Here is a 129969-nt window from a genome sequence, read left to right as displayed (position 1 = left end):
ATTTTGTTATGCTTTGCACAGTGATTTAATGAAAGGACATTTTGTTATGTGTCTAGCACATGTGATTGGATGAAATTGTATTGAACCTCTATCAATAATATAGTGAATGTAAAGTCGTGCAGTTAAAACTTTCACTGAACATAACACAAAGTTAGACTTGCGGAATATAAATCATCTCAAAGAATAGTGCAACCTTTATGGAACATAGTGCAGATGTGGCACACATGCCTAAAGTGCTAAGTGCACACATTTGTGCTGTCCTAGTCACAAATGCGTGTAGGTGCAAGGCTTCTGATTGCTGCTCTAGGCTTGGGATGTAGGAGGGTGTCAGAACTTCAGTCAGTGGTCGGTGTGCCTCCTCATGGCTGGACATAGTGTAGACCTCCTCTATCTCAATTATGTTCTCCCAACAGCACCTTGGACCAAAGAGTGGTCTGTCCCTTCTTGTGACTCAGCCATCCGGCCAGGTCACTTAGGGTATGTCTACAGTGCAATTAAAAATCCATGATTAGCCCATGCCAGCTGGCTCAGGCTCTCAGGGATCAGGCTAAGGGGCTGTTTAATTGTAGTGTGGACATTTTGGCTCAGGCTGCCGCCTGAACTCTAGGACCCTGCGAGGTTGTGACCATCCTTCTGCCAGACCTGCAGCCTTTTATGCCAACTGTTGCTAATTGGTCACTTGGTCGCAGCTGGAGAAGTAATAGATCCAGCTATTAAATCTTTCCTGGCAGCTGAAGTGTGGGGGTCTATGCACCCCATTACAAATGGTGAGGGAAGAAACAAGCACTCATAGTTATAGGAGTGAAGGTGGCTCCAGTTTTTTAGGAGGTGATGGCAGGGTTGGGCTTGGAGTGAGGGTGTGATGGTAACATTGTACCAAAATGTTCTCCAGCAGGACTGTCTGCTTCTGTATCAACTTCAGCAGCTGTTACTGCATGTTGCTATCTTTCTCCATACTCTCCCTTGTCAATTTTCTGTGGTCTCTCTCTGCAAAAAGAGCTTCCCCTTCACTCTTCTGTCTTCTTCTGGAATACAGACAGGAAAACAGTTCCTCCCTTGTCCTCTTTTTCTTCACCCAGAGGTTTGTCAAACTTCCAGAGGATGATCATGCACCAATCTTTGATGATCATGCACCAATGCTTCAGGTGCAGGAACTGGGGAAGGTGAGAAACAGAAGTAATTATACCAATCATTGTTGTCATAGAGACAAGGACAAAATGTTGCTTGTTCCTCAACTTCAGAAAGAAAGAAATGAGAAGCTTCTTGCAATTCTTGGGTGAACTTGGAGGTACTTTACTGCTTACCTCCCTTTTGTATAGGACCCGTGTGCCAAGCCTGAGTTTGTGGTGGGCTGGAAGGGTTTGGGAAAGCAGGGACAAGTTAGTAATTGCAAGTGCACCTCTTCAGGCTGCCCTTACTTTGGAGGATGTTACGCTGAGGGGGTCACCAAGAGGCAGAGAAGGCGGCTCTTCTTTGAAATGGCAGTGGGCAAACCAGCAAGAGGTTCAGTGATGTTACTCACCAGAAGGAGATCCAGGACTGGAAAGGCAGTGCTGCTTGTACAGGCAGCCCCGAGAAAGCTGCACCACCTTGCAATGTTTGTGCCAAAATAGAGCACTATCTCTGACTTAAATTACCTTTTATAACACCCACAGATCAGCACAAAGCACCCTTCAAAATAGACACATACAGTAGTTCTGAACCCAAGGGATTAACAATTATGAGAGGCTTATTAATAATAGCCATGAGTGCCTTATAATCTCTATGCATTGTTAAATGTCTCATGTTGGAAATATACCTTGTTAAATGCTAAGAAAGCTAAAATCCCAGGGCATTGCTCATACTGGGAAGCAAAGTATTTTTCTATATTGTTTTTTCTCTTTCTGTACATGCTGTTTCCATAAACATGCCTGCATTACAATTTTTTCAACCCCCGTAGCGCTGCTGGTCTGACAGACAGGTTGAACCAGGTGGGACGCAATGCACTGTGGGATAGCAGTGGGAGGACTGCCAGGGGCAGAAAAGTTAATCCAAAGTATAGATGTGCCCAAATGAACCTTTTTCTGAAATAACTCATCCTGAAATGAATTCACTTTAGAAATGGATTCTCCAATTCACATTGTCACCAGATAATTTGAAAAAAGAATTTCTGCATGTGAATGCAAGGCAGTTTAATTAAAAAAAACTTCCCAGTGTAGACAAGCCCAAAGAAGAAGTTGGTCTTAAGATACAGAGCCTTTCACCTTCAGTTCACTGGTTAGAATCTGTCCCAGTCTGGTAGTGACTGAAAGCCATTGCTAACTGATTGCTCTTTGGCTGTCTTTATGAAGTTGGTGACTGGGCTCCATCCAATGTCTACGAGATGAAGACTAGCACTATGATTGCCTGGCTTCCTTTGTTGGCAATAAGAAAAGGAGTACTTGTGCATCACGAAAAGCTTATGCTCAAATAAATTGGTTAGTCTCTAAGGTGCCACAAGTACTCCTTTTCTTTTTGCGAATACAGACTAACACGGCTGTTACTCTGAAACCTGTCATTATTTGTTGGCAATGTTTGAAAGATCAAGGACTGAATGAGCATAGTGACTGCACTACCCTGTAATTCAGTGAGATACAACTCACAGCTATAAAGCCACACGTGTTTCTTTGAGGCCCTGCATGCGGCTCTCAAGGATTCCCTGGGTAGGATCAGAACCCCTCTACTATACATTTTCTTGTGAGGTTGTAGGGGAAGTGCCAATCACCAGAGTAACCAGGACCCCTCCTATCCCCTCTGAGTAGCAGGAAAAGCAAGAGAGAGAGATAAATGAGAGAGAGAGAGAGAGAGAGAGAGATGGTCCCCCGGTAGCTGAAAGAGGAGGAATGGGAAGATAGCATCAAATAGATTAAAGATAAATGCAAAATAATTATAGCCTGGCGTGGCATCCTAGCATTACTTCGAATTGTTTTCACCTTGATGTTTTCTCAGTATGTGATGATGCTGAGTCATGCTGACACAAGGACATGAAACAAACATCACAATGCAAAGTAAAAAGGTCGTGTTATGATTACTTTGTGGCACTCTGTAACTCCATTCAATGCTGAAGGGACTCATTTTAGATTTGTGTTACTGCTCTAATTCTAAGTGTCCCCTTGACAGCAAATTTGAGGAACATTGCTGGGGCCAGTGTATAGAAGCTTGCATTGATGCTGCCTCTGCTGACCTGTTTTTATACAAAAGGACTTTTGTTTACAGAGCTGGTTATTTGTTAAATATGCTGATAAACACATTCATTTCAAACAGTAAATTTCAGGAAAATGTTTTTAAAAGGTATTTTTTCTGGCTATAATCAGACTTTAAGCAACCTCAAAACTTGAAGGCTTGCTTGAACCAGAGGGTAAAAAATATGTATGACTGTTAGAGAGGGAGTTCTTTTTCTAGAAAAAGCAATGGTTAGTGACCCTCCCTCTAGAGCAGTGGTTCTCAACTCGCAGGCCACAGGCTGCTTGCAGTCAAATCAGCACAGCTGCAGCCCATGTGTGTATATATATATTGTGTGGATGTGGCCCACATAACACAGAGAGCTGCATATGTGGCCCTCTATGGTAAACAGGTTGAGAACCACTTCTCTAGAGAATCTGCCCAAGCAGCGTGGAACATACTTTTGACTTTTCACAGTACAAAGTTTAAAATGAAGATAAAAAACAGAATGAGATGGTCTTGAACTTCTTGTAAAATTTGGTTACATTTTCATAGACTGACAGCTATGGATCACTGTCAGCAGTATCCCCAGATTCAGAAACATGTTGTTCTGAAACATACAATCTATTCTTCCGTATCAAAATCTAAACATACTGAGTGAACAATTTCTTACAGTGGCTATAAATGCATTTTAATAAAGCTCCATATAAATCAACCCCTCCCCTAGACCAGGACACTATATTTTCAGTACAAGATCAACTTGTATTCTGGGAAGGGCAACGCATTAAAGTTCACAGAGGGTGGGGCAATTTTAATTGAAGAGCCTGAAGGAATCCTGCAATATTTAAGGCAAGGCTAGATGAGTTTATAGAGAGAATATTGTAGAACCATTCTCACTTGTCAGAAGGGTTGGACTAAATGAGTGAGATTATGACAGTTTTTCCTTTAAAATTCATAGTTGGTCAATTTTATGAAATTCAGTGATTAGCAGCCAAATTCTTCTGTTACATGGGTGTAAATCTGAAGAAACTGAATTGACTTTAGACTAGTGTAAACTCAGAATACGCACGTGTTAGAACTGGGTCATGGGCAGTCAGACCTAGTGGTCTGAGCCAGAGTCAACACTCATGACACAGGAGTCAAGAATCAGCTGGGTCAGGATACTGGGAGATCAGAGGCAGGAGACAAACTAAAGAATAGAACCATGAATCAGACGCCAGGAATCACACCTGATCAGGATGCCAGGAAATCGAGCCGGAGCCGGAGCCGGAAGACACTCACTCCAGAACAGGAAGGAGCCCTGTTGTTCAGACAGCTTCCTGTTCCTGCTGCTGGCTTAAGTATGGCCAGTGGGCCAATCAGCTGTTCTGGGTCACCACCAATAGGACCTCAGGGTGCAGAGCCTCAAACTGGGGCTCAGCTTCATGGGTCCTAGATAAGCAGTTGTCAGCAGGCTGCCATATGGAGGATTGGAGTGTGGCTGTTCCTATGGACCCAATTTTGATACTCATGGGTCATGACAGCACCCTTACTCCCCTACTAGTGCCTTTTGGGTCATGTAGATCCAGGTTTCTCATAGTGGTGAGAGTGTGAATGTTTTCAGCTGGCTCCCAAGTGTGTTCGTCTGGGACGTTCCCAGTCAATTAGGTACTGTAATTTCCCCTGCTTGATCTTAGAATTGAGGACTTTTTGGATAATATATTCATCCTGACCTTGTACTTGCACTGGTAGTGGTGGTGATTGGACTTTATGGGGAAATGTGTTCTCAGCATAGGGTTTTAGAAGTGAGACATGGAGTATGGGGTGGACTCTAAGGGATCAAGGGACCTGGAGCTCAAAGGTGACCAGGTTGATTTGTCGCTGAATCTGGTACAAGCCAAGGAAATGGTGGTCTAGTTTCCAAGAAGGTCTGTCCATGTGGAGGTGTTCTGTAGAAAGCTATATCTTTTGTCCTGCGGTGTAGGTGGGGCCTTATTGTCTATGTTTATCTGCATGCTTTTTGTAGTCCTCTTTTGCCTTCTCAGGGTGTCCCTTCACCTCCTCTTGGATGTGATGGATGTATTGTACTAGATCTGAGGCCAATGGGTTGGGGGGAAGGAGGTTGGATAGTTGTGAGTGAAATCGGGGGGATAGTACCCATAGTTGACAAAGAACGGACTGTGGCCTGTGGATGCATGGTCTGCATTAGTATATGAGAACTCAGTGAAGTGAAGACCAGCCATCCTGGTGATGGTTAGTGTATCACCATAAAATTTTTTCTAGGATCTGGTTGATTCTTTCCATTTGGCCATTTGACTGAGGATGGTAGGCAGAAGACAGGTGTGCATGGAACCCTAATAGATGTAGGGTGTCATGCCTGAAGTGGGCAGTAAACTGGGGCCCCTAGTCAGAGGTTGCATGATCTAGAAAGCCATGAAGATGGATCACATTATTTATCCAGACCTGGGCAGTTTTCCCTGTGGGGATTCTGGTAGGTCCACCATAAAGACTAGGGAAATGGCCTCCTAGGACTGAGATGGGGTTTCTAGAGGTTGGCATAATTCTGATGGGCAAGTGGCCTTCTGTTCTTCTCAATAAATGAGGGGATCATGAAGGGCTAGCCAGGAGATGCCAAGGATCCAGAGAAAATGCAGGGAATGGATCACACCAAATTGTATTATTCCTGTGTCCCTGAATAATGACCACCAGGGAGACAGTCTCCTCCATAACCAGACCCAGAGACAATGAGGAGCCATCAATAGTTTCAACCATGTCAATCTTGGCCTTGTGTTGCAGGGGAATCTGTAGGGCCTGAGCTGTAGCTGCATCCATAAAATTGTCCACTGTTCCCGAACTGATGTGGGTTTGTTGGTGGGGAATCTGTCAGGGCCCCCCCCGAGATGCACTGCTGGATAGACACCTGCAAATGTCACCAGGACACCAGCTCTTAGGTGGGGCTCAGGGTATGTCTCAATGAGGACTACAGTACGGGGAAATTCTATTTTCTCAAGCACCAAGTTGGTTCCCCCCCACCATACCTGGACCAGATTGTTTCTCCAAGGTCTTTGGTGTTCATATTAGGTAGGCCAAAACAGCCTGGCCAGGTTCGCTGCAGTAGAAGCACAAGGGTGCTGATGGCACTGTTCTTTTTCTTCAGGAGTGAGCCACTGATAAACCAGATTGGCTTGTATAGGAGCAGGTGATACAGAAGGTGAGCTCATGGTAGAAGGACTGCATGGAACCTATTTTCTCCTCTCTTTGTTCTCGCAGTCTATCAGAGCAGCAAGATCCACAAGTGTGTCTAGGACCGTAGGCATCTCTACATGGGCCAGCAGCAGAAGTGTGCCTATAGGAGGCCACTGTGCCTGTCTCCTCAGGGTGGCATTGGCCATTCAGGCTCAGTGCGGGTCATCAAAGATGGTTAATATTGACTGGAGAAAGGCATCTCAGTTCTACAGTACTGGGCTATGGCCTTCCAGCTGGGGTGAGACATAGTCTAATGTATTGACCATCAGCAGGCTAACTACCAAGGCCACCTTGAACTGATCAGAGGCACAGATTTTGAGACACATCAGAAACTGAAGGCGGTATTGGTTCATGAAGCCCCAGAACTGCCTGTACTTCCTGTCAAACTCTTCAGGCAAGGATATTGCAGACCCCTGTTTGGGGCAAGGCACTGTAGTCTGTGTTCACAGGATTGTATTCTCAGCACTGAGCTGCCTCACTTGTTCCTGCAGCTGCTGGTTTTCCCAATCAGCTGCGCAACTTGGGCCTACAGCACTTGATTATCTGCCTGGAGGAAGAGGGCCCATTTGAGTGAATCCAATGGTTATGGTGGCTGTAGTGATGCTGCTGGGTCCATCCTTCTTACACTGGGCTCTGTCCTGCAGGGTTATTGTAGTCCAAACGAGCAGTCATGGCCAGGTCATGGGCAGCCAGACTTAGTAGTGAGAGCCAGAATCCACACTCATAAGACAGGAGTCAAGAGTCAGCTGGGTCAGCACAGCCCACACCACCAAGTGAAACCCCTGTCACCCTCCCCATCCACTGGGATCTGCCATCCAAACCCCTTACTTAGCGAGTGCAGTTCAGTTGAGAGTGACCAGTACTTAATTTGTAATGAAAGAGGTGTCGGGGCTCAAGAAAGTTTTTTACTTTCATAAGTGATGTGGCAAGCCCATAGGTCCCAGGGCTATGAACTGCCAAGTCTAGAGGTGCCGGGGCTCAGCCCTGGCAAAAATTAAGCACTGAGGGTGACCCCCTCAATCAGGTAGGCTAAGTTTAGTTCTGCTGCCCTTTACTCATACAATAAGGATAACATTTCATGACCGCCACATTCAATACTAAAGTGATTTATAACCCAACACCAGCCAAAATTGATCACTTGGGCAGCACAGCTCTGTCTGCTGGATACCTAGGCACAGTAGGTAAGTTGATTTAAATACAGCCTGGTCCTGAAGCCTTCCTCCAACCCCTGGCTCATCACTAGCTGGCAGCAGAGAGCTCATTCAGACCTTGCTTAAAAATCATTATTTGAAATTATAAGGTTGGCCAACATTGCCGAAACGAATGCGTCAACATTGTCAGAAAAAACAATACCTGTGTGAAGAAGCTAGTCTTTGTTCATACTTTTCAAACCTATTATACTTTTTCAGGTACAAGTATTTTATCATACACTGTATCTGCTTCTAAGGTGTGTATTAATGTTTCAATTTCAATTCAAATTTCCAACCAATGACTAAATTGGCAACACTGCATGTAACTAGTTAACCACTTGGGGGGTGTTGGGGAAATTCAGGGGGGGTATACACCCCCACTAGGCGATGGGGGGTGTAGGGAAATCCCTGGTCAGGTACCAGGAGATCAGAAGCAGGAGATACACTTGAGATGAGAACCATGAGTCAGGAACCGGAGTCAAGCCGGGTCAGGATACCAGGGGGTCAGAGGCAGGAGACAAGCTGGAGATCAGAACCATAAATCAGATACCAAAAGTCACACTGGGTCAAAATACCAGGAAATCAAGCCATGGGAGTGGGATGCACAAGGCACACAGTCCAGAACAGGGAGAGGCCCAGTGATTCGGACAGCTTCCTGTTCCTGCTACTGGCTTAAGTAGAGCTAATGGGACTCTCCCAATAGGACTGGGACAGAGCCTCAAACTGGAGCTGGGCATCATGGGTCCTAGGTAAACCCATGTTAGCAGACTGCTGCATGGGGGGTTGGAGTGTAGGTGCACCCATGAATCTTATAGAACCAAGTTCAAAACCTATGTATCATGCCCTCAAGGGCAGAATTTGGCCCAAGGCATTTTGAATTCTTAACTAGATTTTGTGTCTGATTCTCCATTATCTTGAATCTTGTGTAGTAATTTACACCTGTAAAAAGTGGTTATGAAATGCTATCATTCTGATTTGGTACCATTTTGCACACTCCTTGCACACATAAGGTGCAAGACAGTGGAGAAGCAGACCCTCTGTATTTTTGAGAACTATGAACCTGATCCTGAAAGTTGCTGAGCTCCATGAATTCCTATTCACCTCAAAGGGAATTGAAGCATCTCAGAAACTCACTGAATAAGATTCTCTATGATTTTCTGTACAAAGTAAGAAGACATAAGAGCATTATGATTATTAAGCTGACTTTTCTTAATTTTAAAAAAGCAACCCAAAGTGTTGTTGATAAACTCCTGTGTAAGAACATTTTCTAGCTTTGCAGAAAGGAAGGAGTAGGTATTACTGAATGAACAAACTGCACTAAACCCTTTGAATACCTGAGGACAACAACATGCAGTCATCAAAAGAGCACTTGCATAGACTTGTGGTTGTACTTTGTACATTATGTCCTGATTAGAAAGGATGTAAGCTTAACAGAGAATGAAACTCAGACAAACAATCCTTTAGTTTTACCTGGAAGAGCTGCAAACTCACTGCAGTTCACTCATTAGGATAAAAAGCAAGCTTGAAAATTGCCACTGTTTATGTCAGTGATTTAACTCTTTTAGCAGAATGAAACCAGTCTAACTGAGAGATAGAAGTCAGTGCAGTCTGGAGGAATGAGAACAAGTCTTGAAATCAGAGAATCCTGAATTCTAATCTTGGTTTGTCAATGACCTGTGTCCTTTATCTATCTAATTTATGTTAGGATTTTATATTGCCTCCCCTCCCCATAGTATCTGAGCATCTTCTGTGTAAAACCAATAGCAAAACTCCTACTGGACTTCATGGCGTCTTTGACACTTCTGCCTTTTCTGGGGCCTGGTCTATACTGGGAACTTACTTACATCACCATAGCTATGCCTCTCTGGAGCATGAAAAATCAGCACCCTGAAAGACATAGCTGTGCTGACCTAACCCTGCATGTATACAGTGCTAGGACAATAGGAAAAGTTTTTCCATCAACCTAGCTACCGCTTCTAGGGGAGGTGGATTACTTATGCTGATGGTAGAACCACTCCTGTCGGAGTACGTAGCGTCCACACGGAAGCGCTACAGCAGCAGCTTTGCTACTGTAGCATTTTCAGTGTAGACATACTCTGGGTAAAAATTATGCTTGGAGTAGGGTTTTGGGATCTTTTATTAATTTTTTAAAAGGTTGATTTGTTCCATGTTTTTTCTTGAACAGTGACGTAACCTTTTGTCTCCACTTCCCCATCTATAAAATAGGGATAATACTTATTGATCTACCTCCCAGAGGCTTTGAACTTTCTTTCTGGATACCTATGTAGCCTTTACATCCAGTAGCATTTTATAGTGTCTTCACAGTGTTAAATGTATACAGCACTATATAAATGCTAACTTATTATTACTAGATCCTGAACCTGCCCTGGACCCCGATGGCCCAACCATCTACCCATTTTAGGTATTTCTAATGATCCCATCACATTAGAGTATTACAAAAATTATTAACTTCCATTAAATTTATGCTAAAAGACCCTTCCCATGACAAGTTGTTTACTTGTTTTTTATCTTTTGTTTGTATTTCCCCCAAGATGATACATCTGACTACTATCCTATCATCTTTCAAATCTCTTTTCAAGACTGACTTCTGTTGTGATAGCTACAAGAAATTAGCCACCTAATAGTTGTTAGGTAACAGAGTAGTGGGGGAATAATTTATGAAAAACAAAAACTAAACTAAACCCTCCACAAAAATGCTGAATTTTTAATTTGTGCCAACCATCACCTTGGACACTATGCTTGTATATTGTATCCCTTTCCCCCATCGTTTCCATCCATTGTTTCAGACAACACGCTCGTTGGCGCAAAAACAGGGTCTTTATAAGTTGGGAAGTTTCAGAGTAGCAGCTGTGTTAGTCTGTATTCGCAAAAAGAAAAGGAAATAAATTGGTTAGTCTCTAAGGTGCCACAAGTACTCCTTTTCTTTTTATAAGTTGGGAAAGCGCTTAGCACATTGGGGGCATTATAGCAATATAAATAATACATTTATTTTCATTCAGTTCTCTCACATTCTTTCTTCAGCTTTTGTAATTGCAGGAAGATTTTTATTAAGCAGTTTTGTTTTGTGTTCTAAACACATTAGGGCTTGTGCTCAAGTAATTTCCCCTTGTAATGAGTTGCATAGTCGTGAAAAATACCTGAGCCTTTACAAGTATGAAGCTTGACTCTGTCAGCTTTAGTGTTTCTTTGTAGTACTGTCGTTTTGGGGGGAGTTGTAGAAAATTAAGAACCTTAAAAATTAGGACCAGGACCTTGAACTGTATCCCTTAACAAATGTGGTGGAGCCAGCGGATTGTGTGAGGCACTGGTGGCCTCTTAGAGCCAAATTAGTCCCTGGCTTAATGAGTATTACTAGTTACCCCAGAGATAAATGTGGTGCTTTTTCTTGCTTAAGAGATGAGCTGTTGCGCATTGCAAGAATTGTAGTTTCTGTGGCCTTCAGCTTCATTCCTAGATAAAGTGAGTTATATTTGTTGAAGCAGAAGGCAACAACTGCATTCGCCTTTAGCGCTAGAGTTTTTCTCTGGCAGAATATAGCATCATTACAATCATTTCTTAAAGTTCAGAAACTAATGGGCCTGATTCTCCTGTCACTTGTGCCAGTTTTACAACATTGTAAAGCCACTGAATTCAACTGAGTCATTCTTGACTTAAATCCAATGAGGGGAGAATCAGGTCCAACGTTTCAGAAATTCAGTTTTCTCTGCTTGTAGTTAAAGAACATCTCTCAGTGGCGGGTGAAGTATGAAAACCCAGGTTATAACATCTTCCCACTTTATATGATGGTCTTAAAAAACCCACTTTGACCCACCTCCCTTCCCAACTACCTCCTCATCTCCCTTCATCTTTAAACCCATGAAAAGTCCTATACCCAAGCATTGCCTCAAGTTCTTCTCCTACGACTGTGTTCTTGATTTCCTCCAATCTGGTTCCCACCCCTCTCAAACACCAAGATCTTCAATAACCTCGTGGCCAAATCTCAGGGCCTTTACTCTATTTGCTGTCTTAGACACCACTGGTCATACTCCCCTTGAAATCTTGTCCTTTGTGCTTTCATGATCCTGTCCTCTTTTAATTCTCCTTCTGATCTTCTACTAATTTATTCAAAGCTCCCTCCTCCCACTTTCTGGGAGTATCCCACACTTGGCACACTTCTCTCCTCTCTTTACATCCTTTATTTAGGTGACTCCATCTGCTAATATTCCTCTAACCACCATTTCTAAGCCAATAACTCTCAGAGCTACCTTTCCTATCTGTATTAGTTACCTATATGGCCTGAATTACCATAGTATCTGACTGCCTCATAATCTTAATCCTCATAGCGCCCCTTTGAAGTAGGGAAGTACTATTATCTCCATTTTACAGATAGGGAATGGAGGCACAGAGAGGATAAAGGTGGGATTCACAAAAGTATTCAGGCACCTAACTACCGTTGAAATCAGTGGGAGTTAGGTGCCTAAATATCTTTGTGAATCCCACCCTAAATGACTTGCTTAAGGTTAATGGCACAGCAGCAGGGCCATCCCTAGTGGGGTGCAGGGCCCAGGACAACTCCCGTTCCGCCACAGGCCCTGCCCCCACTCCATCCCTTCTTCCAAGCCTCCGCCCCGCCTCTTCCCACCTTGCTCTGACCCTGCCCCCACTCCAACCCCTCACCCAACCCCCCGCCCCTGCTCTGCCCCCTCCCTGCCCCCATTCTACCCCTTTCCCCAAACCCCAGCCCCGCCTCTTTCTGGATTCTGTCCCCTCCCCTGAGTGATGCCGGGAGCCAGCAGGGCAGGGTGGGGCCAGGTTGCTTACTGCTGCCGGTGCCAGACCCCCTGCTAACTCTCCAGGCAGCCCTGGACCCAGTGTCCCGAAGCGCAGGGCCCCCCAAAGCGCAGGGCGGTTGCCCCAGTCTGTCCTATGGATGGGACAGCTCTGCACAGCAGAGACTCAAACCCAGGTCTCTCAAGTCCTAGGCTACTTACTAGATCAGCCGCCCTGGCTGGCCTATCTCCAACCATACCTACATCTTGATCCATTTAGCTGACATCTTTTGACTTTTACAACATCAGCTTGAAATGGCAAAAATTGACCTCCTGTCTGCCCTCTCCACTTCCTCCTTTCTCCATCAGTGTCAATAACACCACTAGGAATCATCCCTGTCACTAAAGCCCAGAATGCAGATGTCATCTTTGATTTGCTCTCCCTATCTCAAAACATCTATGCTGTTGATCTAAATCTTGCCTTTTGTTGGTGGTGTCATTTTATAATATTTTGTACTTATGTGTAGGCTCCTACCAAATTCATGGCCATGAAAAACACATCATGGATTGTGAAGTCTGGTCTCCCCCCATGAAATCTGGTCTTCTGTGTGCTTTTACCCAGTGCTATACAGATTTCACGGGGGAGACCAGCATTTCTTAAATTGGGGATCCTGACCCAAAAGGGAGTTGCAGAGGGGTCACAAGGTTATTTTAGTGGGGGTATTGCCATCCTTACTTCTGCGCTGCCTTCAGAGCTGGGCGGCCAGAGAGTGATGACTGCTGATTGAGGGCCCAGCTCTCCAGGCAGCATCGTACAAGTAAGGGTGGCAATATCTTGCCATACCATCCTTACGTCTGCACTGCTGCTGGTGGTGGCTCTGCCTTCAGAACTGGGCTCCTGGCCAGCAGCCGCCACCCTCCAGCTGCCCAGCTCTGAAGGCAGCACCGCCACCAGCAGCGGCACAGAAATAAGGGTACCAGTATCGCAACCCCCCCTACAGTAACCTTGCGACCCTCACACAACTCCTTTTGGGGTCAGGACCCCTACAGTTACACCATGACATTTCAGATTTAAATAGCTGAAATAATGAAATTTACAATCTTTAAAATCCTATGTCCATGAAATTGACCAAAATGGACAGTGAATTTGGTAGGACCCTATTTATGTTTATTGCTTTTCAATGCAGGAGTCTGGTGCACTTTATTAATGTGGATATGTATTATTAGCTCTCTCTTACGGATGAGGCTACTGAGACACCAAGAAATTAAAGAGATGCCATTAATCTGTAATCTAATTTTTTAAAAAGTAGTTTCTATCCCCGGTAGCTGTTGTCATTTAACAACCAAATTGTCTTTCTTTTGAGAAAAAAAAAAGGGAGGGGGTTCTCTCCACTGTTGCTCTGCAAAACACCCCCCTCCACCCAAAATAAATGAATAACTAGACAAACAAACAAGAGGGGGAACTATGTACATGAGAAACCATAGTGTAATTGACTATTCAGAAAGTGTTGTCAAATGCACAAACAGTTTTGCTAACCTTTCCATTATAGTAATGTTAGGTCTTATAACTATAGTAAAGAAATAATTTTCAGACAAAAGTGTGAACTAAAGCTCAGTTTCCCTTTAAGTGACTTGTCCAAGGCCACTCAGTAGATCAGTGGCAGAATTTGGGACTACAAGTCGTGTCCTACTATGTACCAGACATACCACTTCTTATGTTTGTACAGCACTGAGCACATGGCTGCTATTAGATAAATAACTGCAGTTCATTTAGCAGACAGCAGCGCAAAGCACAGAGGAGTGGGGAGGGGGAACTGAGATCAGAAAATAATTTTGTAAAATGTGGGTGCTTGGTTCCAAGGTTCTGGTTTGGCCTCAGCTCCAGCTGGGCTTGGGAGAGAGAGCAAAGGGGTGTCTACTCATGTCCTGGCAGGGCTGCTTAAAGTGACTGAGGGCAAAATCCACCCCATCTGCCCTAGTACAAACAAATCACGGCCTTTAGGTGGCTGACGAACTAAAACCACCCCTCAGGAGGGGTGTCACAGCCCCACCCCCAACGCTGCAGCAGTGCTGAGCTGGCCCGCACTCCCCCCTCCTCTGCGGCCCCGCCCCGGCCGCGCTAGCTGGCTGGAAGTGGCGTACGTGCAAAGCGGGCAGAGATAGTGGCGCCTCCTCCTTGTCCCTGCAACCCCCCCCCCTCCGACTCAGGCAGCGGCGAGGCGAAGGGAGGAGACGCCGACCCGCACCGGGAAGAGGAGGAGACCCTAGTTCCCGGCGCAGAGGGGAGAGGCCGCGGCCCCGGCACTCCCAGCTGTTTCCCTCGCCGGGGCAGCGATGAGGCGGTGGCGAGCCTGAGCCCCCCGGGGAGATCAGAGCGGCCTCGGCTCCCGCGGGTGCCCGCTCCCCACCCAGGAGGAGGCCCGGGCTTCGTCGCGGGAGGGGAGGCAGGCAGGCGAGCGGAGGCCGCCGCGGAGCAGGGACGGCCATGATGCAGTAAGACCTACCCGCCCTCCCAGGCTCCCTCCCAGCGCGGTCCGCCTGAGCGCTGCTGCCCGCCACGAGCCCCCGGAGCACCAGGGGCGGGCGGCGCCATGGCCAATGACAGCGGCGTGGGCAGCGGGGCCGGCCAGGGTGGCGGCGGCGGCGGCGGCAGCGAGCGGGACCGGCAGTACTGCGAGCTGTGCGGGAAGATGGAGAACCTGCTGCGGTGCGGCCGCTGCCGCAGCTCCTTCTACTGCAGCAAGGAGCACCAGCGCCAGGACTGGAAGAAGCACAAGCTCATCTGCCGCAGCGGTGGCGGCGCGGCGGCGGCAGGGGGCGCTGCCGAGCACCACGCTGGGGCTGCCGCGGGAGCAGGCGGCGGCGGCGGCGGCGGCTGCAGGGAGGAGGGAGCCGGGGCTAAGAAGGTGCCGCTGGGCGCGGGCCCCGGCGCTGAGGAGGAAGCTGCGGCGCCTCTGACCAACAACCATGTTCCCGCTGCCGCTGCTGCGCTGTCTGAGGCGGCGGCCCCCGCCGAGGAGGAGGCGGCGGCTCCGGCCGGGGAGGCGGGGCTCGTCTACCGGGACAAATCCAACCTGTACCCGGGCGGGGGCCAGGCCGGGGCCGGCGGGGGCGCGCTGCGGCCGAACGGGCAGACCAAGTCGCTGGTGCCGCAGCGGCTGGCCCTGGAGTACATCGTGCCCTGCATGAACAAGCACGGCATCTGCGTGGTGGACGAGTTCCTGGGCAAGGAGGTGGGTGGGCGCATCGCCCGGGAGGTGCGGGCCCTGCACCACACCGGCCGCTTCACCGACGGGCAGCTGGTCAGCCAGAAGAGCGACTCCTCCAAGGACATCCGCGGGGACAAGATCACCTGGGTGGAGGGCAAGGAGCCCGGCTGCCAGACCATCGGGCGCCTCATGAACAGCATGGACGATCTCATCCGCCACTGCAATGGCAAGCTGGGCAACTACAAAATCAACGGCAGGACGAAAGTGAGTGATCCTCCTTCCCCCCACCCCCTCTCGCGCGCACACACTTGCGGCTCGGCCTCGACCCCCAGCTCCCCAGTACCTGGGGCTTCTCTCCTCTCCCATTTCCTCCTCTTGCGCGCATCCCCCTTTCTAGCAGCTCCTCTGAGGCCAAGCAGCGCCCTGGTTAATGCGTTAGATCATCGCCTCTCGCGGCCCTTCTGTCACACGCTGAAGGGGCAATTCAAGTGAGAGCTGAAAAATAGAATAGTGTAGTTTGTTTCCTCTTGTCAAAAACGCCACTGACAGGCGAGCTCCGCTGATACCATATTATATTGAGCATCTTAGTCAATATTGAGCATCTTAGTCAATTTTGTCCCTGTGCAGCACCAAAGAAACTGTGCTGGAAGTAGCAACAGTAGGATTGCATGGACAGCGTTTTAACTGCTGTGTTGTCTAACCCTGTTTAAAACTCTCTCAAATTCTCATTTTAAGTGTAAGCATAGGCTTGGCAGGGGCCAAGGATTGGATAGTCCTGGAAACCAAATAGCTTCTCATTCCTAGAGGGTTGTCCCTAAAGTCAGGGTGGAGTAATGTGTATTGCTGGTGAGTGAGGTAATATTTTTTATTGGACCAACTTGTGTTGGTTAGAGAGAGAAGCTTTTGAGCCACACAGAGCTCTGGGAAAAATCAGACCTGAAGAAGAGCTTTGTGTGGCTTGAAATTTAAAAAAAGAAAAAAAAGATACCTCACTCAACTTGTGAGTCTAATATCCTGGGACCCACATGGCTAAAACTATGCTGCATACAACAGTGATTGCTGCTGTCAGTGCTGTGCCTGTTCTGTGGCTGACTTCCATTTCTAGGACAGTCAGTGGGCATGCTTTCATGAATGCTACCTCCCTTTGCAAAACTAATACGGTATTAAATGTCTAAACTCATGCAGCACAATCCTTGTTTGTGAAACACTGCTTCAGAAACACAGCTTCAAATAGAGCTGTCTCTTCACATGAGAGAGATGAGGCAGGTCTGTAATTATACATGAATGTCAAGGTTGCTACAGGACTTGTTAGTTCTAATTTTCCTCTTCGCTATCCTCTTATATGCAGGGCAGTTTTTTGTTCTGAATGTGGTAGAAAACTCATATAGTACAGGTGGGAAAATAGTTTTGAAAATGATGCAGTTTTAATTTGACTGACTTGAGTTTTTTCCTTTTCTTCATGAGTAAAAGACAAGTTTGAAGTTATACTGTATGTGCTGCACACGCTACACAAGGGTGAAAATGATCCTCCTTTAAATTCTCTTTGAACTGGTGGCCCCTGAAAATTTGGAATGTGATGGTCACTGTTTGTAGTGCTCCCTTTAGATATTAAGTAATTTGATCACTTTGGAGATCTCATGCTACAGCAGTGTTTGATCAGTTTCTCATAAACTGAAGCAATTATAAATTCTGAAATAGTAATTCTTGTTATGAATACTTCTAGCATTACTTACTGGATGTTTGCTTATGAATATGCTCTTGGCAGTGGAGGTTTTAGCATGTATGTAAATTAGTTATTAAATTACCATGAGTTGGATTGGTGTAGTAATACAAAAAGTGCTGTAGATAAGTGTTTGCATAAAACTGCCAGATATGAGACTGTAGTTTAGAGTGACTATAATATGTCAGGTTACAATATTTGGCACACTTACGAATACAACGAAATAGAAATTATTGGGTAAGTATCCAGGTTTTTTTTAAAAAGTTTGTAACTTGTTCACCTGTAGTGGAGTCATCAGGAAGTGCTGTTTTTATAATCTATTGTAAAATGTAAGTGGTAAGGAGAGGAAAGGTGTGATTGTTTGTGAGACATTTTCCTTGCCAGTTTTGCCAAAAATGAGTACATTCATATTTTCCTTAGTGTTTTTTTTTTTGTTTGTTTTGGTTGAGACACTAGCCCTCTTAACGTGGAATTCAAAGTTTCTTGTCATAGTCATCCTGACTTGCAACTGTTTTCTTTGGGTTCTTAAAGGAAAAAAAATCGCAGCCTTTACAGGATACTGTATAAGACATCTCTAAGTTAAATAAAGGACTAGTAATAAGAAAAAATATCAAACATTTTAAACATTTGCAAAAAAGTTGAAACATCATTTTCACCTAAATCTCTGACAACTTGCTACTTCTGTTGCAACATAAGAATGTTAGTGTGAACTGCTAAAAAGCAATGTGTGTCTTGTTGCACTGTGACAGACTCTTGTTGCTGCAGAGCATCAGCTAGTAGGAAGCTGTGGGGGAGAGGGAGAAACTGGAAGTGGGGTAGCCCCAGACTTCTTTTGGATTTAGTAAATTAAATAATTTCCCTGCTGATGGAGAGTATGTGTGGAATTTTGTTTGTGTACCTTGGTGTCCTCACACTTAATTTGAAAGGCTATTACGTTGGAAACTGCTGGCTGACATACTGTGATTATGTGGGTTTCTTGTGTAACTCCATAGCGTGGGATTTGTTAGCCAATTCATCCTTCAAGTAAGTATTCCCCTCAAACAATCCTCAAAGTTAAGATATTACAAAACAGCCTCCTAAAATCTATTGCAGTTAGATTTGAAATTGGAGTAATAATATTTGAATGGTAATCCTGCATTATCCATAGCCTCTGCCTTTTTGTAATTCAGACCCCAATCCTGCAATTTACGGTAGATGGGTAGTGTGTTGTAAATAGCAAGACTGGGGCTTAGAGGAAGGACTATTGGAGTTGCCATGCAGCATCAAACTATCGGTTCATTTAGCCTGGTATCCTACCAGCTTCTGGCAGTGGCCAATACCTGTTGCTTCAGAGGTGGTTACACCTCCACGGCAGAAACCACCTGGCTCATTGTGAAATGATGTACATGGGCAGGAGAGAATTCCTTCCTGCAGTTAGTTCTAAATGGAGTAAGAATAAGACTGATGGAATGTGGTTAGTCCTACTTGGATGCAATCTATACCTTCTGAAATCTCTGGGGATGTATTATGGACAAGATCCCTCCAAGAGATATAGGGGTTAGAGAGAGGTTGCTTTTCTCTCCCCTCTTTTTCCCTTACTCTCCTTATAGTAGAGGCTAATGCTTGTGCTGCTGGGGGTAAACTTACTTCCTCAGCAACTTCAGCAGGGACAAAGTGGAAGTCAGTGAATTGACAAGAATCGTTCTCTTGAGTGGGTTAGGGGATAGACAAAAGGAGAGAAGAGGAAAAAGTCTCAAAAGGAAGGTTAAAATTGCCAAGGTATTTGGTCTAGTGTATATTTCTGAACCAAGTTTATTCACTTACTCCCACAGCTAACAGGGACTAGGAGTGCTATGAAAACTAATATTTATTTCTTCGTAACTCAGCCTCCATCAACTGTACAGAATTGCACTTGTGCCACTCCTTCAGAGTGCTTTCTCTGCCTGGCAAGAGTAGTTTCACTGTGCTAATCTGGATCACCTGATTGAGTAGTACAGTTCTGGGGAGGAAAATAGTAGAGATGGAACACACACAAGGTGATAGGACAGAGACAAAGAGGAGAAGGTGTGAGGATGATTGAGACCCATGAACAGCAGGGGGACTGGCTGTGCGCCAGCAGCAGTGTAATAAATACAGAGCCAGCAGCAGTGTAATAAATGCAGAGGAGAACCCAAAAAGTAGAGCGTGGGGGAGGGGTAGAGTAGTGGAGACTTCTTACACAATTCCAACCACTGGCTGCTTGATAGGAGGAGGGAAAGAAAGCTCCACATTTATTATACAACTGTTACATAAAACTGTTATGAAAAATGAGTCTCTTCCTTCCTCCCCCCTTCTTTTTGTCCCAGGGTTGAGGGAATTGCAATATGTTAAGAATCTGAGCATCCACATTCCTGGCAGATCAGAGAGCTAAGGGGTGGGGAACTGCCATTTGGCCTTGTTGGTGGGGCACCTTTCATTTTGACCTCTGGTTTCCAGGCTTAGTTCTGGGTACTCTGTAGTCTAGTAAATTTTCAAGCCCTGTTCTGAACAGCCCTTACACCAAAAGTGCTTTTTTGGGTAGCAAAAACTGCTTTTCTTTTTTTAAACAAACAATGGCACACTAGAAGTGTGATTATGCTTGATTCCCAGCTATACCTACTGATCCAGCTTTGTGTAAGCCCCAACATACATGGGTATCTGGTATAATGCACTTTGCCACGCTATAGCTTGCATATTTTTTTACTGTATTAAGTACACTTCGCTTGTTATAGGGACAGTTGCAGTCTTGCCTTCCAAACATTCTGTTTTTTATATTTATGTCTGTAATATTTTGGATTGCTTAGTATGGGTGTATGGAGAACATAAAAGAAGCCTTATAATGTTCATCATAACGAAGTACTTTAGTAGGTAAATCAGCATAAAATACCCTGGGCTACAGGGATCATTTTAGAGTTGGGCTTTGCTCTGGCAGGACAAGAATGCTCTGCTTTACCAGCAAGGTCTGGTGCAGTATACTCCCATAGCACAAGTACTCTGAGTAGTTCTATTAAGTGATGTCCCTAAATAGGATTTTTGTAAAAAATTTTGAAATACAAAACTAAAAGTTGGCCTTCAGAATTGTCTCTTCAATAGTGAAGGTATTTTTTATGTTGGTAAAAAAAAAAAGCATGCATGTACTTGTCTTTCAGCAGTTTTCTTTACATTTTTCTGACTCTAACCTTGATGTTTAGACACCTAGTCAAAACAGTCCTTATAACCTGATTCAGTAAAATCTCATCTGGCCTTTTGTACTTGCGTCTAGAAAACTGATGATTTTTGTTGTTGTTGAGGGTGTGGAGAAGGTGAATATTGGCACAGAAGTCACCACAGCATTTTTATTGAATCTTTGACCAGCACTGGTCCAAGCCCTGTAAACAAACTTGTTCTGTTAGGAGAAGGAATGAATCATAAATGACTCCAGTCCATAGCCTGCTGTAATAAAAGGGTAGGAATTATGTTGAGTTTCATAAATGTTTCATTGGTTGAAAACAGCTGTAATATTTTACACCTTTCTCAGTCTTCTACCTTCTTTTTTCTAGAGATGCAAAAGCAAAAACTTTCTGCTTTAGCTAATAGCTGGGTACCTTTATAGAAGTGAGTGGATTGCTGATGAAAGGACAAAATGCCATTTTAATGGCTAATACTATTGAAAAACATCCAAATATTTAAGTAATTGATTTCCGTACTGAAAGTTTTTCCTGACTAAGCAGTTGAGACATGACCATTCACAAGATCATCAGTTCAGATTCAATCAAGGCTTATATAGTGGTTGGGGGCGGAGGGGCATTACCACTAGGAGGCTATTTAGTAAGGGCTAGTCTACACTGGCAATGCTAAAGCGCTGCTGTGGCAGCGCTTTAACGTGGCTTGTGTGGTCATGGTACAGCGCTGGGAGAGAGCTCTCGCAGTGCTCTTAAAAAATCCATCTCCATGAGAGGCGTAGCTACCAGCAGTGGGAGCATGGCTTCTAGCACTGGTGCACTGTCTACACTGGTGCTTTACAGCACTGAAACTTGCGCTCAAGGGGGTGTTTTTTCACATCCCTGAGCGAGAAAGTTGCAGCGCTGTAAATTGTCAGTGTAGACAAGCCTTAAGTGTAAGAAAAGGAGTAGTAGCTGGGCCTTGAAATGTTTACCCAACATCTACTAGCCTGAGGAATGAGAGGTCGGGTCTGTTAGGGAGGGTAGACTGATATTTTGGGAGAGAGAGGAGAAGAAAGGAAATATAGAGGTGGTAGAGAACATAAGCAAGTGGAGGGACAGAGAAAAAGAGACGGACATTGATGACGCAGGAAGAGAGAGATTTATGATCTATTACAGGGAAAATAAAAAAAAGGGAGGTGCAGCCCAGGAAGGGAAAAGACTGTAGAACAAAATCAAGAGGTGTAGTAAGTTAAGTTTTTAAAGTTTTATTTAATATAAGTGATAATGTGTTACAATTAAATGCAATATTCATCTGTTGTACTTTTTTTACATTGCAGGGAGTGTGGCTTTGTGGACATCACCTCAAAAATATTTCTTACACTAGTTAGTAGGCTTAGTTTAATTAAGTCAGTTTAAATTTATTTTAAAATCTACTTTAAACCAGTGCAGATGCCTAACAGATGCACTTGTTTGCCTTAATTTGATAGTTAGCTGTGCAAACTAAAATGACTTAAACTTAAACAAGAGTTTATTTACATTAGGGGCTTGGTTGGTTTAAGTAGATCAGTTTAAAATCAACTTCCTCAAACCACAGTGACTTTAAAATCTGCTGTATTTGCATTCCTGATCACATTTAACATCACAGTGTGAAAGTTTCAGGTTTCTCAGATGACCTTCAGGTAGTCAGAACTTCACAGTATACTCTTTTGCAAAGATAAGGTACAAATGTGACCATTCTTTTCAAAAAGAAAAGGAGTACTTGTGGCACCTTAGAGACTAACCAATTTATTTGAGCATAAGCTTTTGTGAGCTACAGCATATGCATCCAATGAAGTGAGCTCTAGCTCACGAAAGCTTATGCTCAAATAAATTGGTTAGTCTCTAAGGTGCCACAAGTACTCCTTTTCTTTTTGCAAATACAGACTAACACAGCTATTACTCTGAAACCATTCTTTTCAAAGCATGCCCTTTTTAAAATCAGAAAGGATGTATTCCTAGAGCAGTGACTAAAAAGTGGGTAGCACATTTAAAACAAATTGTGCTTGATTCTCCACTGCACTTGAGTTCTGCTTAGAAGCAATGGGGAGGGGAGGCAGGGAGGGAGTCATCTGTAGCTTCCTGGTTGCCTATTATTACTTAATATTTGTATTTCTGCTGCACTTAGGGCCCTACTCAGAGAGCAGGACCACATTATGCTAGGCCCTATACAAACACAGAACGAAAAGGTGGGGTTTCAGCTATTTTGTCCTCGTTTACGTTAAAGCTGCAAGGTGAGCAAGTTTAGTTTACACCGTTGATGTAAGGTCTCTCAGGGTCCTTAGTCCAGTGGAGAATTGGGTGTGTTAGAGCCCCACTCTGACATGCCCCTTACCTGCCCAAGTGCCTCCTCCTTCTCTTTACACTAGGGTAAAACTCCAACACATGGTGCAGTAGTATTGGCAGAGAAGGCTTCTAAGCTGGTGGTGGAGATTCCCCTTACACAGGGGGCATTCTCTAGAGACAATCTCCTGGGTGCTTCTCACTATATAAATTCACTTTTCACCACAAAAATAGTGGAAAGTGAACTTTGTGGACTGGAGATTCTGGACTATTGGTTATGAACCCTTAAGTGTAACAATGTACTGATTTCTAAAATTACCATTATCTTGCTAAATTGTTAAGTATTATGGGGAATTAAATCCAGTGATACAGCACGTACCACTGGATTTAATTCTGAGTCTGTAGCCAAGTTGCATTCTGGACAAAATGCTGTTTTGGACTCCTCCTCATATTTTTTCTCTCTAAATTACACCATATGAGAATCTAATTATGTGTCAGAGTACTATCCTCACTGTTTTTCCTGGTATTGGTATTCCTGGCAAGTTGGGGATTTTCTTTTTTTGGCAGTATAATTTCGGCTGTGATTCTGATCTTTTCCAACCATTACACAGAGCAGGCTTTGCATAAAAGGTCTTTTCTGTTCCCAGTCTGTAGAACTTGCTTACATTAGTAGGATTACATCATATTACTACTTTTGCAAAGTTAGTTTCTACGAAGTCAAAATTATTTCTAGAAAGTTAGTAAATCCAATCTAATCTTACGAAAGCTCCAGCATCTATATCCTAACTTTTACAGTACATATGCCCCCAAAATCTATCCCTACTATACTCCTCTTTTATATTGTCTACTCAGTCATAATTTAATCTCCTGCTGTCAGTCTGCTAGTAGTCCTTTCTGGTAAAATTTTACTTATCCAAAGCTATGGAGAAATCTTTTTCCTTGTGTGGTAGTTCATTGAAAGCACATTTCATATTCCAGAATGTGATGTGGCTGGACTAGCTGGATCTTTTGCCTCTCTTCTGCCTTTTGGTAGGGCAAGGGGTTGGACACAACCGCCACAGTTATTTCATCCTATCACAGATGGCTAAATCTTGGTTTACACATAAAATTTAGGTTGACATAGTTCTGATGCTCAAGGGTAAGAAAAATCCACATCCCTGAGTGATGTAGCTATGCCAATCTAAACTCCTGCTATAGGTGTAGCTAGGTTGATGGGAGACTGCTTCTGTCAACCTAGCTACCATTGCTTGGGAAGGTGGTGTTCTTACAGAGAATGAAAAACCCCTTTCATTACTATAGGCTGTGTATGCACAGGGTTATGCTAGCATAGCTACAGCACCGTAGCTGTGCTAGTGTAGTCCCCAAGGCATAGATGTGACCTAAACTTATAGGTTCTCATAGTGTCTACTTCCACCATAGTGTCTACTTCCACCTTCAATGGTTGAATTACAGTGGGTGAGGAGGCTGGTTTATATGTTAAGCACAAAAACCGTGCTAATTCAGCATTAAAGTGAATGTTTTAGTCCATCTTTCGCTCACTTTTTATTCACCCTGATCCTCGCTTTTACGAAAGGTGATTATATAGGTAAAGAGCCTTTTTATTTTTAAAAATAGGGTCCTCAAATGATCCTCTTTCCATTGCATGTGTGCTTGCTGCCCAGTTCTTTAGAAAAAGAATGTTTGGCCATTTGCTTGTCCTCATTTTTGTGAACAATGGTTTAGCAATTAAAAACTGCATTTTACTGTGTAAACTGAGTACTGACGTAACCACATTGTATATCTGTGTAATATTTTTGTAAGTAGTTAAATTGATAATGTGTACTTTAACATACAATAGAGGCAATGTGGGTTAGTTATAAGAACATATACTTTTGCATAGCCTTACTTCATTGTTTTTAACTTTTGTAACCTTAATGTAGAATGAACCGAAACACTACGTCTCAGTCCCATTGTATCCTTTCTCAGCCTCTCCTTGCCCTCTTCTTTTTCTTGGCATCTTGTTCCCTCTTCTCAGTCCATGCTTTGTTTAACGTTCGAAGTACGACCTACTTTCTGCTGTTCTTTGCCTGCTCCTTCAGAAAGAACCCTGCTCCTTCCCACAAAGGTTGTGATGTGCAGCCCCCTTCCGGCGTCTAGTTCATGTTTGAATTATTGGTGGAGAAAAATGTCTAAACTTCTTTTAGATGAAAACTTATTTTTCCTCTCTTAAAGATGGCATATTGACTAGGTCTTTGCTCGTGGCTTGAGTCAGGCCAGAATTCCTTTAGGTCTGAAAAGATTCTTGGTCCTTTCACTTTGAGACACAAATGGGCCCGCCAGTGTCTGAGCTTGTCTTTAAAATAAGCTGTTTTACATTGGTACTGATGCTGAGGGGGACCAATGAGGTTCATGGTTCTGAAGGACTGCGAGGGTTATGACCAACCACTGCTTCCTCTGCAGCTTCTCCTTTGGTGATGGGAATATCTTTCTTACTTCAGACTCCCAACAGTGAAGGTGAGTCGCCCACCTATTTTCCTAGAGGCCCCTTCCAGATTTTGACTCAGAGAGTGATTCCAGAGTGTCGTCCTATTCTACACATCGTAAGTCTACTTCCTCCATGTGCCTTGGTATCCATCCCACTGAGGTCCTGTCTCATTCCTTTATAATGCCCTTTCATAGCCATACTGGAGCCCTGGGGTTCCTTATTGGAAACACACTTCACATACACCATCCCAGAGAGAGAGTGTTTATTTGGAGGCAGAAAACTGCTCATCCTTAAGAAACCCCTCTTGAGATTCAGCATCCTGAAGAACCCTCTGAGGAGGAACAACGTCAAGAGGAGGAGGACATCAGTCTGTGCCAGGATCGGTTACTGTACCAATAAATGAGGTCCCTTTAGAACCTGAAAAAACTGGCAGATGCCAGCTACTATAGCCCCAACAGCCAAGAAAGCTGACAAAAGGTATTTTGTGTCTTCTGGGGGAGCTGTATATCTGTATTCTGATCTTGTAGTAAGGCTTTCGTGTAGTAGCAGCTGCAAACAAAAAGAGCAGACAGCATCACTCTAAAATAGCCCTAACTGAAAGAGGTCCAAACATTTTGGATCCATTTGCTCATAAAAATTATTTATCTCCAAGTTTGCAGTTGAGAATCTGTAATTATTGAGCACTCGTAGAATGGTATGTTTTTTTTTCTCAACTACATTGGATTTGCAGACTTTATTGAGAAATTGCCACAAGATCATAGAGAACGGTTTCTGTAATTACTGAAGGTCAGTTAATAGCGAGTGTCTTTATGCGCATCTGTGGCTGCTGCAGATGCTACTTCATTCTCTGTGGCAGTACCAGTGGTGATGCAGCGCTCATCCTGGCTCCAGACATGAGTAATCCCAAGAGAGGTCCAGTCCATGGTAGAGGATCTTCTGCTTGAGGGCCCCAGTTTATTCAGTAGGAAGACAGATGATGCCCTCCATGCTCTTTAAGAATTTCTGCACTACCTTTGGGTGCATACACAGCATGCTTCCTTTTCACTGCAGATATGTCCCAGACTTACTCAAGGCAGAGAACAACGCCCCAAGCTCCTTCTGTTACCAGAAACTCTCAGAGCTTCTTAGGAAGTGGCACAGATCTAGAGAGGTAGGGGGAAAAGATCAACAGCAACTACTATCACTTCACAGTCAAAATTTTCCAGTAAACAGTCCTTCTGATTTGTTGGGTGAGAGCTACAAACTGACCATGACTCTGACTCCTCTTCCTCCTTCTCTAAAATTCTTGGAAACCTCCTCTTCCTATTTTGGGGGTTATGGAACATTATACCTAAGGCTACGTTTTAATCATGGCAGTCACGGATTCAGTGACTTTACCAGACCTCTGTGACTTCTTCAGCTATCAGCAACTGAAACCAGGGCAGAAGCTGGGGCTGGGGCTGGGGCTGGAGCCGAGGCTATGCTCCCCACATAGCCACGTGGCAGGGGCCGCTGCCAGGGCCATGTGCTCCTGCCCTGCAGCTTGTATGGTTATTTTTAGTAAAAGTCACAGTCTCCGTGAATTTTTGTTTGTTGCCCATAACCTGTCAGTGACTTTTACTAAAAATAATCGTGACAAAATCTTAGCCTTACTTATAACAGACCAGGGTCTGAGAGATCATTACTTCTGATTATACAGTTCAGTTCTGTACTACATCTACGCACAACCCACCTTCCCAGTCCTTATTCAGGCACCCCCTCACATGAGACTAGTCATCTCTTGGCTGAGCTCTCTCTCCTCTCTGAGCTGAAGAGGTTCCTCCACAACTCAGAAGAAAATATTTCTGTTTCAAATACTACTTCATATCTAAGAAGAATGGCAGTTGGGGAACTATTCTGGACCTCAGAATGCTCAGCATGAATGTTCAGTGGGAGGGTCCAAGATTGAAAGTCTGCACCCCAGTTAAACAGGTCGTTAGCCTGAGTCAGCTGGCATGGGTCAGCCACAGCTGTTTAATTGCAGTGTAGTCGGAGGTTGCCTGCCTCAGGGGAAATTGGAGACCATGTCCATGCTCATCACTCGACTTCAGACGGTTCCTCAAACAACGGGAAGGACTTGTCACAGTGTATTGGACCACATGGTTTATTGCATTTCTGTTATGTTGCATGCCAGACTACGCCTATGTTGCATGCAGGGTTGGATGAAGTCCATATTCACCTTGTTAGATTGGGTCGTGGCTTCCAAATCACTAAGAGTAGACTATATATAGCACCTGAAGAAAAAGCAATTGCTTACCTGTATAGGAACGCAGGACTGGAAGCAAGGGTAGTCAATAGGTGGACCGTGGGCCAAATCTGGACTGCCAGAAGCTTTTGAACGGACCATGAAATCTTTTTATTTACTTATTATTATTATCATCATTATTATTGTTCTTTGTATTATTTTTCTCTGGAGTCTGGACCTTGACTATACTTGAACAAGAAATTTGGACCTTGACAAAAAAGAATTGATAACTCCTGATCTGGAAGGGACCTCCTGGATCAGAAAGTCCAGCCTCCTGCTATTGCAGGCAACCTAGTCATGTAATCCTGTCTTTAAATTTATTAAGCTCCATCTTAAAACTAGTTAGGTTGGTTGCCCCCACTACTCATAATGGAAGGCTGTTCTAGAACATCACTCCTCTTTTTGATAATTAGAAACCTTCTAATTTCCAGCCTAAACTTTTGTAAACGTTTGTAACTGGAGTTTTTAGCTATTTGTTCTCCATATAAATATATATTCCAGGACCCACCCTCAATCCCTTCAGTTATGGAGTTCTATAGCATCTGGATTTTGCGGTGGAGAAGGAACTGAAGGGTGGTTGGGCCAGACCTACCTTTATGCCTTCAGTACAAAGCACAAAGACACTCAGTGCATGCTTGGCCCTACTGGACACTGCTGGCCAAAAGATTCCAATCTATCCAAGCATGGTGTGTGTGTGTACAACACATCTCAAACTTGAGTTACTGTGCAGATAAGTAATTTCTCTTTGGCTGTGCCTCAAAGGGCCAGAAATTTTGAGCGCTAAGGTTGTTCCTATTGTTATGAAGGCCAGGAGTCCATATCCAAGAGTAGGAATCTAAGCAAACATACCTTTAGAGAAACAACATTTCAGGTGAATAGTTATTTCTTCTCTCACTAATAATTCAAAAACCAGCTAAATAAGCTTTCCTAAAACTATTCGGAAAATAAACTATTTGGAAAATCTCTCCTTAGGGTGAAGGCCAAACATATTTTATCCACAAAGAATAACACTTCAGAAAACTCTGACTGAAAAGAAGGCTTTAAGTAGGTTTTGTAACCTAACCCCGTGGCTCTCCACCTCTCCAGACTACTGTACCCCTTTCAGGAGTCTGATTTGTCTTGTGTACCCCTAAGTTTCACCTCACATAAAAACTACTTGCTTAAAATATCAGACATACAAATACCAAAGTGTCACAACACGCTACTACTGAAAAATTGCTGACTTTCTCATTTTTACCATATAATTATAAAATAAATGAACTGGAATATAAATATTGTACTTACATTTCAGTGTATAGTAGATAAAGCAGTCTAAACAAGTCATTGTTTGTATGGAATTTTAGTTTGTACTAACTTCGCTAGTGCTTTTTATGTAGCCTGTTGTAAAACTAGGCAAATATCTAGATGAGCTGATGTATCCTCTGCAAAATCTGTGTGTACCACCAGGGGTACATGTACCCCTGGTTGAGAACCACTGATCTAACCCATGTCCCTCAATACTCTAATCAAGGCTCCTCTACCTCTTGTGCTGTTTGGGAAATAACTAATATGTAAGCAGATGAACGGTTCTTGGAGTTTCTGAAACCATGATTGGAAGCGCTTGGTAATACCAGAAAGAGACTTACAGATTAGACCATATATTAATGCTAATAAAGTAATATATTAAATGAACAGACAAGCAACTGAACAGACCTTTTCAATGAATGGACAAGAAAGTTATGTGAATTCCCCAGCTTCTGCTACTTATATGAATATACTGGATATTCTATTATAATATATTATCCATAATTATCCATAATAATTCTGGATGCCTCTTGTTAACGTTGTTTCTTTGGCTACTATTTTTCATTTGCATGTGAACAAACTAGAGGATGAAATAAGGTCCATTTTGGAAGTGGGGGAGAGATGTAGAGAATATTTATTCCTGTAATTGGATGGGTTTTGGTAATGCAGAATGCCAAATTATTAGAATATAGATTTCCTTTTGATGGTATAAATAGTATATGAATTTAACAGCCTTCCCCCCCCTTTTCAGGGACTCCATATTCACTTTCAATGGACCTTTTCAAATCCCATTCCTTTTTGCATAGTTTTTCATAGCTCTTTAAAGGAGGCACTCTAGTGCTTATTGCTTAGTCATTTAAGATACCCCTCCTGGATTCTGAGGATGACTGGTTGCATTTTTATAGTTCAGTTAATATAGTCCAAACACAATTAGGGCATGATTGAGCTAAAAGCTACTTTTTATGGCGACTGACCTACAAAAGCTCTGATCTCTACAGTAGAGGCTATTCAGAATTTTGAGGACCCATAGAATGTCTGCACCATTTCTTTCCCAAGACCAGAGACTGATGCTATCCTGCATTTCAGTAAAAGTCAGTCAGGATTTTGAAAACAATTTCAGATAGTGCAATGCCGTTTTAGGGACCCCTACTATGTTTTACAGGGAGTGGGTGGCTAGCTGGAGTAGAGTTTCTAATGGGCAATACATGGACCGAAGATTTCAATTTCAGTATATTTTAAACCCAGTTACTGAGGGATCCCACCCCACAGCCCTCCACTTGTCATTTTCAATTGTCCGGTTCATAGTTCGGGGTTCTTAGCAAGGGGATGGAGATTTCTGTATTGACGTGCCTTTCCTGTGACTACTAGGTTGACCAGTTGTGGAGCCAAGATCTGTGACCTTGCAGCACTTCTGCAGTTCAGGAGGCTGCAGATATTTTTGGCTAGATCAGCTTTTTAATTGGTATAACGATGAGTAATTTAAGTTGATAGTATTCAGGAGTTGAATGTGCTTGGAAGTTATGTAATGTAGAACTTTAATTTCTGTAGGTCTTAAAACTCTCCGTACCCCCATACTGACAAGTATCCTCCACTAAAATTCCAATAGACGTCTCTGCATTCTTAAAGATCCTGTAGATGTGGAAAGAGGAGAAGATGTAGTGGCAAGAAAAGTTTTCAGAGCTGTTCCTGGTCAGTTTTACTAAATCCTGAGTTAATTTTTTACGGTCTCATTTTAAACATCCATTCAGCTAACATTCACAATAGTGAAACTCAACAAACAGCTTGTGCTCCGTTAGAACATTTGATCTGTTTTTAGTAAAGGGTATCAGGCTCTTATTCATTTAGGTTGAAGTTGTTCCATTGCTGTTAAGATAGCTGGCACATAGCCATGGCATTGTGAGAAAGGAAACTGTGGCCAGTTGATAAGGGAATCTTGAGCTAATTAAATTTCAGCTGGCATGTTATATTATGCCCAGTGAAATAAATGGTCAGTCATACTGTTGGATGGCTTAACCTTATTTATGGTCTGAAGGGGGGGGTGGAGCCTGAGCCAGTTTTGAAACCCTCTTATTCATAAAAGTAAATCCATCCTTTTTTTTTTTTTTTTTTTTTTTTTTAAAGTACTGTTGTTTTGATTGATGGAAACAGAAGAAGCAAATCTTATGGCAAGTCAGTATGCATCTTTTCAGTAAAGGTACAGTGAGTATTTGTTGCTGTACTACAATGCTGCCAGAGTAAGTTGGCCGGAAGTCTGATTACTACTTGCCTTTTAAAGGTGTGCTGTCAACTTGAAATCTGATTAATTTAAAAAGAGTTAGTCTCCAGTATTAAACCTGCCATGAGTACTTTTGCCAGTTTTTGTGGTTGTAAAGCTGTATTTTTTTTCCTATTTTTAAAAAAATTATTCCTTTTCTATTGGTGTGTGAAAGATCCACTGAACAGGGAAAGGTGACTACAGTGAAATGATACAAAACCTCCCAAACTTTCAAATACACAAAACAAAATGTGGGGGGAGGATGGCCCAATCTCCCCAAATCTCTAATTTATTTTTTTTTACAGTAAACTTAGGTATTACTTATAAGAGTAGGTAAAATATCTTCACATAGGAGTGTTTTCCCCCCCAGTCTCTCTCCCTCCCCCCCTCAAAGACTTATACCTTATAATTTACAAAATCAAGCTCTTTCAAAGCCCACAATAAACTGAAGTGTTTCAATTAATATTTAAGTAAAAAATGGTTCTTGTTAAACGTTTATCTGCATTATTTGCACCTCAAACACTGCAGCATTGAGAGCTTGAAACTGATTATAAACAAGACTAAAACTGACTTCATTTATCTTGCTTGAGCTGAGAGAAATTTAAAAAATAGACTAGTATCAGTAGTGGAAAAAGAATTTATTTAAAATATTTTTAAATTTTGGGTATAGGCAACATAGGGAAATACAGTTAGTAACTTGATAGTGTACCCCTATATAAGGAAAGGTGGCACTCTGTACATTAATTCACTGTCACTTTTGGATCCTTGGTTTACATTCCATGCGAGTGAGTGTCATTGAATCACTTTAAACTTCAGTAGACATTTGTCCTCATTGCATAGCTATCATTTGGCAGCCTTACTTTGAGAGAAGCCAGGAATGGAACCAGAGGAATGTTTCAGGTTAGGATTGAATAATGTGGGGAAGTTTTCACATTACTTTCCCAAAGCATGCCGGTTTCTAATCACTCCTATTTATTGAAATCCAAAGCAAAAGGATAGGGATGAGAAGGAACTTAAGTAAAAACTGATGATTTGATTGGGATTGGTCCTGCTCTGAGCAGGGGGTTGGACTAGATGACCTCCTGAGGTCCCTTCCAACCCTGATATTCTATGATTCTATGATATGTTCAAATAGGCTTAAATGGAGAAAATACAATGAAAGTGGATAGGTCTCTTATGTGCTCCATGATACCAATGGGATGAGCAAACTCTACATTGGAGGACTCTGTACAAAACTGGTGGTTTAGGAAGGCAGGGGTGAGTATCCCAACTGATCTAAGTTGTCTGTGTACAGCAGGAAGGAAGTGGAATTTCCCAGAGGAACTGTCTGGTTGGAGAGCAGACCCTGCCTCTGATGGGATGATGCATGGGAATCTGAAGAGATTCTCTCAGAAATTCCTTCTCAACAAGTCTCCTCTTGTGGCTTTTACCACTGGAATGGATAATCTGGCCATTAGAGCTGTTGTTTCAGTTCATATGTCTACAGACTGATGAAGGCTATGTTGCATTCAGAAGGCTTTCTTAGTAATCAAAGGCTAGAAAATTACTCTTTTTAGAATGTTGGAGCCTGATAACAGGCCTCAGTCCACTTGGTGGGCTTGGTGTTAATTACTTTATTTCCTATAATAGTAATGAACTTATGGGAATGAAATATTGTTAGCCTGGTACTTGAAAAATATAAATCTAATTTTATGCCTATTTTTAGCAAATGCACACTCAAATTGTTTCTGCACTTATCTTTGAGCAGCAGATCACCATTTGGTCATAATATTGCAATTCTGTCAAAGTGAGCCAGTATTGTAACGGTTTGCTATAACAACTTATACAAGCACAAATGGTAACTGTTTCTGGAGGTAGAACAACATGTTAGCTTTCCATTCCATTTAGTGTACTTGGGGAAAAATAGAAGAACCTATCATAACTGAGTAATTTTACCAATTAGTTACAGTAGTTTTTGATTTAGAATTAGCTGTATAGGTTATGCTTAGTTTTATTCATAATACTTTTTTATTTTAACGTAAGTATTAGTATCTAAATATGGGATGATTCGACAATTCAAAGCTCTTGTGTTAAAAGGACACAAAGTTAAAACACATTTTTCTGACTAAGTTTGACCTACTGTTGTAATGCATAAGATTAGTTATGCTTAAGATAAGAGAAAATACATACTTTTCTTTTCAGTTTTCTTTGTGCATTTGACAGCTCTCTGTGTATCAACGGTTTCCTCAATTGTGTTATCTAATCATTCAATCTCCTGTTTTGAATCTTTCACACATCAGCAAGGAAGAGATATAGTTAATACTTAATATAGGAAAAAGTGAAGTAAAACTACAAAATTGGCAGAGGGAACTTGGGAGTAGGGGTAGTACTTGAAGATGCATTTAACTTGCTTTATAAATTGGCCATGTTTCAAGTTGATGGTATCTCCCTTTGAAAATGACCAGCCAAAGCATTACTGGGTCTTGTCCCCACTAATAAGCTTTTTCTGTACTGTTGCAGAAAACCACAAATTTTTGCAGTGTAGGTACACTCTAGAGTCTGGAGATTAGCTCCAAAGGAAAAGTTGAATCAGGGCTTCTTTAAATAGGATACAAAAGGGACTGTTTCTTCTCTAAAAATGTTTTTATTTCACTTAAATTTAGGCAACTTCAGTTTTTTTTTCCCCTGCACTGCATGAAACAATGTGTAACTCCTCTTCGATTCTGTAGTGGAAGGAACAGGGTCAAGTACTCTGTTCTCACTTCTCTTTAACATTTCATTTTTTTAAATACCCTTTCAAAAGCTTGTCAATGACTCTTTAAGGCAAATGATTTGCTTTGTTTCAAATCTGTGAATTTAACTGGAAAGCATTATTTTTTTTGAGACCATTGTTATTTACATTGTGGTACTGTCTAGAGGTCCAAGCCCGTTTTGCTAGGCATGTACAAACATAACAAAAACAGTCTCTGGTCTGAACAGCTTACAGTCTAGGTAAGTAATGTAAGTGAGGTCCTAACTTAAAATAGTTCTGGAGATAGCTTTCTGTTCTTTGCTGTTGCTGTTAAATTAGAAAAAGGTCAGTGTAAATTAAAGAGGTGTGTGTGGTAAATTTAAATTTGTGCTTCTAAGAGGTTCCAGACCAGGGATGGGTAAACTTTTTGGCCCGAGGGCCACATTGGGGTTGCAAAACTGTATGGAGGGCCGGGTAGGGAAGGTTGTGCCTCCCCAAACAGCTTGGCCCCACCCCCTATCCAACCCCTCCCACTTCCCACCCCCTGACTGCTCCCCTCAGAACCCCCCGCCCCTATCCAACCCTCCCTGTCCCCTGACAGACCCCCCGGGACTTTCACGCCTTTCCAAACCCCCCCCCCCCCCGTTCCCCATCCCCTGATTTCCCCCCCCCACCCCCACAACCTCTGCCCCATCCAACCATCCCCTGACAGGCCCCTCAGGAGTCCCACACCTATCCAACCGCCCCCTGTCCCCTAACTGCCCCCTGGGACTCCCTGGCCCCTTTACCATGCCACTCAGAGCAGCATGTCTGGCAGCCGTGCCGCCTGGCCGGAGCCAGACACGCTGCCGCGCTGCCCTGCAGGAGCGCGCAGCCCTGCCGCCTAGAGCGCTACCCACGCGGCGGCATGGCTGCAGGGGAGGAGGGACAGCAGGGGAGGCACCAGGGGCTAGCCTCCCTGGCGGGGAGCTCAAGGGCCAGGCAGGACGGTCCCGCGGGCTGGATGTGGCACGCAGGCCACAGTTTGCCCACCTCTGTGCCAGACAGAAACTGAAGCAATCCTTTTAGCCATAGAATAGAGCCTTTTCAAGCAGTACCAATGTGCGCTTCCCCTGCTCTTCTGACATTGTGTTTCAGCTGTGTTTAGGGGGAGCGTGTTTTGGAGGAGCATTGTCCATGCCCATTCTGTCATTGTTATATTATCCGGAGACTGCTAACAAAGGTGCTAATTATGGTGAGCTTTCCACTTGGAGCTGATCTGTGGATACCCCATTCATCTAGGCCATTGAATGATGATCAGATAGTACCTGCTCTTAAGTGCTGCTCACCTGGGCCAGATTTGAACTGGTGACCTACAGGTGAAGAAATTGATGTCCCATTATTTTATCTATGTTTAGCAGTCTAATCTCACCTAACGGACTTAAAAATAAAATATGAAAAAATTAAGTAAATATTGAAAATAAGCCGGTAACACAGCTTTAAAGAGAAGCTATTATTTAACAAGGGATTCTGCATTTTTTAGATTATTAAATTTAAATTTTCAAAATTTTAAAGCAACTAGTGGGATACTGAGATAAGACTAAAGCTTCACTAGGAAGTAGATGCTGCTTCTCTTAATAGAACTTGGAATTTGTGCCTTTGGTTATTGAAGTTGAACCTGGATAGGAACCAACTAGCTGTGACAAATGCTGTACAAGATGGAAATAATGCTGGTGGGTTACAGGATTCATTTAGAGGGAAACTGTCATCAGCTTCAACTGAAGGTATAGGGTTGCCCTTTTCTAGTGTGGTTTGCAAACTTAGGGTGCTTTTGGATCCTTGGCTGTATCTTAATGTGGCGTTACCAGCAGTAGCTCATAGTACTTTTTTTCCATCTGTAACAGACTGCAACTTCTTGATTATTCTTTGATCTGGATCTGACCAGAGTTATCCATGCTTTTGTCACTTCCAGACTGGATTATTGTCCTGTGCTCTATGTGGTGTGGCCTTTGAGAAATCTCTGTAGACATTAGCTGGTGCAGAACTCCATGGCCTGCCTTCTGAGTGTTATGGATAGGCATGAGCACTCAATACTTCAGCTGTATGCTCTCTACTTGTTTCCTGTTTAGTTTCAGGAGCATTTCTAGGTGCTACTGATACACTCCCAAATCTGAGATGTTTTGTAATTCATTTGTTTAAAAGATTGCCTTCTTTCCTATGTCATGCAATTATAGTGAAGGCACAGTGGAGTGCTTCAGTTGTTTAATGCTTGGCACTTGGTTTCATGGGGTCAGTAGCAGGGCATTCACAATTAAAAAACATGCTTTTGGAACTTGTTCCCTCAATCATCAAAGCCTGTGTTTGGCAAGCTTTGGATCATGCTGTAAGTCTTCTATTTTTTTCCCCCCATCTCCCTTCAGTCAGATTTTTGTTTCAACATTTTTTGTCTTGTTTGTTGGATATCTTAAGTCAGTGAAGGCTTATGAATGGTACTAGAGTTTAAGTTTTGGGATCAGTATGTTCTTAATTGTACTAGTCTAAAAGACCCATTAATTAAAAAATACTACTTCAGTGTCTCAATTTGCTGACCAACAGGGGTAGTGTTTCTGAAGTGTCATCTGCCATTAAGAGACTAGCATTCACAGTGTGGGGGATGACACATCAGTGACACGTACTTCTTAAAGGCATGTGAAAGACTGTGTGTGGCCATTCTCTGTAGAGGGCTAATTTCCATTTTTAAATTATAGTCCTTGAGTTGCAGTAAAAATTTGGGACTACTCTCCTCAATCCATAGCATATCTTCTATTAATTTCAATGGGAGGTTTGCCAGAGATCAAGCGTGGTATGTAGTAACTAAACTGATCTATTATTTAATTTGTTCAATGCTTTATCGTTGCATTCATTATTATTACTGAATGGGGAAAATTTGCTAACCTTTAGAAACACTTCTATTTCTGGCCTTTGTTTCTCTTCCTTTCCCCATCCTCCTTTCCCCTTCTTTTTTGCTTCCCTGTGTCTTGTCCTTTTTGCATTTCCTTCCTTGCAGCAACTCCCAACTCTTCCTCATTCACTTTTTAAACTAAGTAGTGAGATAGATAGTTTACACTTTGAAATATCATTAGGTTTTAGAATGAACACCCTAGTGAAATTAGTGGAGTGGGGAGTTCACACCTTTTGAACCATGGTTTCAAGGTTTCTGCAGACTTGGGCTGACACTGCATTGGTTTATAGTCTGACATTTGGAATACTTGTTTTACAGCCACTGGAAACGCTTTTTTAAATGAAGACTTAGATTCTGCAACTTCTGAATCTCCCATGTTGTTCACAAATATATTGTATGGGCCAGATCCTATCCATGGGGTGTGAGTATGACACCTTTGATCTGAAGTATTATAACTAGTCCTTTGTAGTCTTTCTCTAGGAAGTATGGTATATTGAAAAGCCTGTCTATCCTCCAGTTCGCTGAGAAGGTTGCTGCTAATTGGACTTGTGGTGTCATGTATGTAAGAACTCTCATCTTGAAGGAATACGTCTGAGAGGAGGGAGGGGTGCATATTTGCTGTCTTGAAATCATTCTTGGGTCCAGATCATTGTGTTGCTCTTTCTTCCAAATGTAAGACGGCTTAAGAATGAGCATTTACTGTTTTGTAAGGCTGCCAGGTACTCGGCCTCCTTGTTCTTTGTCTGGTGCGGGATTCCCCTTTCTATTCTTTCAAACGGGTGGAAGAGGTGAAAAACTGTTTTTAGTCACGTTTTATTTCAGCGGAATCTTTTAACTTTCAGTTCCTGCTAACTAGTCTTTCTCCTTGGTTCATTCTGTTCTTGAATGGTGTCTATTTGGCTCCCTTTCCTTGACTTGTTTTCTCACTTTTGTCCCTCCTATGGCAGCACTTACCCAGTGTCGTCCACAGCAATTATGATTGACTCTTGTGACATAACTCTAGTCAACAAATTTAATGATTACTTGCTGTGAAAGATTAAGTCAGTGTTGTGGAATCCTATCCCCCATTGGTATAGGAAGAACAAATCTTTTTGAGGGGTATATCCTTTCTCTTTTCATTAGTCACTATAATGGTAAAGGGCAGCCTAGTAGACTTTGTGTCTGGTTTTGGTAACCTTTCATGATGGGTTTTTCAAAGTTTGGTATAAACAAATTTGGAACAGATCTAGCCAAGTCCCTTATTAGATTGCTGACATCTAGTGGTACAACTGATTGACCTTTTGTGATGCGTGTATGTGGCAGGGGGAAGTAGGTGTTTCTTCCAGAATTCCTTTGTTCTCTTCCCGTTGACATCCCTGATTGCAAGTGACCCTGCAAGGAGAAATGGATGCTGCTCCCTCTTAACTAGTCAGTACTTATCTGTTGGCCAGAGTGCATTACTTGAGCTTCTGCACTCTAAAGTGGTGTCTACACTAGGGAATCCTAACAAATAAAAATTCTTACAAACTGATTCAGTTGAATCTGTGGTAGAACTGATCGTTTTTCATTTTTCGTTTTTTTTAAATCTAGCATAGACCAGGCCTGAAGGTGCTGTCATTGAAGCACTCCCATTTTCCATTGCCTGAGAGAGGAACAAGGGATTCTAAATCTGATTTCCCCACCACAGCCACATGACCATGTGCTTTGTAAAACGCACAATGTTCTTAAAATGGTAAACATTCTGAGCTGGCCTTGGCACAAAGCCATTCTATGGTTATTTATTATTTTCCCTCAGACACTCACTCTTGTTAATGTTGATCTGTCAGTAAACAGAACTACAAAAGAAAAGCCTCACTCTTCTGCATGTGTGGCTGTGGCACATGGGTCAGATGTGGGTGCTGAAGTTATGGGGAACAAAGGTGTAAGGTGCCCCTTATGCGGTCTCTTGTCCACTGGGCTTATGCTATTGCTTGGATTGATGGTTTCCAGGCAATGATACATGCTGTTCTTTGTTCCTTTTAAACCAGGATTTGAATTGTTGTTAAGTGTTCAGTGGTGAATGTCTGAACTGGTTAAAATGTTTACCTTCGAAACTCTGGTTTTAAGAAGCAAAAAATAATTTCAGAGGGAAGCTGCTTTTGAATGGTAATATCAAGACTTATGGTAACAGCATGTGCAGTGACCAACATTTTGGCTTGTCTTTGCTCCGAGTAGGTTGAGATGATGTAGTAGAAAAACCATTTATCTATTCTCGAAACTCCCATTGTCTCTACCATTAGTGGGGTTGCACATGTAATGATAAGAAAGTAAAGAAAAGTTGTGTAGACACATTTTATAGGTTAAAACTTATAAAGCCGAATGTCATCACCATTAGGCTATATGTTTCTCTTTGGTCACAAATATTATTTTATCAGATTTAAATACAGTTGAAAATTATTTTAAAGCCGTAGTTTTTCTTTTTTGGTATTACTGTCCTCAGGGTGGATTAATGTAAATTACTGATTTTAATCATGATATAAATCAGCAAGCAGGAAACTTTGATTTAAATAATTTCTATTAATCTTGTCTTGCATTTGTACTTTTAATTTTTCTAAAGAGCAGTTGATTCTCATTGGCTGGTAACCATTTAAATGGGTATGTATAATATAGCCTTTACACTAAATTTGATGCTTTTTTTGCTGCCCAGGAAGATACACTGTCTTGCACATTTATTTAAGCAATTATAAAGATTATCTACACCTATTCAGTTTCTTAATTTTTGCATTTTTGATTGTTATAAATGGAGAATGATACATTTTTTTATTTACTGGATGTTTGGGGTTTTTTTTACTTATGATTTGTGACGAAGCTCAGTTTGGATGGAAGTTCAAATTCAATTGAAATACATAAAAACAGCATTTTAAAATGTTTATTGGTTAAATAAAATTACCTTAAATAAGCAGGATGCATAAGAAAGTTTATAAAAATGTGTTGCATTGAACTAATTGAATTATTAAAGGCAATGTTATCAGTAGTTTGTGAATTGAGCTGATTGTTTCTAGTCGTCATATCCTTCAAAATTTTAGAACCAGTAGACCCACAGGCGCTGACTTTCCAAAGTGATGAGGGGCACTTAACCCCTGGCTCTGCCCTAGGCCCTGCCCCCACTCTACCCCTTCCCCCAAGGCCCCATCCCCGCCCCACCTCTTCTTGCCCTGTTCCACCCCATCCTCCCAGCGCACTGCATCTTCGCTGTCCCTCCCAGCCTTCTGCACACCACGAAACAGCTGATTGCAGCAGGAGGGAAGCATGGGGAGGGAGGGGAAGGCGCTGATCTGCTGGGTCTGCTGGCAGGTGAGAGGCACTATGGGAGTGGGGGGGAGCTAATAGGGGAGCTACAGGTGAGTGCTCAGTACCCACCATTTTTTTCCCCCGTGCCACAGTGTTGATGCCTATGAGTAGACCACCTCTCTCACGTAGCTTTTATTAATTGATCGGAAGAGGGAAAACCAAACTAAATTAGATGAAAAAACTGAAATGAAGAAGATATTCTTTGCTTCTGCAGAAGAGGCTACTGCTATCATAAGCTGGTTTAGCCCTTCAGCAAATACTGATTCCAGGTGCTTAGTCGGTGAGTTCCACCAATTCAGTGGCTGACTTTCTTTAAAACTTGGCAGCAACTTGTACTGCTTAATATTACATTATTTAATCTAAATTATTTTAATAATTATAGTAAGTTTAGGCCTTAACATAGGTGGTCATAATTTCAAATAGGCTCATTTAAAAAAAACAACTTGTATTTCATTTAAATATTTTTTTAAATTATTTTTTGAGATTTTTAACAAACATTGATTTTTACATTGACCTTTCCACGTAATCGGCTACTGTTTACATATTTATCAAGTTTTCATTCAAAAATTGTATAAGTACCAAGATGCTACCCAAATAATCAGAATAAATATTGGGTAGTATGTCATGCCTAGACTGGAGCACAATTGGCAGCATTAAATGATATACAATATATACAAATTGTCCACTTTTAAATGTGCTTTTTACACATTTGTGCTGAATATCTGTTTTAAAGAGGTGTGATTATAGCAGCAAGCCTTTCTGTTCATTAAGACTTTTAGTTAGTCTCTGAGGCTTTGACTTGGACACTAAACATAGACTGTGTAATCTTAATCTGTTTTCAGACATATACTGTGTACCTCAACAGTGTTAAAACAAACATATACTAATATGTTAACCTTCTTATTAAAGTGGGTCCAATTCTACTAACCCTCCTTGCACAGAACTTTTATTTTGGTCAAGAAAGCTTACTTGTAAGCTAAATTCCAGTATTAGAGTTCCTGTTGTGCCTTTAATTAGAAATAAGATAAGTTTTAAACAAAACATGAAGCAGCTGGCTAAATAGGGTTGCCAACCCTCCAGGATTGGCCTGGAGTCTCCAGGATTGTCATGTGATGAAATCTCCGGGAATACATTCAACAAAAATTGGCAGTCCCATGGCTAAAGCAAGTATTAGTGATTCCTTTTATTCATGAAGTGTCTCCCGGTACTAGGAAATAGTGAATTATCCTGCTAATCTTTTATAACATTGAGTGGGGAGGGGGAAATCATTAATTTTACACACAACTCCCTATATTAAACTTGTAATATCTTATTCAAGGATGGTACTCATAAGGGGTCTAGTATAGATTTGAAATGCATGACTTGACACTGCTAGTATGTCAGCCACACACTGTTAATTATTGCAGAGAGACTAAATTTGATTAAATTTTAAACATCTACTCTGTATTATCAAAGATTGTTTGTCAGGAAAAGGCCTTGCAATTCTAAATTACAGGGAAGGAAACATGCTTATCTGGACATAAAGGGGACATTGGTACCAGATGTGGGTTTTGAGGGAAGTGGAACACCTTTATACGCTTTGTATTTATACAAAGTACTTAATTTAGTCTCCAGAAATCTATACTGTAAATTCTGTTTCAAAATCTTGGGTGGGGAAAAGCTGTAAATTAATTAATGCAGGAATAGGTTTAGGAGCGGGGTCTATGTTTTTGTGGAAAATGTTTCCAATTTTTCTAGTACAAAGTGAAACACTAAAATGTTAGTTACAGATTATAGGCGAACATTTAACAAATGCCCTATGCTCATGTTATTTATTGTGGGTTTTTTTTTAAGGTTACTGGTGTTGCTGTTCATACAAACTACGTTTGTGACTGTTATGGTACCTTATTTCTGGTAATTACAAATTTTTGAGGTACTGTAAATAAATAAATAGAAATTTGTGTCTGTGTCCTAGCTGTATGGGGAAGGAGAGGGACAGTCCAAAGTAAGAAATAGACATAAACTTCCTACATCAACAATATAAATAAATAATAAAAACATAGGGACACACTGATAGTCATTCTCTTTAAAAAGCTTTTAACATCCGCCAGTTTTGACAAAGAAGGTGTACCCGCAGAAGGCTTGGAGATTTGCTTGGAGTGAGTGAGCACCCAAACATACATAGATAGATAGATATATCAGTGTTTGGGTGCTCGCTCACTCCAAGCAGTAGGTAAAGAGAGAAGCAATAAAACATGGTATACTAGTAAGTAGTTTGAGACTGGGTCCAGGGCTATAGACCAAAAACAATGAGATCAAACTCCTCTTACTAACTTCTAACCAAAGTAAAAGTTGGATTACTTTAGGAAATCAGAGATGGATGAATCAGTTTCGATAAAGAGAACATACTTGACCAATATTTAAACTAAACCCAAGCCTCTGTTTTTTGAACTCAAGTTAAAAAATATCTGGCTAACATAATTAGACTTTAAATATGTGCATCTACACTTCCTGGTTCCATCAAGGTCTGAAAACAAGAATGTAAAAATAATGTGAAAAGGTCTGTTCCTTTTCATGATACTTTGACATTCTTGTTTTCAGCCCTTGAGGGAACCAGGTTTTGTATGTGTGTAATATATGTATGTATATAATGTATTAGGACTAGATTTCCCAGATCTCATTTAAAAGCCCATCAAGATTTCTGTGTATGTGTATATGCATATAATATGGAAGAGATTACTGTGTAGATCACCTATCATTATCATATGCACCATCTGGAGCTCCCTATTGCATAACCGTGTACTGTTGAATACAAGAGAATTCCATTTTAAAGAGGCAGTTAGGAGAGCTTTGTGGAGACACAATGACAGTGTCTGAACTCTTCTCTGCTAAATGATACACCAGTTGTGTATAGTGTGTGCCCGGATGGTTTAAGGCTTGGTAATGTGATATGGAATCTCAGCTCTTGGTTGCTGGGTCATATTTAGACTATTTTAGTAACCTTAAATTTTCCACTTTCTGACCGAGCAATTATGAAATGCATTGATTTTTAATCTATTTTAATGGACATGTCTATTTTCTTTAAACTGCCATTCCGATTGGAATTAATTGGTGGCCCAGAAGGGAAGTGAAAGAAATTCAGCAATCCTCACACTGCTAATTAAGCTTGTGTGCAGTATGTCAAATCTTGCACTGTCTATGCTTTACCTGCTTTTGGATAGATTAAAACATGTTAATCTCTTGGATTAAATTAATTAGAACCAAAATCCCATGCATCATTTAGGGGGAAAGGAGAGTGGAAAAGCAGATCCTGAGCTGTCAGACTTTCTAGGGTACATATGTTACTTCACTTATTTTGCTAGGTATCCTATGGTAGACTAGTATTAGAAAATAGCTCTCAGAAGAAATCTTGTTTTGACTGACACAATGTGGGACAGTCATTCATTCATGGACTGCATGAAAGCTCCCTAAGAGAATATAAACTACTGCTCATATATAGGCATCCATTGGTCATTCCACCACTGTAGAGGCTGTTTCCACTTTTGGTTTTTTCCCTTTCTTCCTCAGAGGTCAGACTACCACATCATACCATTTGACACCAGTTTATTTTGCTTCCACCTGAGAGGGCGGCTTTAGGATCACTGTTCTCCATCTTGCAGATTGCAGAGAACATCAAATAGAATTCTGTTTTCAGTAATTGAAATTTTTTGACCTTCATTTAAGGGCAAGCTGCAGTGGAGATCCTCTGTGCTGAATCCTCATTCCTTCTTGCTCCCTCACTGTGTGTTTCAGTGCAGCCTAGCCTAGCCCACTATCTCACCACACTCTTTTTCAGTGGCCATCTTCAGAAACACAGTGGAGCAGTCTGTCCCATTACACCAACCTGCCTGATCCAGGAGATCAATTCCCACAATATTTCTGTGTATATGTATATGCACACGTGTGTGTGTGTGTGAGAGAGAGAGAGACGGTGGCCAAGTTCAACCTAGCCCTCACTTCCTGGTGGCTTTCATCAGCAAAGCAATCTAACCCATACCTACTTCAACTAGCAGATAATCCAAATAGCTGGAATCTTCAGGGAAAGGTAAGCCTAGGCTTCTGTCCTTCCTCATTCCTCCATCCGTGTTCACTCCAGACCTGCCAACCAACACCTCCATCTTGTTCGGCCTGCCAGCAGTTGTCTGCAGAGCAGTGCAGTGGATAGTGGTTTAGTAGCTCATTCTGTCTTGCCTCTGGACAAATCAAATGGCTGTAATCCTGTAAAGAGAGATTGCTCTTCGAGGAGAAAAGGGCCACAGATGCAGTGTAATTGTAAAGCCACTGAATCAGCACCAGTCTGCACATTGCATTTTAGAATAAGAGAAGCTTCCCAGATATCAGTGCTCCTGTCCAGCCTTTCTAGACACCTACAACTTCAGTCTCTACCTTGGCGATGGACACTTCTCTGTCCCTTCAAGGTAATCATGTACTCGGTCAGTAGAGAATATCTGGAGAAGTGACTGTCTTTCTACCCACCTAAAACATTCTGAATCTTGAAGTAATCTCATTGAAATGTTTGATCTGGCCAGAGACCCAGAGGATCATTACTATCTTTTCTCTTGCAGCTTTTTTCAATCTTGGGGCAGGACTAGTAGGAGTTTTTTCCCAGTTTCTGATGTTCCTTATTGGAGACTTCTGTCTCCTGTTACCAAAAACATCCAGTAAAAGGGGCATCAATTCAGGCTAAGTCTTTGGACACAACTTCTAACCAAATGGAAAATATTCTGTTAAATGGTACGTCTTTCGGCTACAAGTTTACTTCTGCATTATTTTCAGTATTGCCTTCCAAAGGGTTAGCTAGAAATAAAAATAAAGGTATTACACCTCAATTTTATATATGTATACATACACACACACCTATATCATATGAACACAGTGTGATTTCATTGTACATATATATAACTGCTGTATCCTTAAGTAGCAAAATGAAAACTCTCTTAAATATGAATAACTTTGAAGTACGTGAGAACATATTTATATTGTTTGGGCAAAGAAAAAAATACATTTCACAGACACTATGGAAACTGTAAGCTTTCTAGTTTTCCTTTAGAGTAATTCAGTTGGGGGGAAGAGCAGGAGAATGAATAATAAGGCAATATATGTAAATATAGTATGTGATATCAGTTTATTGCAGTTTGCTTTCCATTTTGCTCCTAAATGCTGAGTTACTGATATGACCAATATATATTAGCTAGGTAAAGTGTCACAGCAAAACTATTTTCTTTTAGTATTTGCTTCTGCTACTAATAGACTGTAAAGTAAAAATAAAGTTGGTTTCTAAGCATTGAGAGTATTTTAGATTCACATGAATCATAGAAAACACACTCAAGCATTACTGACAACTGACTTTAAACATATTTATTGGAAATCCTACATTAAAGGATTGAATGGTGATAATTAGGTCTTCATTATACTATCTTAAAAAGGGCTCGCAGGTCTGCGTCTTCAGATGGCTTTGAAGGCTCTCCTTTAAATTCAATAGGCAGAATTAAAACTGTACAATCCAGTCTCCTGGATCACGTCAAGAAACAGTAAATGAAGAGAATCTTCCTGTAACTTACTCATTTGGTTTCCTTCCAGAGTTACAAATTTGTGGAAGCTATGTTATTCTGAGTAACTTGTCTTCCCTGGATGCACTTAAGGGTCTTAAAAGGAGTATTTTCTGGTGGTTAGAAGGGACTGGTATGGGAAGCAGGATTTGTAGGTTTTACTCTTGATTCTCACTGACTCAATGAATGATCTTCAAGTCATTAGGAGAAAACTGAGACAGAGAGGTTCTGTTACATGTGTTTAGTAGTACTGTTTCATCTGGGTGTTGAGGCTTAATATCTGTAATGGAATTATGTGGCACTTCTCATCCAAATATCTCAAATAACTTACCATTTTATATATTTTAATATTCCTTAACATTTGGATGGAGGTGCAGATGAAATTATAACAGCTGGGGATAGGTGTGGGTGAGGCTGGATCCAGCAGAAACTTTACTCAGCTTTTAAAGCTGTGCAAGTTCTAGAGGACCAGATACTGGTTCTGTGGTAGACTGACATTTTTCAAAAGAGAGGTTGGCTTTCTACGGAAGCCAAATGTCTTCCTTTTCAAAACTAGCTTCATTTTTCATTCGTTAATTCCTGTTTATAAAAAACAGGAAGTTACAGAACACTAATATGACATTGTTTGGTACCATAAACCCACAAAATCTAAACAATACTGAATTAATCTTCCTGTGGCAACAGTGATAAATGTTGACCTTGCCAAATATTAGGTCACATTACTCTGTGTAATATGTTTACATAATGTGAGGCCCTGTAACAGTGAATGCATTTAAGGGATTAAGCAAACTCTGAATTCTGTGGGTTTTGTGGCTTTGAGACTTCTGCTGTAATGTCATATTAACTTAGCTTTTTGCATTAACGTGACTATATGTCCATACTTTATGTTAAGGTTCACCAAATTTTAAACTTGTATTTACTGACACCATCTTTAACAAAGAGTATATTCTAATTTCTCTACATAGGACTATATTTGTGTTTAAATGTTAAAATATGTAGGTTGGATTTTACTCTTGTAGCAAGATCTTCTTTTCCATTTATAATTAACACATGGAAACTTCAGACTGTAATAAGTCTTTACTGAATGAACCTTAAGTGCTTTTAAAATCTGCTGTTAAAATACCCTCCGATCTGTGTGCCAAACAGCAATTTCTTGCATTTGGAATAAACTCTATAATACCCTATGTTGGTCTATATTATAGAAAGAAACATTTTTAAAAAAGCTTTGCCTCGAGAAATCATAGAATATCAGGGTTGGAAGGGACCTCAGGAGGTCATCTAGTCCAACCCCCTGCTCAAAGCAGGACCAATCCCCAATTAAATCATCCTAGCCAGGGCTTTGTCAAGCCTGACCTTAAAAACTTCTAAGGAAGGAGATTCTACCACCTCCCTAGGTAACGCATTCCAGTGTTTCACCACCCTCCTAGTGAAAAAGTTTTTCCTAATATCCAACCTAAACCTCCCCCACTGCAACTTGAGACCATTACTCCTTGTCCTGTCCTCTTCTACCACTGAGAATAGTCTAGAACCATCCTCTCTGGAACCACCTCTCAGGTAGTTGAAAGCAGCTATCAAATCCCCCTTCATTCTTCTCTTCTGCAGACTAAACAATCCCAGTTCCCTCAGCCTCTCCTCATAAGTCATGTGTTCCAGACCCCTAATCATTTTTGTTGCCCTTGGCTGGACTCTCTCCAATTTATCCACATCCTTCTTGTAGTGTGGGGCCCAAAACTGGACACAGTACTCCAGATGAGGCCTCACCAATGTCGAATAGAGGGGAACGATCATGTCCCTCGATCTGCTTGCTGTGCCCCTACTTATACATCCCAAAATGCCATTGGCCTTCTTGGCAACAAGGGCACACTGTTGACTCATATCCAGCTTCTCGTCCACTGTCCCCCTAGGTCCTTTTCTGCAGAACTGCTGCCTAGCATTCGGTCCCTAGTCTGTAGCTGTGCATAGGGTTCTTCCGTCCTAAGTGCAGGACTCTGCACTTATCCTTATTGAACCTCATCAGATTTCTTTTGGCCCAATCCTCCAATTTGTCTAGGTCCCTCTGTATCCTATCCCTGCCCTCCAGCGTATCTACCACTCCTCCCAGTTTAGTATCGTCCGCAAATTTGCTGAGAGTGCAATCCACACCAACTTCCAGATCATTTATGAAGATATTGAACAAAACCGGCCCCAGGACCGACCCCTGGGGCACTCCACTTGACACCGGCTGCCAACTAGACATGGAGCCATTGATTACTACCCGTTGAGCCCGACAATCTAGCCAACTTTCTACCCACCTTATAGTGCATTCATCCAGCCCATACTTCTTTAACTTGCTGACAAGAATACTGTGGGAGACCGTGTCAAAAGCTTTGCTAAAGTCAAGAAACAATACATCCACTGCTTTCCCTTCATCCACAGAACCAGTAATCTCTCCCAACCACAGTATCAAAACATAGTGCCAGCAAAGCATGCATTGAAAGGCTTCAAATTGTGAGGGGCATGTTTTTAATGTGTTAAGCAAGGCATAAGCTATACAATTCTTGTTGATTATAATAAGATTAGTATGACTGAAACTTTGCTCAGCCATTTGAAAATTTAGGGTTAGGGTTTGAAATTCTGAGCTAAATTTGTTAGTCTAACTTTAACTCAGTTAGTGATGCCTTCGCTTAGAAAGGATCTCTAGACAATGGACCTTCATTAAGTCTAGTTTGTCGGGGTGGGGAGGAAGCCATCATACCCTTTGCAAAAATTCAAAAGTCATAATTGTAGTTTAAAAGAAAAACAAAAAATATGGTGTATGATTATAGGTACCAAAGTATTATGATGATGGGTGGCAGTATAAAATCCTTAAATTTTTCATGTGAAATTGCTTAGCATGGGAAATAATTCAGATAGATTTAATTCACAAAAAAAATGGAATCTGCCACTTGTCCACATCCATCTTAACGAACTATCAATTAGAAAGCGTAGTAGGGGTTCTTCTGTGGCGGGTTTGTTTTATATATAAAAATATTTTGAAGGAATGATTTTTATAATGTAGGCTTTAAGTTTTCATTTGCAGATCTGCCTTTCATTGTGGAGTCATTCAAACAGGTAGGGAGTAAGAAGTTCTACTTGATATTTCCTGTCGCTAGGATTTTTGTTCAGAGTCTTTCAGTGAGTCAGGTCTTGTGGAGCTGAAAGTAAAGAGAATGTTTTTCATTTTTGTAAATTGTTTCCATAGCTACACCAGTTCAGGGAGCTTTCAATGGATGCTGATGCCTATTAACAGGTGTGAGTTGGAGTAAAAGCTTTAAGTGTGAACTGACATAGATGAAGTGAAGAAATCCATTTTAACAGGTAGGAGAAATGTCCCTTTGGTTCATATGGTGATTCTTTGATTGCAGGCAATGGTGGCTTGTTATCCAGGCAATGGAACAGGATATGTGCGTCATGTTGATAATCCAAATGGAGATGGAAGATGTGTCACATGTATATATTATCTTAATAAAGACTGGGATGCCAAGGTATGTAGTTTCTCTTCTATATAAGAGAAGTTATTAACAAATTTTTTGCACTGTGTGTGTGTGTGTGTGTGTGTGTGTGTGTGTTTAGGATTCTTGCTCCTGGTCCTGAAGCTTTTCACTGAGCTCCATGTCACTTACTTTATATTTTAATTTAAATAAAATAGGAGAATTCCTTGTAAACCTTGGTGAGGTGTACCAAATATTAAGCATTATTGCTTCAGGGTTTTGAAGGATATTGATAGAACCTCCTGGAGTGGGAGGCTGGAAGGGACTAATAAGCTTAATATGGTATACTTTTTGTACGTCTTATTTGATTAAAAAATAAGCCAATTACACTAGTATCTGAGCACCCCAGATACCTAAGAATTATGATAAGCTTATGTATAAATACACATTAATGTAATATAAACAGAACAAATCTCTCTTTCCCAATTGATATTAAACAAAAAGTAACTGAAGAGGGAATGTATTAATGAGATTCAGTATGAAAGTATAAATGAAGGATACTATATGTGCTTCAACTTTGTAGTGCATGTGGGTTTTTAAATTTTTATTTTTTAAATTTTTTTTAGTCAAGCTGGCATTAAACAGTAGCCAACACCTATTCTGTCTGAAGGGAGAAGCTGGAGGTTAAGGAGGAGTTTTAAAAACACCAGTTGTACCATTTTAACTATATCAGTATAGTTCAAAGCAATGCAACCCCCTCTAGTGTGGACACAATTATACCAGCATTCAGATGCCATATATATAGCTTGTACTCATGCAGGAAGAGGAATAAGCTATACTGGTATAAAGCACCTTTATAGCGGCATAACTGCAACCATCCTAGGGGTTGTACCGGTGTAACTATTGTGTTGGGTTGTTTTAAATCTCCGTCAATCAAAATAGTCATACCAGTACAAAAACAGCTTATAGACCAGGTCTAAGACTTAGAAAAGATCTTTTATGAGCTCCCAAAAAGTCTAATGTACTTTATGGCAGAATTAATAAATTCAGGTTCTGAAGGATATCTCCCTTGCCTGGAATCTTGTTGATGGTATAAGATAATGTCTTCACTATATTGTTGATATACTGGCAAAGCCTTTGTGATATAAACTAGCCCATAGACTACTAGATGGGTACCATGGCTGTAGCTATCACTGTTCTGATCATTCTGTGTGCAGGATCTAATAGAAATCTCCATTTGGCTTTTAGCCAGTGGTTTTCTAGTTACTCTCTAGGATTTGGGGCTTGACCAACATGTCTAAATGCAGTTAACACTTTGGAAATGTTGGTAGCTAATCCTGGTTCAGTACAGCCGAACAAGAGATGCAGAACTATAACATGAATTCAGACCCTGACAAAGATTGCATTGCCAAGGGACTAAGAAGAATAAATTATGTAGAGATTATTCCCTATTGTTAAGTACAGAAGAAAAGCTCACTCATGATTGTCTGAAAAGTCATGTGATTTATCAATACATTTCTGTTGCTTAGCCTTAAAAGTGAGAGAACTGATAGGAGGAGGAATATTAACCAATCAGATCTGATATGCAAATCCCTGTGCTTAACTGGCCACAGCTGAGTTCAATGATGATGATTTTCATGTTCAAAGGTTTTCATGACACACACTACTTCACTCTGCAGCCCTGTGGGGGAGATGGTATATTTGTGTACAATTTGAAGATTTTAAATCTGAGTTGGAGTGAGTGTAAGTAGCCTGGTCAGGGGGAGCCCACAAAGCCTGCACCTCTGACCACCCTATGCAAAATGGTAAACCTCTTTCATTTAAAAAGTAAGTTACTAGCCCATTTTGGCATGGTTTCAGACTGTAAAGAGATTGGTAGGGTTAAACATTTTGGTGATTTTCCTTTAAAAATTACTCAAGGGTCTTAGCAACAGCCGCCCAGACTGGCATTTGGAGCACTAATTACTTTGATTTTATTGGGGGAGTTTTATGCAACAGAGAAGGTGCAAAGATCAGTTCGTGGCTTTGAGGAGGCTTTCACTAGGTGTAGTGAGTTCTTTCCTGTTCACTGATTAAACTATCTGTAGCTGACCTGCCTCGCCTGAACTACCAGTATGATTTCTGGCCCCAAGGAGAAGCACAAATTGGTGGAGGAGCAGAATAGAGCCAGTCCACTCCATATCCTCGACAGTAGCAGCAGCCTTCCTAGGAGAGGGGTGAAGGAATTACAGGGATGAAGAAAAGGCAGGCTTTGGTGAGGTAGAAGGGAGGCATCATTGGGTGGAGAAGGGACAGAATGAGGGGGGGAAAAAGAACCATAGCCTCCACATAATCACCAAACTACTGTCTTCCTCTGGAGAAAATGAAGGCCCATTGAAAACAATGTCAAAGTAGCTCTAGAGATGCCACAATAGCGTATATACTAAAGTACTAGAATGGTTATGTATTGCTAAAAAACTAGGGATATGATACCCTCAGAGCAACCGGCTGGAGGGAGGCGTGATGTGACCAAAGACAACCAGGATCTTTAGAAAAATATTCATTGTGAGTAACTCTCTCCTTTTTCTGATGTTGGTATTCTGTAGCTTTGCATACTCCCCCACCTATTTAAGAGCTCCAAGTTTGGAAGAGCTTGAAATAAGTGACATAAGTGAAATAAGTGACAGTGACATGGCACCCAAAGAACAATGATTCCCAAAAGCTTAAAAAAAGAGTTGTCAACTTTTTTCTTATTTTAAATTACAGCTTCGTGAGTTTTTAAATGTATCATTAGCAAATCAATAATTGCCCTTGGAGAGAGCGAAACCTAGTGGGACTCAGAATTAGAACTCTGCTATTCTGGGCTGTGTTGATTTTGCTTTGTGGTTTCGGTCACCACTTTAACATCTGTCTCGCTTCCTCAAATGGGTAATGGTTAAAAAACAAAAAACCTTTTTAGTGTAAAACAGGTGTTGAGAGTTGCTATTTGTAAAGAACCTTGAAATCACTGGATGAAGAGTAAATATTTATTTACGACTGGTTTTTTTTTTGTTTGTCTGTTTTTTTTAAATCACTTAGGTAAGTGGAGGTATTCTTCGAATATTCCCAGAAGGCAAAGCTCAATTTGCTGATATTGAACCCAAATTTGATAGACTGCTGTTTTTCTGGTCTGACCGCCGTAACCCTCATGAAGTGCAACCAGCATTTGCTACAAGGTAAGATGAATGAGATGTAAGAATCTACTTCACAAAGCTTCTGTTAGAGGAAGAAGAACATATAATGACAAACTAAGAGCAAGGAGGAAATTTTAATATAGTATGGCCTGAAACAGAGCCCATTTCTTGTACAATTTGAGGCTCCTTTGCAAACATACAGAGTGCCATCGTGCTGTTGTCTTTCTATGCATTTTCTCCTCTTTCTAGAAAATCTAGTTCTGGGTACAATTTTGAGTATTCAGAAAATCCTTTTTTGTACATAAATACTCAAAACAGGACACCACTGGTAATTTTGATTTCACAAAGCTATATCAGTCTCATACATGGGCTGATACAGAGCACATTGTTAGGGCCCTGCTAAATTCACTGTCCATTTTAGTCAGTTTCATGGTCATGAGATTTAAAAAATAGTCAATTTCATGGTTTCAGGTGTTTACATCTGAACTTTCATGTGTTGTAACTGTGTGGGTCCGACCCAAAATGGGGTGTCGTGCGGGGGTGTTGTAAGGCTATTGTAGGGGGTCGTGGGATTGCCACCCTTACTTCTGTGCTGCTGCTAGCAGGAGTGCTGCCTTGAGAGCTGGGCAATTGGAGAGCAGCAGCTGCTGGCTGGGCACCCAGCTCAAAAGCCAGCAGAAGTGAGGGTCACAGAGTAGGGGGGGTGGGTTACCATATGTCTGGGTTTTCCTGGCAATCTCGTGCCTAGGGCAGGCAGCTGGAGCTGCAGCCTCCTGCTTGGGTCAGGGGCTGACAGCCAACCTCACTTCTGCGCTGCTTTCAGAGCTGGGCACCCAGCCAGCAGCCACAGAGCTTCCTGCAGCTGGAAGAGGTTCCTGGAGGTGGGTCTGACTCAGCTCCAGGAGCAGCCCCTGCAGGGGAAGAGGAAGTCCCCTCCTTCTCTAGCCCAGGCCAGGACTAGCAGCTGGAGGCTGGTGCACAATAGGAGTCCCTAGCTGGGGTGCCCCCAGCCCTGCCCCGCCCCTCCCCTACAACCAGATTTCACAGTCCGTGATGTGTTTTTCACGGCCGTTAATTTGGTAGGGTCCTACTCATAGTAAGTGATGTCTTCTCACTGATTACAATTGACTTTTTATTAGGCCTTTATTGTATTAATTTTCCTTCTTGCTCCTAGTTAGACACCATGTGTCTGAGATTGGCTAGTCACAGCAATTTTCTTTGCCATTCTTTTAATTTGGGGAGGTTACTGTCTTTTTTTTTATTTTAAAATTTCCTTCGTTCTCTCCTGCCAGCTTTACACCACAAAAGTGGCCATGACTGGGGAAAGGATGGGATGCTCCTCTGTACTCAGCTCTCTCTATTACATGGAGTACTATGTTGCTCCTTGTCTGAATCGCAAACAGAACTTAACTGTCACCAACGTGCTACTAATTCTACAGCAGAGTGGTAATGGTGGTGAACATATCTGCGGTCACTGCCAAACCGGTGTCTCCAATGTGGCATTACCAGATGCTATCTGCCAATCCACTGGGGGGACTTTAACTACTAAATCATTGTAATTATTAATTCTGTAGAATCCACATTTCATGTTGCACATAACATTTTGATAGGTCAAGATGTAAAAGCTGGGATGCTAGTAGTGAAACCCATACTTAATGTTGCCCAGAATTTTAATTTTAAGTCCTTGCTCTTTGCATAAAGGATCATTAATTTGAGCAAAAATGTATGTTTCAGGCTTTTTTGAGGACAAAGATCATAGGTAGAAAATGTGTTTTCCTGTTTTTAAATTCTTGCTATCTTTTTAGGAGTGGCTATAGTCAAAACTGCTGGGAGTAGAAAGTTGAAATTAGGTAGGGGGGGAAAAAGATGAAATAGCCCTCATTGAGCCTGTTGACTGTTTTGGTTACATTGATTTGGTGAGGCAGTGTGGCCTAAGGGATACGATAGTGGGCTGGGAATCAGGAGATGTCAGTTCTATTCCTGGCTCTGCCACTAGCCTGCTAGGTGACGTTGGGCAGATCACTTCCTTGCTCTGCATCAGTTTCCTCATCTGCAAAATGGGGTAATGATATTGGCCTTTGTAAAGTGCTTTGAGATTCTGCTGATGAAAAGCCCCTTATAAAAGCTAGATGATGATGATTACGTACTGTTTAGCAGCGTTTACTGCACGTCCAAAGTGGGATAATCCTAATCAGAACAAAAGCACTTTTTAAAGCAACACCACAAAGGAATATAGGTGTGTGTGTGTCAGACTAACTTGGGTGCACAGTGTATGTGTTTGATCTTGTAGGAAGTGAGTACATTGGATGAATTGCATCGTAAGACCAACGTCTCACTCAGTATGCACCTTCTAAGGTGTGCACTCGCGCAAGATGCACATTAGGTGAAGTGCGTGAGGAGGAAGAGGAGCCCTTGGCAGATTTACTGAGCACCTTGCACAGAACAGGGCATTCTGGTGGTAACTAGCCAAATAGAAATTTCATAGTCTGAAATTTTCCTTTTATTTGGGGGGTGGGGGGTGGGAACAGGGACGGGGGGGGGGGGAGAATTCCATTTAAAAAAAAAAGTCTAAACCTTTTAAGAGAGTGAATATTCTGACTGAAAGTTTAAGTACTCAAAAGTTAAGAAATATCAAGGTCGATGTTGCCCATAATTATTTGTGGCAGCAGAGGTTACTGTATTTCAACACTAGAACAAGAATGATGAAAGTCTAATGATGTTGCTGCTACTCCCTAAAAATCTGTTTTGTGGAGAATTTCACATCCAGAACCAAGTATCTGGATCATATGGAAAATTTAAGTTATGTAATCAGATATGTCTATTTTTATGTGAAGAGTGGAGTAGAAAAAAATTCTAACAAAAAAATTAGCTCATAATTTATCTGGACTGGATTTTAACTTTGATTTTCCACTATACTAAACTGTGGTGCATAGTAAAGGGGAATTCTGCTTAACATCATTTTGAGACTTTGGACTTCAAGCTATTTGCTACTTCTAATGCTTTAAATAAATCAATGTATATTTAAACATTAAATTTTCAAGTCAGAGCAGAAATAGTCTGGCAGTATTTTGTTTGTCTAAAAGAAAACCTTACTAACTAATGCAAGCAACAGGAATTAGAGAATTCATGTTTCTCCTACATGTTAAGAATGTAAACTAGAAGCATAAATAGCTTCCATTTATGGAACTTTTAATCTGAGCCATAAAGCAATCTACATATTTCAATTTACAGAAATCAGCTGCTCCTGGGTTGAAGCATGTTATTGTTTAACAGTGTACAGCAACACTACATGACCGTGAAGGACAGGCAGCTTGTTGAAAATTTGTGGGTTTTTGATTAGGCAGAATGTAATAACCTTTATGCTCTAGCCTATTTAGTTCAACACCCCACCTCCTTTGCAAAAAGTACCATAGGATTTTTAAATACATGTGTGCGGGACCTCCTCTTTATTCTATCTTGTTTGAAAGATTGTATTTCCAAAGGCACAATACCCCTGGAAGCTATGTTGGGGCATTGGTTCAGTACTGATTCAGATGGAAGGGTGCCACTTACTGAAACTACTAAAATATTTCTGAAGTGCCTATCATGCACTATACATGGGCTATAGAATGCTGGTTGATCTGTCTGGAAGGGATAATTACTTCTCCCTCCCAGTGAATGATCAGCATGACACTACCTTGAACCTGCTTAATTTATGAAATATGAGACCACAACCTAAGATGGTCTGGCTGCAGACTATACAATACAATTTCTGAATGTGATTTGGTTAATAATTGTATAGCATTTACTGGAAAAATGCAGATTCATAACATCAATGGCAAACCCACTTTGTCTTTTCAAATGACAATTTCCTTCATATAAATAATATTAAAACAGTGGAAATTAACAGAAAATCTTCTCCCCCTATTCCCCATAATCCTACTCTATCAAATGTACTGAAGAAAACTAACAATTAAACGGGTTGTATTATGTAAATAAACATCACTGTTTGTTTTCCAGAGTTTAGGAATTCATTTGTTGTATTTTCATCCATTTTATAGGTACGCAATAACAGTGTGGTATTTTGATGCAGATGAAAGAGCACGAGCTAAAGTAAAATATCTAACTGGTAATGAATCACTTTTGTATATTATATATATTCTTGGTTTTCTGGAAAAAACGTCTAAATATTCTTAACACCAGTCACCAAGAGAGGGTTAACATGACTTGTGTAGTCATGTTTTAGAAGAACGGTGGTCCAGTGGTTAGGGCTCTAGCCCAGTGGTTCTCAAACTTTTTTACTCGTGACTCCTTTCACATAGCAAGCCTCTGAGTGCGATTTCCGCCCCCCCCCCCATAAATTAAAAACACATTTTTTATTTATATATATATATATATATATATATATATATATATATTTTAACACCATTATAAAAGTTGGAGGCAAAGCAGGGCTTGGGGTGGAGGTTGCCAGCTCGCGACCGCCCCCATGTAATAACCTCGCAACCCTCTGAGGGGTCCTGAGCCCCAGTTTGAGAACCTCTGCTCTAGCCTGTAACTTGGGAGACCCAGATTCAGTTCCCTGCTCTGCCAAATGCTTTCTGCATGACTTTGGGCAAGTCACTTAGCCTCTGTGTGTCTGTTCCTGGTCTGTAAAACTGGGATATTACTTCTCCCCATCCCTAATACCTAGGATAAATATATTAGAGAGTAATGGGGGCCTTTCAAGTACCTGAAATATAAGTTAATTTTAACAGTTGGACAGGACTTGATAAATCCGCTTGAATGGAGTGTGTGTATTGAAAAGCAAAGAAAGCTAAAACTGAATATCTGGAATAAAAGAATTGAGAATGTATTCATTTACAATTGTTGATTTTTGTGATAGTCGCTGCTTCTGCAAGGCTGCCCTAAGCCCACTTAGCTAAAATCTGCCTTCCTCTTGTGGTTTGTCCTTCAAGAGGAAGTTGATTTAATTTTCCTGTGCAAATAAGCAAGCTTTATCAGAATGAGCGGCTTAGCTCTGCTGCCATGCATGAAATTGATGTGAAGTAGTTGATGGCATTGGCAGTAAAGGTCAATTTAAATATTTTTGCATATATAGTTATAGGGCCAGATTCCCAGCTGCTGGGAATTAGAATACCACTACTGAAGTCAGTGGCTCTATGGTGACTTTCACCACCTTGAGAATCTAGTTCTAATCTGACTTCCTCTGAGTCAATGAGAATTTTGACTCTGATTTAAATGGGAGCCAAATGTGGGAGCAGATGCACACACTGCTTACGATTTCTATTTATCCTGGTACAGTTGATGACATCACAGACTCCTAAAGCAGTATGAGGAATGTAGCTCCTTCTCTGCTTTTGGTGTCAGTTTTCCAGGGAATGCAGAAATCTGAGCACTTCAACTCTGGCCTTGGTAGATGATAGGTCTTCATTAATATGTATAGATTTAAAAATGATAAAACTAAATACTTGATTTCTGTTAATGATTTGGAGACTTAAACAGTTCAATTTTACTTTAAAGTATTTCTGTTCACTTCTAATGAAAAGGGCAGGAGAGGTGGCAATTTAGGGTATACCTCAAATAGGATGTTGTATATTAAAAAGGATAAAGATGTAACAAATTTCTCTTCAGTAATTCTCTTCACAAAAGTAAAATGATGATGGACCAGATGCTGAGGTTCACTTGACTTCTTTGCGAGTTTACCTGTGTAAGGACTGAGCCCTACACTTTTGAAATGGACTGTCTGAAGTTAGGCTCTTAACTCCATATTTGAACAGTTAAGTAAATGACTCCGTTTTCAGCCATAATTCAATCAATTGACACCTACGATCCAAACTTTAAGCACCAAGGTTTGAAAAAATTTCTCCTGAATATAAAAGTAGTTGCTCAGAATTTGGCTCATCAGGAGGTAATAAGTATATGAATTTGTATTTTATTTTCTGAAGCGTGTTAAACACCTTTTGAAAATACCTATTTTGTATGGTACCAAACTTTCAACAGGAAGGCATAGAAGTGGCACAGTAGTTTTTATTATGGCACACTCTTTAGCACATGCTTACACATTATGCTGATGTATTTTTTTTTATTTTTCTGCAGGTGAAAAAGGTGTGAGGGTTGAACTCAATAAACCGTCTGACTCAATTGGGAAAGACGTTTTATAAAGCATTTCATCTAGCCAACTCTCCTTGCTACTTTCCCCCAGTAAACTATTAACTTTTGAATGTGAATAATGGGATAAAGAAAAATTGACAAGAAATCAACGTTTTAATAAGGAAACAAACACAGCGTTTCAATGTTGCATCAAACAGAAGATTTTGACTGCTGAAGCATTGTGCTATGTGATTGTGACTCCAGACCTGTGACTGCTTATGTAAAGAAGATAAGCAATCAGTAAGAAATAGCGTACACATATGGACATGAAATAAGTGCCCTACATAGAATTTTTCCATTCTTATATTTTGCCAGACCTGTCATCCAATTCATCTCTCCCTTTTTTTATACGGTAAAGTTTGGATTTGGGGTAATTTTTGTATGACCAGGTACAATTTATCAAAATTGAGTAAAAATACAGTATTCTCCAAAATATCATTGATCTATTTTTGTAAAACTGTTCATACTGTTCTCTGCCATGAAATACCTAATTTAATATAAGAATTGCCAGTAACTGATGATCACTTTAATTTTCTTTACATCTAAAGTCAGAAAAGGAGCACTTTAATTACCAGCTAAAAACCTGATTGTTTTACGTTCATATCTCACACTAATTTGAACTTTTAAAGATTGCTGCTGTATTGTTTTTGACTGTCCTTTATGAAACTTGTTAACAGAAACAAATCACTATCTTACTATCAGCAATTTCTAATTCATGGTGTTGTATGTTGAATCCACAGAGGGGAAGGATTCTGTATTTTTTTTTTTTTTTTTTTAAGTGACTGGCACTAAGTGAACTTGACACTATCCATGCTGTAGGTGGCTTTGGGGACCTGGTAAATACCGTCAAGTTCCTAGGATACATAAGGGCTTTCCTAGGCTTTTAGAGGTACCCAGAACCTCCTCCCTATGTATTTGACAGGAGAATTCCACCTTTTTCTTCCTTCCTGAAAGTTGTTCTTTTACTGTATATAAGTTAATAGAACGTTGAAATTCACAAACTTTGTGTTCTTTCTGAATATTGGTGTCCCATCTGGTCTGCAGGCTGGCACCTTGGTCTGTTATATAGTATCAAGGGAACATTCAGTACATTGAGGCTGAAGTGCATCACTACAAGCTTCATGTGTAATACATTTTCAGATTGTCACTCTGCTGAAGGATTTCCCCAAAAAGGCACTGGCCTTTGATCAGTCCTGAGTATTTAGCGGGAAAAAATTACTTTATTTTTACATTTTCATTTTTTGTAAAGGAAAAACGGACTTTACAGAATAAAGATGAGACATCCAAAAGCTTTGAAATTCTGTTACTTAAGAGATGGATGCTCTAGTCTTGAGCTTTAAAGTTTGAGAGAACAAAGAAAATCCTAAAAGGCAGCATCCAAATGTCTTTGGTATTTGAGCTCACCTCCTTCAATTTTTCTATCTGTCCTTGATTTCCTTACATAGCCAAAACAATGTGAGTGTACAGAAATATTTCTGTATATAATATTACAGCTTACGACAGTTTTAGCATCTGTATAGTTTGTATTCAATCAGAGACCTTTTCTATGGAAAGCTCAGTAATTTTTATTAAAAAGATTACTATTCATGTAAAACATGAAAAAAAGACCCAACAACCCTAATTTTATTTAGTGACAGACTGACTGGTGTGTGTGTGGAGGGTGGGATGGGGCGTGGGGGAAATTCAGTATTGTGATACACTGGAGGAGACCTTAAGGAAAAATTCTCATTTTGTTCAGACCTTAATTAGTCCTCACCCTTTACAGTTTAGTTTCTTTCCTCCATTCCCAGAAAATCAGACAAGACACCTCTCTACTGTAAGTGCCTCTGCCAGCCTGACCAAGGAGTGCAAATCTTCATTACTGTCTGGTCTACAGTGCAGTGCATTGCATTAGGCCAGCTTTAACAAAACAAACAAACACACACAAAAAAGCCACCACTTTTCATTTTATCTGCTTTTGTATTATTTTGATGGAGATTTGATTGGTTTTGTTTCAGAAATGTACAGCATAAACCTTTCAATTCTGTTCCAGTCCCTCTGTAATTCAAACGTCTATTGCTGCAGGTATGCAAAGTATCAAATTCTAATCACTGTATAGGTTTCTGCTTGCCAGAGAGGTTAAAAAAAAGAGAGTGCTTAATTTTTTGCTTCATCATTTCTTGTCAATCATTACAAAAGGGTCAACAAATCAGAGCAGCCATTTCTTTAACAGTATCCTTTTAGAATCTGTTCATTTCATGTCAGTTGAAATCTTCAATCTTAGCCTCACAAAGCAGGTCCCTGTTTAAAACTATTTTTTAAACTGTCTTATGACCTGTATGTGTTTAGTCCTGGTTAAATAAAGATAAAGCTTCATAATACTATTTTTATTCATGACATTAGCCAGCTGTAACACACGAGACCTTTTTCTATAACAGGCAAAGAAATTCAGGATTCATTTACAGATTGCTTATAAAGTCATGTAATTTGAAAAGCAGTGTTCGTTATAAAGAGCTCTCAAGTTGCTTGTAAAGCTAATCTAATTAAAAAGATGTATAAAGGTTCTTGGAAACAATGTGGTGGTTATTTGTAATTATGTAACTTTTTAAAGCCTACTCCGCAGCAGCTAATTTATAATCTGATAAAATAGGGGTGTGTGTGTCTGTTTTTAGCATTCAGTGATACTACAGCTACAGTCAAGGGTCTGCCATTTGTTTCCTTGATAAACTCTGTTTTTAATTATCCGGATGTGTGGTGTTTGTTTGTTTTTAATTGAGAGGAGGTTAAGAAAAAATTGCTGTCAGTTTTTAGACTTCGTGGATGAGCTGTATTGATGCAAATCGTGTTTTACACCAGTGCAATGAGTCTGCATAGGGTGGGTGGTTTGTATTAGTGTAGCTACACTGGTGCAAAAAGCCCAACCCTTTACAGACAGGATTTTAGCACCTTAATGGGAGTTCTGTTGGTTTTGCAGCGTCTTCATGAATTTTGACCCTTGAGGACAGCAGTAGCATGGTACAGTGTGAGCCAGGCTTCCCGCTGCGTGTCGTTCACGAACCCATGCAGATTATAAATGCTGTTCTCCAAGCCTTCTAGTCAGTCCTTTCCTGGCCACTGTTTGGTGAACAGGTTTCTGTTTTGCTGTGCTTCTGCATCACTCCATCTCTTATAAAGTCTCTTAAATGTACTAGTCTTCCTTGCAGTTGGTTCAGTAACAGGCCTAGAAAATTAGGGAACTATCAGCCTCTGTTCAGTTTGTACTGCTTCAGTGCCTGGGTTTTTGGTACTTTGGCACATCCATGGCATTTCTGGCACTTGGACTCAATCTTGCCCTGTTCCATTTTCTTTTATCAGTTTGTTGATGGCTACGTTAAAGCCCTTTTTGAGCAGACCACCTCAGTGCTTTGAGGTCTGCTCGGTAGTTCAGTGCCAGGTAACTCGCTCTTCGTATGATCTTTCTATCAGATATGTCTAATTAGGAAAAAGGCCTCTTGGCAGCTTCAGATCATGTCTGTGGTGGACTGATATATTTATTGTACAGTAAACCGTGATGTGCAGTGGGTATCAGATTTGCCATCAGTGTCACACAGTGGAGTAAAGAATGGTGAGAAGTGTCTCTGGACTCTTGGAAGGAAGACACCTGTAAGCCTGGTAGCAGGCTGGCGCAGAGTGCTTTCAAGCAGAAATACTAGAAACAGAAGCCTGAGGCAGTCAAGACTTCAGGTTACCATAATTTAGTCCAGGGACTGGGAAGTGAAATGACCATGTTTGCATGCACACACCTCTCTTGAGAGTCACATTAGAGTTTTGAAACCAGGCTAAAAAAAAAATTGCATTTTAACAATCTATTCAAACAAACAATTGCAAAAAAACAGCAAAGACTGCTAATGGACTATAATACTAACCTCAAAACCACAAAACCCAGCCAGTATGGTTTAAAGCAATATCCATGTACATGGCCTTCTCACATATACGCAGCCGCAGATACTCACAAACGCATTGTCAGTTCCCCTAGCAAATCAGGCACTGAGGCAACCAGACAACCTTAACACTGCCCTGTATTTTATACCACTCTTTCCTAGGGGATTAGTCATTAGTTTCCATTTTCCGAAGGTTCCCATAGGACTCTTAACTAGTATTTTGCAATATTAGAATTGTGAGCTACAATGTTAGTAATTCAGGACCAAAACTTCAAAAGACACATGGGGTCTCCTTCTGATGTACCAAACAATGAAACATTATTCTTTTTTGTATTTGTACAGAAAGTAAACATGTAACATTATACAAAAATGGAGTCTCAGAACCAAAACAAAAAATTCTTATGTTTGCACGATGAAACAAACTAGTCAGTTGGGCAGGGGGGAGTGGTTAATTTCTTTTGTAGGTAGGCATTCACTAATATTTTTTGTCTGAACTAATTTTCTGATGGTGTTAGTATTTCCAGTGAATTGTGGTGCTGATTGGGATCTGTGGTCTGGCTTTAGTTCTATAAATTTGCATAGTTTTTGCTGGTATTAAAATTCCTATTTTTATATCATGGTAATATAGGTTGCTTCCTACCACTCTTGCTTAACCCAAAAGACATATAATGAAAACAACTTCTATACAAAGAATCCATGGGAGGGAAAAGCAGTTCAGCGCTATAAAGTGGTAACAGTTAGAAAAACAGCTGTTAGAAATGAGGTAGCCATTTATCTGATTAAGTTAATTAAGACATTATTGGGACTTTCACCTACCATCTGCACTTGGTCCTGTGTGTTGGTCATGAATCTCCGAGGGTGAAGAGCCCAGATAACCTAACAGTGTGTCTTGCTTACATTTACATGGCTTACCTTCTAAAGCAGTGGCGGGCAACCTGTGGCCCACGGGCCACGTGCCCCATCAGGGTAATCCACTGGCGGGCCATGAGACAGTTTGTTTACATTGACCTCTGTAGGCGTGGCCGTGGTTCGCTGTTCCTAGCCAATGGGAGCTGCGGGAAGCAGCGTGGGCCGTAGGAGTGTGCTGGCCGCTGCTTCCCACAGCTCCTATTGGCCAGGAATGGCAAACCGCGGCCACTGGGAGCTGTAGGCGGCCGTGCCTGCAGACAGTCAATGTAAACAAATTGTCTTGCGGCCTGCCAGCGGATTACCCTGACGGGCTGCAGGTTGCCTACCACTGTTCTAAAGTGTATCTTATAGTAAAGTCTTCATTTTTTTATAGATCAGCCTTGCAAAACTCCAGTCTCCCAGCTCAGTAGGAGATTTTCAAGAGACTTACCAGTGCCATCAACTACTGCAGAATCTCAACTTTGATTACAAAATTTTTTTTCCTAGTCCTTGTGGTTGTGAAGAAAATTTTAAATGTGAACTGCTACTGCACCGACATAGTCAGTCACTGTAAAGGGAGCTCTGCTCACTCTGCAGTGGGTTCTGCTGAACCTTCTGTGACCTTGGCTTCCCTAGGCCCATGCAATGGGAAAGTGAGTATTGTGACTACCATTAAGATTAGTGTCATCTGGTATGCAGTATTATCATGGTTAATAGCAATGTTGCGTTGGAAGGGTTACAAAGCACTTATCAATATCCCTGTACGCTTGCAGTCACTATAAACCAATCTTCAAAAATTCTGAAGTAGGAGTAAAAGCAAGTATCTGATCCAAATAATTTCATGTGTACAAGAAAGCCAAGTTAAAGGGACTTATAGCTGCTTTCCACCTATCCTAAAAAAAAAATAAAAATCAAAAATCTACTTGCGCACCCTTACCATAAAGAGCAATCTCCTTTTCCCCATTCAAACACACATTCATGGACAAATAGACTGGTTGGTTGTCTCTGTAACACATTCACACTTTCTCTTACACACATGCGCAGTGCAGACAGATGGACTCTCACAAGTGTACATCTGGACTCTCATACTTGCATGCCCTTCTCCCTGTGTATTCTCACCCCTCGTGGAGAGACCTGTTTTTACTCACATTTCATACTAAACTCATTCACACACATTTCATGCCAGTCTTTCTCACACCTGTCTTGTGCACCAACCCCCGACTCAGATTCAGTACTCAACCCCATTTGTCCCTGCACATTGTTCACGCCCCAACTCAGCCATCCCTCCATTCACTTACTCTTCGCCCTGACATGAGTTCTCTGATGCCCCCAAATTCATCAACTCTTTTCCCCAAATTAGGCAACTATCTTCTGATTTGATTCTTCTCTCTCTTCACCCAGTAAATGTATCAGTCCTTCTTCCCCCTCAACCCCCCAACCTATTACCTCTCAGGAGTGTGTCTTCAGAGCTGCAGCAGGTGCCCTAGGTCTAGTTGGGCTTCAGCTCTACCTCTGATGGCTGGTAACTAACCTCTCCCAGCTGCTCTGCTTAGAGCCATCTTTAAGTCCCCGATCGCTGGGCTGGGAGTTCTGGAGTCTCTTGCTTAGGGAGGGGCCAGTGGAGCTCCTGGGATCTTTGTCCACTACCTAGAATAAGGTGCTGGGAAAATTCGGCTGGGCTAGGTTTGGAGATGGCTGCAAAGACCAGCAGGAGTGCTCTGGCACCAGCTTCACCTGACTGGAATGAGGGAGAGGCAGGCAATGGACTGTTACAGTCATGCTTTTAACGGGGCCCCATTATACTAGGTACTGTACAAATACCTAAAGAGAGACTATAAATAGGCGACAATGGGAGAAAGGAAGTCGGTAGTAACCCCATTTTACAGATGGACTAAATAAGTGACTTGCCCCGCATGTCACAGGAAATCTGCAGTGGAGCTGATAATTGAACCCATTTCTCCAGTCCAATCCCTTAACCCAAGACCATCCTTCCTTTCAAGTAGCATCCGTTCCCTCAAGGTTCAGGATTTGGATCCAGTGTTCCCTTTTGGACCTGTCTATAAATGTCACTGCTGTTTGTTAGGGTCAGGTGTGATTTCATTTCTGTGCCAGTTTTCGATAGTAGCGTGGGCAGCAAGCGGTCTGCTTGCTTTTAAATAGAAATACATCCAACATCATTAAAATACAAAGTTGTGACTTCCATCCACAAAAGCAAGAAAATGCACCAGTTGCAAGCTGATACCCTGTGTGCTGGTATTTCAGTACATGTAAGGAAGAACACCTTCTGTTCAGCATAACCTACAAGTCCTAGAGCTGGTAGGGCAGGTTACTTGGGTTGTCATTTCACCTGTGAATTAGTTTACTTGTGTTAATGTATTGAATATGTTGAACACATTAAAAGATTGTTACAATACTGTGACACAGGTATCACTATAACATGGGGCATGACGGGAACTAGTGAGGTCAAATTAGAATACAGGAATCTTAGATCTGATCCAGCTCCATTGCAGTCATGAGGAGTCCTCAGTGGGAGTTGGCTTGAGCCCATCAAGGGCACTGTCCGCTGACATGGCATTTCTATCAGGTGATTTTTGGTTTGTTTGTTTGTTTTTTTGCCTACTCATACAAGCAGCATCTACGATTGTGGTAACTGAAAGGCAATACTGAAAAATTCTCTATCAGTTGTATCTACTTTTAATTTTACTTTGTGTATTTGGCAGCACTTGCATGTCAAAGAGAAGAGAAATATTTTCAAAGGGACAATGTGATTGTAAAAACCCTCAAAATTGATTGGGGGCGGGCCTCAGGAGCAGATATAATAGCTGAACGTGCTTTTAACTTTTTCCAATGCACTAGATTTCAAGGTGACTGTGTACCTTTTAACTAGGGAAGTTTGAGACTTCAAATGTTTATTTCTTGACTTCCTGTGAGTAACAGACCACTAGATACTAATACTGAGTCAGGTAGGTTTCCCTTTTAGAAAGTTTGATTAAAATCACACGGGGTTGAGCAAACCACAATGCATAATGTTTAGGGAAAGAGCAATAGAAAAGCATTTGTATAACAGGGTTGAAGAGTAGTTTTGTGAATTTAACACTGTGCAACTTTTGGCTGTTTTCCATTCTTTGCAAGTAGCCTGGGCTTAAGGATTTGATGCTTTTTGAATGCCACACGTATTTAACAGAGCTTTGGGCATGTATTCAGTAAAAATGTAATTGTGCACTGTGGGGATGTTTTGGGGAGATGTCACAAAGCTCTTGGCTATATATTTAGTGGGAATAAACAAAAGAATCTCATAATAAAGATAGGTTTCAGAGTAGCAGCCGTGTTAGTCTGTATCCGCAAAAAGAAAAGGAGGACTTGTGGCACCTTAGAGACTAAGCATAAAATCTTCAGTTTCAATTTTTTAGGCCCCTAAACCACTTAAGTACTGTTGAAACTTCTACCCTAGGACAATGTTTAAAAGAAATTCACAACATAAAAATGAAAAAGAGGGGTCAATGATACTTCAGATGAAATGATCGGTGAAGAAAAAGATGCATATCCAGCCACCTAATGTTACGATCAAGAGTTTTTCTGTGACTTTAGTGTATGATACATATCCTAACTGGTACAAATAAGGAAGCTCACACAAGTTCAGGAGAGAAACAAGGATGTTTTTCTTTATCATATTCACTTATGCTTCAGCAAAGGCTGCCCAAACTGTCTATTGTATGTAGAATACTTGGCAAAAAAAGAAAAATTTACTAAGTCCTACAGGGGAAACAAGCCAGCAGCAGTGAGATGAGGGAACTGGGTCCCTCTGGTGGTTGTTTAAAATAAATATACCATTTTTTTAAAAAAAAAAACTCTTCTACATTTCCTACTGTTTTCTGCTAAAAACATCTTGGGGTAATGAAAAGGAGGGAAAAAGTCAAATTCTTCTATGTATTTTAGGCTATGAAGTGTGGTCTAAGGCCTAGCTTACACTAGAAAAGCTATACTGCTATAACTGTCGGGGGGCGGGGAGGGGTGGAATTTTTTTAACCGATATAGTAGTACCAATCTAAGCACTAGTCTAGATAAATGTATACCTCTATAAAAGTTACCTTACACCCATATAGCTTATTTTGCTTCACAAAGCATCAGAAGCTGTATCGCTAAAACACTTTTCCATACCAGTATAACTGCACCCATGCTATGGGGCTTTTAACTACACTGGTAGAGTTAGAGTAGACAAGCACTTAGTCTGACAAACCTGAATGTAGATGATAACTCGGCTCACTGTTTCTTCAATGCTCCCTAGAATGCTTTTCATGCTGCTTGGAAGAGCCTCCGTGCCCTCTGTTGTCAATTTTCTTTTATTCCTTTCATCCTCTTATTAAAGCCACCTTCTTCTCTAAAGGCTCCTTATGTGATCTCATCAGATCTGCTGGCTCCAGGCTGTCTTATCCTTGAAGCATTTTCCCCTGGATTGTCTATCCAGCAATCTGTCTATCCAGGCTCTTATACTACACCCATTGTTGTGCTATCCAAGAACGAAAAGAGCCTTGGTGTAGGGCCTTAATAGTAATACAGAAAATCAAGAATGTACCAAAGAGCATATTGAAGGTGAAAACACTTAGTTTTTAATCTACCTTGAGTCTAAGTTCTTCAAAATTCAAAATACCATTGAAGCAGCAATAAACTACCTGCATTCATTCCCCCCCCCCCCCCAGTGGATTTACTTTTTTTCTTTTCTCTAGTGGACCATGTTCTCACTCTTCAGTTCAACAAAATAAATAAAGCCTCCCTTAGCTGCAGCTCAGGGCTTGGTGCATACCCATAGGTAGGACAGAATGTTGTACATGGGATGATGGGAGAAATTGGGTCAGGAGCAGAGGATGGTTATGCAGGCACGGGAGGGAGATGAGTAGGCTGCAGGCTGATGCAACTAAACCTGCTTGCAGTGGCCCCAGGGGTTAGCACAATTCGTCATTCAAAAGACTAATGCTGAGGCCAGATCTCAGCCCTTTATTCCGTGGCTGGCAGAGCCTGTTTCCACTAGATGGCAACATGCTCAGTCCCTGAAGGAAGGGAAAACCTTGTGTTGGCCTGATCATGAGAAGGACGGAGTAGCTGAAACTCCCAGTGAACTCCCTAGGAGTTATGGGTGTTGGGTTCCTCCTCAGTGTGGCTTTACAGCACCCACCCATTCAGGACCGTACATATGGGTTTATAAGCGACAAAGAATGCTCACAAGATGGTTCATTTCTGGATTTTTCTTTGCGCATGAGGTAAGATGAAGATCTTGGTCTCTGAAAAGTTGTCTAAATTTTCTTCCAAGCCCCCTTGAACTTGTTTCTCCCTTCTGAGGAATAAGACTAACCATTATGGTCTGTAGACAAGGAAAAGGGTATAGCCACAATTGTGTTAGAAGCCAGAGACCTAATGAGTGTAGGAATTCTGCTTTCTGAATGCCCTAGGAAAAATTTAATTTTAAACACCTGTTTCTCCGGTCTCTTTGCTGTCTCAGGCATCCTCAGGAAGAGCTACTGGGTGGGATGAGTTTCTCCGCTGGCCCATTGTGAGAGTTGAGTGTCCTTGATGGGCCATCAATACATAGCTGTCTAGCCCTGAAGTAAATCCATCTGGTGATGAGAGTCACCCAGGGATACAACAGAGGTTTATGATACAAGTACACAGCCAATATTCATAACTTCAAATACAAAGATACCAGGATAATCATACCTGCTGGATTGTAACATTTCTATTGACACCTTACATGATACACTTTGTACAAGATTGATGGCAATTATATAACAGTGGTAATATAAATGGTCATCTTTAATCATCCAGCATCATAGGCGGTACTATATTCTTCATACATAAAGTTGAATCACTGATAGAAGTGCAAAACTTAACCTTCTACAAGAAGCACCCACAGCAATACGCTGGAAAGAGAGCTTAGAGGCATGCTAATACCTTCCAGTATACAATAACTATGGAGTCTGTTGCTTAAAGAGCTTTGAAACTATCTTATACAACTATTGCACAAGAAATGCCTGGCTACCATTATACTTAATCATACAGCTTTTCAGAGGCAGAAAGCCAGATTTTTTTTCAAAATGCTGCCATGATTGCCAAATTCTTTAGGCAATCCAGTTTTGATTGATTGATTTTTTTTGAAGGTGTGACAGGCCAACCCAAAAGACTTCTCAGAATGCTTTTACACTGTCAAAGATAGAATTTAGAAAAACTCTCACTATCCCCCAAACATCCCCCAAATAACTGACATGGTAGTTTTTGATTCTGTAAAGAAAGTGGACACCGGTAGTATGTAAAATAACACTTGTTAAATTTGTTGTTACTGACAACTGAACAGGTAACACCTAAAATTACTTAACAGCTTAGAAAAAAAATCTGTGTTCAATTTATTTACTTTGACCCTATCCAAAAAATGATGTCAAATGCAGTTTCACCGTCTCTGGTTTCTGTAGGTCTTTCATGCTGTACTAGGTGGAAAAAAATAGTGAGGGGGAAGATTGTGTAATTGTTAGGGTTACACAAACAGAACTTGAAGTGGATAGGTGCATACTTGAAACTACTATTAAGTTATCTTTTTAAACCAACTAATGACCTGTAAGTCAGGAAACTTGCTTTCTTTCACTATATATTAAGTTTTGTGGAGGCATTTGTACAACTAAAATACATATATGTCCATCTAAACAAAACTGATGATAAAGAACAGGTCACATCAAGTCCTAAGAGCAGTAGTTGTGTGATCATTTTAAACTTACTATTTCTGGCAAAGCATCGAAAACATCCCCTATAACTCTATGTTAAGTAAAAGATGGAGACCGTGGAAGTTAGTGTAGCCTGTTTTTAACCAACTCTACACTATTTACTCCTGGGGGAATTCTGTACCAAAAAAACTAAAAATACTGCAGAAAGTATTTTAAAACTCTGCATATTTTATTTGTCAAAATAACACAATATAATCACTCCAGTTTCAATTATTCTGGTAATTTAATTTAACTACAATGCAGAAAAAAGGCACAACACGTAAACTAGATCCTGAGCTGTAATCGAGCCCCATTGTGCCACTCTGGCACAGGAAAAAAGCCAGAAAGCACGTAGCTCTTCCTAGCTGAGGGTTCCCTTGGTATGAAAAGAGTCCTGACTCCTGTCCACTGCCAGTCCCTACACAGGAAAGAGGGAGGGGTGGGGAAAGGAGACCAGACATGCACTCTCTGGGGGGGGAGGGATAGCTCAGTTGTTTGAACACTGGCCTGCTGAACCCAGGGTTGTGAGTTCAAGCCTTGAGGGGGTCATTTAGGGATCTGGGGGAAAAACTGGGGATTGGTCCTGCTTTGAGCAGGGGGTTGGACTAGATGACCTCCTGAGGTCCCTTCCAACCCTGATATTCTATGATTTCAAAATACCTGAAGATCACCCACTGGGGACTCATCAGCTGGCATATTTTGGAACAACAGCCCCCTTCCCTGTACTCCCTACCAATCATAAATAATGTATGGATGAGTTTAAATCAAGCATGTGCTTGCCCAAGAAGATGGCTGTATCACTCAGGGGTCAATAAGATTAAGCTATATGCAAAAGTGCCTTCTGCTGTTCTTTGATAGTGCACAGGGAAAAAGAAACCAAGTCCTAACCATGTAATGCTTTGCACTGTAGATCAAAAATAAACCTTGGAATTGCACCCAAAAACAAATGGGAAGACCATGCAATGAGAAAATGACAGAAAAGCAGCTAGGATTAAGGGCTGCTTATAATCTACTTTGCAGCATCAGTGGATCCTGGGCCATGTTCAAGAATTCATGGTGCCTGCAGCAGATGACTGACAGCCTTTTGGAAGAAGAAATGACTCAGGCAGGGATTCAGGTGAACTGCTGAGATGGATGGAGAATGGGAGTGGGGAGCATTGGAGACAAAATCCCTTTGTGTAATAGTAATGCTAGGTTTGACCCTTTATTTCTGGTTATTAGTCAACAAATATGTGCAGCCATACGCTCAGTATTAAATCATAAACAACTGAAGACCAAGTGAGAGCAGGGGAAATCAAACTCACAATTTATGTTGCCTACTGACCATCTCCAGAAAGGTCAGTAGTAAACAGTTCATGGAGCACATTTAATAGAAGATTTTTCAGTCCAAAAATTTAGACCAGTTCTAATCACTTAGATTATGTCTGCACTACAAAGAAGTCAACCTATGTTAGGCCAACTTAGAGCAACAGTAATTACTGTAGTGGCTCGTGTCCACAATACCTTCCTTAGGTCAGTGGGGCACATCCTCACCAGGAGTGCTTCCACCAACCTAGGAGGGGCAGTGTTGAGAGCTCTGCTGGTAGCTCCCTGCCAGGAGCTTGGATACCCCACAGGCTCCTACTGGGCCGCCCAGGGCTTCTCAGCTCCCTGTTCCCCACCAGGAATGGGGTCCAGCCACCCAGCTCACCAGGGGAGTGGGGGCAGCTGGGCTCTAGCTGCCTGGTTTTCTTGTCAATTTCAAATTGGCCATTTACACCACTCTGGCAATGTAAGGGAGCCTTTAAACTTTTACACCTGTTTTATACTCTTGGGGGAATTCACTAACAATGGGAACAATTCACTAAGCAGGCAGCATTAACATTCTGCTCTGCCTGAGAGGACAGGGCCAGCCCACACCTACCTCCTCAGAAACACCCTGAAGCCTAGCCCCTCCACACCAGGACCATTGTGATAGCGAGTGACAGAGTCGCTCGCTCGCACAGTCCCAATCCCCCTCCTCTGGCAGTGATTTACATCTCCCCTAGCTACTCCTGATGCCCAAATTGATGCACCCATGCTGCCCTGGAGGGGTGCATCAGCGTTCTTATGGCTTCTCTTTGCTGCTTCTTCAGAAATCTTTTTTCTGCGGGGAAGCAGAGAAAGCTGCAGGGGACATGAACTCTGCATACATGTGCAGTGGCACAGAATCCCCCCAAGAGTAACTATCATTCCACAGCAAGGTTTGGGTTTGTGGGGTAGTTAAGAAGGGAAGGTTGTGCAGATGTTGGAGTGAACTGTTAAAAGTGACTACTGTTGTACAAAATGTGTTTAAAGAGCAAATAAAATAGTCACTGACAGCCACGTGAAAACCAGACTTAACAACCCAAGGTTCAGCATCATGATTTATTCAGAATATGCAAGACATTTTTGTTAAGGTCATTAAAACATTTCAGTAATGTCAGTATTTTAAAATTCAGTTTCTTGAAGTACATTTATGCATTCTTAGAGGTTTTTTTTCCTACACTTTGAAACTAGTATTAGTTAGCACGGGTCAAATTCCGTAACTGTCTGATCTGTTTATTCCTCGTCTCAGAGGAAATCAACTGTAAACCATGTTACATTTATAACAAGACAACCTGTATTTACACTTTTGTGTGCATCATAGCCACCATATATACCTACCAGCAGTTCAAAAAGCAACCTAGTGTATAATATGTTCATTGGGAAAGCTAGTTTAAACTGTGACAGTATTGCCCAAACCGGTCAGTTAAATACCTTTAGCGCACCAACAGAACTGTAAACATTTCAGTAGGCTTTATACATCTTACCTGGTATTCATAACATGTAATAGAATGCTGTTAGCATATACTGACTGAACTATTAATTAGGCTGATAAGGAAGCAAAGCAAAGCTCTGCCAATGATTGCAATGGGAATTCAATTGGAAATCTGCATTTAAATTCAGGCCTTCAGTTAGAATTCTGTAGCAGGACTAGTGATATGACAAGGTCTTCTAATTTTGCTACTTGTACTCAGCCCTATTTTTACTCTCGGTGGTTTTAGCCTTTAGGGGGTCAAATATACAGAAACGCATACTACGCATTCTTGGAGTTAAAGAGTGAAAGCCACTGAAGCGTCAATATATGCAGCAAGGCCAGTGCCACTTGTTGGACCATGAATTAGCTGTCACTGCCTGCATACCATCCACGCACATTAAAAACAAACCAAAGTGGCTAAACAAAAAATTAACCATCTTATGCCTTAACACTATAAGGAAGTTTAAATTCCTCAGCTCCTATTCCTGTCCCTCTTAACCAATGCTTCAAAACCCAGTATGTATCTCTAATAAGACTTAAGTCTACAACCTAATGCTCCATCAAATGCATCAAGCAGTGTTAAGTATCTAGAATCCCTCCCATATCACTAATTTTCTACCCATGCTCTCCACTTACAAGATTATGCTAAAATAGACTTACTGTATTTTTTTTTTTTAACTTCTAAGCTGCTCCCCATTTTTGCTGAAGACTTAAACTATGTCTACACTGCCAGCAAGAGGTGTGATTCCCCTGATTGTTTATACATACTTGCACTCTCATCCAGCTAGTGCAAATATAAATAGCAATGTAGCAGCAGCAGAGATATGGCTGAGCTGAGTGCATACATTTCTACTGGTTTCAGGTGGGTACTGAAAAGAGCTAGAGTGAGTATGTGTACATGAGCAGGGGAATCACACCCCTCGCTGGCAGTGTGGACACAAGCATAATTTAAATTTAATTCCACCCTCATTCCTACCTGCCCTTTAAAAAGTTTTGGGCGAAACTGATATCTGGAGAGTCGGTAGCTGTGGCCTAAACACAATATTTGGTGTTATAAGAATATAAAAAAAAATGCCCACTATTTTCATTGTGGCAAATTGATAAGTTGGTATCAGTTTATGTGGAAGGGGACAATTTAGAAGTTAAATTTAAAAGGTGGTGAGGGATGAGTTAAAGAACATTTTGGGGACCGAGGAAAAGTACAAAAAGACAAAACATGATTAAAAACGTTAAGTTGCTTTTAGAAATCATCTAAGATTTCAGAATCTAGTAAGTGTTACCATGGGAAGAGACCTTCTTAGGTTCTGCAATAAAAATGTAACCCAACCACAACTGCATTTACTAAAATCAGGAGTGTATTTGGCCTGGTCTACACTTCAAAATTTATACCGACATAGCTATGTTGGTCGGGGTGTAGAAAAACCATACCTCATAGCGACACACTTATTCCAACTACACCACCAGCACAGACCACAGCTATATGGACAGAAGAGGGCTTCTGCTGGCACAGCTAAAATCGTTCAGGGAGGCGCTGTTCCCACACCAACAGAATTCCTCCTCCTGTCACCTGTGCTGGCATAATTTGCTGATGTAGGCTTGGTAGCGTACATATACCCTTAGGCTCTTTGGGACACGAGCACCGGGAGAGTCTATAAATCTAATTTTTTTTTTTTTTTTGAGTTGCATGTTAGGATCAGAACTGCCCTCCCTTCATGCTGAAATTCAGACTCCACTTTACACATATAGGAAAGTTTCCAGCTTAGACAATACAGGCCAGTGTACAGGCACACAATAACAATCATAATTGGATAAACCCTGAGCAATGTAATTTGAAGATTTCAAACAATTCTTAGACTTAGTTGTGATATTGCATTTCAAAGGTTATGTCAGACAAGAGTCTAGGTGTTCATTTATTTTGGTCTCCAAAACCTCGGTCTGGCAAACGGGACAACTAACTTTTTTATCCTGACTAACAGCAGAACTACAACTTTCAGAGGACACTGTTGGTTCAGCATTGTTTTTTATAGGAGTGTTAGTTCTAGAAGTGCCATCAGTACTCTCTCTCTTTATAAAGTAGTTTACAAAGGCAGATTTGTCTTCCGTTTTCGGCCGTTTCTGTGGTATACCACCATTTTCAAAGCTGCTGTTTCCCTGGGATGAAACCCAGGATCTTAGAGTTGTCTCAGATTGTTCAAAGGAAGTTTGTTTTGGTGTCTCATTAGAAGATGGAAAAACCGACTTGGCATTTGTAGGACTTTGGTTCAAATTTCCTCCATTAACAGGAGAAATTTTAACAGGCGACCCATCAACATTCCTGTAAGCTTTTGTATTAGCGACAGATATTTTAGGAAACTTGTGGTTCAAAGCAAAGCTGTTCTTATGATTGGAGCGATCAGTAAAAACTGGATGGGAAATGCTAGTACTGAATGTGTTTGGTTCAAATTTTAGTTCATTTTTAGGAACTGATCTTGCGGTTCCAGCTGCTGAATAACATTGTGGACTGGGTATTTCTCTGCCCTTAATACTGTTGGAACTTTTGTGTCTCTCAGAGGACCAAAGGCCTGCTCCTCCAAGCTGATATCCTTTTCCACTAAAAGGAATTAGGCTTCGTATATCACCTCCATGTATCCTTCCTGCAAAAGATGAGTGATTAGTAACTTTGTTCTAATCTACTACATTTGCTCAGTATCAAGTCTGTTAACTAAACAACCTGCTATTTGACTTTTAAGAAGTTAAAATAGGACTTGAATACCAGCCTGTTATTCCACAGCAGGATGGAGCTAAATTGTGTGGTAAGATCCCCAAATTCTGACACACTCGTGTGGCAGACAAAAACTTTTTCAGCAGCTTGATTTAAATAAAAAGGAGCTTTTTAATTAATATAAGCAGGACAAATATAGGATTAATACAATACCCTTCCTGTTTTTTATATTCAATTTTACGTTGTCACCATATTTCAGTCTAATATATTGTATATTTTCATATTGGTAATGAAGTAATGCATCAATAGATGTCAAATGTGGGGCTGGTGAGAAAAATGTTGATTTTGGAAGCTGGATAGAGGACAGTTGTACCACTTGGCAAGTGGGAGAGAGGTGGGCATTGTGGGTTAATCATTTTAGCTGAAGCTTTCTGCTAAAGTCATCACCTGTGAAACAGTGAATATTGAAATTTTACACTCGTTTTCAGGAGTTAGCAAGCCACTGCAATAAATAAGGTGGTTAATTCATATTATTTCTGGCTAGTTAGATTCAGAAAGATAACATTGCTTAGCAGGCTCTCCTCACAACGATAAGGACAAGAAATGTCTAATAGTATTGTAGAACCTAAGCCTTTGACTCTGCTGTGCAGGGTAAAGATTTTGCTGTAAGTTCTGTGGCCGTGAAATACGCAGGGCCATGCCTGCATAACTAGTTTTCTGCTTAAAATTCTGGGATGAAAGTTAATACGGATGGAATGACATTTTCATAAGCTGCGTCCCTTTGAATGGCCAGGTGCTGTGATTCTAATTATGATTCACTAATAGTAAGACAGATCACAAGTAAATCCAGAAATCAGAGTTATTTATTTAGTCCAATATTTTTGCTCTAAAAATATGAAGATGACTACATAGTGCTGCACAGACCTTTAACTATGCTATAACTTTAATGCAACACAAGCATTTAAAAAAAACAAAAAAACCAAAAACCAAAACCATGTGAACCAAATCTAACATTACAGAAAATCTTAATACTAAATTTCTCCAGTATTTGATCTATTTTCATTTGTTGGAGTACTGTATAGGGCAGGAGTGGGTCTGAAGGGAAGAAAAGTGAAAACAGAGTTACATACCTTTGGTATCAGATGGCTCAGAGTTTGAAAGTTTTCCTAGCTGGGTTTTCTCCTTGCCTTTTTTAGAATAGTTCTCTGGCTCCTTTACTTTTGAGAATGTTCCTCCACAGGTCTGTTGGTGGTCAGACCACCAGAAGTCTCGCGCAGAGGGTGCCCTATTCATTGCGCGTTTCACATATCCATAATAAGGTTTTCTACTCTGACATGGGCCATTACATCGCCACCAGTGTTGGCGATATGAATCCACCTCATCATGAAAGTCGTGATAGATCTAAGCATAAAACAAAAACACAACAGTCATTTCCATTTCATATTAATCATTCATCTTTACATGTTTGAAATGTGCTAGCATTCTTTAACTACTTACTACTACTACTCATGGGAAAAACCCTCAGAGAGCCAGGAGAAAAACAGCACATTATTTACCTGTTAGCAGAAAGCCTACCGTATGCATAGCAACCACTTTCAAGTAAATAGCATTTTTCCCTCCCTACAAAAATTAAAACGCCTGATGTATGGACAGCACAATCTTGCATACTAATAACCATTAAATATTAACTAGCACTCTGTGCACTAAGAGATATTAAGCAATAATGGATCAATGCTTGTTTCCCTTTCATGAAGCTTTATTCTGCACCTAGACAGAGGAATAAATCAACTCCCCTCCCTGCATCTTTAAGTTAGTAACTGAAGTACAGAATCTTCTTGAATTTTAATGTTATCTATTATTATTATTCAACTAAAGGAAAACGGTTGGGTCAAATTTGGCCCAAAATTTAGATACTGTAAAAACAAGGCTTTTATAAAACTTAAGATAAATAGAAACTTTCGCTGGATAGTCTGTTTGAATTCATTAAAAAGCCCTATCTGCAGCTGCTTTTTGCTCCTAATCAGTGCACTATAGTAAGAATATGTGAAAACCAGGAAGTAAAATACCAAGTTTTGACTATGAACAAAAGAAACTGATGATTCTGTTTTCATTTTCTAAAAAGAAAAAAATATGGAGAAGGAAACACCATAATAAAATGTAAATTGGAGTTTTATTCAAAACTTAAGATATTTATCTAAGGCATTAGTAGTAACATAGATGTGAGCTTTAAAATACAAAATATATGGTTAACGCAACAGTCTCTCTTTTATTAAATCTTAAAAGCAAACTGGATTTTTAGTTCCCAAATTGTATCCTGAAGTTGAAGTCTTTTTCCTTTAAGAGTTCATAACACTAAAAATTTAAAAACATATATTCAGCCAAAATGGCTCCAGAGATTTTTTTTCTAAAAAATGTATAATATAATACAATATACGTTTACAAGTTACATATTCCCAAACAGGTTTTACTGCACTCTCCTCAACCTGCTTGCTCCTCCCCTCCCCATAACTAGTACAAAGCTCTCTCTAGCCAAAGCTGTTCATACCACCTATGGACTGGCTAACAATAAGTGCCAACATATTATCATACTATATTTGAAATATCCAGTTACATAGTACCTGAATAGAAAATATAGTTTAAATTTTCTAGATTGTATTCTGTTAAGTAAAAACGACTTACTGTAACATTGGCTCCAGTCATGCGATTGATACGACGCATGTGTTTGCAAAACTCTGGTCCATGGGATTCATGGTCTTTGTCATTGTTAGTGACAAATAACAGGGCATGAATCATTTCATGTAAGAGTGTCTGAAACAAAAGTCATTAAATTGCTAGATGTTTTCTGAAAAACATATGATATATTATTTTAAAATAATTTAGCTAATAGCCCATTTTGTCTTTACTACTTTCTATTTATCTTGATACAGATTTTATTTCCGTGCATTCGCAATCTAAGTATGGGTCATAAGAATACAATAACAACTCTCTGCTAAAAATCATCCTTTCTCTCCATATATCCTAAAGGGCATTCAAAGGGACATTACTATGAAGAATGACATATTCAAAATCTGATCTCCCCTGACTTAGGCTCTTTTAAAAAAAATTACTTCCCCAGGAGAAAAGCGATGCTTGTGAGCCTGCAGTAGGATGCAGATTTCACAAGACTGCAGATCACTGAGCACTTTAGAATAGGAATCTTGTCCAACCTTAATTTCCAACCAGCTCACAACAACAGAACTGGGAGAGAACTGAGAAACAGCATGAAACTTACATGTATGATCAAATCCTCCTTTTTGTGTTACTGGGCTGCTCAGCCAGGAGATTGAATTGAAATAGTTTCATTTTGCATTCTGAAACTAACTTTACAGTTTTAACATTAAGGAAGGGGATATTTTAAATCCCTCAAAAATATTTTTCCTATTTCTGGAAGTAAAATGGGTGAATGACTTTGGGTCTTACCCATAAGGGTGTCAGTTCAGAAAAATTGTGACTGAGAGTACCATAATTTTGCATACTTAGACAACCACCACTAAGCAATTAATACAAGTTTCCTATCAAAGCAAAGACTATTTTATAATCTAGATAACATTGTGCATTAAGACCTCCAGTGCACAATTTAAGATAGGATACACTTCAGGAGATTTACAGTAAGTTTACACATAGACGAAATGTCTTAAAATACCTCTACAAGATCCTTTCTTGGTCTTAGCTTTAAGAGTGGCTCACTAAGGCGGATGGAACACATCCCACCTCTTCCTTCATAGCTGCACACTCCAGCACATCTAAAAAAGAAAAAATAGGCAGACGGTAGACTTCTATTTGTTTTTGTAGCTGGTGGAGCAGAACTGAGAATTAAATACACAAATACTGGTCCACTTAACATTGCCAAGTAAACCAAGATTTTTTTTAACAACTCTCCAAAGAGCACAACATTGCTAAAGTCCAAGAATTATCCAGAGTTTAACCAATAATTTTACAGTACAAACTAGGAAATGGCAAAAAACAAACAAACAAACAAAACAAAACACACTACTTCTAAAATAGTCCTAAAACATATGAATCTATTGCTACTGCTTCCACCTGAGTTTCCCTTTTCTGAAATCTTTCAAAACAAATAATTGGTGAAAACAAAAACGGAGGCGCTACATCTTACAGTAAGTGTAATATGCAGTCACACACATCTTGAGTTTACCACACACAGACTAACAGCACTGACTGTGCAGCCAGTGCTAATGCCCCGCCAGGTTTACCTACTCTAGGGGGAAACACGTTCCTGGCGTGTGAAGCCAAGGGGGGATTCGCAGTTTGTGAAAGTGTCCAGTCGGGAGAGCGTGACACATGATGTCACTGAACAGGTCACGTCTCGAGCGGAGGTGGCAGGAATTAACTATTCCAAGTGAGCTAGAGAGACACCCGCCCCTGCCCTCGCACCCCATCATTACACACCACCTCGTGGGGCGCTGCGGACAGGAGGAGTCTGTCCGAAAGGCCCAGGCCCGTCTTCTGGTGGGTCTCCCTCTGCGGGCTCAGTGGCCGGTCTGTAGGCCCGCGAGGCGCCCCCTGCCTTTGCAGGCGCGCGGCGGGTTTCTCCCCACATCGCCCCCTCCGAGAGCGGGTCGGCATCCGAGTTACGGTTTGAACCAACTCCCCAGCGAGGCTCCCGAGGTTGCGACCCCCCGGGCCCCCTCCCGTCTGCGGCCGCGGCGATCGCGCTTTAACTGGAGCCGCGAGTTCCTGGGATCAGCGCGGCCGCTCGATGCAGCTCCCCGGGGCCGTTCAATGGGGCCGGCTGCTCCTGCTCCCGCAGCCCCCGGCAGCGCGGCTCCCGCAGCGCCCCGAGCCCCGCCGCCGGCCCGTTCCAACAGCCGCCCGCAGCCGTTACCGTACAGCGTCATGCGCGGGCTCCACGTCACCGCCACGGCCGCCAGCTTCCCCCAGAAGAGCGTCTCGTTGAACTGCACGAAGAGGCCGCGGACGTCGGGGCTCGGGTCCAGCAGCTCCCAGGCCTCGTCCACCACGGAGAGCGGCCGCGGCGGCGCTGAGGAGCCGCGCGGGGACTCGCTACAGGCCGCTGCCGCTACCGCCGCCGCTTCCTCCTCTTCCTCCCACTGCGCTTGTAACCGCAGCGCCAGCAGGAAGTCTCCGTCCATCCCGATGGAGCGCCGTCGGCCCGGGCCCAGGCGGGAAGCGCACTGTAGGAGCCCCTCAGCCTCCCGACCGGCAACCGTTGACTCGGATTCCGGCGCGCGCGCAGTACAGCGGGGCACCTTCCTGTTGCCCCTTTCTCAGCACATGCGTATTCTACCACTTTCCTCTTGCGCGTGCGCCAAATAGCGTCCCACACTCAACTTCCGCTCTGTCCGACGCATACGTACTACCCAGCAAGTACAGCCCCCTCAATCAGCGCTTGCGCAGTGCAGCCTCTGACGTAGGATTATTACGGCATTCAAAAGAGGTCGCTCTCCAGGCGCACGCGCAATATGCCGCAGTAGCTGGTGCGTAATCCTGGCGCATGCGCCCTTTCCCAGCGCCGCCGTACCTGCTGTCACCCGTCTTCCGCTCTCGGTGTGTCGGGGCTTGCGGCCTCCCTGCCGGCGGTACCGATGGCGCTGCCGCTGGGTGAGGGCGGGGGCGGGAGCCGGCTGCGGCGGCAGCTGGAGTCGGGGGGCTTCGCGGCGGGCGAGTACGTGAAGCTGCTGTCGCAGCAGTCGGACGGGGACCGGGACCTGCAGGAGCACCGGCAGCGCATCCAGGCGCTGAGCGAGGAGACGGCGCAGAGCCTCAAGCGCAACGTCTACCAGAACTACCGCCAGTTCATCGAGACGGCGCGCGAGATCAGCTACCTGGAGAGCGAGATGTACCAGCTCAGCCACATCCTCACCGAGCAGAAGGGCATCATGGAGGCCGTCACCCAGGCCCTGCTGCTGCAGGCCGACCGCGACGACCCCGCCCTGGGCGCCCGCCGCGCCGCCGCCGACCCCCACAGCAACCCCTTCCTCCCCCTCTCGGCCAAGGAGGCCGCCAGCGAGGAGGGGCGGCAGCGCACGCTCACCACCCTGCTGGAGAAGGTGGAGGGCTGCCGGGACCTGCTTCCCGAGAGCCCCGGCAAGTACCTCGTCTACAACGGCGACCTGGTGGAGTACGACGCCGATCACATGGCGCAGATCCAGCGGGTGCATGCCTTCCTCATGAACGACTGCCTGCTGGTGGCCACCTGGCTGCCCAACCGGCGTGGTGCCTACCGCTACGATGCCCTCTATCCCCTGGAAGGGTTGGCTGTGATCAATGTCAAGGACAACCCGCCCATGAAGGACATGTTCAAGCTGCTCATGTTTCCCGAGAGCCGCATCTTCCAGGCCGAGAATGCCAAGATCAAGAAGGAGTGGCTGGAGGTGCTGGAGGAGACCAAGCGGAACCGTGCCCTCAGTGAGAAGCTGAGGCTGGAGCAGGAGGCCCTGCCACGTGCTGCTCCGCCACCTCCTGAGGCCACTAATCCTTTTGACAGAGAAGATGAAAAGGAACCCGCACCTGAGGAAGAGACAGTAGATCTGTCCCTGGAGTGGATCCAGGAGTTGCCTGAAGACCTAGATGTCTGCATTGCCCAGAGAGATTTTGAGGGGGCAGTGGACCTGTTGGATAAGCTGAATGAGTATTTGGGAGAGAAGGCCGTGAGCCAGCCAGTGAGGGAGCTACGAGCCAAGGTAGATGAGCGAGTCAGGCAGCTCACCGATGTGCTGGTGTTTGAGCTATCTCCGGATCGGTCATTACGAGGTGGTCCTAGGGCCACTCGCCGGGCTGTGTCCCAGCTCATTCGCTTGGGCCAGTCCACCAAGGCATGTGAGCTTTTCTTGAAGAACAGGGCAGCTGCTGTACACACAGCCATCCGTCAACTGCGCATTGAGGGTGCCACTCTGCTCTACATCCACAAGCTTTGCCATGTCTTTTTTACCAGTTTGTTAGAGACTGCCAGGGAGTTTGAGACAGACTTTGCTGGCAACAGTGGCTGCTACTCTGCCTTCATTGTGTGGGCCCGCTCGGCAATGAGGATGTTTGTAGATGCCTTCAGCAAGCAAGTATTCGACAGTAAAGAGAGCTTGTCCACCGCTGCTGAGTGTGTGAAGGTAAGTGTGTAAGGAAGGTAGTATGGTCTGGTGAATTGACCCCATTCCTGGAAGAAACCAGTAACTTCTGATTTCTAATCCTTGTTCGCTTACTGATTACCTCTGTGGCTTTGATCTGAAAGGTGTCTTGCTTCTTTAGGATGTGTGAAAGGCTTTTTTGTTGTGGGTTTTTTCTGCTTGTCTTTTGTTCTGTGAATATCAGCAATGCCAGGTTTGGTTTTCCCATGTTTTGCCCAAAGACTGATTGGAGATTGCAAAAGTTTGTCAGCTCTTTCACATTTTAATTAAAGGGGTAAGATTTATTTGTTAAAGTTTGAATATGCCTTTCTCCAAAGAGTTTATTGGATTGGACTCGACTATGGATTAACAAAAGTTTTTTAAAAAAATACTAAAAATCCTTTATGCCTTAATTCCCCTGTTTTCAGGCTCTTACGACATGATCCTATTACTGCTCTAGTTGTCCATAGTGTTCTGTGGCAGAAAAGATCTGCATTTCTAATATAAATATATAAAATCAGTCTCTTTCTTTTTTTTGAAGATACATTTAATCTCTGCCTTATTTTTCATATCTATAAAATAGGGCTGATACTTTTAAGGGTAACATGGTGATTAACTAGATTAGTCTGTAAAAAAAAAAAAAAATTAGTGTATAAGATATCCAGATATATATTAATAAATTTTGTTATTGAAGGTAGCGAAGGAGCACTGCAAGCAGCTCAGCGAGATTGGGCTGGACCTCACTTTCATCATTCATGCCCTATTGGTGAAAGATATCAAAGGAGCTTTGCAGAGCTACAAGGATATCATAATTGAGGCCACCAAGCATCGCAACTCTGAAGAGATGTGGAGAAGGATGAACCTGATGACCCCAGGGGCTCTGGGAAAACTCAGAGAGGAGATGAGGAGCTGTGGAATGAGCACTTTTGACCAATACACTGGTGATGACTGCTGGGTGAACCTTAGCTACACTGTGGTGGCTTTTACCAAGCAGACTATGGCCTTCTTGGAGGAAGCACTCAAGCTGTATTTCCCAGAGCTGCACATGATTCTACTGGAAAGCCTAGTGGAGATTATCCTTGTGGCTGTCCAGCATGTCGATTACAGTTTACGGTGTGAACAGGACCCTGAGAAAAAAGCATTCATCAGGCAGAATGCATCTTTTCTTTATGAAACTGTCCTTCCTGTTGTGGAGAAAAGGTTTGAGGAAGGGGTCGGAAAGCCAGCGAAGCAACTACAGGATCTGAGAAATGCTTCAAGACTAATGCGTGTAAATCCTGAAAGTACAACTTCTGTAGTATAAATGAAACCCGTGTGTTCTGTTCAGAAGTCTACAGCGTACTTTCAATAGTGTTGTCTATGAAGATATATTTTGTAAATTTTTTCCAAATCCCTGAAAGCTGTAAAATTCCATCTGCAACCTTGTTTTAACTAAAGATTCATGAACCAAATCTGAAAACAAGGAAGGGAAAGAAAAATCAAATAATTAAGGAGAAAAAGCATTGGGGTCATATAATCTTGTATTGCATGTCTCCTTTCCCCATTAATAGCCTCTGTTGTGATGTTCTGCTTTGGGCCGAATAAAATGTGAGTGAAATATCTACATACTTGTACTACATATAGCGGTAGAATATAACCTCTAATCACATTTTGAATTGTGTGATTTTAAAAAAAAATTAACACATTCCTGAAGGAGTACAATTCTAGGTTTACTGAAGAATTCTATGAGTGTGGTTCTTTGTGAAGCTCATCCACCTTTCAAACATGAGTAAATTCTATGGATTTGCAGAATTCATCCTCTGGTAGTTTTTAAGCAGAGATTTGCTTGACAACAAGACAGGCAATCAGCACTACAGAGAGCGCACAGTCACTTCAAAAAAAGATTCTCACATCAAAGATGTTATTAAAAAAGAAAACATTTCCTTACCTAGTTTAGCAAAAGGACATTGTCAACTTAAAAATCCTACCTCCCTGACGAAATGCTCTACCTACTGTTAGAAAGATTTTTTGTTGTGGGTCTTTTCTGCTTGTAGAAAGAACACCTAAGATTATTTATTATAACTGAGAGAATTTTTTAAAGTTATGTATTTACTTTGTTTTTCTGTTGACTTCAATGGGAGCAGGAGCGGGTCCATTACACGCACACAGTGTAGTTTATTGCGGTGTGGGTATAACTACATTTCTATCCCCTATCTACCTGTAGAAACCATAGCAAAGAGGGCTTCTTGTTTCAAAACATAAATGAGACTGAGTTGTGCGGGTTGGAGGAAGGTTGTCATTAAAGTACGACTTCATGTTTAGGAGACCTACATTCTAGCTTCACTTGTGCAAGGGCATGGATGGTAGAGACAGGAAGAAACATTTTTCCTAAAGAGAACGATGCTTATGTAATTCTTTTTAAAAACATATACGACATGGCTGTTACTGCAATTTTGTTAGTGTTGCTTTCTACAGTACGGTAATTCATTATAAAAATTACCTGTTTCAGTCTTTTTACAACCTTCCCCCTCTTCAAACACCAAACCATATTATATGTGCTTGATTACACTGAAAATTTGAAATGCTTTATCCACACCACAGATACACTACCCTGCCAATGTCCTTTATCCCTGTTTGTAGAAGGGACCACAACCAGAAATAAGATTTTTTGATCTACTTGGTTTCACTACTGTGACTGCCAACTAGAGTGCCAGTTTCATGGGTATTTTATGTAGATGCCTGTTCTCTGGGATCTGAACAGTGACTACTATCTCATTCTATATAGGTCTCTGAAAATAACTTGTAATTTTCTGTTGACTCAAACCATTGCCCAGTCTTTTGAATTCTCTCTTCCTCTTCTTGTAACCTTACATCTTCTTAAGCTTGAGAAAACAATATTGTTACAAATAGTTTTGTGTTAGAATCTTAATAGGCTCTTAATGGGCATAAATGAGAATCATACCCCTGCACTTTTAAACTTGTCTCTTTTAAATGAAACTTTAGCAACTTGTGGTGATCAGCACCTTATAAAAGCATGTGTTGCAAAACATTTAACTAGTAAAAGCAATTGAATAGCTGATTATATAGAGCCAGCCCATTGCCGCATTTTCCTAGATTTTCATCTCTTTATTTAATGGCTCGTTCTCACGCTGGTGACTCTTGGACAGCACTGGAGCTTACCGACTCTGCACGGCACCCTCCCACTCCATTCATTCACTCTCAGGATTATTTCTGGGTTCACTATACAATTATTTTGCTGGTCAAGTTGCATGAAAAACCAGAGTGCATTTTTACAGTGTAAGAACCAGTTCCATGGTCTAAGTTAGTTGAATGCAATTGAAGGCCACTAAAATAATTGTATTTCTTTTATGCCAAATTAGGACAATGAGAGTTACTGCTCAGGCAAATATTCCTCTTAAATCCATGTTCTGGGGTTATTTCATTGCACTACCCTGAAAAGCAGAATCCAACAATCCAGGGTAGTTTGTTGGGGGGGTTTTATAGCTAATATGTCCTTTGGAACACACACCAGTGCATGGTAGATGCATCAGCCTTAATGAGTTTGGGAAACATTTTCAGATTGGTTATAAAAGAGAACCAAAGAGCATCATTTATGGTTATTATTTTTAATGCTATATATTCTGTATCTTTTTCCCCCCCACTCCTGAAGATAGGATTTTCATTTAGGAGTATAGAATAATCGAATTAAAGCTCATTTGAATTTGTTGCAGTTCAAGAAAGGTAACCTGTGAGACTAAATATTAAGGCTCTGGTTCTTCACTGTATCTGAGGGCTTGCTGAAAGGAGCTGGGTTGCAGCACCCTGATTCAGAGCTTCCCAATAAGATACAGTAGGAGGGGTGTCCTCTTCTAATTGATGCTGTCGTTGCTGCTGATGTAACATCCCTTACTGCCAGCAGAGGATTGAGCGTAGTGGATCTCAGTTTGGGCTGTCTAGACGACTGTAGGTAGCATTGATATTTTATACCTTGTGGTTCTGTTTAAGTCACGACTGAGAATTTATATAGGGCAAAATAAATTATGGCTGAGAAGAGTGATGTATAAATTAAATTGAACACACACTTTGTATGCTAACTGAAATAGCTATGATTAAAATAAACATATTTTGAAAGTCCCTTTTTAATAAATAAAATTTCAGATTTGCTTACACTAATGTTAGGTAGCACTTTTCTTTTCCTAAAACAAAATGCAGGTAGGGAGAGTATTGTTCAGCTTTTAGTTTAGTATTTGGATTAACTATTAAGATGATACACTAATTTTGCAATTTTGGTGGTTTGGAGTGGAGTAATCAGTTCTGTTGTTAGAATTTTTTCATTTTGAGAGGGCATTGTGTGTAAAATTCGATAATTCCTTTAGCTGCTTTGATGAAATTGTGAATGTCTGCATACAGTCAAGACACTGTTACTCCTGGGAGTTGATGTGTTTCGTATAATTTAATGCAGTAACATTTCAGAGTGGAGAGGACCATACAGTAGACTTTGTATGGATACAAATTCATAGTCATATGAATAGAAATGTTGTAGTAGGGGAATAGAAATGTTGAACCAGTCTCCTTATCAGGAAAAAGCTATTGAGGACTTGATCCAAAGCTTATTGAAGGCGATAGCAAGACTACCAGTGATTTCAGCAGGCTTTGGATCACACTTTTGAGATAGATGAAAGAAGTAACTAAGTAATGTATCAGTTCAGTTACTTGCATACAGACTAGGCAATTGACACAACAGGGTACAGTTTAGAGAAACAATTTCTCAGCATCTTAAACAATTGTTTCTTGGAACAGCTAGTTCTAGAATTGAGTAGAGGCTATTCTCAACATAGTTCTAAGTTACGCACAAGCATGGATTCAAGAAGTAGCTGTAGTTGAGTCACTAAATAATAGTGACCACAAAGTAAGTACGTTTGACATCCTGTGGGAAGAAAATGTAGACTGTGATACTAAATGTTGGAAAGGGAGATTTAAAAAAAAATGTGGAAGCTGCTGTAATGGGCTCTAAACTCAATATTAAGGAAAGTAAAATTGTTATTCTTAACCATTCCATAACAGAGTCATTGAAGGCAAACACAACCCTTAAACCAAAATAGAAGCCGGGAAATAAAACCCAGTATGATTAAGTGATAAGTTTCAAGAGGTTATTTGAATAGGCATTTTTCTGGAAATGGTAATCAAACCCCAGTGAAGCCAATAGAAAGCATAAACAGTAGAGGGTAACCTGGAAATGAGGAAGGCAAAGAGAAACAGATGAAAACGAAAAAGACACATTTTTAATGTATGCCAGAAAATTGGTGAATCCATAGGACTGCTAGGGTGGAGAGAGCCATTAAGGAAGATAAAATCATTACTGAGAAGCTAAATAATTTGTTTGTATCAGTCTACACTACAGAGGATATTGGAGAGATGCCTACCACCCCAGTGCTATGCTTTAGATGAAATAAAAGCAAAGCACTGTTACAAACTGAATGATCAGAAGAGGAGAGGAACAAATCACCAGGGCTACCAACCAAGAGTTCTGAAGGAACTTAAGGAACTTGGGCCAGGTGACGAACAGTACGATTGCACTGTTTAGGACAGTAGTTCTCCAACCATTTCATTCTGTGAACTGTTTAATAGGAAGAAAGATCTCATGGGGTGACATCCTGGTCCCACTGAAATCAAGGGCAAAACGCCTATTGACTTCAACAAAACCAGGATTTCATCCATGGAATAATAATACTTAACTACATCCCAGGGGGTGTACACCTAAATTCACCAGTATTTTTTATACAAGTGCTTTCAGATCCTTAGATGAAAGGCTCTTCAAAAATGTCCATAACTATTAACAACATAACCTGACTGTTCAGGGTTTGGCCATGTGCCCCCAGAAGTGCACACCCTATAAGGATACTGTTCTCCCTCCCCAAAAAACCTGTTAAAATCTGCTCCTATTTAAATCAATGGCAAAACTCCAATGGGGCTCACTAGGGAGATCGGTTGGGCCTATAGTGAAGTCAGATATGCATACCAACACCTCCAAACTTCGGCAAAGTCTAGATCCAAACTTCCTAACTGGCTCCTAGCTTTATAATGGGCCAAACCAAAACCTTGCTTCAAACACAGCCAAACTCAGGCAAAGTTCAGATCCAGTTCTGAACTTTGCAGCGGCTCATCTCTATTATATCCAAGATTGTTACCAGTTTGCAGCCATATCTGCCAAGTTTTAGTTTAGGCTTCATTTTTATTTCAGTTTAAAACCTTTAATACGCTTTAAGAAGGCAGAACAAGGGCTTCTCTTGTTACATTTATTGCCAGTTTTGACATCAGACTGGCTAGAAAAGAGGTTATTACACTTGGTAAAAAGTAACTGGAGAGCTGGACCCATAATAATTGTTTGAGCCTTGGAACAGATGGTGGTGGGGGATGGGAAAGGGCATTTTAATAGTCCTGATCCCACAAAATGAGTTTCTTAGGAGAGTATTTGAATAACTGTTTCCAGACACATCCCTCCTGTTTCAAGGATTTGATTTCTTTCCCTCACAAAATGTGCCTCCTATAAGTAAACTGGGTCTGTATTTTGTTACCTCAGATCCCCTTTTGGCAGGGCTGTTTATCTTCCCATTCCATGCGGTAGCAGGGTTTACAGCAGGGGTGTTAAACTCATTCTGTGAAGAGGTACAAATGAAATGTTGAATTTACAGTCTGTGAATCAGGCCTAAAAAAGTTTGGGCCCTACACTACTCTCTATATTCAGGGGAACCTTCACTGATGACAATTGGAGTTTGCATAAGGATCAAAGATAGAAGACAGCCCCTTTTGTAATAATTAATCTTTCAGGCCTCCATCCAGCAAAGCACTTAAGTGTGTGCTTAAATTTAAGCACATAAATAATCCCACTGAAGTCTATAGGACTACTTGTGGCCTCAGAGTTAATTGTGTTGAAGTGCTTGGCTGGATTGGGGGTTTAGTTAGTAAATATCTGTTGCATTCAGCAAAACTCACTGGGAAGAAATGATGCAGAGGCACTTCCAGCACCACTGCTTTTCTGCCTTTTTTAAATGAACTCTTTGCAATTACCTGATTTATGTGCAAAGCTGCAGCAACTGCATGAGCAAATTAAGAGTACCTTTGTTTGGCACCTCTAGTTTAGTGTGACACAGGGTATGTCTACACTATACTGCTATGCTGGCTTAGTTTACAGCCATAGCTATGTTAGCGTAGTCACATAGGGCTTGTCTTGACTTATCAGGAGATCGATGCGCGGCGATCGATCCACCAGGGGTCAGTTTAGTGGGTCTTAGACCCACTAAATTGACCACCGATCACTCTCCCATCGACTCTGATACTCCACCAGAATGAGAAGCATAAGGTAAGTCGACAGGAGAGTTTCTCCCATCGACCCAGCATGGTGTAGACACTGCAATAAGTCAGCCTAAGGTACGTTGATTCCAGCTATATTATTCATGTAGCTGGAGTTGCGTAACTTAGGTCGACTTAGTCCCATAGTGTAGACCGGCCTATAGTGTCACCGCAGCCTATGCCAGTGGAAGGGGATGGAGTTTCTCCGTGGGTAGGGTCACCACTACCTCCCCGAAATACCGTATCGAGGCTAGCAGAAGCATTCTTTTGATCTAGCTGCATCTACACTGGGGATCAGGATGCATAGCCACAGTGCTCAGGAGTGTGGATTGTTCATGTAACTGAGTGGCATAGCTATATTGACCTACATTTTAAGTGTAAACCAGGCCTTACCCTGGTGTCAGCAAAATCTTTCCTCCAGGCTTCATCTATGATAGGAAAACTAGGACCCGTAATTCATCACCAGTGCAACTTCGCAGGAAGTAACAACCACCATGGTGTTTGGAGGGTGAACACGATTCAGGCATTTGTATAACCCATCTCTGAAAGGGGTTAGACAACACCATGGGCAAAATGCTGAGGGCTTGTCTAGGGGGAGACAAGTGAAAATTCAGAAAAGTGAAAATGAAATGAAAGTGCATTAGATTAAAGTGCATTAAATCCCTGTGTGGACGGTCTCATTCAGAAGTAAAGGCGGATTGTGATTCAACAACTGCTAATGGAAAGAAATCTATTTCAGCTGTGCTAATTGAATAAGACTATTTGGTTAGAAGACTGATATTGTGTCTAAATGATCATGAGGATGTGTAACACCTGATCTTCACTAATCAGAGAATAAATAAGGGTCATGACGACCCCCCCCCCCCCAAAAAAAGTAGAAGGAACAATAGGGGTATGTTTACATTTCTCCAGTATCAGAGGGGTCGCTGTGTTAGTCTGTATCCACAAAAACAATGAGGACTCTGGTGGCACCTTAAAGACTAACAGATTTATGCCCAAATAAATCTGTTAGTCTTTAAGGTGCCACCAAACTCCTTGTTATTTCTCCACTAGTGGAGGCTGCAGACAATACTCAGGGTGTGACTACATGGGGCTGCTCAGGAAAGTCAAGATGAAATAACTTAAGTTGTGAAGTAAAAGTGCCTTAATTAAAGTGCATTAAACCTCTGTATGGACACTCTCATTAAGAAGTAAAGTGGCCTTAGTTTGCTGTAGTTTATTTGCTCATATCTAAATGGTGTAAGTGAATAGACAATCAGCACTTAGGTGCTGCCTAGTATATTCTCACCCAGTGGCCACTCTCCTGCTGTGCTGTGAACAACCACTCCTTTTTGCTTAAAGTCTGTTACCATTTAAATAACCATTCACCCCAAATACCCCCATTCGCCCCAGAATATCCTATGTTTCCCTGGGTATGTTGTTACACAACCTGAGACAAACTTTAATTCTCCTAAAGTCTTGTCTATGTGAGAAAACTGTATTAATTTAACAAAACTAATTTAGAAACTAAGGGATAGATCTACAAAGGGATTTAGATGCCTAAGTTCAAAATTTAGATCCTCCAAACCCCAGTTTAGCTGCCACCTAACCCTTTAGGGACCTAAATTGCTACCAGATGGCTTCATAAAGCCTTCTAAATCCTGATGCCTCCAAGCTTTTCAGTATTTAAACTCTGATGGGGTCCTCAAGATGTTCCATCACCTATCTGTGGAGACTGATCCGGTAGGTGTCCTCAGAGGCCCCCTGGGGGCACACCTATGGGATGGGGCCCTGCACAAAACAGAGAGGCAGTACCTTGTGTTCAGAAGTGTAGTAGTTAGGGCACTTCCCTAATGAACCAGCTGGATCATTTGGTAAACTGGGCGCAAGCAAATCATGTGTGTTTTAATACGGCTAAATGTAAATGTATGTATACACCTAGGAACAAAGAACATAGGCCATACTGGAAATTGGTGACTGAAAAAGATTTGGGGTGTCTGATGGATAATCAGCTGAACATGAGCTGCCAATATAATCCTTGGATGCATAAAAGGGAATCTCAAATAGGAGTAGAGAGGTTATTTTACCTCTGTATTTGACACTGGTGCAGCCATTGCTGGAATCCTGTGTCTAGTTCTGGTGTCCACAATACAAGGAGGATGTTGAGAAATTGCAGCGGGTATAGAGAAGATCCACGAGAATGATTAAAGGATTAAAAAATAAGAGTTATAGTGCTAAACTCAAGGAGCTTAATCTACCAGTACTTATTTTAACAAAGAGAAGGTTAAGGAGTGACTTGATTACAATCTATCAGCACCTACCTAAGGAACAAATATTTAATAATGGGCTCTTCAATCTAGCAGAGAAAGTTTAGCATGATCCAATGGCTGAAAGTTGAAGCGAGACAAATTCAGACTGGAAATAAGGGGTAATTTTTACCAGTGCGAGTAATTAACCATTGGAGCAATTTATCAAGAGTCACGGTGAATTCTGCTTCACTGATAATTTTTAAATCAAGATAGGCTGTTTTTCTAGCAGATCTTCTCTAGGATTCATTTTGGGGAAGTTCTGTGGCCTGGGGTAAATATGAGGTCAAAATAGATGATCACAGTGGTCCCTTTGGGATTTAAAGGGTGCTGCACACTCCCTCCTGCATGAGGCCTGCTAGCTCTTCTAGCCAGTGCATATGGAGCAGATCCATAGGTCTACTCCCCATCGCCTTTTGGGAGAATTGCTCCCAAGCAAGGAGCAGCTTCTTTGCATCCCATGTACTCCTCAGAGCTCAGGAACCACAATTCTAAGCATCCATTACTTTGGTCATGTAAGGTGGAAAGGCTCCTTACTCCCCTCCTCCCCACCTCTGTGGTCTTGTAAGGGCTAGGGATAATCTAGCCCACAGCTGGAGTTAAAATCAAACATATGAAAGTCAGCTTGTTAGAATGCTGTGCTTCCACAAACCCTAAATGTCAGAAAGTCTGGAATTACCCTGTAAGGTAACTGTCCTCAGAACTGACCCAAAACACCATTTCCCTATCTCACTTCCCAAGCTAGGCCACACATCTACCCTGTCCTACATACTGGCCTGTAAAATACAAACTCACTAACTAGACCTCTATTACTATAATTTACTATCTGAAAGCAAGGTCCCAAGAAACTTTTCTCTCCACACACAACTCCTCCTTGTTTGATTATTCAAGTTGTATTTATTTGTCACACTACAGTTCTAAATAACACATTAGCCTACTGTAAGTGTTTATTGAAGTAGAACCACAACCTCTGGATGAATTAAATTAGCTCTCTCTAGAATTTACATTCCTTTCACTTATTCACTTATTTGATCAACATAATGGCTTAGAGGAAGAGTTAATTGGAAAATGACATGCATTTACCCTCTCTACAGAGGAGAAGATGCTTATCAGGTATTTTACTACAGGCCAGTTTCATTAATTCCAATACTTCTGACAATGTTGGAAAACCCAGCAAGAAGTTTAAACAAATTATAAATGAAAAAAGGGCTCCTAATTTCTACTCTGTCTCTTTCCTGGCCTCTCTACAACTTTGGCATTATAATATTCATCGTATAAAAGACAGGGATTTAGATACAGTAATGATCTTCACCATTCTCTCAAAAGCATCTGATATGGAAGATCAATTAGTTTTGCTTCATAATCTTTACCTAATGCAGTGGAGACAGAGTTGTTAAATTGATCTGGATCATGATGGCCAGAATGGAAGGATGTTATTAAAGGAATTCTTTCCTCATTCCTGGTGAAATTCACCCCTGTGAAGAGAGCCAGGGCAAGGCCTGAAGGCTTAAATGGGACATAAGTGATGCATAGACATGTGGTAGCTCTCTGCACACAAATGAATTTCACCTTTCAGTCCTAAAGCAGTGGGATATAGTGGGAAGGCTGTGTCTGGTTCATCTAAGATTAAGCAATGATAATGAATGAAGAAAAAGATTATTACCTTGTATGCCTTTAAAGTGTGATGCAGTAGCTAAGAGAGTTAACACAGTCTTTGGCTGTATGAGCAGGGGAATATCAAGGAGGAGTGGGGAAGTGGTATTACCTTTGTATACAACCTGAGTGAAACCATTACTGAAATATTATGTTCTGTTCTGGTGTCCCGCTTTTAAAAAGATGTTGACAAACTGGACAGGGGTCCCCTGGCTGGCACCTGTAGTACTGAATGGGCCCAAGTTCCCCTACCAGTCACTGGGGAAGTTGCACAGTCAGGACAGTGGATTTGAAGACTGCCTGAGAAGGTTCGTCCAGTGGGACTTTGATACCCTAAAATGGGAAAACTACATGACCTGGCCAGAAGCCCAAGCCAGAAACAGGGAGTAACCAGAGTCCAGAGAGAGAGCATGGGGTGAGCAACTGAAGGAAGGGGTGTCAGACTGGTTGAGCGCTAATCCCCACATAAGCCCCAAGGAGGTGTCTGACCAGTGAGTAGCACAACCTGTTACAGGGCTCTTTAATCTAGCAGATAAAGACATAACAAGATTGAATGGGTGAAAGCTGAAGCTAGACAACTTCAGGCAGGAACTAAAGGGCGATTTTTTTACAGGGAGGGTAATTAACTAATGCAATTACCTAGGGATGTGTTAGATCCTTTGTTAACTCAACCAGAAGGTAGAGGTCTGATGGAAAAACTACTGGGTGGAATTCTATGCCCTGTGTTACGCAAGAGACCAGACAGATGATCATAACAATCCCTTCTGGCCTTAAAATCTATTAGTCTATGAATAGGTCATGGAATAAAAACTATAATCCATCCACACCCTGCTGGAAAGCATACAGTATACTTGCTAATGTGTACTGCTGCCCCCTTTTGGAAGGACTGTCAGAGCTGCTGAAATAGTTGTATATATAAGATATTTCTCCTGCTAACGAAGATAATTGCTTGCTCAAGTTTGGAGCTTAAGGCTCTGGGTGGTACATGCTGTTCCCACTGACAATTCCATGTCCCTGTAGCCACTTTGGGCGGACAACTGTGAAGTTCAGACTGCTACGACATTGTTACCAGCATTCATAATAAGAACAGGAGTACTTGTGGCACCTTACTTCCTGTTCTTTTTGCGAATACAGACTAACATGGCGACTACTCTGAAACCTAGCATTCATAATAATGCTGTAGATATCGACGGGGGTTACTGCCTTACATAGATTCCACCTGCTGTATCTGCGTGACTTCTGTTGCTCAGATTGAAGTCAATGGCAAAAATCCCATTAACGTAAATGGAAATACGAGTAGCTCCTTAATATCATGTGGTAGTGTGATCTCTGAGATGTGACTGGTGCTGTGAGTGAGCAGCCTGATATAGGGACAGAGGATGGCATGCAGGGAAACTGTAACTCCTTTATTGACTGATCTATTAGCAACAGATAAAATAGCTCTGAAGGTAGAATTGAAGTGACAATTTGCATTTGTCTCCTGTTTTACTATTGGAATAGCAAACTATCAGAAACTCTCTTGTGAGGTTACTTTGTGGCATTTGTTTCTGTCTGTGGTCCCAGGGCAGTCAAGCACTCAGACATATACCTCATCTTCAGCCCATGCTTAATTCCCATTGAAGTCAGTGAGACTTAAGCACATGCTTTGCTGAATTAAGGCCTAAGAAAATGCTATGAGATTTATCAGTGAGGGCCACATCGCCTTTGGAGATTGTTTATGCTCATTTATGTACAAATGAGTTTCTAACACAGTTTGCCTGGTGATTGTGACCAAGGGCCAAACTGTGTCAGAACAGTGATTGAAAAATGGTGCTCCAGCTTTTTAGGCCTTGTCTACACTAGATTACCGCCCCCCAAATTTCCCACTGTTGCTAATGCCGGTGCAGCTCCATACCTTAATAGAGACTGTCTCATGGACACGTCCATACCATCTGCAATCACCTAACTACCCGGTGGCAACCACAGCAATTGCTTACACTGAAAATGAAAGGATTGATGTATTTTTATCTGCACAATGTGTGAGAAGTGTTTTGTCCTTCGTGAAAAAACGTTAATCAGACTGTGCGCTTTTGATCTTCATTTCATCTTCTTCTGCCCAAGATTTTTTCTCTTTTAGGTGGAAGGGAGGAAAGCCACCGCTGCATGACCAGTCCGCTCTCCCTGGACTAGCAGAAAGGGCTTCACAAACCACCAGTGGTTCACAGATGCCGGTTTGGGGACCACTGGGCTAATTGAAACTGAAGCACTTCTCTAGTCCATGCAGCAGAGGGCAGCCTTGTCTGTCTGAAATCATGAGCAAGCACATCATACATAATGGTCGCTTTCCAGGCCGGGTCTATGCTAGAAGCTTTTGCTGGTACTGTACCGTCACTATTTTTTTTTCAGAGTAGCAGCCGTGTTAGCCTGTATCCGCAAAGAGAACAGGAGGACTTGTGGCACCTTAGAGACTAACCAATTTATTTGAGCATAAGCTTTTGTGGGCTGCAGCTCACTTCATCGGATGCATGCTTCCAACAGAAGCCCCGGTATAGATGCAGTTATGCTGGCATAAAAGTGCTTTTGCCAGTGTAGTTTATTTTGCTCTGGCAACTGGTATATGCTCTACTAGAAAAAACAGTTTTTGCTGGTATATGCTGTGTCTACCCGAGGAGGTTTTGTCAGTTTGGCCTTATCGGGGGCCAACCTTTTCTAGTGTATACCTGGCCCTAGGCTGAGAAAACCGTCTCTATGTGGTATGAAAAATCTCAGGTTAACAGGGCTCTATTGATCACACTTCAGTACACAGTTTTGCTTCATAATCTTTACCTAATGCAGTGGAGACAGAGTTGTTAAATTGATCTGGATCATGATAGCCAGAATGGAAGGATGTTTTTAAAGGAATTCTTTCCTCATTCCTGGTGAAATTCACCCCTGTGAAGAGAGCCAGGGCAAGGCCTGCTGGCTTAAATGGGACATAAGTGATGCATAGACATGTGGTAGCTCTCTGCACACAAATGAATTTGTGAAAGGTAAGTATTGTAATCCTGGCCACTATAAGTACAAGTATCAGTAGCTTTACTGACTGCAATGTTGCGATCTGATTCTAAGCTGTCAGTGTGTCCGAGTAGAGCACAGTCCTTCCCTGATTATATTAACAGATTTTCTTCCGTGATTTATAACTGGAAATGGATACCAGTAACTTGATGCTTTCAGTGTAGTGGGATATTCTTTCTACTTACTATGAAATTAAATTAGGACTTGAACAAGAATTACTCCTTCTTTTTCTTCTAGTGTCTAATTTTTATTTGTAGCGTACTGTGAAAGTTTACCAAGCTGTCTCTACAAGAAAGCTATGCACACACTCTGACACATTAGATTTTGCTGACTCACTCACTTTCTCCTTGACTAATAAGGCAACCCCTGCTACACACATACAACTATGAAACAGGTGCCCTGCTTAATGGGAATTAATGTAATGTTCATATCTGGACTCTCTATACTGTGGCTTCATTCTGATTCTTCCATCCTTTCTCATTCAGTCAGATAACAACTGCTTACTGTTTGGTGGTGGTGGAGGTTGTAGGTTTTTGTTTGTTTTGTTTTGTTTTTTTTGAGGTTGTGTGTTCTAGGCACTTTTCTTAGCTAGGGCCTGATCCTGTTCTCACTGAAGTCTACGAGAGTTCTCCCATTGACTTCAATGGCCTCAGGACTGGGGTCATGTTGATTTAGGTCTTGTCTAAACTTAGAAGTTGCACCAGTTTAGCTAAAGGTATGATATTAATTAGGTTTCGTAACCTGGTGCAGCTTTGTGTGTGGACAGTGTTATATGGATTTAAACCTGGGTGTATTGGTGTAGCTTGCCCCTGTAAAATAATCCTGCTCAGGAAGCAGGCAGTCTGTCACCAATTACACGTCATCAGATGAAATAACTTCCTTCCAAAAGGCAGGCTAGATGTACAGCTGGGTGGGGAACATTTTTCCTGTAGTGAGAAAATATTCAAATTTCAAAAAAGCTTCTTGTCGCAAAATGGGACAAAAATCAAAATCTCAAATTTTTGCAAACTGACAAACCAAAGAAAAGTTGGCTCAGGTCAATAATTTTTTTTGTATTTTGACTATTAACCCCCCCCCTTTTTTTTTTTTACTATCTAATTAGTTCAAATTTAAAAACAAGGTTATTTTGAACTGGGAAATCTCAAGAAATCCTGGCTTGACAATTTCAAAACTTTTTCTGAGTTGAGAAATCCTTCAAAAATCAATCATTTCTCATAATGCTTTTGATTCATTGACATTTTTTATGGGAAACCCATGTTACCCCTTTTTGAGTGTTCCTCCTAGAAGCAGAAATTGGTGGAGTCTGGTATTTTCTTTGCAATCTTGTTTACTGTATGTACAAAGTCCTGCTTCTCCAAAGGTAGGAGGAACCCAGAACAAAAGGGCCAGTTTCTTAGCTTACTGTCCCAAGCTTTCTTAGTGAACATAATAACCCAAAGCTCTCTCTCTAGCTTTTCCCAGGGTCATGCTGTCCTTATAGGCTGTTGCTTATCTCTCTTTCTGCCTCTCGCTCTTGCTGTTTCCAGCTTGTCTTTTTTACACGCCCATCTCCTACACACCTGCTCACAAAACCAGTGGAGCCCCTTCTGTCCATGGGGTGCTAGTTTCTGGGTAGATTTTAAGAGTACGTCTACACAGCAAATTAAAACCTGAGGCTGGCCCATCTCAGCGGACTCAGGCTCCTGGGGCTGGGGCTGTTTTACCGCTATGTAGACTTTCAGGCTCAGGCTGGAGCCAGAGCTCTGGGACCCTCCCACCTCCCAGGGTCCTAGAACCTGGCCTCCAGCCCAAGCCCAGACATCTACACATCAATGAAATGGCCTCACAGCCGGAGCCCTGCGAGCCTGAGTTGGCTGGCACAGGCCAGCCACAGGTGTCTAGTTGCTGTGTAGACATACCTATTAAGCCTTGTTTTAGGTGTGGCTCCTCAACTGTCTCACAAGTATGTTAGGTGAAGGGTGTGTTTAGATATGAATTTGAAAGAGGTTTTAGCGCAACCCATAACAAGGTTTCACCCAGCTCATAACGGTTTGCTGAAAAATTTCCTAACTAGGACAAGCTAGAAATTCTCTGCACACTTGAAATGTCTTGTGACAAGGTTTGAATCCACAGCTTTTATTCTGTCCCCATTCACAAGGCAATTTCAAAAGAGCCCAGGTTGTGTAAATACATGTATATTCTCTTATATTTGTGCTTATCAGTATAGCTGCCATTTGCAAAGTATGTGTCAAGGCTTGCTTCCGTGGAAGTTAGCCAGCAAACTCCCAGTGTCTTCCATGAAAGAATCAGACCCTAGAAGAATATTGGGTGTTTTTTTACAATTCAAGCTTCTGATCACATTAACAAGGCAGCAGGGCACCTAGGAAATACTTATGTCCTGTAAATATAGTTCCCTCTCTACATTCCTTTGAGTCAGTGTCCACTCCTTAAGTCTTGTGGGTCTTAAGTCAGAGGGGAAGGATGCTCTTGTGACTAATGGCTGCACTGAGAGTCAGGAGACTTTATATTTTGAAATCTATTCCTTCCTTTTGTTAGCTGATGTCTATAAAGAGGCAAAGTGAATCCCCTTTGGCATATTCCAGCTGCAGGCATTTTTAAGCTGCTGAAGAAAATGTACCTGACATTTGATATTGTTGCTGCAGCAACATTGAACTCTGGGGTTGTTATTAATCAGTTACTTTAAAAAAAAAAGTGTGTGTGGGAGGGGGTGGGGCGCAACTATCAAAATATGCTCCTGGGGAATATGGGAGAAATCAGGCGATCCTGACTCAGGCTTTATGCAGGCAAACATCCATTGACTTAATTGGGAATTTTGATTAAGGACTGCAAGCTTCGACCCACTATGATCCGGAGTGACGTTACTCCAGTCCATTACCAGTTAAATTGTGAGGAGTTAAATCAGAATGCAGGATACAGCTACTGACCGTTTATCAGCTCTGACTCCTCTGAGCAGCATGTTTATGGGCAGATAACCCACGAGTTTGTCCTTGTTTGGGCTCTAATTCTTAAGTGGGATTCAATAGGTTGTATGTGTAATGGTGGTACATAGATATAAAGCCATCTGCAAATACATAGCATTAAACAGAAATCCTTTAGAAATCAGTCGTTCATTACATGTCGTTTAGAGTCAGTTTGTGGGTTGCTAGCCACACATGAAGCTAAGAATGACTAAAACTCTTAAAAAAAAAAGTCACTGACAGTTCAATGGCTGTAGTCAAAGGAATATTTTCATGTTCTGGTAGTTGTTACTTTTCTGTACGGGCTCCCATAGCTGTTGAGGACTGATATTTTAGCCAGTCACACTGATGGCTCCATTGCAACAAATCCACACCCCCGCCCCCCCGTCACTTATTGGACTTTGGTGCATGGAATATGCTTCAGTAAGTCTTTTGATCTTTAAGCACCTTTCATGTTACTTCTATTTGTCTTAGTGTAGCGCAGAGGAAAAAGTATGACTAAACCTTGCTCAGACAGCTCCATTTATTATTGTCATCTAGCTTTTGAGGCACCAGAAGTACAGATGTGTATTTTGTATCAGAGGGCTTGCCGTGTTAGTCTGTATCCACAAAAACAACGAGGAGTCCGGTGGCACCTTAAAGACTAACAGATTTATTTGGGCATAAGGTTTCACGAAAGCTTATGCCCAGATAAATCTGTTAGTCTTTAAGGTGTCACCGGACTCTTAGACGTGTATTTTGTTTAAAGTGTAGTTGTCGTCAGAGAAGTTAGGCCTGGATCATGCAAACGTTGTGTGCTTACAGTGAAGCATGGCCTTAAGTGTTTGCAGAATTGGCTCCTTAGGGCATAAAGAAATTGTGTCACCTGATTTGCATATCTGCATTCAAGTTATGTCTGCTCAATTTACTGACAAAAGATGCTTGAACTGTTATTAGCGCTGCAGAGCCCGTGCAGCTAGGGCAAAGGCAGGGAGATTCCAACCGGAATTGGTCTTAGGCTTTGTTTACACCGGCACTTCGTCGGCAAAACTTTTGCTGTTCAGGGTGGGGTGTTAAAGAAACACCCCCCACAAACAACAAGTTTTACCGACAAAAAGTGCCGGTATGAACAGTGCTTCCTCGGCAGGAGAGCACTCCTGCTGACAAAACCACTGCCACTCATGGGGCGGGTTGAAGTTTTTTGTTGGCAGGAGAGCTCTCTTCTGCCGACAAACAGACACTACATTGTGTGCCTTTTAGCAGCACGGCTGTAGCGGCACAGCTGTGTCGCTGAAAGCCTCGTAGTGTAGCCATAGCCTTAGATACAGAAGCACTGTCTCCTATTAGACTAGCTGAAATGCTTTGGACTTCTGACTTAGGTACTTATATGGCCTTTATTACATAGTACCTGATCACATCACAATCTTTAGTGGGAGGTAAGAAAATACTATTCTCCCCCTTCTACAGGTTGGAAAATGAGACAAAGAGAGGCTAAGTGACTTGCCCATGGCCATGCAGGAAGTCTGTAGCAGAGCAGATAAATGAACTGGGTCTCCGAAGGCCTAGACTAGTGCCCTAACCACTGGACCATATTTCCTTTGGACTTCAGTGCCCAAAACAATCCAAAATTCAGGTATTTGTGTACAACTTGTACACAGGAGACTGCCCAAAGTCACCCGCAACTGAAGGCACTCAGCACTTGGGACTGCGTATTGCTTTAGGTTTTTATGGTGAGATAATAGACAGCAGTTCCACATCATAAACATTCCATCATCCATGTTCACGTCTTCTGTGTCTAGGGGAAGTGGCTGATCAGTGTTCCAGCTGCAAGTCGATCTTTCTAGGCTTTTATACCATTCTCATCACCATGGTGTCCATGGCATTATATACAATAACTCTGCAGTTTTAATTTAGATTGTATTGCAAGTTCTTTATAAAAATTAAGTTATGCATTTGTATTTGGAGTGTTTTTTATAAAGAATATCACACTTCAGGTATCTGAGAAACATGATTTAATCTCTTACAGAAAGTCTTTGTCTTTTCCAAGTAAAATTCCTAGATGCCTCTTTTAAGCCCAGGGAGTGGTGATTTAGGCCCTGACCCTGCAATTAACTCTGCTCAGGTGGATCTCTGGGTGTGCACAGAGCCCCACAGACATCAGTGGGGCTGTAAGTGAACACAGGGTACACTCACATGGATCCAATCTGTGGGCCATAGGCTTACACTAGCCTTCTTTCTCTTAACGTTTTCCCGCTGTTGCTACCACCTGGCACTAGCAATGGTGGGAGTGTTGGGATACAGTCTGAACCTTCCTCGAGTTCATGGCATGCGTGTCTCATGAACAGATCTGGCCCATTAGAAAAAGAGGCTCGAGTTGCAAACTTGGATCCTAATAAGGATGTGGAATTTGGTTTTGGCCCATCTCTGTCCTTGCTACCCTTGCTGAGGCTGTTCCTTGCCCTGTGCGGACTGATAAGAGAGCTGTTTCTCTTCTGTTATACAAACTGTTGAAAACAATAAAGAAATCTAGGCATTATCCTCTTTAGCTATGTTAATTAGCAGTAATGAAAACAGTAAAAACAAAAGCAAAGTGAAAGCTTGTTATGGAAGCAATTTAGGCAGGCTGCTTTTTAAGAAGCAGGAGTTTAGGGAGTCTGAGAAACCACTAAAGAGAACATCAGCCTCCCGTAATGCCCTAAATCTTGAGTTCTAGCTCTCCCCGGAGTCCTACTTCATACCAAATCAGACTTGAAGGTGTAATTAACACAGCTGTGTTCCATACTATTTTAATAGGCCATATCTTCACTGATGACAGTAGAATGGAACAAACCAGGCAGTATTCCTGCAAGCACAGCACAATTGAATAAAATGAAACAAACAAACCGCCTTTTGAAGCCCTTGCTCTGCATTTCAAATGAGCCTTTTCTATGAAAAAGATCAGCACTTTAAAAAGGCAAAAAAAAAAAACGTTTCCTCCTTCCCTCTAATGAAAACTCCTCTGCCTCTTTCCCAATGACACTTCCATTTACGCAAGCTTGTGATAAGAAACTTCTTTCCCTGATACTTAGCTCAATTTTCCATGATGTGACTTCTCTGCTGATTTGCCATGTGCCTTGGCTGAGGACTCAATTTAGTCATGCCTCAGAGTGTCTGGATACTTCCTCAGTTATCATTCTAGCACAACCAACTGCTTATCCTCTGTTCCTGATGACTATACTTTTACTAGGGGAAGCAGCTGTAATGCATTTTAATGAATCTATGTTTATATTCAACAGATTCTGGGCTTTTGAACCTTCAGATGACTGGCCTGGGAAAACTTCTTTAGTTAGCTGTTGCATTTTTTTCTTTTATCCTGCATTTTTTATTACATTCTTGCCCACGATTGTCTCTGCTACGGAGAGCTGGTGGGAGGGAAGAGTGGTGGAAAATAATTTGAAAGCAATATTAAATGAGGATTTCCAACTTTCTAATCGCACAAAACTGAACACCCTTGTCCCGCCCTTCCCCAAGGCCCCGCCCTCGTTCGCTCCATCCCCCCTCCCTCCGTCGCTTGCTCTCCCCCACCCTCACTCACTTTCACCGGGCTGGGGCAGGGGGCTAGGGTGCAAGAGGGGGTGAGGGCTCCAGCTGGGGGTGCAAGCTCTGGGGTGGGGCCAGAAATGAGTGTCTCGGAGTGTGGGAGGGGGCTCCGGGCTGGGGCCGAGGGGTTTGGAGTGCTGGAGGGGTTTCAGGGCTGGGACAGGGGGTTGGGGTGCAGGAGGGAGTGCGGAGTCAGGGAGGGAGTTTGGGTATGGGAGGGGGCTCAGGGCTGGGACCTAACTACTGCCTCTTGGAGATGGATTTACTCCAGCGATTGGAGAACCCCTCCCCTTGCTGCAGTGAGTGTCTACACTGACGCACTACAAGCTGCAGCACTGCAGCGGTGCCGCTGTAGCGTTTTAAGTGCAGACGTACCCTGAGCGATGAATGAGATTAAAACCATCAAACTTTAGGGCACAATTGTCACTGGTGTCTAGATAAAGGTGCCGTGTGCTTAACTTGTTTAATCCTTTGCAAAAGAATTCTTAAGTGATGCTGTCTCCAGCTATCCAAACCAGAGATGGGCCTGAATCTCAGCTCTGAATGCAGACACCTTTGAATTTTGGGAAGTGTGTCTCTGAATCCAGACCATCTCTCCTGCAAGCAGAAAGCCTGATCTGACATTGCTTGTGCAACCAAAATGTCGTTGTTGTTTGTTTAGTTCCAACAATGCATTCAGCACTATGCAATACACAAAAAATTAAGGCAGCACCAGCCAGGAAGAGCTTACATTGTAATAGACAGATACATGGGGCAGCGGTGCCACTTGTCCGTTTTTCACCCAAACGGTCCGGGTTTCAGCTTGTGTGTCTGGATGCCATTTAACAAACCCTGATGTCTGTTTTTTTTTCTCATCTGGGCAGGGAAGGGGAGGAGCAAGAGGCGGGGCTTGGGGGAAGAGGTGGAGAAGGGGACAGGCCTTGGGGGAAGAGGCAGAGGGGAATGGGGCCCTGGAGGGAAGAGGTGGAGCAGGAGGCTGGGCATTGGGGATCCAGTTACCAGCCATTAGAAAGGTGGCAACCCTAACATGGGGTCTGATTCTCATTTACACTGAGGCCCCTTTACATTGCTGTGGCAGTGTAAAGAGAGTTTGAAGTGGGTATAAAGTATTGTTACATCACTTGAAGGTTCCTTCAGAGCAATGAAAAGGGGCCTTAGTGTAAACAAGAATCAGGCCCATCAAACACAAGACACACCGGGAAACCCGGAGGGGGGAATAACTTGTATGTTTAATTGTATTACATTTGCATGTACTTCTTGGGGGCTATGTAGACAAAATGACACTTCAGGAGGGGTCTGAATCAGGAAAGGAGGGTGACCTGGTGCAGAGCTTTTGAGAGAGAATTCCAAGCAACAGGGCAGCAAGGAAAAAAGACATGACCTTTTCTAAGAACTGATATGACTTGAAATGTATGGCAGGTATTTACAGGGTGCTACTCACCATCATGTCTAGGTATGAAATACAGGTTTAAGTTACGTATATTGAACAGGAGGTGTGACCTGGGGTTGCCTGGGGCAGCCCTCACTGGAAATGCCAAGGTCAGGGCAGGCTGCCAAAGGTAGAGCAGATCTCCCAAGACTGGTGGGTAACGCTGAAGTTATTCTCCTCAACCAGTCACAAACAGTGCTTCTGATCCCCCATACTGGTTATCAAGAAGCAAAAAAGAAATCACACAGCCCCCTTTATTGCATTCCAGTTCTCTGGCTCCCAATCAACACCTAGGTCCAGTACAGTGAGAAGTTATTTTAAACTCTGCTCACATATACAAAAATGTTATTCTGACCCCAAAGGGTCAGCCACGTCACCAGGTCAGTATAGGTTTGGACTTTACGCAAAATACCATGCTGCCAGCCAATCCTTTAGTGTCTAAAACTAAAGGTTTATTATAGAAAAAGGAAAGAACAAGAAGAGAGATGTTAAATGGTAAAACAGTCACATATAAAGACTTCAAAGTCCATATATCAGGTTCCTAGCAGTACTGGTGAGTTTGCTGTCTTGAAAGTTCCTCTGGAACACATCCATCGCTTGGATGGGTCATTTAGTCCTTTGTTCAGAGCTTCACTTTGTAGCAAAGTTCCTCCAGAGGTAAGAAGCAGGACTGAAGACAAAATGGAGAAGATGCAGCTGCCTTTTATAGTCTTTTGCCATGTGACCTGGGCTTCCTTTGTTTCAAATACAAGCTGCCCAGCACAGGGCTTGGAGGCCTTTTCTGTCCATAGGCATGCCCATGCATGCCTTGCTGAGTCATAAGGTGTATCCTCTGCCTTCTCTCAGTGGGTCAGTTGTATGGCCCTTAATGGGCCATCAAGCAGGCTAGGCAGTGCTGATGCCAAACTGTCTGGGGGTGTCACCTAGAAGCATAGCACAAGTTTGAAATACAGACATACCTATCTATAACTAATAGTACAAAGGTGATACAAACATATAAATAAGATTATCATATTTGGCAAATCATAACATTCTTGCAGATACCTTACATGGCCTATCTGGCACAACTCATTGCAGTTTTACAACATTAATATTCATCTTATCCTCAAGTGTCCCCCAGATTCCATACAGCATCTCAGGAGGGTACAGTTGGGTTTAAACTATGTTTTCAACGGAAGACTTTTTTTTTCTCCAAAATGAATCACAGTCTTTGCTTTCCTGCCATTGTTTCAATGTACAGAAAAGAATCAATCTTGACTTTATTATCTCTGGTAAGCTTCCATAAAACTGGATGCAGAAGCAGTGCAGTTGTATATCTGTGTGCTGTAAGCAGAACTGCTATCGGGGAACCTCCACCTGTTCACTTTCAATACAATGGACACTTGTGCCAGCTTGTTCCAATACCTTTAATCCACACCAAAGAAAAGCCTCCAGGTTACTTTTTAGAAATGATTTTAAAATCTGGAAATGGAAATATTTTTCAGAAGATGCCAGGGGATTCTTCCATGTCTGTCACCAACATGCTCCAATAGAGAAAAGCCTGTAAGAGATCATAATTTTTTAGTGTTAATAATCAACAAAAATTGCAAGAACTAAATCTTTAGTTGTTGCAAATCAACATAGTTCCATTGAAGTCCATGGAGTTATGTCTATTTATACTAGCTCAGGATCTGGCTCTCTTCATGCCAAAACTTTAGTCATTCAGGGGTGTGAAAAAACATCCCCACCCCTCATTCAGGGTGTGTATTTTTAATCACCTGGAAAGCTTTCCCCCGGTGCTGCCGCGTCTGTGCTGTAACATGGACAGTGTAGACATACCATAAGTCTTTAACTCTTGTCAGCTCATTTTAGAGATAGGCTTAAGTGACCAAGTTAGGCTCTGGATCTGAACTTCTCCAAAATTCTGGTTCTAGTTCAGGAGCTTTTCATCTTCAGATGTGTTCATAAACATGAAATGAAATTCCACCCTTATGAATAATATAGTCTCTTATGGATGAGGATACTAATTTGAGGTGCCTCAGTTTTTGGTTGCCCAGTATAAGATACTTTGGTATCCATGACCTAGCCATTCCCACTTACTCCCTCTTCCCTTCTGTTCCTGCTGGTAAAAATGCTCCTCCCACCTTGAGCCTGGGAGGCATTCATGGAGCCATCTCTGGAAGGTATGCCAGTCCTCCCAATGTATCCGATTACTCCCCCTTCCCTCCTATTCCTTCTTTTTTTCCCAGCACCTACCTAAGACAGTTAAGGCACCCAAACAGCCTTAGCGCTGCCCTTTAGTGACACCATACAATTGTAATTAATATGTTTGTGATCCCAGTTTAAATTAAACTGATTTTTTAAAAACATATTAATTTTGTTTTTTAATTCTCTCATGATGTCACTACAGGGCAGAGTTAAGGTTCAGTGGGTGACTTAACTGTGCATTTCCAACTTGTTCGGATTTCATTTAAGTTTAACCTTAACTCTGAATTTCTAAAGTTTATTATATTTGTTTTGGGGATAATGTATTTATGTAATGTATTTAACCTAAATTATGTAATGTATTTAACCTAAATTACTGATATGTTCTCTCAGTTTTAACTCTATCTTAACAAAGATTTTTGTCTGGGAATTTCTTTTTTATTTAAATATTAAAAATTTCATACATGAACACTAAACAAGAAACCCAAAGAGGCTTGCAACTATATGATGTTTCTAATGAGGTAAGATATGTAGTATCAACTTTAAAACATTAAAAGGAAATGTTTTAGGACCATATTCACTAGTATACTTTGACTGCTTCCTGCCACTATAGGAGAAGTGCAAAGCAGCCAGAGTATAGTGACCAATTAAACTGGGTTTACAGTTGCTATGAATCACCAGAACAGCACTTGTTGTTTGGTTTAGCTATCAAGGACATGGGGGGCTTTTTAAATGTTAAAAAATATATAGGCAAATCTACCAAGTAAACTTCCTGGATATGAAAGTGTGAGATTTAACTGTTGTAATGAAAAGGAAATAGATATTCAAATTTTTTAAAAGGTGAATAATATCTATGAAGCCTGGAGGCAAACTGGACAGCAGGGAGTATGAGGCGAATGAGTGGGGTGTGTAGGAAGCAGGGATGCGGTGTCTTGGTAAGCTAGGGGAAAAGGAGGAAGAAGGTTCTGTGAGGGGGAGATTCAGTGACAATGTTAAAGTGCAGGGTCGGGGGGGGGAAGGGAGGGCTGTGTGCAGATTGTCTTATGTTGAGGAGATTATGGCTCTGCACCAGGCGTGTTGCCCACTCATTCTGTGCCAGGGAGTTAGTGCTGTCCCTGGCACTCCTGACTTGGCTTCATGGTGCACTGGGGAAGCTATGCCAGGAGTGCAGGCGCAGTCCTTGAAGTGAAGAGACTGGTCTATTTCCCTTCCTTTCCTTTGGTCCTACCTTTACAAGGATTCCCATTAAGTCCACTTGATCATTTTCAAACTGTTGTTGCAACATGGAGCCCAAGCAGAACACCTAGCTCATGCTTCTTGCCCAAAAAGAAAGGTGGTTGGAACTCTTGAGAAGCCACCGCGAGGCATCCAAGACAGCAGCAGAAAAGCATTATCGGTTAATCCAGATGCTTCTAATCTCATATTCACACTGGCATTTGAACATTTCAGAGTTAGCTGTTTTATGTATGGACGTGAAGATTTTTATAAGTGTTCATAGGCCCAGTGTGGTGAGGCTGTCCAAGGTGGCTGCTGCTGTTAGAGTGAGTGTGTGTGTGTGTGTGTGTGTCAGTGACATACATTGCTCACTCCCTCTCTGTGGCAAACTTTATATTGTTCTTTTTTGTTTCCCTTCATCTAAAAATAGCCAAGTGGACAGAAAGTCCAGGTTTGGTCTCTGCACGTGGAAAGCAAAATTGGATGAGAGAAGGGCAAGAGGGAGGGCTGGTTAGTGAGTCCATAGGGACAGAACATGGGGGAGTGAGAGAGGACAGCAGTTCCTAAGCTGCATCAGGCCTGCCTCCCTCTCCTCATGGTTACCCCCTTTCCACTCAACTAGTTCCTGGGGGCCACTCCAGTTGCACCAACTCGCTCCTTCCCAAACCCCACGCTAAGTTCTATCATTGCCCATTCTAATGGTTCATTTGCAAAGCAGGCCCTTATTTTTAAACCCATCCCCTTGTACAGGGCTCAGAGAGAGCTTATAAAAACCTTTAAAATGACTTTATATAATCAAACTTTAACCATTGCTTAAATCCGAGGTCTCAGCACAATGGGTCACATAGAAGCAAGTTCTGTCTGACCCATTGAACAACTGGGAATCTCTCCCTCTTCCAGTGCTAGAGGGTTGTGAGATACTGCACCTTAAATCTGCCCCTAGTCCTGGACTGTCATTTGGGGGAAAGAAGGCGTGACAGGCTGTACCCCTGGGGTGCAGTCTGGAAGCCTTGGAACTGCTGTGCCTTCTGGGTTGGCCTTTCTCACACTGCTCTGCTGGTGATTCAGCCAGCCTCTTCAGGCCCTGTTATCACCCAACCCGACAGCAGGTGGCACCACACACCCAACTGAATTACCTGAGTGCTTTACCTAAGCCACTCATAGATCCACAACTGAGAACCAGCTAATTTCCCACCTCCCCAGCCTTTTACCCCTACTGGAGTATAAACCCAGAATTATACCATCTTGCACTGCACAGGGATCTATACAGTGCAACCTCATTAATACAGTTTGTTCCCCCTTTGATGTGGGGAAGATATGCAACAAGCCTGTATTAACCAAACTGAGATTTTCCCATACACTTCACTCAAAATGCACTAGTTAAAATAAAACATAAAACAAGTTTATTAACTACAGAAAGATAGGTTTTAAGTGATTATAAGTTATAGCAAACAGATCAGAGCAGATTACCTTTCAAATAAACAAAATGCAAGCTAAGCCTAATATATTAGATAGATGGGGCTTGAATTAGCAATATCTCACCCTGACTAATGATACAAGCTGCATCTGCCTTGCAATTTGGGTTCCCCTCCTCCATTCCAAGTCCTTTGTGTGCCAGAGCTTCTTTCAGGTGTTGAGATGTGGGGGAGTGAAGACCAATCATGATGTTACTCCCCACCTTACATAGTCTCTCCTATGGTGAAACCCATAGTTTCAAGCTAAATTCCTAGCCCAGTTTGTGGAAAAATACAGGTACCAAAATGGAGTTCAGTGTCATGTGGTCTGGTCACATGCCATTGCATGCCTTGCTGAGTCATAGCAGCCATTACTCATAGGCTGGCTGAAACGTTCCCAGGTGAGGACAAACATTTTCCATGGTCCATTGTCTTTGCTGATGGGCAATAAGCACTGACTAGCTTCTTCACTGTTGTACCTGAAAGGCTAGCTGTGGGTGTTTTCAACTTTACAACATCTTTCAGTAACACATATCTAGCAAAACTTTATAACTTCACCTACAATGATAACACATACAATCCAACGGATATTAATGTTCAGCAGATTAAGACTTTTAGAATGATACCTTACAAGGCATACTTTGTACAAGATGCCACATAATTACATCATAATCATATTACTATGGTGAATGTGGGGTGCTGGAGTGTCACAGAAGGAAACCTTTTTCTGGAAAGTTGCTTTAAAAATTGGTGGCTGTTGGAAGCTGCTCCATGGTTTGGTATGACAGAAAGGAGCTGGATAGTTGGGCAGAGTGCAGGTGTGGTGGTTAAAGGTGCCTGGTAAACTTTAGCTAGCATGTGGCTGCGATTTAACACAGAGATGTCACCACCACATATGTGGTATGTATGTAGGTAATCAAAATGGAAACAACTCATATTCTTGTCCTAATTGCCAGGAGCCAAATATATAAATGCATTTTACATAGACCAGTGGAGATTTCTAAAGAGCAAAGACACCGGCTTTGAGAATGCCCAGATACTACAGTCACTAGTGCTTCAGAAATGCAAATAATGATAATAAAGAATGGGGTGAAAGGGTTCATGGGAAAACATGGATTGAAATCTAAGCTTGGTCTGTGCTGGGAGAGGCATGATTGCTATGGAGAATTCAGCAGAGATTCTCACGAAGCGAAGAAGCAATAAAATGCAATTCCCCTCCTTCCTGGGGGATCAGTTGAGAGTGGGCTGAGCAAAGGGTGCAGCCTGTTAGGGCATGAAGATAGTTAAAGCAGGTGTGTGGGGGTCAGGAAGGATGCTTTTAGCACTCAGATGATCAGGAACATTGTGTGAACTGGGAGCTGGGTGTGGGGGAAGGAGGGAGGTTACCACTGAAGTGCTACAGCAGACAACGAGCACTGCGAATTGTTTGGTGAGAAACCCATGTCAATCTGAAAGGAGTTGGAAGGGGGTTAGGGACTCTGTTCTTTCCTGTACCACCATTGCATCAATCAACTAGTGGAAAGAGGGCTCTTATATTGGGAAGATTGCAACAGCTAGGAGTGTGGATTGGGAATTTTACAGCTGTTCTTGTAGGATTGAGGAGGGGGCCAGTTACCTGAGGGATTTCAGGGTTGCAGAAACTAGCAGGGGCTCACATATAAGTTGATCAGCAGAGCCTGGTCGTGAGTCACCTCACATATAGCATATATCAAACCTGTTTTCGTCTTTAGTTATTCTGAATCTTGCTTCCCCAGAGATTTGCATCCAAATGAACATGCCATTCTTCTCTTAGCTTCTCGTCTGTGATTCCCATCTTCTCCAATAACATGCTGCACGGTACCAAATAAATTTTCCCCAATAATTTCTTAGCTCAAAAAACCTCTCCAGTTTACTTGATTTATTTCCTAGTTCAGGCTGCCATTTATGGTTTCTCCACACGTTCTCCTGGTAAATATGTGGGATGCAGGAACCCACAGCCAGAAATATAATACTAAAATGAGTTGCATGTTATGAAACAATGTTAACAAAATGAAAGGGAAGTTTAATATATTACTGGTGCCCTGCAGCAGCCAGAACTTATATAGCAAAAAGTTATATGGAACTTTATGTAATTACTGTTTGTTCTGGTGTTCAGTAAAACCAATGCCATTATCATGGTTCCGAACAAAGTTTTTTTTTTTGTCAGTACTAAGGTGACCAGGTGTCCTGATATTATCAGGACCATTCTGATATTAGAGGCTTTGTCTATATATACAATTATACACCACTGGCCCCAGGGGAAAAAAGTGTCCTGATTTTTCACATTTGCTATCTGTTCACGCTAGTCAGTACTGAGCCCATCACTTTCTGTTCCTACCCAGCCAGTTGGCCACAGGGTGACCAGACAGCAAATGTGAAAAATTGGGACGGGGTAGGGTAGGGGGGTAATAGGAGCCTATATAAGAAAAAGACCCAAAAATCGGGACTGTTCCTATAAAATCAGGACATCTGGTCACCCTAATTGGCCACCTGTTGTTGCTGCCAATGCCAGCTGCATCTGCGGTGCTGAGATCCAGCAGGGGGAGCAGCCAGAGGAGAGGCCACTTGGCTGCCTGATGCCAGGCTTAACAACAGCCTCTAGCTGCCAGCTGAAGGAACTGCAGCTCCTGCCTGCAGCCCGGAGGACCTTTTTGGTCCCCATCTTGTGGCCCAGAGAGATGCAGGACTATCCAGGTGGGGTATGGCACTGCACAGGGCTTCCAATAGATGCATGACACATGAGATGCATGACATTCGGCAGCCTTGCATTCCTTTAGCATTTGTGGTCCCAGGCTAGAGGAAACTGATTTTTTTAAAATGTGAGATTAGTTTTTTTCTAGAGCTGTCGATTAATCGCAGTTAACTCACGCAATTAACTCAAAAAAATTAGTCGTGACTTAAAATAGTAATCATGATTAATTGCACTGTTCAAGAATAAAATACCAATTGAAATGTATTAATTTTTTTTATTTCTACATTTTCAGATATATCAATTTCAATTACAACATAGCATACAAAGTATACAATGCTCACTTTATCTTATTTTTGATTACAAATACTTGCACTGTAAAAATGATAAACAAAAAAATATTTTTCAGTTCACCCCATACAAGTACTGTAGTGCCATCTCTTGATGCACTTACAAATATAGTTGGGACATATGAAGGGACATATGAATCTTTAGCGCATCTGGCATATAAATATCTTGCAATGCCGGCTAAAACAGTGCCATGCAAATGCCTGTTCTCACTTTCAGGTGACATTGTAAACAAGAAGCAGGCAGCATTATCTTCTGCAAATGTGAACAAACTTGTTTGTCTGAGCGATTGGCTGAACAAGAAGTAGGACTGATTGGACTTGTAGAGTCTAAAGTTTTACATTGTTTTATTTTTGAATGCAGGGTTTATTTTGTACATAATTCTACATTTTTAAGTTCAACTTGCATGATAAAGAGATTGCACTACAGTACTTGTATTAGGTGAATTGAAAAATAATATTTTTTTGTTTTTTAAAGTGCAAATATTTGTAATTAAAAAAAATACAAAGTGAACACTGTATACTTTATATTCTGTGTTATCACTGAAATCAATATATTTGAAAATGCAGAAAACATCCAAAAATATTTAAATAAATCGTATTTTATTGTTTAACAGCACAATTAATCGCACGATTAATCGCGATTAAATTTTTTAATTGCTTGACAGCCCTATTTTTTCATGATGGTTTTCCACCTGGAGTTACTGTAGGGTTAAGGTTAAGGTTGTTTGGGTACTAGGTTTGCAATGCTTGTTTTTTTGGATAATTACAACATGCGTGTGAAACATTTTACCCTTAAGTGACTGCTAATGTATTCTTGCCTTAACCCCGTTTAACATCGTGTTTTGTTTGGGAATGGTATTATGTAGAAAATGTGTATCTATTACTGGAAATATTTTTCCAACCATAGAACAAGCTTTAGGAAATATATGCCTTGGCAGGTGGAGAGGTTTTTTTATAATATCTTTTCCTGGTTCTTCCTGGATGGGTTTCTCCAAAACAGCAGTGGCTCCTCTCACAAACAACAGGGTCTGGATGAAAGCTCCCCAAATGCGAATCTTCATTAAAACACGTGACAGTGTATTACGGCATATCAACAGAGTGCTGTATCATTCCCTTGTCTCTCTCATTTTCAGCTCTAAAACTTCTGTGGAGAAAAAAATAATCTTTTGTTCTACAAGGCCAACATCAAGCTCATATTTCGATGGCCCAGGGAAAATGATAAGCTTGGAAATAACAATGACCTATTTCATGTCTTGATGAAATAATTTCCTCTCTCTGTCATTTTCTCAAAGAATAATATTTGACTAGTGCAAGGACATAAGATAGGGTGAATGCTTTTCTTCATACTAACTGATAATGGGCCAAATTCAGCAGAGGAGTGCAACTCCGCTGACTTAAGTGGATTTAAGCCTGTGTACAGCACAGATCAGCATTTTTAAAACTAGATTTTAATACATGTGAAGTATTTGTAATTCAATTGCTGTAGCACAGAGGTTTCAATTTCATGCATCAAATTATTTATATATTCCTGAACAAATCCTACACACTAATGTCCCTCTAGCCCCACTGTAACTGCTATCACTGACAGCCTCTTTGATTTGCTATCGTGATGCAATTATTTAACCAGTACTCCCCCATTGCACAACAGTCAGCTTGATCGTCCCCTTTAACAAAAGGCTACTGTGTTCAACAGGGTACATCACAATATAATGCAACCATGCAGCTCTGAATTCACATGGCCCCTGCTCTGAAGCACAGGAATCATACAAGCAATTATGGTTGTCTATCTGGATCCTTTAGTTCAGTAAATAGACCATATTTCTTTGCTGACAGTGTTTAAAAATGTAGCCATGGCATTTTTACTTGCAGTATACAGTATTTCATTAAGTGCTTTTCCATCAATCTTTAATTATTTTCAGCACAAGCAAAATAGCTATTGTCATCTGTTTTTCCTCTGGGAATATATCAACCAGTGTCTCGTTTCCCATTTACAGGAGCTTTTCCCTGCCTTTGACTGTTCACCCTCACTGTTGATAACATCCCTTAACAGCACGGGTATAAGACACAACTTTGGCATTTGTCATGGGAGATAAAACAGGGACATCTAATAGGTGTCACCAGTGCCCTCAGCCAGGTCATTTCTCACCCTGGCATTAAAGATTTCAGCATGTGTTCATGTGCCCATAGCTGTCATGAATACAACATGTCATGGTACATTGGCCAAGATGACCAATCTATGCTGCTTACCTCATTTCACCTTTTGGTATCAAATCCTTCTCATTTTCAAACAGCTCCTGGGATGGCTTATTTTAAGGAACACTGCCAAAATTAAAATAAATTTTGCAATAAAACAACCTTTACCCAAATTATTTAAATCTAATTGTAGTTCTCTCTTTGCTTTCTTTGTGAGTGAATCTACACTTGTCTGTTTAGTTTGTTTCACTATTTCTCCATGGTAGAATGGTTCATTACATTTTTAATGTTGGAGATGCTTACCCTGTGGTGTTTGGAAGCAGAAACCCAGCATAAGCGGGAAGGGCAGAGAACAGCTTTAAACTCTGAGAGGAAGACTATGGCTGACAACTCTCTCCTTGGGCACATTGGACATTTCTATTAAAAGGATAAATAAAGCTCCTCAGTGCAGGAGATAGAGGGGTTTTTTGTGGGGTGGGGGTGGGGGAGCAACTGGCCTAAGACTGTGGAATAAATGCCCCCTGGAAACTAAAAACCATCAGGAACCTCATCGTCTGCTCTAAATGCAAGTTGCATTGATCTGACCTTGTAGTCTCTATAGGGCTGTCAAGCAATTAAAAAAATGAATTGCGATTAATCATGTATTAATCATGCTGTTAAAGAACAATAGAATACCATTTATTTTAAATATTTTTGGATGTGTAATACATTTTCAAATATATTTATTTCAATTACAACACAGAATACAAAGCATACAGTGCTCACTTTATATTTATTTTTGATTACAAATATTTGCACTGTAAAAAAAATTGTATTTTTCAATTCACCTAATACAAGTACCGTAGGGCAATCTCTTTATCATGAAAAGTTGAACTTACAAATGTAGAATTATGTACAAAAAATTGCATTCAAAAATAAAACAATGTAAAACTTTAGAGCCTACAAGTCCACTCAGTCCTACTTCTTGGACAGCCAATCACTCAGACAAACAAGGTTGGTTACAATTTGCAGGAGATAATGCTGCCTGCTTCTTGTTTACAATGTCACCTGAAAGTGAGAACAGGTATTCGCATAGCATTGCTGTAGCTGGCGTTGCAAGAAATGTATGTGCCAGATGTGTTAAAGATTCATATAGCCTTTCATGATTCAACCATCATTCCCGAGGACATGCTTCCATGCTGATGATGGGTACTGCTTGATAGCGATCCAAAGCAGTGTGGACTGACGCATGTTCTTTTTCATCATCTGAGTCAGATGCCACCAGCAGAAGGTTGATTTTCTTTTTCAGTGTTTCGGGTTCTGTAGTTTCCACATCAGTGTTACTCTTTTAAGACTTCTAAAAGCATGCTCCACACCTCGTCCCTCTCAGATTTTGGAAGGCACTTCAGATTCTTAAACCTTGGGTCCAGTGCTGTAGCTATTTTTAGAAATCTCACATCAGTACCTTCTTTGTGTTTTGTCAAATTGCTGTGAAAGTGTTCTTAAAACAAACATGTGCTGGGTCATCATCTGAGGCTGCTATAACATGAAATATATGCAGAATGTGGGTAAAATAGAGCAGGAGACATACAATTCTTCCTGCAAGGAGTATAGTCACAAATTTAATTGACGCATTATTTTTTTAACAAGCATCATCAGCATGGAAGCATGTCCTCGGGAATGGTGGTCAAAAGCATGAAGGGGCCTATGAATGTTTAGCATGTAAATACCTTACAACACTGGCTACAAAAGTGTTGTGCAAACACCTGTTCTCACTTTCAGGTGACATTGTAAATAAGAAGCAGGCAGCAGTATCTCCTGTCAATGTAAACAAACTTGTTTGTCTTAGAGATTGTCAGAATAAGAAGTAGGACTGAGTGGACTTGTAGGCTCTAAAGTTTTACACTGTTTTGTTTCTGAGTGCAGTTATGTAATAAAAAAATTTGCATTTCTAAGTTACACTTAAAATCATAGAATATTAGGGTTGGAAGAGACCTCAGGAGGTCATCTAGTCCAAACCCCTGCTCAAAGCAGGACTATCACCAAATAAATCTCTCACAATAAAGAGATTGCACTTCAGTACTTGTATGAGGTGAATTGAAAAATATTTACAGTGCATATATTTGTAACTAAAAATAATATATAGTGAGCACTGTGAACTTTGTATTCTGCTACCCAAGATCCATAAACCTGGAAATCCTGGGCGTCCCATCATCTCAGGCATTGGCACCCTGACAGCAGGATTGTCTGGCTATGTAGACTCCCTCCACAGGCCCTACGCTACCAGCACTCGCAGCTATCTTCGAGACACCACTGATTTCCTAGGAAACTACAATCCATCGGTGATCTTCCTGATAACACCATCCTGGCCACTATGGCTGTAGAAGCCCTCTACACCAACATTCCACACAAAGATGGACTACAAGCCGTCAGGAACACTATCCCCGATAATGTCACGGCAAACCTGGTGGCTGAACTTTGTGACTTTGTCCTTACCCATAACTATTTCACATTTGGGGACAATGTATACCTTCAGATCAGCGGCACTGCTATGGGTACCCGCATGGCTCCACAGTATGCCAACATTGTTATGGCTGACTTAGAACAACGCTTCCTCAGCTCTTGTCCCCTAATGCCCCTACTCTACTTGCGCTATATTGATGACATCTTCATCATCTGGACCCATGGAAAAGAAGCCCTTGAGGAATTCCACCATGATTCAACAATTTCCATCCCACCATCAACCTCAGCCTGGACCAGTCCACACAAGAGATCCACTTCCTGGACACTACGGTGCTAATAAGCGATGGTTACATAAACACCACCCTATACCGGAAACCTACTGACTGCTATTCCTACCTACATGCCTCCAGCTTTCACCCAGACCACACCACAAGGTCCATTGTCTACAGCCAAGCTCTACGATACAACCGCATTTGCTCCAACCCCTCAGACAGAGACAAACACCTACAAGATCTCTATCAAGCATTCTTACAACTACAATACCCACCTACTGAAGTGAAGAAACAGATTAACAGAGCCAGAAGAGTACCCAGAAGTCACCTACTACAGGACAGGCCTAACAAAGAAAATAACAGAACACCACTAGCCGTCACCTTCAGCCCCCAACTAAAACCTCTCCAACGCATTATCAAGGATCTACAACCTATCCTGAAGGACGACCCATCACTCTCACAAATCTTGGGAGACAGGCCAGTCCTTGCCTACAGACAGCCCCCCAACCTGAAGCAAATACTCACCAGCAACTACATACCACACAACAGAACTACTAACCCAGGAACCTATCCTTGCAACAAAGCCTGTTGCCAACTGTGCCCACATATCTATTCAGGGGACACCATCTCAGGGCCTAATAACATCAGCCACACTATCAGAGGCTCGTTCACCTGCACATCTACCAATGTGCCATCTGCCAATATGCCATCATGTGCAAGCAGTGCCCCTCTGCCATGTACATTGGTCAAACTGGACAGTCTCTACGTAAAAGAATAAATGGACACAAATCAGATGTCAAGAATTATAACACTCATAAACCAGTCGGAGAACACTTCAATCTCTCTGGTCACACAATTACAGACATGAAAGTTGCGTTATTACAACTGAAAAACTTCAAAACCAGACTCCAGCAAGAGACTGCTGAAGTGGAATTCATTTGCAAATTGGATACAATTAACTTAGGCTTGAATAGAGACTGGGAGTGGTTAAGTCATTATGCAAGGTAACTTATTTCCCCTTGTTTTTTTCTACCCCCCCCCTCCCCAACTGTTCCTCAGACATTCTTGTTAAACCCTGGATTTGTGCTGGAAATGGCCCACCTTGATTATCATACACATTGTAAGGAGAGTGATCACTTTAGATAAGCTATTACCAGCAGGAGAGTGGGGTGGTGGGAGAGAAAACCTTTTGAAGTGATAAACACCCATTTTTTCATGGTCTGTGTGTATAAAACATCCTCTATGCATTTTCCACTTTATGCATCCGATGAAGTGAGCTGTAGCTCACTAAAGCTTATGCTCAAATAAATTGGTTAGTCTCTAAGGTGCCACAAGTACTCCTTTTCTTTTTGCATTGTAATTGAAATCAATATTGAAAATGTAGAAAAACATCCAAAAATATTTAATAAATTTCAATTGGTATTCTACTGTTATAAGATTAATCACGATTAATTTTTTAACCACAATTAATTTTTTGAGTTAATTGCCTGAGTTAACTACCATTAACCGAGAGCCCTAATTCTCTAACATAAATTTATATCAGTATCAGAGGGTAGCCGTGTTAGTTTGGATCTGTAAAAGCAGCAAAGAGTCCTGTGGCACCTTATAGACTAACAGACGTATTGGAGCATAAGCTTTCGTGGGTGAATACCCATTTCATCAGGTGCATCTGAAGAAGTGGGTATTCACCCACAGAAGCTTATGCTCCAATACGTCTGTTAGTCTATAAGGTGCCACAGGACTCATTGCCGCTTTTATATCAGTATGTACATTTAAAAATAAAAAAACTACTCTAACAAAACACCACATGGTGCACACAACTCTCACCCAGGGAAAGAGTGAGAGAAAGAACTAACCACACATGACAAATGTTGCTTAATATACTATTGGAAAGTGCTCAGATGAAGTTGTGATAGGATGGTATAAGGACCTAACAGAACACACCTCTGGTTCTGTGATCTCTTCCTCCATACTGCCAAAACTGGGCCAGAAATAGTAGTAAAGTGTCTAGATTAGAAAAAAATGATGCTTTTCTGAAACTTGAGTTAGCTAAAGTGACTTGAAACATCACTCAGCAGCTTGTGTAGACACGGATTTAACACGTTGAAGATCATGTTGCAACCACAGGGGGAGCCCGTGATCTGGTGACACTGTTTTAAAGGTGTTAAAACTCAAATATCTCAGTTTATTCCTTTCACAGGTGGAAGCATATCAAGTAGCCATTAAGTATCAAGTAGCCCCTGATCTTGTATTGTATATGCACAAAGTACAAATACAATTAAGAGAACTTCCATAGTAAAAAAAAACACCTTGTATTAACTCTATTGTTTTTGACATACCCAAATATAACCAGAGAGACAGAGAAACGCGGATGGAAAAATCAAATAATACTGTTCCTTTGATGTAGCCTTTAGCTGTGCTCAAATAAATCTCCTCTCATATTATGTCTCATTAATACTGATAAATTAGCTCCGGAAACTTTGTTTCCTTCTGTGAAGTAGGCAGAGCTTTGACATGATTAGACAGTTTTACAGAAATTACAGCTGAGCCTCGGGGGTGGGGGGACGGACAGCGTGGAATGAGGAGAAAAAATAGCCCGTGGGAGGGAAGCTGAAGAAGAAGATGGAGAGGAGGGAAGTCATGTGGGGGCTGGGGGGAGTAGGAGTCGGGGAAGGCATAGACAGAAGGAGACAGGCTATGGAAATGGGCCGGCCTGGGAGACAAGGTCACCCAGAGTAGAGAGATGGGAGCGGGAGCAGAGCAAAGAGCGAGGCAGGAATGGGGGCCAGGAGCAGGGGGAAGAGGGCAAAGCAGTGGAGACGGGAGGAGGAGCATCACTGTCAAGCGGGAGGAAGGAGCCGGCAGGGACGGAACAGCCCGGGGCAGAGCAGGCGGAGAAGTGGCCGCTTCCAGGCAATAGTCGCGGCGCGGGCTGTTTCAGCGTTCGAAGGGGAAGCGAATTGGCCAATGAGAAGCGGCGCAGCCACTGCCCGGGCCCCAAGCCTCCGCAGAAGCTCTTGCCGCCGCCAGGCTCCTTCTTTTCCAGTGGCCACCGCGAGGGGCGGCAGGGAGCGCCGCAGCGCCGCCTAGACCCCAGCGCCGGACTCCTCCCCCCGCCGCCGGCTGCCAGTGCATCGTCGTGTCCTGTGGAGGCGGAGAGCCGGGGCTGGAGGCTCCTCAGTGTGCGGCGAGACGAGTGCAGCACGGGTAGGGCTCCCGCTGCTGCCGCCGCTCCCACCCCCAGGTGCCCCGGGAAGGCCGGGATCGCGCCCCTTCCATCCAGCCGCTGGAGCTGGCTGCTGTTCCGCCCCCCCAGCCTCTCGCCGGGGCGAGCTGAGCGGCGGGCAGCCGGGAAGCGGCTCAGGCAGCACCGTGCTGGCTCGGAGGAGCAGGAGCTGCCCCGGGCGTCCCGCACCGGCTGCTGGCGGGAGGATCTGGAGCCAGAGGAGACCGGCGAGGGGGAACTCGGCTCCCCGCCGGAGGAGCTGCGCGGCAGGGGCGGCGGACCCTGAAGGGGCAGGGCACCCCTGTACCCAGGCCGGGCGCTGAGCCCCTCGCACCCCCAGCCCAGTGGCTCTGATCCCCGCTCCGCAGAGCTCTCCTTCGCCGGTGCCAGGCGGATGCCGCCGCAGCAGGAGGGGGAGGCGGGCTACATCAGCAAGCCGCTGGCTGGCGGCTGCGAGGTGCCCCCGGTCCCCCCGCGCAGGGTCCGCAGCAGCCGGGCGGCGGCGCTGGGAGCGGCCCTAGGCAGCAGATGCCGGACCGGGGCGGGAGCCGAGCCGCGCCGCAGCCTCAAGTGTGTCCTGGTGGGGGACGGGGCTGTGGGCAAGACCAGCCTGGTGGTGAGTTACACCACGAATGGGTACCCCACGGAGTACATCCCCACCGCCTTCGACAACTTCTCCGGTAAGGGGCCGCCGCAGGGGGAGAGAGGTGGGGAGACGAGCTGGGGGAGAGGGGCAGGTGGAAGGGACGAAATCCCTCGGGGACAGTCCCCCAGCACTGGCGACCTGCTTGGGGATCTGCCGTCCACCTCCCGGAGATGAACTGTCAGGGAAGGGGGAGTACCCCCATGCCCCGCTCCCACCCCCCGCTAGAGGGAGCTGCATGGATTTCCCTCTTCGGGGAGAAGTGAAATGGCTTGGCACTGGTGAAAGAGTGAATTCCCCCCCGTGGGTGGGGAGGGAGCTCCCATGGGGCAGGCGAAAGGCCCACCCCCCAACGCTCGGGGGCAAACATCATTACCGCCCATCGCCCCTTCTTCCCAGTGATGCACGCATGTTGGCCCATATTGTTAGCATGTAGCTTTTCTAGCTCTGTGCTTGTGCGGTGCCCATATTTTACAGCTGTGTTCAGCCAGGCGCCCGGATAAGACTTTGCTTTTTTTTTTTTTTTTAAAGGATTGAACTTTAGATCATGTTGGAAATATCGGTGTGTCACAACCCTGCCTCCTTTAGTTGGGTTCTGGGGGCGCGAGGACGGAGGGAGTAAATCCTTCATCTCCTCCCCTCTGTTCAGAACTGTGTTGGAAGGTGGCTGCAGAGATGGATGGGGCTCTTGAAACTGCCTCCTGAATTCTTTCAATTATATATCTTTGTCACTCTTTGAAAGTTTTAATAAGACTGTAGGGCCACATGAGGGTATTAAATGTATGGCTCTCTAGTCTCTCTACGCTTAAGTGGTGTGAGGTCAGCTGTGCCGGAGACTTTCAGTTTCCTGGCACAAATCTGGATGTCGAGCTTCAGTACTCGGTTTTTTAGTTTTTATGGAGCTGATCCAAACGGTCCCTTTCTGGGTGTACTTTATGTATGATTAGCAGCTAGCATTCTAGCTTTAAAGGTAATGTAATCATTCTAAATGCTGGAAGATTGATTGGATGGCATGACTTCTCTGTATTATTGAAAATCAATACTGTGAAGCCTAGCGACCAAATAATAAATGAAACCTACAATATGGCTAAAAGCATTTTATATTTAAATAGCCAGAAAGAAATAATGAGGCTGGTCTCTCTTATAAAAGATACCACCATAGTCAGTGTTTGCACATGGTCACACATCAAGCTAGCTTGTTTTAATGGCAAATTCTGTAGTCAAAATTTCCAGTAGTGCGGGAAGAGGAGCTTACCAAGGGAAAACACAAATATTTGCATTGTCTTCCCAGTGATTTAAAACTGGGAAGGTTTTTTTGGATCCAGACCTCTGAAAACACAAACGTGACAAGAAGACAAATCCTCTGTAACAAGAGAAGTAACCTAATTGTTTGGATCACTCTTTTTTTGTGTCATCAAAGAGTTTTAGTTCAGTGATTTGCTACTTCATCAGCTGCAGTGAAATGAATTGGAAAGCCCTGAAGGGTTTGTATGTGCCTAAATGTTAGTGACAGACTTGGTTCCAGTTCTTCAAGTCATTAAATTAATTGAAGGGAAAGCAAATGTTGAGGGAAGGCATGATTCTTTTCTCTCTCTTTTTTTTTTTTAAGTGAAAAATGTGTAACGTTGAACTCATTACACATTTTTTCTCTCCTAAGCTGTTGTGTCTGTTGATGGCAGACCCGTGAGACTTCAGCTCTGTGACACGGCTGGTCAGGTCAGTGAAGCTTCTTATTTCATTTAAGTGATGGGGGGAAGGGAGAAGTGTCACACAAAATAGTCCTCCTAAGGACTTTATGGATTTAAAAGGATACCCATTGTTTGATCATTTTATTAAATTGCCATCAGAATAAGTAATTCTTAACCCACTGTATATGGTTGGTTTAGACTGCTTCCCTGCTAACTTCACTGTCAGGTTGAATTCCCAGGGACTGTAAGTTCTCTCTCAGACTTGTTGCCACTGATTTAATTTTATTTTTTTAATTATCTATAAGTTTAAAAGTGCTGCTGCTGGGGGAATGGAGGGGGGATTCTGTATGTTTTGAGCACAGATAGGAAGGCAAGTGAAGGGTGTGGACAACTATTTTTATTGAGGTGTCTGGAAATTAAAAAGAACGCTGTTGAATGTCCATTTCATGAGTAGTTTTGTACCATGATCACATTTGTCAACTCTTACTAAGATGAGATAAATGAGCTTCATTCTAAACTCAGTGCTTCCATTATTAAGACACTCCCTAAATTTTTAGGGGGAGGGCTAAAGCCACCCGAAGCCCCCAGTTTTGCACACCCATATGAAAACTCACATTCCTTACATAAGCATCTGGAATATGCATCCAGCCAAATAATGCAATACCATCTGAGGGAGCCAAGCATTAGCGAAAGCAGTATAAGGAGAGTATGATGGCATCAGTAGACAAACCCCATTATCCTAATGAGCAGTGTTGTAATTGGGCATTATAACAAAGATGTGAACTCCATGGGCTCGGTTCAGTACTGGCTTATACCTTATGCAATGCCAGCACTGCATTTTCCCTATACTTTTTGCAGTTCTAACCCAGATTAAAAGAGTACAGAGCAACCCCCTTTGAACAATAATATGAGATAGGCCACTAGGGTTGTCCCATAATGTAATACCCTGATGGAGGGCAAGGGGGCATGGCAACATGCTGTCAGCTTCAGCTGAGATGTGAATTCAGAAGTAGAGTGTACCAGATGTAATTGTAACCATATCCTTGGTGATGGGGCCCCACGGAGTGGCAAAAGCATTGGTTTCCGGAAGATTTAAAAAGTCCAGTCACTTTTTGCTTTGGTTACTGCTATTGGTTCAGGAGTGTAAAAACTCCTTAGTGAAATAACCAGTGAAACCGCTCTCTGGTGTTTGCCTTTAAAAGGAATGGGTTCGGTCAAAACCAGTAAAATGAAGAAAATCATTCTGAATATAAAGAAAAGGAGTACTTGTGGCACCTTAGAGACTAACAAATTTATTTGAGCATAAGCTTTCGTGAGCTACAGCTCACTTCATTGGATGCATTCAGTGGAAAATACAGTGGGGAGATTTATATACATAGAGAACATGAAACAATGGGTGTTACCATACACACTGTAAGGAGAGTGATAACTTAAGGTGAGCTATTACGGGGGGGGGGGAGGGGGGAACCTTTTGTAGTGATAATAAAGGTGGGCCATTTCCAGCAGTATAGGATGCTTAATCAAATAAAATCTTGGTTGTGTGTGTGAGGCAGCTTCAAAATGGGATTAGCATTTAAATAGGTAAAAACATACAGAAACATTGAGGATTTCGTGTCGTGAGCCCAAAGGTGCAGCTCTGCAGTCCCTGGATCTAGCAGTGAGACAAAGAATGTCTGCTGACTGTACTTGTATAAATGACCATGTATCATCTTTACAGAAATCTCCAGTAACATCTGGTTTTGGCTTTTGAAACCATTGAATCCTGCAAAATTTCATAATGCCTTGCAATAACATGGGGAGATGTCTTTTTTAATTGGCCTCTTTGCTGCACAGGACAGAACACTTTGTAAAGACAGGGTTCCTTTTAAGCCAAATGGTGACAATCCTGCATTGCTGTTTTGCTGCCTGAGAGGCTTAATCTGAGAATCAAGAGAACTAATGAAGCCTGCTTTCTTGACTCTTGTTTTATAATCTGTTGTCAACCTTTGCATGACAACTGAAATAAATTTATTCAAGTGGAATGGGAATTCTGAGGCTTTAAACAACTGCATATCCTAGACTCTTCAGAAGCTTCCAAGTAAAATCTTAAATCCTGACAAATTAACATGTAACTTGCAATTCAGCAGTAAAATATTGTTCCTAGAGAGGCATTGTTGACTTTATTTGCTCTTTGCTCTTCTTAATTTAAGACCCCGTGAGAGCATGGTGAATTTTAATTAAAATGTCATCATGGCTGAACCAAATCCTACCTGTTTAGGCTGTTAGTGTTACTGTGCTTTTATCCTGCTGTCAGCATAAAATCAGGCTATGCATAGTTAACCCTTGCCTCATTTTGCATTCTTCTTACAGTTCTTTGAGCTGCTGCGATAAGTGAGAATGCCACGATGGCCAAGTCTTCTATTACCTTTTAGGTGTCATCTACATCCATGGTTTTCCACCTTTTTTCATTTGTGGACCCCTAAAAAATGTTGAATGGAGGTGCAGACAGACCCCTTTGGAAACCTTAGACCTAGATCCATGGACCACAGGTTGAAAACAACTGATCTACATTATGTTAGTTGATTCCTCAAGATGAAAATCAGAGCCTTGCATTCTAGATCTTTATTTTAAAGGCCAAAAAGACAGAAAGGAAAAAAAATCTAACCCTGCTGGTTTGGAGGTGATTGATGTGATGTAGAGGGGAATGAGAAGTAAAGAGGGGCTTTATATTATGCCATTGGCAAGTTAAGCCTTTATATTGTAATTCATTAAGTGTGATGGTAATAAGAAATATGAACACAAAATAGTAGGGAGCTCATCTTTTATTTTAATTTCCTGTAGGATGCTATTGAACCTTCATTTATTTAAAATTATTCTTGCGTGGGAACGCTTGCAGCTCCGTTGTCTCTGTGCTCTTGTCTGTATCTCACCATATGGATAGTGTGGTCAGCATTGCGGGTGTGTGTGCATTTTAAATCTGAGCTGATCCATGATTAATCTCTGTTAAAGGTGAATTTACACCCTCCCTCTAACCCCCTATTTAAGGTCTACCTTAGCCTGCACTCCACCTCTACAGTCTGGCTCTTCTGTTGAGATAGGGCAGAAGGCCATAAATACAAACACTAAAGTAAGGCTTAAAGCATTCAAAAGAAATCAGCAGTGTTAGATTTCAGAGTAGCAGCCGTGTTAGTCTGTGTCCGCAAAAAGAAAAGGAGTACTTGTGGCACCTTAGAGACTAACCAATTTATCTGAGCATAAGCTTTTGTGAGCTTATGAATCTTAAATACCTTAAGAAGATATTGTTTGGCCCTGTGCCCATTGGAGTTGATGGCAAAATTTCAGATGACTTCCATGTTGCAGGATGAAGCTGAAATTTGGCATATTTATGGCTTTTACTATGAAAACACCATGTTCTGTTGTACGCAAGTTACATTTGTGCCTGTGTGAGAAGAACAGTTAAACATGATCCTTTCTTTTATACGTTCAGTAGTTCAGATCTCTATAATGGGAAGTATTTAGGAACTGGTAAGGGTGGTACCTTTATAATTTTTAATGCTATTTTTATTCAGCAGTAATGTTGCTTTGCTTTGCGCAGGATGAATTTGACAAGCTTAGACCGCTGTGCTACACCAACACAGACATCTTCTTGCTGTGCTTCAGTGTTGTGAGCCCTTCGTCCTTCCAGAACGTGAGTGAAAAGTGGGTTCCTGAAATCCGATGCCACTGCCCCAAAGCTCCTATTATTCTGGTTGGGACACAGTCAGACCTCCGAGAGGATGTCAAAGTTCTCATTGAGCTGGACAAATGCAAAGAAAAGCCTGTTGCAGAAGAGGCCGCAAAGCTCTGTGCTGAGGAAATAAAAGCAGCATCTTACATTGAGTGCTCAGCTTTGACTCAGAAAAATCTCAAAGAGGTCTTTGACGCGGCCATTGTCGCTGGCATTCAGTACTCAGATACCCAGCACCAACCAAAGAAATCCAAGTGCAGGACTCCAGACAAAATGAAAAATCTCTCCAAATCTTGGTGGAAAAAGTACTGTTGTTTTGTATAGTATTTGCGAGGACCTAAATGTTGCTCTAGTGAAATCAAATAGAAGCTATATTAGCTTAAATCTCACTCTGTATTCTCCAGGTATGTAGCATAGATCCATAAGTGTGTTTATGTTGCTATTAGAAATCTCAATTTCCCCTTCTCTTTTGAGGGAGATGGAAGAATACATAGGTAGGTAGTTCCTGTTAAATCAGGTTAAGGAGTTTCAGCATTCACCTGTCTGATGTCAGAGTTTCCGGACTAGTCTTGCGTCAAGGAACACATTTGTGAAGTTAGAAATTGTACAAAGGGTTTGACTTTCTGTATCTTGTATTTGACAAGCTTAGACCGCTGTGCTATACAATGTATATAAAAGAGGGAGGAACAAAACTGAGGCCTTTGTGGATAGGGCTATTTAGAAGAAACACAGGACTATGGAAATAGAGAGCTCTATATAGATGGACAATTTTTAAAAACTAACACTGTGCCTCCAAAATGACATTTTAGCTTTAAAAACTTACTCCCTCTTTCCCCCCATCTCCTTCCCTCAACCACTTCGGGGGGGTGGGGGTGGGGTGGACTTTAACAATGTGAAACAAGAGGTGGAGTCTTCCCCCAAATGCTGCTGCTTGAAAGGTCATGCATATACCTCCAACACATTGTTAGACTGCCTAACATGTTAAGTAACTGATGTAATTACATCTTATTTGTAGCCTCCTGACTTGGAAATCCTTTCTTCTCCTCTCTCTCTCTCTCTTTTACATGCAGTAATGTGCACGCCCTATGAACATTACAAAGTCCTACTTTGTTACATTTTGAATAGTCGTGGGTGCCTTTGTATTTATACAGACACCATGACAGTTCATTTAGATCAACTGATGAAAGAATGTAAATGCTGTTTTTTAAAAGGGATGCAACAAATGTCCATATAACACCACACAAAATGTCTGTTTTAAGTCTACAAATATGAACTTCAGAATGTTCCTCGCTGAGAGATTTTCATGCTGCCAGTTAAATGAAAGGCCTATAAAAAAGGCAGATTACGTGCCATAACCAAACACCAGAAAAGTGATACTGCTGTGACCTGTTTCTGATGCTGTTTTGAACAAAGTTCTTATTTGTTTCCAAAGGAAGCAGTTGTTGGTCGGTTAAACTTGTTTTAGATTATAGTTGCAAAATTGTGTTGAAACAAGCAGTGAAATTTAACTGATTCTTTCACAGATACCTTCAACAAATTAAAGTGAAGTGTGTTTAAAATGTCATTTAGTGGTTTGCCTATTGCAGCATCAAATATGACACAATTCCTGGTCTAACAAAACCTACTGAATTCCAGTCTGCTTTGTTTGAGGGTATCAGTGGGTTAATTTGACTATTTGCAAGATGTGGTTAACTCCAAGGCCGGTGTCTGCACAGTGAGTGAAAAGCCTTAGTTTATATTGTCTCTTTTTTATGGCCCCAGCTTGCTTTGTTCTATATACTCCAAGCTCAGTTATGTTCTGGCTTTATTTTTTCTTTGGCAGCAGCCTTAAAGCGAGCCTTTGTTCAGAGTCTTCAATTCAACTGGAATTTTAACTGTTCACAATTTTTTTCTCATCATAACAAAATGGATATCTGATTATAAGAAAATTATGGAAACCATTTGAATTGATAAAGTTGGCCACAATTTACCTCCTGGCCTACTTAAAGAAAATGACATTATGTAAATGCATTCTGGGATATATTGGCTTAAGTGCCATAAGCAAAATTTCCCTCTGTTAAAGCAAAATAAATGCATAACATTCCATAGCTGAACTTAAAAAATGCAATAGAAACATTTTACTGAAGTCCATGAGATCTATTCAACAAAAATATGTTGGCTTCTGCATTGGGGCAGCCTGGAAAATCAGTTTCTATAACTCAAAATTGGGAGGATGTATTTTAACTTAGTTGCATGTGGTCCATAATGTTTAATGGTTGTGAAATTAACAGCTGAGTCTTGATATTCCTCAGTGTAATGCTCTGACATGATTTCAAATATATGGAGTCATACTGACCATTTGAAGATGATGAAGCTAGATTTTTCTTGTGTATTTTGCTTCTCTGTAAAATGGACACAATTGATTTAAAATGTGGATTTTGGAAGAGGAGGTGAAAGTGAACAGCACCCATTGCAAAAATAACTGAATTTGTTCCATAAGATTTTGATGCTCTGTATTGTACCATACCAGAAGCAGACAGTTATATTTTTATAAGTAGCCTGTTTCATAGCGTCTGGAGTAGCATAACCTTTAAATGTAGCCAGCTGTGACTGTTTCTGAAAATGTGATGTATATAAGACTTGTTATAGCCCTTTACTAGGTATATGTGTAATAAAGTCTAATAATTTCATGGATACTGCTATACATGGGGCTACACAAGGTCTAGATTTAGAAATGTTACTTTTAAAATCAGCAGTATTTTACAAGTGCAAGAGAGGGAAGATATCTCCATGTAGTCTATAATCTCATGTGCCTTATGAAATTCTCTTCTGTTTTCTAAGTGTAGGCTATACGGCAAAAAATGTTTCATGTGAGAATGATATAAATGAGGTATTTGAAAATAAATTCTGATCAGTGTAATTGTCTGCCTGTTTTACCAACAGTTTTATGCTGAAAGCCTCTCTGCTTCATCGCATTATGTCTTACATAACATTCCGCTAGTACTAGGCTACTTTAATGTCCTGAGGGACATACTTCTTAGACTAATGTCAAGTACATTACTGGTGCTTAACAAATAATAAGCAAGATTTTTTAAAAAATTAATTGAATTTAGAGATGGGGCTGAGCAAGAACAGTGGATCCCTACCTCCCCCTTCTTCCTGCACCCCATTCCGAACGCTGGAAGTTTTGGATGTTTGCTGTGAGCCACAGGTCTCAGATTATCTCTATAAGGAGCCTGACTGGAACACTGAATCCCAATATGT

At 41.8% G+C, this 129969-nt stretch overlaps 4 protein-coding genes across 7 annotated transcripts; 3 read left to right on the top strand and 1 right to left on the bottom strand.

Moving 5' to 3' along the window:
- The first annotated feature begins 14448 nt into the window (after nt 1-14448).
- EGLN1 (egl-9 family hypoxia inducible factor 1) lies at nt 14449-60977 on the top strand. Of its 4 annotated transcripts, XM_007062416.4 has the most exons (5): nt 14464-15837; nt 48907-49026; nt 52030-52166; nt 56165-56232; nt 58203-60977. In XM_007062416.4, the coding sequence occupies exons 1-5, from the start codon at nt 14956-14958 to the stop codon at nt 58265-58267; spliced, it is 1272 nt and encodes a 423-aa protein (XP_007062478.2). In that variant the 5' UTR covers nt 14464-14955; the 3' UTR covers nt 58268-60977. The 4 variants fall into 4 exon arrangements, with proteins under 4 accessions (XP_043399224.1, XP_043399225.1, XP_037751168.1 ...); XM_037895240.2 differs by lacking the exon at nt 56165-56232 and having other exon boundaries at nt 14461-15837; XM_043543290.1 differs by lacking the exons at nt 48907-49026; nt 52030-52166; nt 56165-56232; nt 58203-60977 and adding exons at nt 43771-44019; nt 44540-44662 and having other exon boundaries at nt 14450-15837.
- Nucleotides 60978-72157: 11180 nt separating this feature from the next.
- Nucleotides 72158-80654, bottom strand: SPRTN (SprT-like N-terminal domain). The gene is made up of 5 exons (XM_037895238.2): nt 80172-80654; nt 78967-79066; nt 77964-78092; nt 76415-76685; nt 72158-75216 (listed from the first exon to the last, which is right to left on the bottom strand). The coding sequence occupies exons 1-5, from the start codon at nt 80432-80434 to the stop codon at nt 74465-74467; spliced, it is 1515 nt and encodes a 504-aa protein (XP_037751166.1). The 5' UTR covers nt 80435-80654; the 3' UTR covers nt 72158-74464.
- A 233-nt stretch (nt 80655-80887) lies between these two features.
- Nucleotides 80888-84005, top strand: EXOC8 (exocyst complex component 8). The gene is made up of 2 exons (XM_007062419.4): nt 80888-82405; nt 83097-84005. The coding sequence occupies exons 1-2, from the start codon at nt 80888-80890 to the stop codon at nt 83703-83705; spliced, it is 2127 nt and encodes a 708-aa protein (XP_007062481.3). The 3' UTR covers nt 83706-84005.
- A 36288-nt stretch (nt 84006-120293) lies between these two features.
- Nucleotides 120294-129630, top strand: RHOU (ras homolog family member U). The gene is made up of 3 exons (XM_027824848.3): nt 120294-121369; nt 122990-123048; nt 126595-129630. Exons 1-3 carry the CDS (start codon nt 121084-121086, stop codon nt 127048-127050), a joined length of 801 nt encoding a protein of 266 aa, XP_027680649.1. The 5' UTR covers nt 120294-121083; the 3' UTR covers nt 127051-129630.
- The last annotated feature ends 339 nt before the right edge of the window (nt 129631-129969 follow it).

The sequence above is a fragment of the Chelonia mydas genome, chromosome 3 (assembly GCF_015237465.2).
Source record: "Chelonia mydas isolate rCheMyd1 chromosome 3, rCheMyd1.pri.v2, whole genome shotgun sequence".
Lineage (NCBI taxonomy): Eukaryota > Metazoa > Chordata > Testudines > Cheloniidae > Chelonia > Chelonia mydas.
Note: the sequence above shows the minus strand (reverse complement) of the source record. Positions and strands in the feature narration are given on the sequence as shown.

Bases quoted from the DNA above. Each gene is read 5' to 3' on its own strand.
- EGLN1 (XM_007062416.4), top strand. From the start codon at position 14,956: ATGGCCAATGACAGCGGCGTGGGCAGCGGGGCCGGCCAGGGTGGCGGC. The intron at 49,027-52,029 runs GTATGTAGTTTC...TAAATCACTTAG, and splicing joins ATAAAGACTGGGATGCCAAG to GTAAGTGGAGGTATTCTTCG. The intron at 56,233-58,202 runs GTAATGAATCAC...ATTTTTCTGCAG, and splicing joins TAAAGTAAAATATCTAACTG to GTGAAAAAGGTGTGAGGGTT.
- SPRTN (XM_037895238.2), bottom strand. From the start codon at position 80,434: ATGGACGGAGACTTCCTGCTGGCGCTGCGGTTACAAGCGCAGTGGGAG. The intron at 76,686-77,963 runs GTAAGTCGTTTT...TTTTATGCTTAG, and splicing joins TGACTGGAGCCAATGTTACA to ATCTATCACGACTTTCATGA. The intron at 75,217-76,414 runs GTATGTAACTCT...CATCTTTTGCAG, and splicing joins TGAGCCATCTGATACCAAAG to GAAGGATACATGGAGGTGAT.
- EXOC8 (XM_007062419.4), top strand. From the start codon at position 80,888: ATGGCGCTGCCGCTGGGTGAGGGCGGGGGCGGGAGCCGGCTGCGGCGG. The intron at 82,406-83,096 runs GTAAGTGTGTAA...TTGTTATTGAAG, and splicing joins CCGCTGCTGAGTGTGTGAAG to GTAGCGAAGGAGCACTGCAA.
- RHOU (XM_027824848.3), top strand. From the start codon at position 121,084: ATGCCGCCGCAGCAGGAGGGGGAGGCGGGCTACATCAGCAAGCCGCTG. The intron at 121,370-122,989 runs GTAAGGGGCCGC...TTCTCTCCTAAG, and splicing joins CGCCTTCGACAACTTCTCCG to CTGTTGTGTCTGTTGATGGC. The intron at 123,049-126,594 runs GTCAGTGAAGCT...TGCTTTGCGCAG, and splicing joins TCTGTGACACGGCTGGTCAG to GATGAATTTGACAAGCTTAG.